Source organism: Caenorhabditis remanei, chromosome III (assembly GCF_010183535.1).
Source record: "Caenorhabditis remanei strain PX506 chromosome III, whole genome shotgun sequence".
In the NCBI taxonomy this organism is placed as follows: domain Eukaryota; kingdom Metazoa; phylum Nematoda; class Chromadorea; order Rhabditida; family Rhabditidae; genus Caenorhabditis; species Caenorhabditis remanei.
Genome location: NC_071330.1, coordinates 17775873 through 17877849, shown reverse-complemented (window position 1 = coordinate 17877849; position 101977 = coordinate 17775873). Strand labels below are relative to the sequence as shown.

Genomic DNA, 101977 nt, shown 5'->3' with positions numbered 1-101977 from the left:
AAGCCTAAGCCTAAGCCTAAGCCTAAGCCTAAGCCTAAGCCTAAGCCTAAGCCTAAGCCTAAGCCTAAGCCTAAGCTAAGCCTAAGCCTAAGGCCTAAGCCTAAGCCTAAGCCTAAGCCTAAGCCTAAGCCTAAGCCTAAGCCTAAGCCTAAGCCTAAGCCTAAGCCTAAGCCTAAGCCTAAGCCTAAGCCTAAGCCTAAGCCTAAGCCTAAGCCTAAGCCTAAGCCTAAGCCTAAGCCTAAGCCTAAGCCTAAGCCTAAGCCTAAGCCTAAGCCTAAGCCTAAGCCTAAGCCTAAGCCTAAGCCTAAGCCTAAGCCTAAGCCTAAGCCTAAGCCTAAGCCTAAGCCTAAGCCTAAGCCTAAGCCTAAGCCTAAGCCTAAGCCTAAGCCTAAGCCTAAGCCTAAGCCTAAGCCTAAGCCTAAGCCTAAGCCTAAGCCTAAGCCTAAGCCTAAGCCTAAGCCTAAGCCTAAGCCTAAGCCTAAGCCTAAGCCTAAGCCTAAGCTAAGCCTAAGCCTAAGCCTAAGCCTAAGCCTAAGCCTAAGCCTAAGCCTAAGCCTAAGCCTAAGCCTAAGCCTAAGCCTAAGCCTAAGCCTAAGCCTAAGCCTAAGCCTAAGCCTAAGCCTAAGCCTAAGCCTAAGCCTAAGCCTATGAAGCCCTCAAAAAATCAATAACAAAAAAAAAATTTCAAAAATTTTCAAAAAAAAAACTTTGAAAATTTTTTTCTCGAAAATTGACAGAGAGAACCCTTAGTGGTATATGTTTTCCGGGGTACTTTTTTACGCTCTATCGATTGGTATAGGTTTTATAACCATAGAACTGGACAATTTTTTTTCGATTTTTTTCCGGAGCATCTACCGGCTCCAAAAATTAAAATTTTTCAAAACTTTTTATAGTGTGGGTACAAGCTCTTAGTTCTCTATCGAAATACCAAAACACTTTTTATCTACCTCTTATCAGTAAAAAGTTATGGCCGTTTCAATTTTAAAAAATCAATTATCGATTTTCTCAAAACTGGCCCACCTTTTTTTTTTGAAACTTTGCCACATGATAGAACTTTTTATTACCTTTCTAATGATATAGGTAACTAAGGGTGGCTATAGACAAAATCGATCGAAAAAGTAGAAAAAAAATTATCGATTGATTATCGATTTTTTTTTTGAATGTATGTACTTTTTTTAGACAGAGCTCCTAATTCCACATACAATCAAAAAAAAAACTTCCCAAAAGCTCCACTCCAAAAAAAGTTGTGAAAGTTTTAGTGAATTATCGATTTTTTTCAAATCGATATAAGTGGGCGGGGCCTAATTTTTTTGAAAATCTAAAAAGGGTATATTTCCTCATTTTCAAAGGGCTATCCGATCCAATCATAAAATCTCGGAAATAAATTTTGGGGGTCCGCGCCTCAGCCCAAATGGCGCAGGCAGAAGCCTGCGCCTGAGCCTAAGCCTAAGCCTAAGCCTAAGCCTAAGCCTAAGCCTAAGCCTAAGCCTAAGCCTAAGCCTAAGCCTAAGCCTAAGCCTAAGCCTAAGCCTAAGCCTAAGCCTAAGCCTAAGCCTAAGCCTAAGCCTAAGCCTAAGCCTAAGCCTAAGCCTAAGCCTAAGCCTAAGCCTAAGCCTAAGCCTAAGCCTAAGCCTAAGCCTAAGCCTAAGCCTAAGCCTAATTGAAAACACGCTATTAATGGCTACAATTAAACCAGTAGTCGTGACGCGAAGCGACACTACTCAGATTGCGTTTACGGTGACGCTGAGCGGAGCGAAGCGTCACCGTGAAGGCTACAAATACAGTACATACAACTCATTTTTTTTCACTTTTTTAACGGTTTTCACACTTTTACACTCATTTTCTCATATTTTTCACATTTTTTTACACTTATACACATTTTTACCTACTTTTACATACTTTTTCCACTTTTCTAGTTTCGGAACGAAACAAAACTTGATTTGGGCTCAACAACCCCTATATTAAAAGCTCGCTTCGCTCGCTTTCTCCGACGCCATGAAAGTTAGAAAATTCCTTGAAAAGCTCGGACGCCATGAAAGTTAGAAAATTCCTTGAAAAGCTCGAACGCCATGAAAGTTAGAAAATTCCTTGAAAAGCTTGGACGCTATGAAAGTTAGAAAATTCCTTGAAAAGCTCGGACGCCATGAAAGTTAGAAAATTCTTTTTTATTTACTTTTGAATGAGATTTCACAATAAATTGCCCAAATTCGGCTCGCGTGGATTAAAAAACCACTAAATTTCAATGAAATACACTGGTTTTGTTAAACATCAAGCTAATTCCTTCAATTTTCGAGTTTAATAAACTCATTCGTGTTTGTGGCCTTCCGTTCAAAACAATAGTATGAGAAATCATTAAAAGTGTCATAATGAAGGCGCTCCGCGCCTTCATTAACACATTTTAATAATTTCTTATACTATTGTTTCAAACGAAACGCAATTGTATATTTTATATAACATTTTTTACTACTATGTGATGTATATTGCAAGAAAATTGAATTTATAGTTCACTAATATATAAGGTTCAAGTATCTCTAGTTTTTTTTCAAAACACAAAATATGGTGACATTTCTAACCTTTTGCACTGGCATTTTTTGCAGTGTCCATTTTCTAAGTTACACTGGCAAAAATACAAGATACCCTGACAAGAGCTCGCCGAATTTGGGCAATTTATTGTGAAATCTCATTCAAAAGTAAATAAAAAAGAATTTTCTAACTTTCATGGCGTCCGAGCTTTTCAAGGAATTTTCTAACTTTCATAGCGTCCAAGCTTTTCAAGGAATTTTCTAACTTTCATGGCGTTCGAGCTTTTCAAGGAATTTTCTAACTTTCATGGCGTCCGAGCTTTTCAAGGAATTTTCTAACTTTCATGGCGTCGGAGAAAGCGAGCGAAGCGAGCTTTTAATATAGGGGTTGTTGAGCCCAAATCAAGTTTTGTTTCGTTCCGAAACTAGAAAAGTGGAAAAAGTATGTAAAAGTAGGTAAAAATGTGTATAAGTGTAAAAAAATGTGAAAAATATGAGAAAATGAGTGTAAAAGTGTGAAAACCGTTAAAAAAGTGAAAAAAAATGAGTTGTATGTACTGTATTTGTAGCCTTCACGGTGACGCTTCGCTCCGCTCAGCGTCACCGTAAACGCAATCTGAGTAGTGTCGCTTCGCGTCACGACTACTGGTTTAATTGTAGCCATTAATAGCGTGTTTTCAAATAAGGGTTCTGATCCACGTGACATATGTTTTTGTGAGAATGGTTGACCTGATCGTTATCTAGTCATATTTTCCCACACAAAGTGACAGGTGGTGCTGTTAGAATGATTGATGACCTGACCTTCCCCCTCCCTCTGTAGTGCTAGTCGTTCACACTCATAAATAGGTGAAATTGGAAACTTTGGATTCCAAATTTCAAAAAGTATTTAAATAGTTCGATTAAACGAAGCACGCTGAACAATCTGGCATCAAAAAAATGGCAAAATTCGCACTTTGAAATTCCGATTTTTTTTAGCCATGGCCTTATCTCACTTAGATCTCGGCTCCGGTTAGAGGTATCGGGACAAACTAAAGTGCGTATAATAGCCTTTGAAATTCTCTAAAAAGAGAAACAAGTTTAGAAATTATACCTACAAAACCCCCTGTGAAATTTCAAAAAAACCAAATTTTTGAAAATTTTGAAAAATTTTACAAGTCCAAAAAAAAATATTCCGAGTCGAAATTTCAAAATGTTTTTAGATAAATCGACTAAACTAATTACGCTGAAATATATGCCGTTGAAAAAACTCGGAAATTCCCATTTTGAAATTCCGATTATTTTTGAGCCATGACCTTATCTCGATTAGATCTCGGCTCCGGTCAAAGGTATCGGGTCAAAATAAGTTCCAAAATGTAGCCCTTAAAATTCTCTAGGGGGACAAACTATTTTGATCTACAAAAATTTAGTATGAAGCCCTCAAAAAATCAATAACAAAAAAAAATTTCAAAAATTTTCAAAAAAAAAACTTTGAAAATTTTTTTCTCGAAAATTGACAGAGAGAACCCTTAGTGGTATATGTTTTCCGGGGTACTTTTTTACGCTCTATCGAATGGTATAGGTTTTATAACCATAGAACTGGACAATTTTTTTTCGATTTTTTTCCAGAGCATCTACCGGCTCCAAAAATCAATATTTTTATAAAATTTTTATAGTGTGGGTACAAACTCCTAATTCTCTATCGAAATACCAAAACACTTTTTACCTACCTCTTATCAGTAAAAAGTTATGGCCGTTTCAATTTTAAAAAATCAATTATCGATTTTCTCAAAACTGGCCCACCTTTTTTTTTTGAAACTTTGCCACATGATAGAACTTTTTATTACCTTTCTAATGATATAGGTCACTAAGGGTGGCTATAGACAAAATCGATCGAAAAAGTAGAAAAAAAATTATCGATTGATTATCGATTTTTTTTTTGAATGTATGTACTTTTTTTAGATAAAGCTCCTAATTCTACATACAATCAAAAAAAAAACTTCCCAAAAGCTCCACTCCAAAAAAAGTTGTGAAAGTTTTAGTGAATTATCGATTTTTTTCAAATCGATATAAGTGGGCGGGGCCTAATTTTTTCAAAAATCTAAAAAGGGTATATTTCCTCATTTTCAAAGGGCTATCCGATCCAATCATAAAATCTCGGAAATAAATTTTGGGGGTCCGCGCCTCAGCCCAAATGGCGCAGGCAGAAGCCTGCGCCTGAGCCTAAGCCTAAGCCTAAGCCTAAGCCTAAGCCTAAGCCTAAGCCTAAGCCTAAGCCTAAGCCTAAGCCTAAACTTTTTTTTTCACTTTTTCTACTTTTTTTCCTTCCCTTTGTTTCATACTGAAACAAAACTTGATTTGGGCTGCACTCGGGAGTCTCTCGGCGCCATGAAAGACAGAAAATTCTTTCAGAATATCAGGCGCCATGAAAGACAGAAAATTCTTTTGAAAACTCAGGCGCCATGAAAGACAGAAAATTCTTTTGTTATACTTCTTGTGTGAAATCACAAAAAATTGCCCAAATTCGGCTCGCGTGGTCCAAAAAATATCTGAATTGTCATAATATGCACTGTTTCTGTTCAAAATAATATTATTTTCTAAAAAATTCAAGTTTGATAGACTCATTCTGTTTTGTGGCCTTCCATTTAAAACAATAGTATAAGAAATCATTAAAAGTGTCATAATAAAGGCGCTTCGCGCCTTTATTAACACATTTCAATAATTTCTTATACTATTGTTTCAAACGAAACGCAATTGTATTCCTGTTATGGGACTGCATAGTCATACACGTAGAAATTCACAAAATTGTAAATATTTACAGCTAGAGTCAATCGTGAATATCTAGAATTTTTGGATATAACTTAAAACACAAGTATTAGTAACTTTCTTTTTAACTGACATTTCTTAAATTTCTATGACCAAGTTTAAATTGAAATGATACATGCATATTATTAATCACCAAAAAACTCTATATACCCGTAAAAAATAGGCTCGCCGAATTTGGGCAATTTTTTGTGATTTCACACAAGAAGTATAACAAAAGAATTTTCTGTCTTTCATGGCGCCTGAGTTTTCAAAAGAATTTTCTGTCTTTCATGGCGCCTGATATTCTGAAAGAATTTTCTGTCTTTCATGGCGCCGAGAGACTCCCGAGTGCAGCCCAAATCAAGTTTTGTTTCAGTATGAAACAAAGGGAAGGAAAAAAAGTAGAAAAAGTGAAAAAAAAAGTGTGTAAAAGTGTGTAAAAAGTGAAAAAATGAGTTGTATGTTTCATATTTGTAGCCTTCACGGTGACGCTTCGCTCCGCTCAGCGTCACCGTAAACGCAATCTGAGTAGTGACGCTTCGCGCCACGACTATTGCTTAACTTATTGTGAAATGTCACCCTTCTAGTGTCTATTTCTCGATCTTATCTCGCTTTGACTTCCGTTCATATGAGAGCATTCGAGTCAAATTAAAGTGCATCAAATAGCTCGTTACATACTCAATAAAGTAAAATAATTGTCAAACTCATGTATATGAAGCTGTATTTTTAATTTCGAAAAAACCAAAAAAATTAAATTTTTCAAAATTTTTCAAAGTCCAAAAAAAAAATTTTTCGATACGAAATTTTCTAAAATATTTATGTTTTTCGATCAAATAAAACACGCTGAACAAAATGGCTTTGAAAAAACATCAAATATCCAACCTTGAATTTTGACCATTTTCGAGTTTTCGACCTTATCTCCCTTCGATCTCAGTTCATATAAAAGATAGAGGGTCATTATTAAATGCATAATAAAGCCCTTTCAACGTTCTAAGTAATCATGAAACAACTGACCTTCAAAGTACAAAACGAAACCAGTTATAAAACAAAGTTCACCAAAAACTATATATGGGTCTAACTTACAGGGACCGGTCAGAAAAAAATTTAAAATATTTTTACGATACTCACCAAACAATTCTCTATCCGATACAATCATAAAAATTCAGATTATCGACACTTTTGCGTCAAGCCTAAGCCTAAGCTAAGCCTAAGCTAAGCCTAAGCTAAGCCTAAGCTGAGCCTGAGCACACTCAAACGTTCATAACTCAGCTCAGAGGTGTCGCACCGGGGAGATCAACATATCAGGTGATAGCTGCCAAGTAGGGCTACATTTTGTTAGTACTGACCAAACCGGTCCCTCCTCTTTGACCCCCTCAAAAAATTCAAAAACTGAAAATTTTTTGCTAAAAATCAAAAAAAAAAAAATCCCCAGGACGAGGGACCATGCACCCTAATTCAAAAGTTGCGTCTACGAGAGACGTACTTAAGTCCAGAATCTTATTCGAAAACTCTTGTTAAATTTTGAATGCGGCCATTTTGAAAGTCTAGATCTCAATTATCGATCGATTATCGATTGATTTTAAAAAATTCTATATTATCATCAGATGCACAACTCTAAGCTCTAACTCATCACAAAAAAATTCCCGAAAAATATTCACGTACAAAAAAGTTAGAGGCGATATAAGTTTTTTTTGAGCCGACTTTGAGCTCTCAGAGCTCGGCTCGGAGCAGCCCACCAGGGCTCATTTTTGGTGGACGCTGGTCCCCCCCTCAGGGGAACAAATTGGCATAATAAAATCGCGAATCGGTTCGAAAAGTCAAAAAGTCACAGCCCAAATGGCACAGGCAGAGCCTGCGCCTGAGCCTAAGCCTAAGCCTAAGCCTAAGCCTAAGCCTAAGCCTAAGCCTAAGCCTAAGCCTAAGCCTAAGCCTAAGCCTAAGCCTAATTTCACTTTTTTCACGTTTTTCACACTTTTACACTCATTTTCTCATATTTTTCACATTTTTTCACACTTATACACATTTTTACATACTTTTTTCCACTTTTCTAGTTTCGGAACGAAACAAAACTTGATTTGGGCTCAACAACCCTATATAAAAAGCTCGCTTCGCTCGCTTTCTCCGACGCCATGAAAGACAGAAAATTCCTTGAAAAGCTCGGACGCCATGAAAGACAGAAAATTCCTTGAAAAGCTCGGACGCTATGAAAGTTAGAAAATTCCCTGAAAAGCTCGGACGCTATGAAAGTTAGAAAATTCTTTTTTATTTACTTTTGTATGAGATTTCACAATAAATTGCCCAAATTCGGCTCGTGTGATACAAAAAACCACCAAATTCCAATAAAATACACTGGTTTTGTTAAACATCAAGCTAATTCCTCCATTTTCGAGTTTAATAGACTCATTCGTGTTTGTGGCCTTCCGTTCAAAACAATAGTATAAGAAATCATTAAAAGTGTCATAATGAAGGCGCTCCGCGCCTTCATTAACACATTTTAATAATTTCTTATACTATTGTTTCAAACGAAACGCAATTGTATATCTTATATAACTTTTTCTCTACTATCTGTGTATTTTGCAAAAAAATTAAAGTTATAGTTCACCAATATGTAAAAGTCAAGTATCTCCAGTTTTCTCCCAAAACACAAAATATAATGGCATATTCAACCTTTTGCACAGAAATTCTTTGCAGTGTCCATTTTCTAAGTTACGCTGACAAAAACACAACATACCCTAACAAGAGCTCGCCGAATTTGGGCAATTTATTGTGAAATCTCATACAAAAGTAAATAAAAAAGAATTTTCTAACTTTCATAGCGTCCGAGCTTTTCAGGGAATTTTCTAACTTTCATAGCGTCCGAGCTTTTCAAGGAATTTTCTGTCTTTCATGGCGTCCGAGCTTTTCAAGGAATTTTCTGTCTTTCATGGCGTCGGAGAAAGCGAGCGAAGCGAGCTTTTTATATAGGGTTGTTGAGCCCAAATCAAGTTTTGTTTCGTTCCGAAACTAGAAAAGTGGAAAAAAGTATGTAAAAATGTGTATAAGTGTGAAAAAATGTGAAAAATATGAGAAAATGAGTGTAAAAGTGTGAAAAACGTGAAAAAAGTGAAAAAAATGAGTTGTACGTACTGTATTTGTAGCCTTCACGGTGACGCTTCGCTCCGCTCAGCGTCACCGTAAACGCAATCTGAGTAGTGTCGCTTCGCGCCACGACTACTGGTTCAATTGCGTGTTTTCAAATACGGGTTCTGATCCACGTGTCAGATGTTTCTGTGAGAATGGTTGACCTGATCGTTATCTAGTCATATTTTCCCACACAAAGTGACAGGTGGTGTTGTTAAAATGATTTATGACCTGACCTTCCCCTCCCCCGTAGTGCTATTCGTTCACACTCTTGATAAGGTGAAATTAGACGTTGGATGTCAAATTTCGAAAAGTATTTGAACAGTTCGACTAAACAAAGCACGCTGAACAATCTGGGATTTAAAAAAATGCCAAAATTCGCACTTTGAAATTTCGACTTTTTCAGATTTCTACCTTATCTCGCTTAGATCTCGGCTCGGGTTAAAGATATCGGGTCAAACTGAAGTGCATATAATAGCTCTTAAAATTCTCTAAGAAGACAAACAAATTTGAAAATTATATTTGCAAAACTGTATCTGAAATTTCATAAAAACCAAAATTTTAAAAAGTTTAAAAAATTTTACAAGTCCAAAAAAAAATATTCCGAGTCGAAATTTGGAAATTTTTTTAGATAGATCGATTAAACTAATCACGCTGAATAATATGCCGTTGAAAAAATTCCAAAATTCCCATTTTGAAATTCCGATTTTTTTTCTGCCATGACCTTATCTCGCTTAGATCTCGGCTCTGGTTAGAGGTATCGGGTCAAACTAAAGTGCATAAAAAAGCCCTTAAAATTCTCTAGGAAAAGAAACAAGTATAAAAATCATACCTACAAAACCCTCTGTGAAATTTCAAAAAAACCAAAATTTTGAAAATTTTGAAAAATTTTACAAGTCCAAAAAAAAAATATTCCGAGTCGAAATTTTGAAATTTTTTTAGATAGATCGACTAAACTAATTACGCTGAATAATATGCCGTTGAAAAAATTCCGAAATTCCCATTTTGAAATTCCGATTTTTTTTGAGCCATGACCTTATCTCGGTTAGATCTCGGCTCCGGTCAGAGGTATCGGGTCAAACTTAAGTGCATAGAAAAGCCCTTGAAATTCTCTAAAAAGAGAAACAAGTTTGAAAATCATACCTACAAAACCCCGTGTAAAATTTCGAAAAAATCAAAATTTTGAAAATTTTGAAAAATTTTACAAGTCCAAAAAAAAAATATTCCGAGTCGAAATTTCAGAATGTTTTTAGATAAATCGACTAAACTAATCACGCTGAATAATATGCCGTTGAAAAAATTTCGAAATTCCCATTTTGAAATTCCGACTTTTTTTGAGCCATGACCTTATCTCGCTTAGATCTCGGCTCTGGTTAGAGGTATCGGGTCACACTAAAGTGCATAAAAACGCCCTCAAAATTCTCTAGGAAGAGAAACAATTTTAAAAATCATACCTACAAAACCCCCTATGAAATTTCAAAAAAACCAAAATTTCGAAAATTTTAAAAAATTTTACAAGTCCAAAAAAAAAATTTTCCGAGTCGAAATTTCGAAATTTTTTTAGATAGATCGATTAAACTAATCACGCTGAATAATGTGCCGTTGAAAAAACTCGGAAATTCCCATTTTGAAATTCCGATTTTTTTTGAGCCATGACCTTATCTCGATTAGATCTCGACTCCGGTCAAAGGTATCGGGTCAAAATAAGTTCCAAAATGTAGCCCTTAAAATTCTCTAGGGGGACAAACTATTTTGATCTACAAAAATTTAGTATGAAGCCCTCAAAAAATCAATAACAAAAAAAAAATTTCAAAAATTTTCAAAAAAAAAACTTTGAAAATTTTTTTCTCGAAAATTGACAGAGAGAACCCTTAGTGGTATATGTTTTCCGGGGTACTTTTTTACGCTCTATCGATTGGTATAGGTTTTATAACCATAGAACTGGACAATTTTTTTTCGATTTTTTTCCGGAGCATCTACCGGCTCCAAAAATCGATAATTTTTTAAACTTAATATAGTGTGGGTACAAACTCTTAATTCTCTATCGAACTGCCAAAACAGTTTTTAGCTATCTCTTAACAGTAAAAAATTCCGGCCGTTTCAATTTTGAAAAATCAATTATCGATTTTTCTCGAATTAGCGACACGACTTTTTTTTGTAACTTTAACATTAGTTAGAACTTTTTATTACCTTTCCAATGATATATGTCTCAAAAGGTTTGACCAGAAAAAATTGATCACTTTTTGAGAAAAAAAATTATCGATTGATTATCGATTTTTTTTTGAATGTATGTACTTTTTTTAGATAAAGCTCTTAATTCTACATACAATCAAAAAAAAAACTTCCCAAAAGCTCCACTCCAAAAAAAGTTGTGAAAGTTTTAGTGAATTATCGATTTTTTTCAAATCGATATAAGTGGGCGGGGCCTAATTTTTTCAAAAATCTAAAAAGGGTATATTTCCTCATTTTCGAAGGGCTATCCGATCCAGTCATAAAATCTCGGAAATAAATTTTGGGGGTCCGCGCCTCAGCCCAAATGGCGCAGGCAGAAGCCTGCGCCTGAGCCTAAGCCTAAGCCTAAGCCTAAGCCTAAGCCTAAGCCTAAGCCTAAGCCTAAGCCTAAGCCTAAGCCTAAGCCTAAGCCTAAGCCTAAGCCTAAGCCTAAGCCTAAGCCTAAGCCTAAGCCTAAGCCTAAGCCTAAGCCTCAGCCTAAGCCTAAGCTACAAATATGAAACATACAACTCATTTTTTCACTTTTTACACACTTTTACACACTTTTTTTTTCACTTTTTCTACTTTTTTTCCTTCCCTTTGTTTCATACTGAAACAAAACTTGATTTGGGCTGCACTCGGGAGTCTCTCGGCGCCATGAAAGACAGAAAATTCTTTCAGAATATCAGGCGCCATGAAAGACAGAAAATTCTTTTGAAAACTCAGGCGCCATGAAAGACAGAAAATTCTTTTGTTATACTTCTTGTGTGAAATCACAAAAAATTGCCCAAATTCGGCTCGCGTGGTCCAAAAAATATCTGAATTGTCATAATATGCACTGTTTCTGTTCAAAATAATATTATTTTCTAAAAAATTCAAGTTTGATAGACTCATTCTGTTTTGTGGCCTTCCATTTAAAACAATAGTATAAGAAATCATTAAAAGTGTCATAATAAAGGCGCTTCGCGCCTTTATTAACACATTTCAATAATTTCTTATACTATTGTTTCAAACGAAACGCAATTGTATTCCTGTTATGGGACTGCATAGTCATACACGTAGAAATTCACAAAATTGTAAATATTTACAGCTAGAGTCAATCGTGAATATCTAGAATTTTTGGATATAACTTAAAACACAAGTATTAGTAACTTTCTTTTTAACTGACATTTCTTAAATTTCTATGACCAAGTTTAAATTGAAATGATACATGCATATTATTAATCACCAAAAAACTCTATATACCCGTAAAAAATAGGCTCGCCGAATTTGGGCAATTTTTTGTGATTTCACACAAGAAGTATAACAAAAGAATTTTCTGTCTTTCATGGCGCCTGAGTTTTCAAAAGAATTTTCTGTCTTTCATGGCGCCTGATATTCTGAAAGAATTTTCTGTCTTTCATGGCGCCGAGAGACTCCCGAGTGCAGCCCAAATCAAGTTTTGTTTCAGTATGAAACAAAGGGAAGGAAAAAAAGTAGAAAAAGTGAAAAAAAAAGTGTGTAAAAGTGTGTAAAAAGTGAAAAAATGAGTTGTATGTTTCATATTTGTAGCCTTCACGGTGACGCTTCGCTCCGCTCAGCGTCACCGTAAACGCAATCTGAGTAGTGACGCTTCGCGCCACGACTATTGCTTAACTTATTGTGAAATGTCACCCTTCTAGTGTCTATTTCTCGATCTTATCTCGCTTTGACTTCCGTTCATATGAGAGCATTCGAGTCAAATTAAAGTGCATCAAATAGCTCGTTACATACTCAATAAAGTAAAATAATTGTCAAACTCATGTATATGAAGCTGTATTTTTAATTTCGAAAAAACCAAAAAAATTAAATTTTTCAAAATTTTTCAAAGTCCAAAAAAAAAATTTTTCGATACGAAATTTTCTAAAATATTTATGTTTTTCGATCAAATAAAACACGCTGAACAAAATGGCTTTGAAAAAACATCAAATATCCAACCTTGAATTTTGACCATTTTCGAGTTTTCGACCTTATCTCCCTTCGATCTCAGTTCATATAAAAGATAGAGGGTCATTATTAAATGCATAATAAAGCCCTTTCAACGTTCTAAGTAATCATGAAACAACTGACCTTCAAAGTACAAAACGAAACCAGTTATAAAACAAAGTTCACCAAAAACTATATATGGGTCTAACTTACAGGGACCGGTCAGAAAAAAATTTAAAATATTTTTACGATACTCACCAAACAATTCTCTATCCGATACAATCATAAAAATTCAGATTATCGACACTTTTGCGTCAAGCCTAAGCCTAAGCTAAGCCTAAGCTAAGCCTAAGCTAAGCCTAAGCTGAGCCTGAGCACACTCAAACGTTCATAACTCAGCTCAGAGGTGTCGCACCGGGGAGATCAACATATCAGGTGATAGCTGCCAAGTAGGGCTACATTTTGTTAGTACTGACCAAACCGGTCCCTCCTCTTTGACCCCCTCAAAAAATTCAAAAACTGAAAATTTTTTGCTAAAAATCAAAAAAAAAAAAATCCCCAGGACGAGGGACCATGCACCCTAATTCAAAAGTTGCGTCTACGAGAGACGTACTTAAGTCCAGAATCTTATTCGAAAACTCTTGTTAAATTTTGAATGCGGCCATTTTGAAAGTCTAGATCTCAATTATCGATCGATTATCGATTGATTTTAAAAAATTCTATATTATCATCAGATGCACAACTCTAAGCTCTAACTCATCACAAAAAAATTCCCGAAAAATATTCACGTACAAAAAAGTTAGAGGCGATATAAGTTTTTTTTGAGCCGACTTTGAGCTCTCAGAGCTCGGCTCGGAGCAGCCCACCAGGGCTCATTTTTGGTGGACGCTGGTCCCCCCCTCAGGGGAACAAATTGGCATAATAAAATCGCGAATCGGTTCGAAAAGTCAAAAAGTCACAGCCCAAATGGCACAGGCAGAGCCTGCGCCTGAGCCTAAGCCTAAGCCTAAGCCTAAGCCTAAGCCTAAGCCTAAGCCTAAGCCTAAGCCTAAGCCTAAGCCTAAGCCTAAGCCTAAGCCTAAGCCTAAGCCTAAGCCTAAGCCTAAGCCTAAGCCTAAGCCTAAGCCTAAGCCTAAGCCTAAGCCTAAGCCAAAGTCTTTTGAGAGAGAAAAAAAACCAAAAATATTTTTTCAAATTCCTGATTTGTAGTTGTAATAGTGTGGATAAATACAATACGCGTTTTTTCTCGCAATTTTCCACCAGTTTGGACTATTTGTTTAATGAGTTATGATGATTTAGCCAAGCATACCAATATGGACTTCTGGAGCTGTGGCACGATGCGGAGAAGCATTTCAACATTATTTTTTTCATTATCGTTGCTCAACATTTTCAACTCAACATTTTTAATCAAATCATAAGGTCCAGTTCAAAAACAGAAAGTTTTTTTCTGGATTTTCACATTAAAATCAGGGAGCGGTGATCAAAAAAGTCAGCTGATCGCTTTGAATGAAAAAATAACTTATGTCACTTTTACTGGATATTTTAGCTATCTTTAACATGAAAATTTGTGTAAAACGAACTTGTTTCAGTGGAGATGCACATGACAGTATAGAGGTATACTCATCAATGAACGTTACTTTATATAAATAGTGATGATTTTGTTGACTGAAGCGGGGTGAACTAGGCATGATTGTATGAACAATGACTATTTCGAAAAATGACATATGTGTACGCAGTTGAATTCTTTTTTCATCAATCACGAGCAAAAAGTTGTACAGTAAGGAAAAACAAAGAAGAAGGAGAGAAACCAAAACATGAGGCAAAAAAGACAAAACGATCAGCTTACTGAATTTTAGTAGAAAGGACTAGAATTACTGTAACTCCACGATATTTCAGACTGGATAGAACTGACACTATACTTCGCATAAAAACAAGAAACCCTTCGAAACATCTCATATTGAAAACTTATAACCATTCCGATGGATGTGTTTTTAAAATGGTCTCTTCTGAACGCTTGTTCTTATGCAAGTTAGCGTTTGTCGATAGCTCTTCTAGAAAAAAAGTTATGGGAAATGCCCAGTTTTGGCCTCTACCAATTAGTCTGAAACTTCAATCACTGCGATCAGAGAGATTCCTCGGTCAAATGACTTGAAACTTTGCACAAATACTAACCAAAACACGCTTGTTCTTATGCAAGTTAGCGTTTGTCGATAGCTCTTCTAGAAAAAAAGTTATGGGAAATGCCCAGTTTTGGCCTCTACCAATTAGTCTGAAACTTCAATCACTGCGATCAGAGAGATTCCTCGGTCAAATGACTTGAAACTTTGCACAAATACTAAACAAAACACGCTTGTTCTTATGCAAGTTAGCGTTTGTCGATAGCTCTTCTAGAAAAAAAGTTATGGGAAATGCCCAGTTTTGGCCTCTACCAATTAGTCTGAAACTTCAATCACTGCGATTAGAGAGAGATTCCTCGGTCAAATGACTTGAAACTTTGCACAAATACTTAACAAAACACGCTTGTTCTTATGCAAGTTAGCGTTTGTCGATAGCTCTTCTAGAAAAAAAGTTATGGGAAATGCCCAGTTTTGGCCTCTACCAATTAGTCTGAAACTTCAATCACTGCGATCAGAGAGATTCCTCGGTCAAATGACTTGAAACTTTGCACAAATACTAAACAAAACACGCTTGTTCTTATGCAAGTTAGCGTTTGTCGATAGCTCTTCTAGAAAAAAAGTTATGGGAAATGCCCAGTTTTGGCCTCTACCAATTAGTCTGAAACTTCAATCACTGCGATTAGAGAGAGATTCCTCGGTCAAATGACTTGAAACTTTGCACAAATACTAAACAAAACACGCTTGTTCTTATGCAAGTTAGCGTTTGTCGATAGCTCTTCTAGAAAAAAAGTTATGGGAAATGCCCAGTTTTGGCCTCTACCAATTAGTCTGAAACTTCAATCACTGCGATCAGAGAGATTCCTCGGTCAAATGACTTGAAACTTTGCACAAATACTAAACAAAACACGCTTGTTCTTATGCAAGTTAGCGTTTGTCGATAGCTCTTCTAGAAAAAAAGTTATGGGAAATGCCCAGTTTTGGCATCTACCAATTAGTCTGAATCACTGCGATCAGAGAGATTCCTGGGTCAAATGACTTGAAACTTTGCACAAATACTAACCAAAACACGCTTGTTCTTATGCAAGTTAGCGTTTGTCGATAGCTCTTCTAGAAAAAAAGTTATGGGAAATGCCCAGTTTTGGCCTCTACCAATTAGTCTGAAACTTCAATCACTGCGATCAGAGAGATTCCTCGGTCAAATGACTTGAAACTTTGCACAAATACTAACCAAAACACGCTTGTTCTTATGCAAGTTAGCGTTTGTCGATAGCTCTTCTAGAAAAAAAGTTATGGGAAATGCCCAGTTTTGGCCTCTACCAGTTAGTCTGAAACTTCAATCACTGCGATTAGAAAGAGATTCCTCGGTCAAATGACTTGAAACTTTGCACAAATACTAACCAAAACACGCTTGTTCTTATGCAAGTTAGCGTTTGTCGATAGCTCTTCTAGAAAAAAAGTTATGGGGAATGCCCAGTTTTGGCATCTACCAATTAGTCTGAATCACTGCGATCAGAGAGATTCCTGGGTCAAATGACTTGAAACTTTGCACAAATACTAAACAAAACACGCTTGTTCTTATGCAAGTTAGCGTTTGTCGATAGCTCTTCTAGAAAAAAAGTTATGGGAAATGCCCAGTTTTGGCCTCTACCAATTAGTCTGAAACTTCAATCACTGCGATCAGAGAGATTCCTCGGTCAAATGACTTGAAACTTTGCACAAATACTAACCAAAACACGCTTGTTCTTATGCAAGTTAGCGTTTATCGATAGCTTTTCTAGAAAAAAAGTTATGGGAAATGCCCAGTTTTGGCCTCTACCAATTAGTCTGAAACTTCAATCACTGCGATCAGAGAGATTCCTCGGTCAAATGACTTGAAACTTTGCACAAATACTAACCAAAACACGCTTGTTCTTATGCAAGTTAGCGTTTGTCGATAGCTCTTCTAGAAAAAAAGTTATGGGAAATGCCCAGTTTTGGCCTCTACCAATTAGTCTGAAACTTCAATCACTGCGATTAGAGAGAGATTCCTCGGTCAAATGACTTGAAACTTTGCACAAATACTAACCAAAACACGCTTGTTCTTATGCAAGTTAGCGTTTGTCGATAGCTCTTCTAGAAAAAAAGTTATGGGGAATGCCCAGTTTTGGCATCTACCAATTAGTCTGAATCACTGCGATCAGAGAGATTCCTGGGTCAAATGACTTGAAACTTTGCACAAATACTAAACAAAACACGCTTGTTCTTATGCAAGTTAGCGTTTGTCGATAGCTCTTCTAGAAAAAAAGTTATGGGAAATGCCCAGTTTTGGCCTCTACCAATTAGTCTGAAACTTCAATCACTGCGATCAGAGAGATTCCTCGGTCAAATGACTTGAAACTTTGCACAAATACTAACCAAAACACGCTTGTTCTTATGCAAGTTAGCGTTTGTCGATAGCTCTTCTAGAAAAAAAGTTATGGGAAATGCCCAGTTTTGGCCTCTACCAATTAGTCTGAAACTTCAATCACTGCGATCAGAGAGATTCCTCGGTCAAATGACTTGAAACTTTGCACAAATACTAACCAAAACACGCTTGTTCTTATGCAAGTTAGCGTTTGTCGATAGCTCTTCTAGAAAAAAAGTTATGGGAAATGCCCAGTTTTGGCCTCTACCAATTAGTCTGAAACTTCAATCACTGCGATTAGAGAGAGATTCCTCGGTCAAATGACTTGAAACTTTGCACAAATACTAACCAAAACACGCTTGTTCTTATGCAAGTTAGCGTTTGTCGATAGCTCTTCTAGAAAAAAAGTTATGGGAAATGCCCAGTTTTGGCCTCTACCAATTAGTCTGAAACTTCAATCACTGCGATCAGAAAGATTCCTCGGTCAAATGACTTGAAACTTTGCACAAATACTAACCAAAACACGCTTGTTCTTATGCAAGTTAGCGTTTGTCGATAGCTCTTCTAGAAAAAAAGTTATGGGAAATGCCCAGTTTTGGCCTCTACCAATTAGTCTGAAACTTCAATCACTGCGATCAGAGAGATTCCTCGGTCAAATGACTTGAAACTTTGCACAAATACTAACCAAAACACGCTTGTTCTTATGCAAGTTAGCGTTTGTCGATAGCTCTTCTAGAAAAAAAGTTATGGGAAATGCCCAGTTTTGGCCTCTACCAATTAGTCTGAAACTTCAATCACTGCGATTAGAGAGAGATTCCTCGGTCAAATGACTTGAAACTTTGCACAAATACTAACCAAAACACGCTTGTTCTTATGCAAGTTAGCGTTTGTCGATAGCTCTTCTAGAAAAAAAGTTATGGGAAATGCCCAGTTTTGGCCTCTACCAATTAGTCTGAAACTTCAATCACTGCGATCAGAAAGATTCCTCGGTCAAATGACTTGAAACTTTGCACAAATACTAACCAAAACACGCTTGTTCTTATGCAAGTTAGCGTTTGTCGATAGCTCTTCTAGAAAAAAAGTTATGGGAAATGCCCAGTTTTGGCCTCTACCAATTAGTCTGAAACTTCAATCACTGCGATCAGAGAGATTCCTCGGTCAAGCCAAAGCCAAAACTGGGCATTTCCCATAACTTTTTTTCTAGAAGAGCTATCGACAAACGCTAACTTGCATAAGAACAAGCGTGTTTTGGTTAGTATTTGTGCAAAGTTTCAAGTCATTTGACCCAGGAATCTCTCTGATCGCAGTGATTCAGACTAATTGGTAGAGGCCAAAACTGGGCATTTCCCAAAACTTTTTTTCTAGAAGAGCTATCGACAAACGCTAATTTGCATAAGAACAAGCGTGTTTTGTTTAGTATTTGTGCAAAGTTTCAAGTCATTTGACCGAGGAATCTCTCTGATCGCAGTGATTGAAGTTTCAGACTAATTGGTAGAGGCCAAAACTGGGCATTTCCCATAACTTTTTTTCTAGGAGAGCTATCGACAAACGCTAACTTGCATAAGAACAAGCGTGTTTTGGTTAGTATTTGTGCAAAGTTTCAAGTCATTTGACCGAGGAATCTCTCTCTAATCGCAGTGATTGAAGTTTCAGACTAATTGGTAGAGGCCAAAACTGGGCATTTCCCATAACTTTTTTTCTAGAAGAGCTATCGACAAACGCTAACTTGCATAAGAACAAACGTGTTTTGTTTAGTATTTGTGCAAAGTTTCAAGTCATTTGACCGGAGAATCTCTCTGATCGCAGTGATTCAGACTAATTGGTAGATGCCAAAACTGGGCATTTCCCATAACTTTTTTTCTAGAAGAGCTATCGACAAACGCTAACTTGCATAAGAACAAGCGTGTTTTGTTTAGTATTTGTGCAAAATTTCAAGTCATTTGACCCAGGAATCTCTCTGATCGCAGTGATTCAGACTAATTGGTAGATGCCAAAACTGGGCATTTCCCATAACTTTTTTTCTAGAAGAGCCATCGACAAACGCTAACTTGCATAAGAACAAGCGTGTTTTGTTTAGTATTTGTGCAAAATTTCAAGTCATTTGACCGAGGAATCTCTCTGATCGCAGTGATTGAAGTTTCAGACTAATTGGTAGAGGCCAAAACTGGGCATTTCCCATAACTTTTTTTCTAGAAGAGCTATCGACAAACGCTAACTTGCATAAGAACAAGCGTGTTTTGTTTAGTATTTGTGCAAAGTTTCAAGTCATTTGACCCAGGAATCTCTCTGATCGCAGTGATTCAGACTAATTGGTAGAGGCCAAAACTGGGCATTTCCCATAACTTTTTTTCTAGAAGAGCTATCGACAAACGCTAACTTGCATAAGAACAAGCGTGTTTTGGTTAGTATTTGTGCAAAGTTTCAAGTCATTTGACCGAGGAATCTCTCTGATCGCAGTGATTGAAGTTTCAGACTAATTGGTAGAGGCCAAAACTGGGCATTTCCCATAACTTTTTTTCTAGAAGAGCTATCGACAAACGCTAACTTGCATAAGAACAAGCGTGTTTTGGTTAGTATTTGTGCAAAGTTTCAAGTCATTTGACCGAGGAATCTCTCTCTAATCGCAGTGATTGAAGTTTCAGACTAATTGGTAGAGGCCAAAACTGGGCATTTCCCATAACTTTTTTTCTAGAAGAGCTATCGACAAACGCTAACTTGCATAAGAACAAGCGTGTTTTGGTTAGTATTTGTGCAAAGTTTCAAGTCATTTGACCGAGGAATCTCTCTGATCGCAGTGATTGAAGTTTCAGACTAATTGGTAGAGGCCAAAACTGGGCATTTCCCATAACTTTTTTTCTAGAAGAGCTATCGACAAACGCTAACTTGCATAAGAACAAGCGTGTTTTGGTTAGTATTTGTGCAAAGTTTCAAGTCATTTGACCGAGGAATCTTTCTGATCGCAGTGATTGAAGTTTCAGACTAATTGGTAGAGGCCAAAACTGGGCATTTCCCATAACTTTTTTTCTAGAAGAGCTATCGACAAACGCTAACTTGCATAAGAACAAGCGTGTTTTGGTTAGTATTTGTGCAAAGTTTCAAGTCATTTGACCGAGGAATCTCTCTCTAATCGCAGTGATTGAAGTTTCAGACTAATTGGTAGAGGCCAAAACTGGGCATTTCCCATAACTTTTTTTCTAGAAGAGCTATCGACAAACGCTAACTTGCATAAGAACAAGCGTGTTTTGGTTAGTATTTGTGCAAAGTTTCAAGTCATTTGACCGAGGAATCTCTCTGATCGCAGTGATTGAAGTTTCAGACTAATTGGTAGAGGCCAAAACTGGGCATTTCCCATAACTTTTTTTCTAGAAGAGCTATCGACAAACGCTAACTTGCATAAGAACAAGCGTGTTTTGGTTAGTATTTGTGCAAAGTTTCAAGTCATTTGACCGAGGAATCTCTCTGATCGCAGTGATTGAAGTTTCAGACTAATTGGTAGAGGCCAAAACTGGGCATTTCCCATAACTTTTTTTCTAGAAGAGCTATCGACAAACGCTAACTTGCATAAGAACAAGCGTGTTTTGTTTAGTATTTGTGCAAAGTTTCAAGTCATTTGACCCAGGAATCTCTCTGATCGCAGTGATTCAGACTAATTGGTAGATGCCAAAACTGGGCATTCCCCATAACTTTTTTTCTAGAAGAGCTATCGACAAACGCTAACTTGCATAAGAACAAGCGTGTTTTGGTTAGTATTTGTGCAAAGTTTCAAGTCATTTGACCGAGGAATCTCTCTCTAATCGCAGTGATTGAAGTTTCAGACTAATTGGTAGAGGCCAAAACTGGGCATTTCCCATAACTTTTTTTCTAGAAGAGCTATCGACAAACGCTAACTTGCATAAGAACAAGCGTGTTTTGGTTAGTATTTGTGCAAAGTTTCAAGTCATTTGACCGAGGAATCTCTCTGATCGCAGTGATTGAAGTTTCAGACTAATTGGTAGAGGCCAAAACTGGGCATATCCCATAACTTTTTTTCTAGAAAAGCTATCGACAAACGCTAACTTGCATAAGAACAAGCGTGTTTTGGTTAGTATTTGTGCAAAGTTTCAAGTCATTTGACCGAGGAATCTCTCTGATCGCAGTGATTGAAGTTTCAGACTAATTGGTAGAGGCCAAAACTGGGCATTTCCCATAACTTTTTTTCTAGAAGAGCTATCGACAAACGCTAACTTGCATAAGAACAAGCGTGTTTTGTTTAGTATTTGTGCAAAGTTTCAAGTCATTTGACCCAGGAATCTCTCTGATCGCAGTGATTCAGACTAATTGGTAGATGCCAAAACTGGGCATTCCCCATAACTTTTTTTCTAGAAGAGCTATCGACAAACGCTAACTTGCATAAGAACAAGCGTGTTTTGGTTAGTATTTGTGCAAAGTTTCAAGTCATTTGACCGAGGAATCTCTTTCTAATCGCAGTGATTGAAGTTTCAGACTAACTGGTAGAGGCCAAAACTGGGCATTTCCCATAACTTTTTTTCTAGAAGAGCTATCGACAAACGCTAACTTGCATAAGAACAAGCGTGTTTTGGTTAGTATTTGTGCAAAGTTTCAAGTCATTTGACCGAGGAATCTCTCTGATCGCAGTGATTGAAGTTTCAGACTAATTGGTAGAGGCCAAAACTGGGCATTTCCCATAACTTTTTTTCTAGAAGAGCTATCGACAAACGCTAACTTGCATAAGAACAAGCGTGTTTTGGTTAGTATTTGTGCAAAGTTTCAAGTCATTTGACCCAGGAATCTCTCTGATCGCAGTGATTCAGACTAATTGGTAGATGCCAAAACTGGGCATTTCCCATAACTTTTTTTCTAGAAGAGCTATCGACAAACGCTAACTTGCATAAGAACAAGCGTGTTTTGTTTAGTATTTGTGCAAAGTTTCAAGTCATTTGACCGAGGAATCTCTCTGATCGCAGTGATTGAAGTTTCAGACTAATTGGTAGAGGCCAAAACTGGGCATTTCCCATAACTTTTTTTCTAGAAGAGCTATCGACAAACGCTAACTTGCATAAGAACAAGCGTGTTTTGTTTAGTATTTGTGCAAAGTTTCAAGTCATTTGACCGAGGAATCTCTCTCTAATCGCAGTGATTGAAGTTTCAGACTAATTGGTAGAGGCCAAAACTGGGCATTTCCCATAACTTTTTTTCTAGAAGAGCTATCGACAAACGCTAACTTGCATAAGAACAAGCGTGTTTTGTTTAGTATTTGTGCAAAGTTTCAAGTCATTTGACCGAGGAATCTCTCTGATCGCAGTGATTGAAGTTTCAGACTAATTGGTAGAGGCCAAAACTGGGCATTTCCCATAACTTTTTTTCTAGAAGAGCTATCGACAAACGCTAACTTGCATAAGAACAAGCGTGTTTTGTTTAGTATTTGTGCAAAGTTTCAAGTCATTTGACCGAGGAATCTCTCTCTAATCGCAGTGATTGAAGTTTCAGACTAATTGGTAGAGGCCAAAACTGGGCATTTCCCATAACTTTTTTTCTAGAAGAGCTATCGACAAACGCTAACTTGCATAAGAACAAGCGTGTTTTGTTTAGTATTTGTGCAAAGTTTCAAGTCATTTGACCGAGGAATCTCTCTGATCGCAGTGATTGAAGTTTCAGACTAATTGGTAGAGGCCAAAACTGGGCATTTCCCATAACTTTTTTTCTAGAAGAGCTATCGACAAACGCTAACTTGCATAAGAACAAGCGTGTTTTGGTTAGTATTTGTGCAAAGTTTCAAGTCATTTGACCGAGGAATCTCTCTGATCGCAGTGATTGAAGTTTCAGACTAATTGGTAGAGGCCAAAACTGGGCATTTCCCATAACTTTTTTTCTAGAAGAGCTATCGACAAACGCTAACTTGCATAAGAACAAGCGTTCAGAAGAGACCATTTTAAAAACACATCCATCGGAATGGTTATAAGTTTTCAATATGAGATGTTTCGAAGGGTTTCTTGTTTTTATGCGAAGTATAGTGTCAGTTCTATCCAGTCTGAAATATCGTGGAGTTACAGTAATTCTAGTCCTTTCTACTAAAATTCAGTAAGCTGATCGTTTTGTCTTTTTTGCCTCATGTTTTGGTTTCTCTCCTTCTTCTTTGTTTTTCCTTACTGTACAACTTTTTGCTCGTGATTGATGAAAAAAGAATTCAACTGCGTACACATATGTCATTTTTCGAAATAGTCATTGTTCATACAATCATGCCTAGTTCACCCCGCTTCAGTCAACAAAATCATCACTATTTATATAAAGTAACGTTCATTGATGAGTATACCTCTATACTGTCATGTGCATCTCCACTGAAACAAGTTCGTTTTACACAAATTTTCATGTTAAAGATAGCTAAAATATCCAGTAAAAGTGACATAAGTTATTTTTTCATTCAAAGCGATCAGCTGACTTTTTTGATCACCGCTCCCTGATTTTAATGTGAAAATCCAGAAAAAAACTTTCTGTTTTTGAACTGGACCTTATGATTTGATTAAAAATGTTGAGTTGAAAATGTTGAGCAACGATAATGAAAAAAATAATGTTGAAATGCTTCTCCGCATCGTGCCACAGCTCCAGAAGTCCATATTGGTATGCTTGGCTAAATCATCATAACTCATTAAACAAATAGTCCAAACTGGTGGAAAATTGCGAGAAAAAACGCGTATTGTATTTATCCACACTATTACAACTACAAATCAGGAATTTGAAAAAATATTTTTGGTTTTTTTTCTCTCTCAAAAGACTTTGGTTTCCAAATTTTACTCAATTGCTTATGTTTTTCGATTATGAAACAACTGTAATTAACGAAAAAAAGCCTACATTTTGTTTATCATGTAACATTCAACTCTTAATCGCGAGTTGTCAATGTTTTATGATCGAAAAACATGAAAAATTTTGTGAAAGTTGGAAAGCAAAGTTTTTTGAGTTTTAATGGACACTTCAGCTACTTTTGCAAAAATAATAATGCAAAAAGGATTTGTTTAGGCTGAGATGCACATGAAGGTATCAGTTCTCGTATTTCTTTGTAGCTTTTTTTTCTATTCTCCGCGGTTCCTCACATTTAAAAAACATTTCCCAAAGATTCATCGATTTTTTTCAGACTCACCAAAAATGACCTCGAAACGAGATTTGACACGCGGAGTTTTAGGGACAGCTTTTCTTCAGGATAACCAACTGATTGCTGCGCTGCGAGATGACTCAAGAATCGATTTGTTCGACGTCGAAAACGACTTGGTGCATAAAAAATTGTTCGATTTGGACGACTTTGTTGTAAAAATTCACGGTGCCGACTCACGTAAGCTTTGGACTAATGAACTGGTAAACATATATTGATTTCAGACCTCATTGCCGTCAAGAAGAACTCTGTCGAGATTGTTGACGTCACAAACTCACTGAAAACTCTGTCAACATACAAACCATCAGAACATTTCGAGGTCTTTGAATCGTCGCAGTTTGATACAGAATCTAATGTGTTGGTTGTATCTAACGATGAGAACAATGCGAAAAAGAAACGTGTGGAATTCGTCGATTGGAGAACAGCGAATGCGTCCATTCTGTTAATTGATGTAAGTTTCGCTTCAATATTGCAAAAATGTGCCTTTGATAGAAATCTGAAAAAAAACTTTGGGAAAGTTTTTCTGTAAATATCGCTTACCTTTTGATATTATAACGTTCAGTTTTCAGCAGAACACACCGATTGGAGACCATGTTGTTTTCACCCAAAAACGTGAAGAATTCGCAGTCACAACGCCAGGAGGTGCTGTGAGAGTTTACGATATTCGCACTGTGAAGAATCAAATCTACCAAGTCAGCAATATTGGAAAACTTCGAAGGATGACATTCGTAAACAACAGAATGTGTTGCATAACACCTGGTGATGCGTACAAAATTTACACAAAAAACGAATGCTCGGAGTTAAAAAAAGTAGAATACAGGTGAGGAATTTTTTTCAAGACGTATATTTTAATTTCACTCTGATTTCAGTTACGAGTTTCCGAGCAGAGAAGACTGGTGCTTGGGTTTTCTCGAGGGAAATGATAAGTCCCCTCTGTTCGCAATTCATGGGAATCAATACAGTTACGTAAGTTTTCATTACTCATTTTTGTTTTGAGAACTTCTAATATACTTAATTTTTATAGATAAACTTCTCAGCAGTCGACCAGATTGAGAAAAGCAAAAACCATTCAGTTCTCCGATACAAGGCTTTGAGGCCGAATTGTTTCAGTCGATCTAGCAACAACAAGATCGCCGTTGGATCTTTGCACGGCCAACTACACCTACAGATTTGCAACTTTCGGTAGTTTAAAGAAATATTCTTTTTGATAAACACAAGTTATATTTTTTAGATCGGATAACCTCCACAAAGAGTTTGAGAAGATTCGAGACAAGAACACACGAAATCGAAACCAGCAAAAGCCAAAAAAAGGAGAAGTGGCGGCGGCGGATCAACGCCACATTGCCAAAGAACTCAACGAGCCAAAAGTTGGAGTTGTGGGAAAGGAATTCAGTCTCAATAACTTTCAAATTTCTAAAATGCTCGGAAGAGGATCATTTGGATATGTTCAACAGGTGGAGTCCGTTCGAACCGGCAAAAAGTTTGCCATGAAAGTGAGATACTTCAGACTTTTGTAACAAAGTCAACAAATGACATATTTCAGGTGTTGCCCAACACGTTGACTGATTTGGCCGACCGGCATATCGTGGAGAGAGAAATTCTCATTCAGGCTGAGATGCAGCATAAAAACGTCGTTCCGCTAATTACTACGTTTGCGACTTCAGCTCAAGTTCACATGATCATGGAACTAATGTCCCACAGCCTGAGACAAAAAATGATATCTGAAGGAGCTCTGTGTGAGAAGGATGCAAGTTGGATCTTGCATGACGCTACCAACGGAATTGCCTTCTGTCACCTTCATGGGGTTCTTCACAGAGATCTAAAACCAGAAAACATTATGATCAGTGACCACGGAACTGCTAAAATCAGGGATTTCGGTCTCAGCACCAACACTAAGTACGTTTTCCTATATATCTGTTTCAAAATCAATTTATGATGTTCAGAGGTTTGACAGCTTGTGGAACAGAGCAGTATAAGGCTCCAGAAATATGGGCACATGAAGAACAAACGACTAGTGTTGATATGTGGAGTCTCGGATGCATAATGTTCGAGGCACTGACTAAACGTCTCACGTTCCCTCAAGCGAAAACGTCCGACATGTTTGCTGCAATTGACTCGGCAAAAGTGTCCTATCCACGTCATTTGAGCAACATTTCAAAAGATTTGATACAGAAAGTTATTGTCCGCAAGGCAGGATCTCGACTCACTGCATCTCAGGTGTGTGACGCTTGATATTAAGTCAGCAATTCTTTCTACGACAATGTTTACATCCCCTTCAATGAAATTTTTCAGGTTCTCGACCACACGTGGATCCAAAAATATCAAATAGAAAAGAATCGTGGATATGCCCGGGAGTTGCTAAACGAAATTTAAACAAAATGAAGTTGTTCGTCGATTCTTTTAAACTCCACCTATTCACTTTTGCCCAGTTTTTGAACGTTGTGAATATTGATTGAGTTTCTATTTAATATTGCGCAGCTCCTTGCCGACTCCTTCTTGCCCTTTATTATCATTATTTTCTTCTTAAATATTTTGCTCTGTATTATAATTTTAATCATTCGTTTGCTACCGGACCTAAGTTCCAACGGTAGCAAACGAATGATTCCAATGCCTTCTCTGCCTACTTATTCTTGCCATTTTTCGTAATTATTTTGTGAATGCTCCTTTAGAGCCAAATTATTATCATTTAAAAAAATTTTCTTGTTATCATGCTCTCTCTTTTTTAATGATTTACAGCTATTCAGATTTTAGACTTTTTTAGAGTCAGAAGTAGTAAGTTATGGAAAAATGATTTTTGGTCCTGAAAAAAGTGAAGCTGTGACACCCTTGTGGCAACCCTTCTAAGGATAGAAGGCCGCCGGTTATTACCCGTCGGGGGTGTCACACGTCTCGGTGGTTTCCAGCTATTTTAGGTGGTTCAGTGAAACGCAGGACTCATTGTGCTGCTACGCGGTTTAATCTAAAACCAGTTTATTCAGGAAAAAGCATGACACGAGGTGATGGTATTAAAACCTTTAACTGATAGAGCTTTTACATCAAAGCAACAGATAAAATGGGGGAACGAGGTAAACTGTATAGAAAACTACAGTGGTGGAATTCTCTGTAGAGAATTCTCGCGGTTTCTTTCTAATAGCTCTCATACGAGTTATTACCAGCGCCTCCTAGAAGGATGGATTTGCTGTAAAACACACTTCTCTCATGGTTAGAAACAGCAACTATTAAAAAGGAACAACTCTTAGGGGAAATTAATTATAGGGTAGCGTGGGTGTCGGTCAGCTACTGTAACAGTCGTTTCCTGTGTGTCGTGGTGGGAGTTCCTCGTGGTGAAAATGACGTGCGCCTTTGACTGTAGTAGAGACGCAGACATCGTTGTGGGCGCCGATTTGAATTGCAAAAGGAATTACTTCCTATTACAATAAAAAAGAGAACAGGGAAAAAAGAAGATAATTAACAGAAAGTAAAATACATACATGTAATTGGATAAGATGTAGTCTGAGGCTCGGCGGCTTGTGTTATGTTCACATAATATGCTGGCTGGCTTTCGCTTCACGAGGTTAAAAACCTGATGATTCTGGTCATTAACCTGAAAAAAAACCTGATGAAAAAACCTGATGACTTCTGGTCATCCTTGGACTTGGATGCGCCTGGGCGACTAGCTCCAAGAGTCGTATTGATGTAAAGGAGAATGTTCCTGGAAAGATTGTGTTTTGTGCTATCATAGTTTTTGAGAAAATCAAATTTTTGAAAAAAAAAATGAAAAAAAAGCTTTCCGCGAACTTCGAACCTTCATAACTTGCTTGAATCAAAATCAAAATCGAAAATCGAAAAAAAAGAAAAAAAAACTAAATTCTTCCAGTTTTAGAAAACCTTAGCATAAAAATCCTGCAAACTTCAATAACATATAACCTATTCTCCGTAAGACTCGAGCATCACCCCTGTATGTAGGGGCGTAGAGCCCACAGGTAAGATAGTGTTTACCCAGTTTGTGTGCATGTACTATGGGTCTTCGGTAACCCGTATGCAAAATTTTGGTGCCCACCTACTGGTCCCTGGGTTATTGTAGGTGCTCAAAGGTGCAAAAATTAAATTTTTTCTTTTAAGTCGTAGAAGCTCAATTTTTTTAGTGTAGTTTATAAACGTTTATTGTAGTTTTTTCACAAAGTTTCAAAAAATTTCAAAAAAAATTTGTCGAGTTATTCGCCAAAAACCAATTTTTTGGAGCATTTTTTCTGTATTTTTAAAAATTTCGGTTCTTAAAACAAAAATCCCCCCCGCCAAACTATATTTAAAATAAAAGTATTTTAATGAGTTCACAAATAAAATATATTTGAATAAATTTTAAGTCTTTGCAGAAGTCGAAAAGAGCCCACGAAAATTACTGAAATTTTCAAAATTAAAGATAACTCAATTTTCTTTATAAAAATGAATAGAGCATTATTTTCTGTACATTTTTTGTATTACACTTTTTTTACTAACTTTATTACATCCTGCTAAAATTTAGAGTTTTTGGCAAAAAAAAAATTTCCGGAAAAAAAATTTTGAGGAGGGGGGGGGGGGGGGCGGTTACAATGATTAAAAAAATGGTAAGAATCGCAACTAGTTCTCAACAATTTTATTCTCGCACAACATTTTTTTAAATTAGATCATTTCGATAGAGAAAAACGAGAGCCTTTCGAATGGTATAAAAATCTCACTTGTACGACCAAAACTGACCGAGATCTGATAAAAAATGTATTGATAGAAAAGTCCACTTGGACCAAATCTCAAAAATTGACGGAAATGTCACTACAATTTTATTCTCGCACAAATTTTTTTTAAATTAGATAATTTCATTCCAAATAAAGCGTGAATTAAGCGCGAATTAAGCCGGAGTTGCAGAGCAGAAGAGTCGCGTTAATAACAGCCTATTTATGGGTGCGAAACTGTGAAACTATGACACACTATCAAAGATGAACATTTTCAACTGAAAACAGCTACTGTTGGAATAATGGACATTACTGTATGCACATTGAATTTCTCGACCAATACCGTAACTCATTTGAAAATACTCGGAGTTTTCCCGAATTCGCAATAGTCCGAAATAACCGTTGTCTTCTTTTTCATTCTAATAAAAACCAATTTATCTTTCAACAGGTCACGTTCGAAATGAATCTTTATTTTATTCAAAAAATCAACAAAATCAACAAAATTACACAATTACCGTGTTACACGGAATACACTTTTTCTCCATAACAGAAGATGTCTCTTAATTTTTCAAGGCGGAATCGAAACTAGTATTTCGGGAAGGAAGCTTCAAAATTCGACCTCCTCCTCTCGTATCGTTTTCTCTCTGCACGTCTTCTCAGTTGATCTGATCGAATTGTGAGCACAGCAATCATCGAGATGGCATCAGTTATTATAACAAGTGTATTTGTTCCGAATACCACGCACATCAATGTCATTTTTATGGCTTAATTTTTATCTGTTTCCTAGGCTAACTTCAACCTTTTAAAACTCACTGAAATATCCCATCAATGCTAAAGACGCCAAATATCCAGCCGAAATTATATATAATGCCTGAAAAACTCGATCACTATTATTTCGGTTACAAACGCTCCGTTTGCATACTTTTGACGTAAACCTTTCCCGAGGTTTCACGCATTTTTTCAATTTTTCCATTGACTTTGACTTTTTATCATGCCATGTCAAGGTCAATGTTATTCTGAACTTTCCTAGAAAGTTGAGTTCTGATTTACTCTCTCTTCACACGGCCTCCAGTGGAGGCCCTCTCAATGCACTGCGCACAGTACTTTGAGAGAGCCTCTGCAGGAGGCCGTGTCTTCACAATCATAGTTCTCTCAAATATACGATTACTGTAACTCCGTCTGCCGCATGACATAAGGATGGCGGACATAGCAATCACCGTACTGTTAAATGTTTCCGACTCACTTGGAAACACAAGGCGACGACGAAAAACCATGCTTGATATTTAACACATGAGTAGATGAATAGTGTGAAGAAACAGACCACTCCGATCGAGTAGATTATATATAAAGGAGCGAAGACACGTGGATCCAACACAAAAAAATTGCTGACGACTAGAACAAGATGAACTATTGAGAGTGAGCGGAGGACGATCTGAAAGTCAGATTGGAGTCAGTGATCGTAGAACCTGAGACATATTCACACCAAAAGGTGTCTCCATTCTGCAATATCGTAAAACCTCTAATAGAGGTGCCCCCCCTAGTAACAAGAGATCAGAGCGCAATATCTGAACGCTATGAGAGCTGTAAAATTTGTTTCAACTGAACAAATATTTTAAAAATAGTCAGCTATGTTTCGTCTGTTGGCAACTTTTTGATATTTCCTTCAAGAAAAAAGACAAACTGCGTGAAGTAGCTGGGAGCAACTATATTAGAGGTTTTGCGGTATACAGGTTCTCTAATAAAACTCAGAAATAATTAGGTGATCTAATTGATTACGGCAGTTCTATGTTTTTTATAATTGATATTTTATGAGTTTCAAAGCCAATAAATAGGGAGCCCAGAATTGAAAACTTTCCGAAATTTGAGTGTTTTTACAAAAAAGAATGAAACAAACCTCATGTCGAATACCGCACCCGTTCGAAGTCATTATGAGAAGTAACTCTTTTTCGGTAAGCGAAAAAGAGTCAAAAAGAGAATGACTGAAATTTCAGTCAATCAGTCATAAAAACGAGGAAAGTTTATGACGATCAAGGAGGGGCAAACCGGAAAACCCTCCACTCTCGAAGCATACACCAAAAAATCAAATGTTTGTTTCTTATCAGCTAGAAACTCTGCATCATTATTAAGAAAGAGGGTAAGAGAGAATGTCCCCAACATTAGAGATTATCACACTTTGTGCGAATGTCGATGTAAGTGCGCTTTACTGAACTTTAAAAAAACATCCGTAAAATTCGAAACAATAGAACTGGTGCTGCAAGCGCGCTCCACGGAAAACTCTGAAAAAATCTAAATTTCGGTAGAGTGCACTTGCCAAAAATCAATAATTTTCCCGTATAAGGACACGGGAGTATAAGGACACGAACCCGTTTATGTGCCGATGAAGGTAAAAGGGGCGGAACTTAGAGGGAAACATTGAGTAATGGAAGATTTCTGTTCTTCTTCATTGAAATTTTCATCAAAAAATAGTCCAAATTCTCCAATATTATCGTACGCCTAATTTTTTATCGATGTTCCAAAAAATTGTCAAAAATACGACTTTTGCAACAAAAAAAAATCAAAATATTTTGAAAATATTTCAATTTTCTACAGGAGTCGAGCCGGGCCGAGGAAAATTCTACAGTTGGCCCGGCCAGGCTCGGAATTTCCCAACCCTGGTAGCTAGCAGGCCATCGTTGATCTGCTAGTCAAATAATCTAGCGAATCCATGTATTCCGGATGATATTTTGAAAGAGGCGGTGCCGAGAAATATTCGACAAGCTAATCATTTCTTGTTATTCTTGAAAATATTTGTGGAATATGTATTTAAAAAATTACCAAGATTATGCCATTTTATCCAAATCAGTAAAGGTCTGCTAGTTATTCCACGTGGATTCTCCAAATAGCTAGCAGACGGTGGTCTGCTAGCAATTTTTCATTAGTCTGCTAGCTCCATAGCAGACTAATTTCGGAACTCCATCAAATAATTTATTCAAGAGCGAATGTGTATCGAACGTCGTCCAATGAGAGTCTGTGCAGAACGTCTCGCGAATTTTGCAAGCTGTGTGCGTTTCGCAATTTTTGCGAGCTTGTTCCTCGTGCAGAGTCCTGTGCGATCAACTACACATTCATAAAAGTTGAGACGTACTTCCGAGATTACAGTTGAATCATCATTCACAGTGTCGGTCCACCTTTCAATGTCGCTATCGCTAAACATATTCTCGGAATAAAAAAGTTCCGATATTTTTTACCGACGCGCTAAAGTCCCGCCACTGATCTCCGGGAACGCCCACTTATCATTTTGCAATTTCAGGACACGGTTTCTATTCTATTAACACTGATTTCGCGGCTAAATTTTTTTTAAATACTACTTTTTTAAATTAAATTTGATCTATTTTCCTTGAAATTTGTTTTTTTTCTGTCAAATTTTATTGAAAAACATACTTGTCAAAAATCGGGCCGGCCCGTCGGCCCGGATTCAAAAATGTGTACTCATTTTGTAACACAATTTTCTGAAATTTTTCGAAAATTTAGAGTAACTACGGGTCGGGCCGAGTTTTTTCCTGATTTTGGCCCGGCCCGGCCCGGCCCGTGACAAGTATGTTGAAAAAGTAGTATTTTTGAAAATTTTGCCCGCGAAATCAGTGTAAATAGAACTGAAACCGTGCCCTGAAATTGCAAGATGATAAGTGGGCGTTCCCGGAGATCAGTGTCGGAACTTTTGCGCGTCGGTAAAAATTGCCGGAAATTTTTAATTCGATAATAGCGCATCACCGTTATTTCGGAGTCTCGTTGTTTTTTTTCTACACATTTTCAACAACGATTTCAGCTTATTTTTCAATCTCTTCAACCAAACTAACTATTTTTTCTTCTTTTTTCAGAAAAACAAATGGCTGGCGAGCAGAAATGCTCAGCGGATATCGATCAGATGAACAACTTCCAAGCACCGAGTGACGATATGTCAGAACCGGTCGACGGTCGCACAAAACGCATTGTGGCTGAGCTTCAGAAGCACTGGATTACCGAAATACAAGAGGGCTTGTCGAGAGTAAATTGTGCCGTCGCAAGAAGACTGCAACCACCGCTCCAACTTCCACAACCACCCACACCTAACAACTCTTTAATATAATGGTGTGTCCAAAGTTGCTACAAAACAGCAAAAACGACCAATCTGCGGTGGCCAAAGTTGATTTTCGAAAATTTTCCGCACCATAACTTGTTCCCCCGTTTCCCTATTCCATGCTTTCTGTTTCATTCTTTATTAAAATTTATTGATTTTCATTGTTGTTTATCAAATCGGATTAATTAATAGATCGAATTGTAGTGTTGAGATTTGAGTGGATGCTTTGGAAAGCTTCGCCGTCACAGATGGGTTCGCCAAATTCTCCATTGTTTTTGCGAAGAAAAGCTGGAATATTTGACCGGAATCTCCTTCAAGTATCGATTGAAGCATTTTCTCAAGATCAGAAAGTGAGAAGTATTGAACAATCTGAAAGAGTAAAGTCAAGAGCTCTATTAGGTAAGACGCCGATTCACCTCTTGAACGTCAGCCACTAAAACTCCATATTTTTTGGACAAATCTGTTAATCGTTGGGTTTGAAACCCATTACAGATTGAAACGGATTGCATAATCAATGCATCAACAACAGATTGCACATATGTATAGTTTAAGCTCCCCACGAATGTCATATTACTCTGTAATTCTTGGCTCAATTTGTATATACATTGAGCAGTTTTGGGCGTTGGAGTTTGGAAGGTAAATGGAGGTATTGTAGGCAGATTTTGCTGAAGTCTATTTATATTTAATTTTCAATTCGATGGAGAACAACATACCCAAAAGTTGGGATCGAGAGTTGGAAGTGGTGGAAGAGTGGGGAAGTTGAAGTTTTGCTGAAAACCTATTTGAGTTAGCTAGAACTTCTACCGTAGAAACTATTGTAAATTTACCCAGAAGTTGGGGTCAAGAGTCGGAATCTGGAATGGTGGGAGTGTCGGGATGTTAAGGTTCTGCTGTAAATTGAGAAATTATTATTGACGAAAATCAAAATTGCATTTTTCAGCCAATTTTTGAATAATGACTCCGAGATAAACTCTCAGTAGAATTTCCAATTCACGTGGGAACTCACCCAAAACTTTGGATCCAACGTTGGCAATTGAAGTGGAGGAATCGTTGGAAGATTCTTCTAGAGTTGACTTTTGAAGTTTCAAGTTTATATTCAGTTCACTTACCCAAAAATCTGGATCAAGTGTTGGCAGGACTAATGGAGGAATTGTGGGGAGATTTTGCTGGAATATTGAGATATTCAGAAAGAAATCAGATATAAAAGGACTTACGAGGAAATTGGGGTCTAGTGTCGGCAGAACAAGCGGTGGAATTGTTGGGATATTCTTCTGAATACCATGAAATATTGGTTTGTAACATTGTATCTAATGAATATACCAAAATATCATCCCAATTCACAGTGGGAATGTTGAAAGGATTCGGGTTGACTGTAACGAGAATATCAGGTTGAATGACTATTTCGTCACCGACATCTCCAGAAATCTTTTGGCAAGTTGCAGTCTGGAACTGAGACAAAAGTGGAATGTAGCAATGACTTTAACAAAAAACGAGACAAAACTCACAGTAAAAAAGAGAAGAATAGCTTCAATTTTCATGTCTTTTGTCTTTTGTGCTTTTCATGTTTCTGCCATTTTATACCTTACATGACATTGGCAAGACTCGGCTGAACAAACAGAAAAATTCATTTTTTGGACATGCTGTTACAAGAGAAGATAATGAACGAGAAGAGTTATTATAAGAGAGTAGGGGAATAGGGGAAAGGCGGATGAAGTGAAGTCTTGCGAAGTTGTGAACACAGTGTTTTTTGTGGTGATCTGGAAATTGGCAACGTTGAAGAAGAACTATATTTGAATACTTACATAGAAAACCATTCCAGCCAATGGTTGACTAAGTTTCGTGGACAATGCAGAGCTAGTCAAGAGGCATTTGGCATCCGAGCAAGTGGATCCGAGGAGCATGTCTTCTGGAAAAGTAGAATTATTGGTGGAGCAAATCTTTTTTGATTTGATAAAGTTACTTGGTGTAGCGCCATCTAAGAAGATTTGTGAGGCTGTATAGTACACAAGGACGAGATATTCCGAGCGGTCTGAAAAGATGTACAGTATTCCATCTGAATATCAAACTTACATGAGTCCAATTGCGGCATGGATGCACTATTATCCAAATACGCAACAAAACGTGATGACGTCACATTGACTGTTTGAGTTGGCTGTCCGACTATTATATTGTAGTTCATCAACACGGCGAATGGTTTGTAGAGAGGGTCTAAAGGTAACAGATTATGTGAGAACACACATCACCACCCACCAATAATAGTGACGAGATGAATGTAGCCAGGATTCACTTGAGCAGGCAATGTAAACGACTGAACTAATCCTGTGATATAACTTGGGAAACTGAGAACGACCACTTCATCGCCAACGTGAATAGGAGGAAAGTTTAGAAGAGAGCTGGCTGGAGCCAAGTTTATCTAAAGTATTATAACGCATAATTTTAATTTCATTTTTCTCTGTCGCTTACAGTTTGGATCAAAGTGTACGGTATTTGTGGTACAATATCAGGGGTCAACTGTTTCTCTGCGAACCCTGAAAATGTAACAGGGATACTGTACTTTGCGTTTTGCCTTTTTGGAGACTCACAATCACCCACTGTCATTCTTCCACTTTCACAGCAAAGATTCAAATTTGTGCCAGTAAAATTTACAGTAGTTTTTCTGAAATTTAGTTATACTTATATATACGGAGTAATTGTGATAGACAATATGAAACCTGCAAGTGAAACCAGCTGGACATTCCGATCGAATTTCAGGGTCACATTCTTGATAATCGAATGGAGTAGTATTTCCAGGACAGACAAGTTGTGCCCACACGAGTTCTGGAACTAGTTTAAGAGTAAAAAAAGCGAAAATTTTTTTTTGAAATTAAAATTTACAGCAAAGCCTGTAACGCTATATCACTGGGTTACTGTAACTGTAATCCGCCACATACCGCAGTGAGATAAACAATTTGGCCTTTCCTAGTTGAAATTGTCCAACTTTGAGATGTTACTGTATCACTGATTTTCCCAATGAGTAAACTTTTTAATGGATCATATAGAACAAAGGTAGAGCTCCATTTTTATAGTTGACAACTTTTTTGTACGGACACATTCTAAAAAGCTATCAATAGGCAAAGTAATATCTCCCTCAAAACGTCCAGAGCAAGATAGAGTGGTTTTTGAGGTGTCGTTTTAAAATGACTATAACTCTCTAGGGACTGTTCGTACAAAGAAGTTGTCAACTACAAAAAAAGAGCACTATTTTTGTTCTATATGATCCATTAAAATTTTATTTGGTGTGACAATTAGTGATATAGTAAAACCCTCTCAAAGTTAGTCGTTTTCAACTGAAAAAGGGCACGTTGTCTATGTTACTGTATGGTTCTGTATCTATACAAGTAAGCTCAATGAAATCTTACCTGTGACCACAAAAAGTAGAAAGATAATCAGCATAATACGAAAAACTCAACAACCCGGGATTGGTAAACGATGGAGGTAGGGGGCGCTCCGTGTGATTCAATCCAATTCTTTATTTGTTCAGATGCATTCGACGGATATTTCGCACGAAATCGATCTATTTTTTCGTGCTCCCTAGCTAAATGACTCATAGATACAGTTCATTCAATACCAATTTATTAAAACCCGCAAGAGAAAGAAGTAATTCGAAACAAAAAAAACAACAAATTGGAATTGAGTGGGGAGGGATATCAAAATCTAGCTGAAACTTTCAAATTTTCAAGTGTGAGAGGTGATTCTGATTCTGAATAATGATACCAAGTGATACGGAATTTACACGATTTGGGAAAACAATTAATTGGAAGGAAACAAATTATCTCAAGAGTGGCCGGTCGACCAATCTGAATGCCTCAAGTAGCTCGTTCAAGTCAATGAATCCGTCTTTGTTGAAGTCGATGGACTCGGCGATTTGAGAAATATAATCCGTTTGGAGTGGACGTTTCGTATACTTTCCAAGAACCTAAAAATGAGAGAAGAGGTATTTCACTTTTAGAGAGAGCAACCCCACCTCACACGCATCAATGAACTCCTTCATGGAGACTTGTCCAGAATTGTCTTTATCCATGAATCTAAACAAAGTTTCCAGTGTGCTTTTGTGCCGATACAACGACTCCACGATATCCTTTTCTTGAGCGTGGGTCCCTCCGACTTGTGCAATTTTTCGATCTTCTTTGTACATTACATACTTGCCATCTTCACTCAGAATTGACACTTTTGGTGCCAACGCGATCCATGGGAGGTTGAGTCCAGTGATTCTTTCAACACATTCACTCCACTTCAGAATCGGAAGTTTTCCTGGAAAAGTGGATGTATTTTTCATGGTTTCTTTTTCAAGATAACAAACCTGATTTCTCTAAATCCACGTTGTCAAACTCCTTATGTAGTTCTGTATGAAATGAGCTCAGCTTCTCCTTCAACTCCTTTACAGCCGATTCTTCCACAACTCCCAATCTTTCTCTCAGCGTTGATTTTCGATGTGTTTTACTAGCCATGTATTGTACAAAGTGAGGTTGTTTTGATTTACCAATGAATTTCACATAAGCACCTCGGTTACTTCCAGTCTCATAGTAATTTGAGGCAGAAAAGACAGTAAGACACGTGTTATTATGAGAGAATTCATATCCTTCAAACTTGCACTCATGTGACCTCACTAACAATCTGAATCCATGTTTTTCTAGGAACGATGCAGTGATATCGGCACCAAAGTATGAACCTCCACCACGGAAAACATTTGGCCAACATCCTTTGTTTTGTTTAGGATCACTCCACATTATATCCAACATTTGCTTCCATTCATCTACATTCACTGCCTGATTCTCTTTTTCTGAATCCATCCCCTTGTTAACAGGTGGTCGTAAAACTGACTGGAATCGATGGCGTGGAATTTTTTCTAGTTTCGCCACATCCGTCTGATCCGATATTCCTCCATGTACCACAAAAATGTCACGATCAATAATAGTAGCAATTGGCAACCAGGAGAACACATCTTCAAGTAGTCGCGTGATGGGAGTGGAGAGGTCCTGCAAAAAGGTCAGAATCTCAATCAAAATAACCCAATTCAAACCTTATATTTAGTGGACAACTCTTTTATAAAACCATATCTTAAATTCATGATGTGATCTTCATGATTTCCTCGATTCAAATAAATTGACATTGGGTCCACTATAACCAGTGCAAAGAGAACACACAGAACTTCGATAGACTGTCCGCCTCTGTCCACAAAGTCCCCGTTGAAAATGTATGGATTGTCCACTGATGGATAACCATTTTTATAGAGGATAATGCACAAATCATCAAACTTTCCGTGCAGATCACCGCATATTGTTATCTGTAACAAAAGTTATCAAAAGTTAGAGTGAATTTGAAATTGACACGTACCTGATTTGAAATCGAAGTGGATATCCTAGAAACAGATGGCATCGCCTTGAAAATTTTCCTTGCTTCGTGAAGAATCATCAACACATATTTCGGATGTAACACCTTGTTCACTTTGAACGCCTCAATCATTTTGGCCACTTGTGGTTTATCCAGTGGAAGTGTGAGTGTCGGTCCTTTGTAATTTCTATCAATATCCACGTTTACTGGTGACGTGTCTTCCAACATCTTTTTCACCGTCTCCCCTTCTGAATCCATCAACGACGGTTTCGCATAGTGTGACAAAGCGCTCATCAAAGGGGAATTCCTTCCATTATCCCCACCGGTCTTCCCGTTTTCTTCGGCCATCGCACGAATGACGTCAGCAAAGAAGTCATAAAGCTGAAATAGAAGATGCGGAAGTGATCTGATGACTTGGACAACTAACTTTTAATTGATCTTGTTCCCCTGCATATTCCAACGCCGTGAATATCTGCCACGTGGCTCGCCTCCTCGCTTCCAGTCGTGCCTCGCATCTTCTATACCATTTCTGGATGAGAATCGCCGATTTGATGGCTGAAATCAAATGTCTCTCTTTAAAACGGAAATTGGAAATTTTTTTAGAGTAGTGAGTGTATGTGCGCACCGGAAATTGGTTGAACTTCCGACTTGGAAATGATCTGAATCCATGATTCAGAAAAAAGGAGAAGAGAAGAAGGAAAGTGATGTGGTTTCTATTTTCAAAAGTTAAAATGACGTTTAGATCAAACATACACACATAACATGCAAAAAATCACGAAAATCAGTTTTTCTAGCAATTTTTTGATAAAAATTGACAAAAAAGTCTAGAAAGGTCCGCTACTGAAAATCTAGAAAAAATCAACATGCAACTGACAAATTTTATCCTCACTAAGCTGTGGCTGCGGAGACGGTGATCGATTCTTCTTGCTATTACTTCTCCGACTCTTCTTTGTACTGTGATGTTTATTTGATGGCGTGGATGACTTCTTTGTTCCAGATGTCGTTGTGGAATTATTGTTGTTATTATTGTTTTTATGATTATGACTTGTCGAGTTGGTTGATGATGTGGCACCTCGTGATGTGGATTTCTCTGAATGTTCGGTAAAATAGAGTTACGTCAAAAAAGGAACGCGGATTGAGGATTGATGTTTAAAAATGCATTCGGGGGTAGTTTTATGATATGAAACTCACACTGTAACTTTAGTTAACGCAATCTGAAAATTAGAAATGTTCGAGAGCACACATTTTCTTGATTTGAATTATTCATTATCACATTGTCCCATGGGACTCAAGCTTTCGGAAGCATGGAATTGACACTGTTCCTGTCTCATCTTATGAGAATATTGGGAAAAGATAACATTTTTAGAAAGTCTTAAATTCTTCTCAGTTGTATGCGTTCGATCTTGTACGGACGGCATTGTGGCTCACCCAAATAGAAAACACAGTTTTTGATCTTTAGATTCACTTACTTAACTCCGTAGACGGATTTTGTCGTCCGCTCGATGGGCCGCAACCCATCTGCAGTCGAAATTAGATGGTTAATAGTGAGTGGACTTCTGAAAACATTCAATGCACGATTCCAACCGTAACCCACAGAACACCAGACATCTTTTATAAGACGATGCTTGGAAAAAAGAAAAAACGGATAAGACGGGCGGGGGGGGGGGGGGGGGGGGGGGGGTCGCCCTTCCTCAAATAATAAAAAGAGGTGAGAATGAAGAGAATGAGCTGCTAAAAAATATGGAATCACTAGTTTTCAGATAGCTAATCCCCTTTCTCTTCTCTTCGTCATTTCATCCATGTTCAGACTGAAGAGAGTGAGAGAATTCATTGACGTACATTGAATGGCGGGCGGGATGTATAGGATGGAGAAAAGAAAGACGGAAATACGAATTAGGAAGATATTATATATTAGTGATTAGGATGGAAAGGAATGGATTGGGGGATGATATTCGAAACCAAATTGAGCAGAGCGGATGTCTTTTTTGAAGAGAACGAGGAATGATTCATACTCGTTAGATGTTGTTGAACATTCCAAAATTCCGCAGATCTATGATTTTCAAATCTCAAAGTAATTATATACCAAGAAATACAACACAGTCTTTTCTCGTTTCTTATAACTACCAATTGAAGGTATGTTGCTGTCACTGATATTGGAAAGTGCGGCAGACATTCCTATAGATTGAACACATCTGGAAAATACTTTATTTCAAAATTTTCCCCTAGAGATTCAGATATATTTCAAATTGAATTAGTTCCAATTCAATGAATCCGGCTGAAAAAATATAAGGAAAAAATACTCTAATCTTGTTTTCATCTTAAACGAAGATGCCGTATTGATAGTAGTAATTTCAAAAAATAAAGAAAAGAAGCTGAGATAGACAGAGCACGAAAATAACTGGACCTCCAGCGAAGTAAATCTGAATACGGAAAACATGGTATGGATTCATTTCTTGGAAACAGCGATATATCTAATTTTGTCAAGGAATTTCGTAAAAAAAGACAAAAAAGGAAATATCAACTTTCATCTACTACTACTTTTGGTTGGGTGGCTACTGGCCACTGGTCGAAACGGAGTGTGCTAATTATCATATCATTCATATTTTCATCTCTTACTTTTTCTTCGTATGTCTATGTCTCTTCACAGGGTTTCTTCTCAAAATGCATCAGAATATATTAAGCTCTTCGGCAGGAAGGATGATATGAAAAATAGCAATGCAAGTTTTGTGAGGGAGGAAGATATTCGGATAAATATATATATATAAAGCTTTTCTTTATTTGGAGGAAAGAAGGTCTATCAGATTAAATGAATTTAAAAGAGGAGAGATACTAAGAAGTAAAACAGAAGAAAAGTAATATCAAAACACACATTGATAGGTGAGACCAATGATAAACTAGTTTTATTTCCTGTTATCAGTCTCAGATCAAAAGTTGCTTCGTGATTTTAATGAAGAGGGGAAGACGGCGTTCAAAATAACGGGCAATTTAAAAGGGGTTAGCGCAAAGATCAATTTCTTGTGTTTTTGATAACAAAATTAAGAAAAATAATTAGAAACATAAACATTTTTGGCATTTCGAAGAGAAGAAGAAGTAAAGAAGATAGTGTTAACATTTAGTTTTTGTGATTCGTCAGGAAAATATAAGTATTTATTGCCAAGGAATCTTAAAAACTGGTAACAGCAAACATTTCAACGAAACATCAAAAGGAGATCTATTACTTTTCAATCAGAAAACAGGAAAAATTAGCATTTGAATCTTTCTAAGGCTCCAAAGCTCTAAAAATTTCCAGCCAGAACATTCTGCATTGATAAAAATTTTCGGGTCTTCGTATCCTTCCTCTTTTTTATAAAAACAAGTAAATAATTGATAGGTGTCACCCGACATATAGATATATTTCAGTTAGAGAGAAGAAGTCATCGAAGACTGGATCAGAATTCAAAAACAGGTAGGTCGGGAGGAAGGACCAGAATGTGGGAGGAGAGGAGCAGAGAGAAAAGGCAGAAGTTGGAAAAGAAACAAGTAAATCAAAATGGAGAAGAGAGGAGAAGAGGATGATATAAATTAGATTTAAGCTGCTTCTTCTACTTCTCTATTTCCATTTGTTTTCAGGTTCGAATGATGAGAGAAAAAGAGGCGTCTAGGGAATTGAATGGACAAAAACATTCTGAATTTTGAATTCAAATTTGAATAATCCGGTTGGAAAGTGACGGAGGCCTGAAAATGATAGTCATTTTAAACTATTTATTGCTGTTGAGAAATCTTTTAAAATTAAAAACGTTTTCTACTTTTTTAGCATTCACCGAAATTCTCATACATAAGAATGAATGAAACTAAATACTGAAAATAATGAAATTCAAAATGATGTAGCTTCTTGAAACTACAAAATATCTTGCTACCTACAAAAAAGAAGGACATAACGAATCTTATTTTAATGACATGTTTGGACACCTCAAAATAAATAAATTGATTGTTTTATAGACATATTGTTGTATAATAGCTTTGCAGAAGACAGAGAAAGTAATCTTCAAGAATTTTTGTATCATACCGCAAAGATTTATCAAAAACTCGTATTATCTAGACATCTTTTCTCTATTTAAAATAAAATATCTGAGAATGAATAAAAACCCGAAAATTCTGAGTTCTATAGAAACTATAGAAAACTAAACAATTGACAAAATAAAAATAAAAGTTAATCCAGGCAAACCGCATTGGAAACATGTTATTCTTATATTCTCTCTGCACAATCTCTTTAATCAGATGACACACAAAGAAATAGAGTGGTCCTTGTGTCTTCTTCTTCTTTTTCTCAAATCTTTCTTCCGACAACTGTTTAGATGTGTTAATAGTGTAAGAGAAGTGAAGAGACTTTAGACGGGGTGGGCGATCATCTGTGAACTTTTGAGAGAAATGATAGCCAATGTCTGGAGGGATATAAGAAAAGGAGGAGTAGAAGAAACTGATGGGTTATGATGAAATGTTGAAATGACAAAAAAGCTGAGAAAACGCTGATTCCAATTATATTTTCACTTTTTTCCCTCGATACCTGGTATTCGAGACAAACGATAATGACTCGAAACCGGATATTGGTTATTTTTCTTCGTCTATTATAATCTTTATTTGTGTTTATTCTAAAAATTGTTTTGTATGCCTAAAAGTACCAAGGTCAGCTGTAGTTGAGGCTACTACATTAATCAAATTAAATTATTGAAACAAATAGTCAAGTTTTCTTATCAGAACTGCTCAAATGCAAGCTTATACAAATAAGAATTACTTGTCAACCGCCCAAACGTTGACCTCGTGTTTTTCTCGAATGCTATTCCTTGAGGACAAAAATTGAATATATATTTGGAATCAGCGTTTTCTCAGCTTTCTAATGACATAGGTCATGTCCCATATCGTCAAAAGTTTGAAAAGTTTTAAGTTATGAGATTTACAACTCCCTGTCATTTAGACATCTTTCGTGGAGAATTTTTTCTTTTTTTGAGATCAGAACAGGAAATTGGATAACTGAAAAGACAATGTGCTCTAGAAATGCATGAACTATTTTATGTATCTTTATTTCTCTTTGAAACTGAAAAGAATCAAAAAAGAGTAGTAAAAAAATAAAAGGATATTGAAATATCACATTACGGAAACATGTGGGACGGGCCTCGCACTTTTAAACAACACTCTCATAGTGAGTCATTTGGATAATGTTTGAAAGAAAGAAAACCAACTTATTTTAAAATACTCGCACAAAAATAACATTATAGATTTGAAAAACATATGTTCATCTTCCCCAAAACGGATATCCGTATCCACCGAACGGCATGCCCCATCCTCCATAAAACGGGCGGCGCCATCCCCAGAATGGACGCCGCCATCCCCAGCCAAATGGTCCACCAAAACCACCATACCAACGTTTTTGACGGAGATGACTGAAATTTTATTATCACTCTGGAAAAGATTGTTGAACTTACGGCATTTGGCTATTTGACATTTCATTCCCTTTACTTTCCACTTTCGTCCATGTCATTGAATGCCCTTTCACTCCATCTTGAGCGATACAAAAGGCTGAAACAGCCAGAAGGCAAGCAAAAAATACTGATAATAATTTCATGTTTTTCAGTCTCATTTTTCTATAGAATTACTTATATAATCGATGTGGGCGGATACTTATAGTTTTTGTGTTTCTCATAGTGTCCCGTGAATAACTACAGAGATGATTTGCAGACAGGGTAAATCTACACGTAATTAGAAACAATCCTGGTAAATAAATGATGTGATGAGCGCCCTTGTGATTGTGGGTGTCCTTAAACACCAAAAACGAATTCGTCAAACTTGACCAGAATAAACATCAGGAAGACAAAGAAACGGATAAATTGTTCTACAACAGGAAACCAGGAAGCAGTTTTGTAATCTTGTGATACGAACTGCAGAAAGTAGGTCAGCTTGATTAATATTGTATTTATCTTTTAAATAATTGGGAACAATGCATAAATAATTTTTCTAGTTTTTACTCAAAAACTCGGAGATATGCTGGTTGACTTGCTCTGGTTCATCTTGTTGAACCCAGTGGGAAGCTCCTAGAACCTTCTTCATAGTTCCGTTGCGGAGAGTCTGATGGGAACAGGATATATGTAGTTTTATGATCTGGAGAACCTACCTTCAGGCTGTCTTCAGCGGCTTCAATGTCCAAAGCTCCATCGGCAGTTCCCCAGATTATGAGTGTTGGCATCTGACGATAAATGAAGAATTGTATAGACTTAAAAACCCAAACTCCTTACCTCCAAAACTATGTCCTTCGATGAGCCAGAACTATTATTAAAAATATTTCTATAATAATTGATCGGGTATTTGAACGAAGCTCCATTCATGGAGAATGAGTATTTCCATGCCTCCAAATCATCATCCGTAAAATTTTTCTTGTTCCGAATGCCCATCTCTCCTCTAAAAGCTCCTTCCAACATTTTCATGTCATCAGCTGTACTCAGAAGTTCCGGGATCCGTTTATTTTGGAAGAAGAACATGTACCTGTGAAATGTATCTTTGTTTCCTTCTATTTAGAACCTAAATATAAAACTAACCAACTCTTTCTGAACTGCGACCAACTGCTTTGGAGTCGTCTGCGGAATGCACCAGGTCTAGGAATATTACAACAAATTAGTTTATCTACCATTTCGGGGTATGCTTCTGCAAATTTCCAAGCGACAAGACCTCCCCAATCATGTGCGACAACAACTGCTTTCTTGTATCCGAGTCCTTCAATAACATCTCTCACATCACCAACTAGCTCGTCGGCTGCATAACTTTCTACTGGCTTCGGTTTGTCTGATAAGTTGTAGCCACGTTGATCGATTGCTACACATCTGAACATGGAGATGATGAATTCAAAACATCATACACTTTTTCTCATTGGTAATCTAACTACCTGCGTCTCTGACTAACCTGTATCTATTTGCGAATTCTTTCAATTGGAATCTCCATGAATACCAAAACTCTGGATATCCATGAATGAAAAGCATCAATGGTTTATCATCTGATCCGGTTTGAACATAATGCAGTCTTACTTTCTGTATAAATTTTTAATGAATTTTTTAACCGAAATAGTAAAAAAATAACCTTTAGTTTGATATATCTGCTGTCCCATCCTTCAAGCACACTTGGTTTCTCTCTATGTTTCTTCTCAAACAATCCTCTTCCTTTTATCAAAAATCCGATAAATAATAGTGCAGTGAATTTGATGCAATAATAGTATTTCAGAAGACTGAATACAAGTTTTTGGAGAACCATTAGAAAAAGTAATGGCGGTGGTCGAAGAGAAATGAATGAACACTTTTGTTCAAGGTCGTTATCGCAGAATCAACAGGCTACACTCTGCCCTCCGCGACACAAACTTCACGAAAAAGTCAATAATATTTGAGAGCTATGTGTATGGCACAAACTACTTGGCACAATGTTTTTTGACCTTTGAAAGTTAGAGAGATTCACGTGTAACATTTCAAATAAAAATAGACTTCAAAAAGTAGAAACCTGTGTATTTTTTGTACTCACTATCAGACAGCCTTTTCAACAACCAAATTCAGATTCCTTGATCCAAAAACCATGTTTTTCTGTTACCTGCTTTGTCAAAATCCCTGAATCTTTTATTCACATCCTGCTATTCACACACTCTACCCCTTTTGTTATTGAATATCTGATCGAGATTGCGAAATACTGCACAACATTTTTTGTTATTCACAAGTGGCTTTGTTGACTTTAAAACGTTGCCTAGCAACTTATCCAGCTGCTCTCTGTCGAATGACGCGTTTTCAAAACAAGAAGAGAGCCAAAAAATCAAAAGTCTAGCTTTAATCTTTGGGTTTGAGAAGTTTCAAAAACAATTCTGAAAGTTGTTAATGATGAGTGGGCGTTTCGGTAGATCAGTGGCGCGAACCTTTCGCGTCGGAACTTTTTCATTCCGATAATATTCGAGTGTAACTCGAAGCCATGGGATCCAATTTGAAATCTAATTTTTTAGCTATCTTTCTCATGCCAAGTTACACAAAAGTTGATATCACGACTTTATGGCTGTATATCTTATTTTTCCAGATATCCAAATAATTTTAAAACGTCGCGATGTCCTCACTTTCAGAGATCTTAAGTCCAGAAAATTCTCCAAAAATGTTCAAAGCCCTCCGGGGGCGAAACATGATTTGAAATCAGAAATCGCGGAGTTAAAACTATTGAGATCATAAATTTGAACAAAAATGGAAAATCTCGTGAAGAAACTAATAGTTTCAAACTATTGCATCTGTTCAACAAAATGAAAGTCTAGTTTCACTCTACAAACTACATAACATACCGTACACTCTTTCCCGCAGACCCCTACAAAACATGTGACATGACACACTCTTGCACAATATTGCACCCATGTCCATATCTATATAAATGGGACACTTTCTTCATCAACTCTCATTTTTCTCTACGATGATCTTCACGTGATCTTTCGACTAGTCGTTTTCCTATTTTCTTTAGTCGTACTATTCGCGATGTGTGATAATATAGGTGAGTAAAGAGACGGGTATCAAGAGAATTGTAAATATTTGAAAGGATTACTCAGAAACCATTTTTATCAGTTTTCAATTTTCTCAAAAAAGGAAAAATGACGTTTTAGAAAAATGAAAAAGATCAAAGTTCCACTATTGGTTGTATGTAACTCAAAAGAGATTCCAAATGTATATGAAGAAGCTAATAGGTTTATATCTCCCCAGCAAGGATACTATGAAGAAAAGTTTGATCAAATGTTACAAAATGCAAAAAATTAAGCTTCCGGTCGAATTCGTGTCAACATTCAGAATAAACAAAAGACCCTCCTGTTCAAAGACTTTTTGTAAAGAATGCTCAGCAAACCCCATTTAGCGCGCTACATCTTTTTTCTCAACTGAGATATCAAAAAGTTGCCAACAAACAAAATATAGCTGGATATTTATAAAATATCTCTTCGGTTGAAACAAATTTGATACCTCTCAAGGTAGTTGAGATATTGTGCTTCAAACTTTTGGGCACCTCTATTAGAAACTTTACTGTATCCAAATCTTTGATTATAATGTATTGTACATAATAAATGATTTTATACCTGTGTACTATGTTCAAATTGGTTAGAAATACACAGTTCAAATAGTTTGAGTCCTGATTTCTTAATATTTCTTGTTCTTACTCATCACTGGAAAAACTGACAGTATATTCCTTATTGTAAAACATGTCAAGTTTGACAAATACGACACAATGTATGACGATTAGTCACCATTATAACAGGTTCAAACTAAGGCTGTCGTACATTCGGCCGTAGATTTACAAAGTGATCTGAATTTCTAAACATCGACCAATCTACCTCCTGAAGAAGGCCTCCTGAAGAAGCAAAAGCTTTCCATGGCTGGTAACTTCAACATAAAATTGACCCACGGTCTTTTTGACAGTCGCCTTTTTGATCTTGATTGTGTTAGTTTTTTCTCTTTCATCAGTTTCCAATCCGAGATCAGATCTGAGTCTTAATTCGTTGCAATGATCTTCGTTATTCAAATGCTCAGTGTTTTGATGGTCAAAAAGTGCTGATCTTTTGGTACACACTCTCTCTCCTCGCGTGGTCTATTTATTGGTCTCTGTCTCCTTTTCATCTCTCTAGTCGCTTTCTCTCCCCGTCCTCACCCTAACACGAATACACAATTCCGCCGGCTGGTCGGCGTCTAACACCTATCTGACTTCTCTGCATCTCCATCCGAAGCATTCTTCCTCGTCTACTCTCGTCGCCTGCTTCTAATCGAGTGACATCATGTGAAATCTTGCCAAATGTTGTGCAATACTGGGCGGAGAGACCGCTCGCTTCGTTTTTTTCCTTCCACCGCGTGTTTCCCTCGCCTTCATTCCTTCGTTTTGACGAACATTACGAGTGGTGACACTTTTTTAACCTTCTTTGGTCTTAGAAGCTCTTTGTTGTTTTTTTGCTTTGACAACATGCGTCAACGGTGGTGTTTTACAGACAGGGACCACCAACAAGGTCCCCAGACCACCACCGTCCGCCTCCTAGGAGCTTCCAAAACGCAAAGCAGCGAACCTTCATCACCTTCTCCCGGTATGTTAATCTTTATGAAACAAGAGAAATAGATGACGATGGCGTGGCAATTAATAGCATATACTAGTATAATTTTTTTTCAAAATCTTTTGCAGACTTTTAACATTCCAATCAAGCTGTTACAGAGAGAGTTCACCCGATCAGCTAGTCGCTAGCTCGTTTGTCACTAGACTTCGACGGTCTTGACGATTTCTTCAATTCACAATGTATCACGCAAACACATTCGCCGACTATAACATGTTCCATGAACAACAATGTTGCTACTTGGATGAGGCCAAGTTCGGAGCCGGTGAGTACTATCCCCTCTTCCTCTGGAATAGAACATTAATTGATCAGTCATTATACTGATCATTCACAAGTGAGAAGCTGTAAACAATTCCTATTTTTCAGTTCTCGGCTCCACTAGCCGTCGGGTTTTCGGCTTGGCCTCCGTCGCCGACACTTCCGCCGTTGGCTCACTCACCGCTTCAGGATGCAGTCCACGCCGACCACAACCATCGTCGGATCCTCAACTCTTGCCGAAATCTGCCGGATTGCCTGACGACGACAGTTCCCCAGCTCCACCAGATCACTTCTGCCGAGCAGTCTCCACTACAGTTCACGCCGCCACCAAATTGCGAGTTAATTGTGGTTCTCGACAATCAAACGACGACTACAGTTTCAACAATGACACGACGTTCGAAAATGAATGCGAACAGTCATTTGAACGTGCCCTCCTTCGAAATGAACATGAGCACGAGCCACGAGTCCAATGCGACCTTTGAATTTGACGTACTACCAGAGTACACAAACTATGCATACGATTTCCCCCCGGTTCTTCCCACTGCATCCGCCACTTCCTCTAGTTCCTCATCTCAGGCACAAGTTGCCTCATCTCCAGATGGAGATTTTCTCGATTTGGATTCGCTGATGAGTTGTGATATCACTTCTCTTGACGCCTACATCCACGATGACTCCATTGCTACCGTCTCCAACGTCTCACCTCTCACTGTAACAACTCCGGATATAGACCCAATTGACGAATTCTTCCCACAACTTGCGCACACCAATAAAAGTGAGTTTTGTATTCCTTCTCAAATTCCACGTCATCGTCTAGTCCTTTGTTATTTTCTTTCTCATAAAACCATCGTTTCTATTCCTAATTTTCCAGTTTCCTCACCATCTTCCGAATCAACAATCACCTCCTCATCTCGTGTCCGCAAGCCATCGTCGGTATCATCTGACTCATCATCAGACTACCGTCAAAAACGTGACAAGAATAACCTTGCATCACAAAAGTCTCGTCAAAAACGTCAAGCAAAAATCCGTGAAGCTAAAGAAGAGCGAGAGCAGCTTGAGAGACGTCAAGTACAACTACAAGCTATGGTATCAACCCTCGAGACTCAAGTTGAGGACTACAAGCGATTGGTTATGATGTTTGTTAAACGATAAATCTCCTCGTTCTTTTTTGTGTACATAATTTTATTATCATCATTATATTTACTCTTTTGGGATCTTTTTTACATGGAATTATTTCATTGATTTTTTTTTTGTTCCTATCCTTCTATCACCACGAATCTCATCTCACAGTTTTGTCCTGTTTCCTTTTCCTAGATAGTATAACTTTCCTTTCTTAATTATCTTTCAACTTTCAACAATAAATTAAAATAAAACAAGACAGTGTTCATTACAGACATTCATAATTGCAAACTTTTAAAAGAATGACAAAATAAATATGTATTTTCAAAACTAATCATAATCATCTGGAATATTGAGGAATGTTCCAAGAGACGGGAAATGAATAGCACTGAATCCATCAGTGCCTCCAACTCCTGCAGCCGGCACAGCCCAATGTGCACCATACGCAATTTGTCCTTGAAGCCAATCAACGTTCACTGATTCCGGTCGGTAGTAGTACTTATTCGCATGATCTCTGTTGTGTGGATCATCTGGATTCGGCTCCCAGAGACCCGGTTTCGTGAAAGGAGATCTACTGCGAGGACGATGAAGAATTCCACGGGAGTCCGTTAGAGAATTGTATTGAGCCAGGGCGTTGGAAAATACACTGTCTGAGTAAACTGGAACAGCTTCTCCACCAGTTGTCTTTTTGATTCGTGGAAGATTTGGAACAGCAGGTTTGGAGTCTTTCAAGACTTGGTCTCTGAAAAATTGATTCTTTCAAATGATCTCTCAAACTTTCTGATATTATCATTTCTCATGAAACTCTCTCTAGAAAACTCACTTTGCTTTATTTTGTTTTGGAAGAGGCGGTGCTGCTACAAGGTGAATCGTTGTCCCATTTTTCAACTGCACCATCTTATCCCCATCTTCCACTGCTTTTTCGTCCATCGAAAAATCCACAGTCGCATTTCCCATGATAGGATTATTATTATTATTATCCATACTCTCAATTTCCGGCTCTTTCGGCCACAATACCATATCAGTCTCCCTTTTAAATCTCGCAGGTTTATACGGTAGAGTTTCCCCAGACGGAGCCAATAATTGGAATGTAGTTTGAGTCTTCGGACCTTCCAAAACTTTTCCTTTCTCTGCTTTCGAGTAGATGAATTGAGATGCGTAATGGTATTGCTCGTATTTCGGACATCCGTAATACCATAAGCGGCATGTATTCAAAAACATTGGAAGTGGCGGAGGATTACAGAACTTTTGAACAGCTGGATAATCATAGTCACATTTACATTCCTAGAACAATAATTAATGCATGTCATTGTCAGTTCAGACCTACTTTTGTGCAGTGTGGGAATATTCTTTCGTCACAATCCGCGGAACACGGTCGTTTTTTGAGTTTCCTGGAGCGCCTTCTTGATGATTTTGATCTTCCCTCTTTCTGAAATAACTTAGTAGATCAAAACTATTATTATATGTATTAAAAACGAACTGGATGGTCTACATCTGGAAAATCTGAATCTCCTCCGCTGGATACTTTTATTTGACCTTTAGAAGCGGAGAATGGGTTGGCTGGAGCCCTGTAATCATATTTTTTGTAGCATGTTGCACGTTTTAAGACGAAAATACTTACTGATTTTTGACACACGCTTTTTTATAGGACGGGCAGAACTTTGTGAATATCTCAGCATTTTCAATGGGCCCTCTGAATAGTTTGTATTTTTAAAAGTGACTGAAACCATATAACCCACTTGCAATAGTACTCATAGTTGACACTGAACTTCTCACAATACTCTTTCTTTGATCCTTTGTATAAATAGGTTTTGTCATCTGAAGATGAGGAAGCTCCTTCTTGAGACCTTTCACTTCCACCTTCGTTTCCCAGGAACGATCCGGACTGTTTCAGTCTGTAAGGGGAGGAAAAGAATGTCAGAGATAACAGTACTAGAGCTATTAAGCAACACGACATCTAGAAACTAGTTGGTGTCTAAATAGTTACAGTGTCGCGAAAGAGAGGCGTGGCGCTAATTTTGTTTCTTTTTTACCAATTGAGGAACCGGTATTCTAAAATAGTGTCCAAATCAGGAGATTCACTCTGTCATACTGTAGTTGGCACAGTGGCAAAATTATGAAATACTGTAAAACCTCTAACAGAGGTGCCCCAATAGTTTAGAGCACAATATCTCCACTGCCTTGAGAGGTATCAAATTTGTTTCAACCGAAGAGATATTTTATAAATATCCAGCTATATTTTGTCTGTTGACAACTTTTTGATATCTCCTCTGAGAAAAAGATACATCGCGTTAAATAAGCGTTGCTGGGGGAACCTCTATTGGAGGTTTAACGGTAAAATGATTCAACAGAAGAACTCAAACTATTCGTGCAAACAGAGCATTCCAAAAAAACATTCTTCATTCAAAAATATAAAGCATTCCAAATAAAAGTGTAAAGCATAACAATAATAAAGCAACAATAAATGAGATTCAATGATAAATAGTTTTTTCAAAAAAGAACCATCCAAGGTATAACTCACGAAACGCGATCCGGACAGTTCTTTCTGTACGAATTACAGAACTTCTCGTGTTCTGGAGCCATGTCACCAACACAAAAGTAATTAAAGTTCTCGTTATAGTTTATACAGTAGGCCGTCACTTCATCAGTTCCTGCTCCTTGTCCTTCTACTTCTTCTGGTTTCGGAGTAACGGCAATGTCTTGTTTTTCATGCTCCTCAAACTCATCTGGTGTTTCTCTGAAAACATCGAATGGTTTCCTCAAAATAATCCGATTTCTAAAAAAAACTCACAAAGAGTCTAAATCATCATCGACACTTTTCGTTGTATCCGCATCAACTTTCTCCAATTTCCCACAAAGCTCTCTATACTTTCGGCAGAAACGATCTGGCGTGAAACCTTCTTTCTCGCATTCTTTCTTGAATTTTTGAGCGTTCCCATCACAATAGGTGGTTTTCGGTGCAGGACCAACGGTAGTTGAGTAGAATGGTGTTGGAGTTGGGAACACTCTGTAATAGTACTTGGCTTATCGAACAATTCCAATTTAAGTACTCACTCTTCTGTTTTTCCAGTCTCTGTGACTTTTTCTACTTTTCCTGCGACATTGCAGTTTTTCATGTAGCTTCCACAAAAATGGGTCAGTAGACCTTCCAACTTCTCGAGATGGCCATTAGTGCAATAAGTTTTGAAGTTCGCTGCATACTTGGTACAATAATCTGGGATACTGTAAGCAGTCTTTCTAGTCGTTTCAAGCTCATCCACGTCTTCGATGTCTTGTTCATCTTTCGCTGCGACAAATGCCCATTGAAGGAACACATCTCGCTTCTTTTGAGACTCAGTTCTTATTTCAGCCGTTTTCATGTCTAAATATATATTCATAATGGTAGAAACTTAAAGAATCTGCTTACGATTGCGACAGAAGGAGAATGTTGGATCCGTTTGACATGCTCTTCTGAGCATCAGTTCACGAGGTTCAACAAGACCTAAAACTACAAAACAATTGATCAAAAATTGAAAAAAATATAAATTACCTGTCAAAATACAGAAATAGACTAGAATGGGGATCCACATGATGGTGCATAGGAATCCAAATGACAAAGGAAGAGTAATGGAGTACTAGAAGAAGGATAGAGATAGATCGAATATCGAAAATAACCAATTGACAAATCACTCCCTGTTTTTTGTTATATTTATATGTAGCCGTCGCCCAGACACCTCCCCTCCTTGTTTCCCTTCCATTTTCTAATCAGCGGGATATTTATGGGGGTTTCAATTATTATTCTCTTCTCTCATGTACCTAAAAACAGTGACATCAGAAAAGAGAAAGAGAAGATATAGTTTGAATCAGTTCCAGTATCCAAGTCAATTCAAAGAACAGTCCTCCTCTCGAAAACAATGGAAAGTAGGTGATAGGGTGATGTCATATAAAAGATCAAATTTTGATTTGATCATTGATGAATTAAATGTAATAGTTTTTGTTTGATTGAACACTTAATCCATGTGATAATAACAACAAGCTAAGGAACTTCAAGAACTAGATGAAAGTTCAAAGAGGCTATAAATAGACACATTTCTTTAAAAACAAACAATGATGGTCTGTAAAAATAGAGAATTCGCATGATTTCGATGAGGCTGAAAATAGAAAATCAAAGTTACTTCTGAGACTGTAAACAATATAATATTAATTCTGTATTTATGAAAATTGCAGGTCTGATTTTCTGAAATTTGCAAGGTTGGCATTAATAGTAGGTGCAGTACTAGCCATAAAGAATCCAACACTTACAGGTTTTAGTGGAAAATAGACAACTTTGGGAATGTGGCCCGGCCTCCCTGATGGTATCACAATATTGATTATTTATGGAATGTATAGATCACAAACAGAGCTTCATTTTTATGGTGAATAACTTTTTTGTAGGAGCACATCCTAAGAAGTTATCAATCGTCAAAGTAATTTTGGTTGCATTTTATCAGTGCTAAAAGGAGAGATTGACTGCCTGTAACTTATTAGGATGTACTCGTACAAAAAAGTTGTCAACTACAAAAATCAAGCTCTAATTGTTATCAATACATTACATAAACAATCAATATTGTGATACCATCAGGAAGGCCGTCTCACACTCTCAAAGTTGATCATTACTGTAAGTGTCGCATTCTTTATGGTCAGTACTGTGCATAGCATGAGCACTCTTCATCACGTTAACTGAAAATAGGAATTGTCGTTTTTGATAATCTACTTAATTAAATATAGTTTTTTTTTCACACAGCTATTGTTATTCAACAAAAACTTTCCTCATTCTAGTCGACCTCGTTTATCATAATGACCTTCCCCTCTGCATAAAGAAATTATCATTTGTCATCTTTTATCGAATCTAGTTTTTAACCAACTTTGAACTCTTTTGTCTACATTAAAGTATTTAAATGCGAATTGGAAGGACGCTGTTATCATTCATACATAACTAATGATTTCATTTTCTCAATTTCTTGTTCTTACAGTACTTGTCTGTGTTTGTCGAGCAGGTATGTTTCTAATTATTTCCACCAAATAAGAATATATTATTTTAAAGACAATTGTATTGACAAATTTTGTCCACCTGGCACATTTTGTGATGAGAGACCGGGACCTTGTATTAAGCCACCATGCCGAACGATTTTGGCTTGTCTTCCAATAGAGGCAAACGGTACGAATTTCCAGGTTTCAAAAAATAAACGTATTTTTAATTTCAGGTTGCGCTCGAATGGAATGCAAGGCACCACAAGTCTGTGTAGAGCGAGTGCGCCCTTGTATTGGAAGATCGTGTAAAGAAATTGCTACCTGTGAAACTCCGAACAGTAAGTTATACAGTGCCGTGCAAAAGTATACGAACTTTGGCCGTTTTCAGTTGAAATTGTCCAACTTTGAGAGTGTATCATGGTAGTTCTGATTGTCACACCTAATAGATTTTTAATGAATCATACAGATTAAAAATAGAGCTTCATTTTTGTAGTTGACAACTTTTTTGTACAGGCACTCCCTAGAGAGTTATGGTTATTTTAAGACGACAGATCAAAAATCTCTCTATTTTGCACTGAAATTGGTCGATTTGAGGGAGAAATTACTTTCTTGATACATAATTTTTAAAGAGTGCCCGTACAAAAAAGTTGTCAACTACATAAATAAAGCTCTACCTTTGTTCTGTATGATACATTAAAAACCTACTTGATGGGATCATCAATATGACACACTCTCAAAGTTGGCCAATTTTCAACTGAATTGGCCAAAGTTTACAACCTTTGGGAAGGTACTGTAGTTATCGTCATCACTCCCAAACAACGATATTTTACAGCGTGCGCTGCAGTCGTGTGCACTCCATCTCAAAAATGTCAAGTTGAGGATGGAAAACCAACATGCAAGAAACATATTCCACCGACACGTGGGATAATTGGTAAAGCTGTTCTGGATGAAAAGCAGTTTCAAGAAAACTAATAATCGATTTATCTTTGAAGTTATCATTTGAATTATAAAACAATAAAGAAAGGTTTATTTACGGTTTCCCAAGAATCCGAGAAGTCCACCACCTCCGCCTCCACTCTTTCCTCCCAACAGTTTTCCGGCCATTTGAAGTCCTTTCGATGCCATCTCACTTGATGCTCCCTTCTTGAAAGTTTCAAAGAAAGTGGAAAGCATTTTGAAGGCGCTGGATGGGTCGATGTTGAATTTCTTAGCTGAAACAGATATTAGTGGTATGAGATATCGAAGACCAGAAACTTACCAGCTGCATCAAAAAGTTTCGTAGCCTTTGGAACGTGTTGTGTCATATCATTCTTAATCTTATCATCTAACTTTGTGTACTTGTCCAAAAACTGGCGGAAGAAGGCTTGAGCTGCGAGGTTTTCTGGTTTCAATGAAGGTACTCCCATAACTTGTTTCGTCATCTGAAGAATCTCCTTTTTTGAAAATGCATGTAGAGGTCAACTCACATCAAAAAAGAATTTCTTACTCTTCCCACTGAGTGCGTTGACATCAAGACCATTTTCAGAAGCAATCTCTTGAACCAATAGTAATATCAGAAAATAAAACAACATTCTCGACGGAGAATTCATGATTTTAGTTTTTCAAAAAAGTTCCGCCAAAATGAAAAGTGTAGAAGTGGTGTTGGGGTTGTTGGCATCTTATCTCGGATACACTCCTCCTCTTCCTCTACTATTTCACATTACAACGGCAAAAGAAGATATTTTTGAGGGAGAAAAAACAAAACAAAACGAAGCGAGAGGAAAGTGCCATTTGTTCTCAGGTAGAATCTTCAGATCCTTCCAGATAACAACTTTCAAAGATAGATAGTATCACGAGTTAGTAAGGAAGTATAACACTTTTCAAAGTTTCTTAAGGGATCGAGAGAAACTGAAATTCAATGAGAACCAGTAGAACATTTGCTCCCTTAAACTACAATATATCCAATCAATCTGTATTTTGTTCGTTATTAAATGTGACCTGAATGAGTTTAAAAAGAAGAGTATATGGCAATGTTCAATTAGAACCGGATTATCCCTCTTTTGATCACAAACTCTTCTCGATTCAAAAACGAGATCGACGGTGTAGAAAATAACTAATTGTGGTGTGTGAGAACACTGGGAAAGCGGAAACATGTTGAACACATGTTGTGGGAATGGCCATATCTATAGTAATCAAATCGTCCCGTGTAATATTTATGGACTCGTGAACAGGAGACAAAATTTTCAAACACAAAAGCTGAAACTCAATTTGTAAATTGTCAAGTTCTCAAATCTCAATAAAAGTGAACAGCTCAAAAATCTACTACAGGAAGAATGCGACACTTATATTTTCTTGTTGAAAGTAGTCAGCTTTGGGAGTATGAGACGCCCTTCCTGACGGTATCACAATATCTATTGTTTATGGAGTGCATAGATCACAATCAGAGCTTAATTTTTGTAGTTGACTGCTTTTTTGTACGAGAACATCCCAAGAAGTTATCAATCGTCAAAGTAATTTCTCGCAAATGTTCCCTTGTTTCAGTGCGAAGGAGGAGAAACTGACTGTCTGTAACTTCTTAGGAAATTCAGTTGAAAATTGGCCAACTTTGAGAGTGTGTCATATTGATGATCCCATCAAGTAGGTTTTTAATGTATCATACAGAACAAAGGTAGAGCTTTATTTATGTAGTTGACAACTTTTTTGTACGGGCACTCTTTAAAAATTATGTATCAAGAAAGTAATTTCTCCCTCAAATCGACCAATTTCAGTGCAAAATAGAGAGATTTTTGATCTGTCGTCTTAAAATAACCATAACTCTCTAGGGAGTGCCTGTACAAAAATGTTGTCAACTACAAAAATGAAGGTCTGCTTCTGATCTATACACTCCATAATCAATAGATATTGTAATACCACCAGGAAGACCGTCTCATACTCCCAAAGTTGTCAATTATCAACTAAAAACTGCAAGTGTCGAATTCTTTCTGGCTAGTACTCTATGTGGGATAATCAATGACACCGTGGTACACTCTTCTTACAGGTTCAACATCTCTCTTCTGCTTTTGATTCCCTTCAAAATGCATAGTGTTTGACCAATTAATCTGCTCATTGGTTATCACCCATCCCCTTTCAAAAAAGAAACGTAATCCCTCGAATTGGAACCCACCCTCAACACTGTCAATCTATATAAACCGGTACAAAACTATAAATCCCGTACATTTCATTTCAAACAGTTTCAGTATTTTTGAATCTTCTGTTTTCAACTTCATTATTTTCTGGTTTCAGGGTAAATTGAAACAAATCTGTGTTTTACGATGTGTTCGCTGAAAGTTTGTGCTCTCATGCTCCTGGCCACAGTTGTTTCCGGACGGCCTTCCGGCGAGCAGATGACTGAGGCGGATTTCACGAATTTGGTGTTCACTGTTGAGAAGCTGGATCAGATCCTCAAGGCTTACTCGGCTTATAAACGTAGGTTTTAAACAAAAAATATTTAAAAATAGCAAGAGTTTTTTTAGAATTCATGCCATCTTATGTGTGGGAACCAATTGAGAAAATCACCGAAGAGCAGAAGACACAAGCCGTCAAAATGGTCAATGACTATCATGCTGGACAGTTCGAGCCGAAGAATTACGATGAGTTGATTGCAATCATCAAGAAGAGTTACCCAGCACTTGCCGCACCATACGAGACAATGTACGGAAAATATAAGGAACAAGTTGCCAAGTTGGGACCAAAGGGACAGGAGTACGCTAACAACGTAAGTGTTCCAATCTTCAATCTTTCAACACTTATTCTTTTGCAGCTCGAAGCCCAAATGTACGCTGATGCCTCACCAGATCGTGTTGTCTGGGCATGCCACATCTTCAACAACGCCAAGAAAGCCGTCAGTGATGCCAAGGCACTTCTTCTCGATGATTCAGAAGCTGACAAGATTGACCAGGCATTCCCAGAAGCGGTGACTTTCTTGCATAGCAAGGAGTTCGATGCGTACGCTATCGTTGTGAATAACTTGAACACGTTGGATTGCACTAAGGATCGTGAACAAATTTTCAACACTATCAAAATGTTCGACAAGCATAATGTTCTCACCAACTGATTGATTTGATTATTGTAATGCTCTTATAAATTGATATAGTTCAAAACATAAATCAGTTAGAAATCCTGGATACCCTATACACTTGGAATTCAAATAGAGAGTGTTTACAGTTGAGGACTTTCAGTCTACTGCATTTTAAGATATTCAGTTTTCAAACTGTGGCTATGTGTCATTGGTTCTGTCACATTAGTTTTCAGAAATATAATTGATAATTAATTGAAGACTACCAAGAGGGTGAATGTCATTCGAATGTCTTATGGATCTCATGACAATATCCTGAAGATACAGCTGTCACTTAGTCTTTGAAATATCATTCACAGTTTCAAAATTTCGGCTGGATCTGTTAATAGAACTTGTTTCTTCCAAACTCATTATCTTCTTCCCCCTCATGTAGATCACGTTAAAAACACGCGCGGCCCGCACTTGTTCGTTCACTGACTGCGGCGGGTAACTGACTGGGGCTGGCTGCCGCGTTGTATAGAGTACACTGAAAGTGAAGACGCAGGCAGAGAGTGTGGGCAGTCCGGGACATTCACTTCGTCATCACACACACACATACAAACGAACTGCCTGCGTGTGTTTCGCCAAATTTTATTTTGGGAAAGGTTGGTGAAGGATGGTATTTTGGTGTTGGCAGATATGGTTTCTAGCTTCACATCATTGTAGGTAGTTCCGCTTTACGAGATCTAGTGATACTTGAATGATATTTTACTTTTGTTTTCCCACAAAACATTCTTTGACCTAATTGTTTATACAGAAACTATAAGAACTTCATACTTTCTGTTCATTTATCCTACAGTATACCGATAGCTTCCGAAAATGGGCGTGGTCTCGATGCATTTCAATTTCAGAAAAAAATCTGATGGGCACCTTTTCATGTGCACTCAATATACTCATCCTCCGTCATCTTTTTTTTTGGCTTCTTATTCCAACTGCTGCCCCCAACCGACAGCACAACAAAAAACGAGAAACTCGACAACGAAAAAGATGAGCTTGAGTCTAAGAGTGAGAGAAATATCTTCTCACGGCAGAGCATCAGAGCACAGCAGCAGTTGACGCTCTTCTTTTTTTCGTTTCCCTCCGTTTCCTTACATTTTTCGATGGTAAATATGAAAGAGGAGAGAAACACAAACAACTGAACGGCCGAGTAACTTAGTGTTACTTGTTCTTTTTAGAGCATGTTTCTGGAGTTTTAGTCTGGTGGAGGTGGAACTTATTATGAGGTGCTAATATTTAGAATATTACAACGAATTTATGGAAAAAATGATTAAACTTATTTTACTGAGAATGTAACCTGAAGTACCAATTATTAATATCTCGTTTTCTCTTTTCCCTGAAAACATGCAATAATGTTTATGGCCTTTTGTGAATGATGTGTTATCAGACACAATGAAATTGGCAATGACCAATCTAAACTACATTCAGCTCCAATGTCGTCTTTTCTTCTTTTCTCTCTTTATTTATATTTTTTTAAGAATTTAGAATTTAGGTTTTTTAACCTTTAAAGGTACCTTTATTTCTTTCAAACTTCCGTTTCCTCCCTGTACGAACTCATAGAGAGACCAACAAGACCAATATTTCGGTGCATTAGAGAACACACATTTTTTTCATCAGATTCTCCTTATCTTCGTGTGTTTCTTTGAACGCTCTATGTTTTGATTTGTCTCCTGACTTTGCTACAGAACAATAACTCACTTCAGCGCGAAATTTAAAAAAAAATCATTTAATGGGGACATGTCCGGAAAAAAAACTTTTCTCCCTCGATTCGTTTACCGGAAAAGACAGTTTTTTTCCGTTTTTCGCCGTTTTTCAGGTAAATGAATCGAGGGAAATCACGTTTCTTCCGGACGTAAATAGCCCCATAATCTTTTTTATTAAAATTGATCTCAAAACGACGCGCGACAATTGAAATACGACCGAAAATGATCAAAAAGTGATCGATTAAGCTGCGTAGGTATTGTTTTTTTTTCAAATATAATTTGACTTAATTAACTATTTAGTTAAAGCAAAAAAATGTAATTATTTGCTTTAATTTTCTGCAAAAATCTCATTTTAAAATTACCGGTGCACTAACGCTTTGGAACTGCTACGTTTTGGAACTGCTACGTTTTGGAACTGCTACGCTTTGGAACTGCTACGTTTTGGAACTGCTACGTTTTGGAACTCCTTTAGCCTTAGAGCGCGCTTGCATTTTTCACTCAAATTGGAGATTTTAAGCCATATTTTAAATATTTTTTTCTCATTTTCTATCAAAAAAAGTAAAAATACCAACTCTTTTGATAGAAAATGAGAAAAAAATATTTAAAATATGGCTTAAAATCTCCAATTTGAGTGAAAAATGCAAGCGCGCTCTAAGGCTAAAGGAGTTCCAAAACGTAGCAGTTCCAAAACGTAGCAGTTCCAAAGCGTAGCAGTTCCAAAACGTAGCAGTTCCAAAACGTAGCAGTTCCAAAGCGTTAGTGCACCAAATTACCGGCTTTTCCCCTTGTCGGCAGAGCGTGTTAACTGCGTTTCAAAAAATAGAAAATATTAAATTTAATTCTCGAAATTCGTATTTTCCTTTAATTGCTCTTCTCGTTTTCTTCAAATTTAAACCAAATAATTTCCAGAGAACCTCCTCTCGAATGTCTCAACATCAAAATGATCAAAAAACGATGTCCTTCGACCACCTGTTGACGTCGACACGTCGAAGAGAGCTTCTCCAAAACTTGGGTGTCGGAAATGGAAGCGACTCGTTCTCACTGTCTCCATTCCGTACAGCGAAGTGTAATGTGGAAACGGCAACGAGTCAAAGATGTAGGTTTTTGGTGAAAAATAAATTTTATACAAATAATTTCTTCTTTAAAATCAAAATGATTCCAGCGATTCAACGTGCCAACCCTGATATCCTGCGACCGATTTTCGATCGATTCGCATCAAAAGAGGTCAAAGGGAAGAAGTTGATGACACCAGAGGACTTCATTCGTGGATATTTGGGACTCTACACAGAAGAAAACTATAACAAAGAGACGATTCGTCTGTTGGCTTCCGCTGCTGACACCACCAAAGACGGTGACATTTCATTCGAGGAGTTTTGCGCATTCGAAGCGTTATTGTGTAGTCCGGATGCTCTTTATCTGACGGCTTTCGAACTATTCGATAGAAATGCTTCGGATACAATCAGTTGTGACGAATTCGAAGCAGTCATTCGGCACACTCAACCTCTCGTCGATCAGGATTTCGATTTTAATTCGGATTTTATCAAAAGATATTTTGGAGCGTAAGTTTTCTGAGGCCGTACCGAACGGGAAGTAACGCTACTATTTAGTAACGGAGAGTGAAAGAAACGAAACCGGGAGAAATGGCGGCGCAGCGATTTTCGGGCAGTAAATGTGCAAAAACCGTGCGCACTGTTTAAGAATAGTAATTTAAGAGTTAAATTCACAAATTTCATCACATGTACTGCCCGAATATCGCCATTTCTCCCCTTTTCGTTTCTCTCACTCTCCGTTTCTCCCCGTTCGGTACAACCTCAGTTTCCTTTTTTACAAAAATTCTTCTTTTTCAATTTCCGTGTTTTTCAGTGACAAACAACGTAATGTCAACTACCACTCGTTCTGTCAACTTCTCCACGATTTCTACGAAGAACAAGGAATTCAGGCGTTCAAGAAGTACGATAAAAACGGGAACGGAACCATCTCTTCCGTCGATTTCCAGCAAATTATGACGACAGTCAAGGGACACTTGTTGACGGATTTCGTGAGGAACAACTTGATCGCGGTGTCTGGGGGTGGAGCTAGTGGACACAAGGTAAGAGAAGAAATGAAGATTTTTGGGAATATTTGGAAGGATTTGTTCTGCAACACAGAATTTCGGACAAATGTACATATCAAATAAATCGGTTTCACATACATACAGACAGAGTTGTCCTTCAGAATTTCTTCCCTCAATGTTTCTCTCACAAACTCTAATTTTTTGAATTCATTTGATTTTTTCCTCTTAGACATCCCTAGTGCTGGAAGTGAGTTGAATCCAGATGTTGTATTGTGGTTTTGTTGAGTTTTCATTTCTATTCTTTCTATAGAGCATGTAGCGGCTTTTGGTTTGAAAAATGAGCCCCCATGTATTTTCAGTTCTCGGATACACGAAGTGGAATAGTGAGTTTGATTTAACACTGACAGAGAATGTTCACTAATTTCTATGTTACCTTTGTTATGCATCGATTTGGAATTAAAACTCAAAAGTTGTGTTCTCCTTTTGTTTCTGCATGAATTCGGAAATTCACTTGGGAAGGACGCCAGGTGAAAGTATGGAACGTGAAACTTATACCATTCGAAAGCTGAGAAAACGCTGATTCCAAACATATATTTAGTTTTTGCCCTCAAGGCTTGGTATTCGAGAACAACAAGGGCAAATTTCGGAAAAATAGAAAATTATTAGTGCTTTGACACAAAAAAACATTTCAAACGATTTTTCGAACTTTGACCTTGTTGTTCTCGAATACTAGGCCTCGAGGACAAAATCTGAATATATATTTGGAGCGTTGTCTCAGCTTTCCAATGATATATGTTATTTGCCATAACTTCACCTGGTGACCTTCCCAAGTCAGTCATTGTCTGCGCCTTTGTATCGTCTTCTGTCCGCCTTGGCTACAATTCCAGAAGACACTCAAATAAAAACAATGCATCATTCCAGGTCACCTTCCCCTACTATGCCGCATTCAACAGTCTTCTCGCCAAGATGGAGTTGATCAAACGTGTCTATGTCTCAAACGCTCGTGGAAATCTGGATATAGAGATGACGAAGGAAGAGTTTCTTCACGCAATTCAAAGTTACACTCAAGTGACACCATACGAAGTGGAGATTTTATTCCATCTCTCCGAATTGAATCATCCTGGACGGAAGACACTTTGCCTCAAAGATATCCAGGCGATTGATCCGGAACGGTTGAAGAGAGTCTCGCAAATGGATCGATTGATTAATATCAAAGCTGTGCATCACAAAGATGAAAGAGGATTTGGAACAGCTGTAAGTTGCAATGTTCATCATTAGCTAGATGCATGTCCCTTTTCAGCTCCTCGAATCCGGTTACCGTTTCCTGTTGGGATCCATCGCCGGAGCGTGTGGTGCCACCGCCGTTTATCCCATTGACCTCGTGAAGACTCGAATGCAAAACCAACGTACATCTGGCTCGTTCGTCGGTGAAGTCATGTACAAAAACTCGTTGGATTGCTTCAAAAAGGTGGTGAAGTTCGAGGGACTTCTCGGTCTCTATCGTGGTCTTCTCCCGCAAATCGTCGGTGTCGCGCCAGAGAAGGCTATCAAGTTGACGATGAACGACTTCATGAGAGACAAATTCACACAGGACGGAAAGATTCCATTGTATGGAGAGATTATTGCTGGTGGAACAGGAGGAATGTGCCAAGTGGTGTTCACTAATCCACTGGAAATCGTCAAGATTCGATTACAAACCGCCGGAGAAGTGCAGCAAGCCGGAAAGAAGATTGGAGTGATGTCAGTGCTCAAAGAGCTCGGATTCTTGGGACTATACAAAGGATCACGCGCATGTTTCCTTCGTGATATTCCATTCTCTGCCATCTATTTCCCTGCGTACGCTCATGCTAAACTCGCAACAGCCGATGAGGATGGAATGAACTCGCCGGGATCCCTGTTCTGTTCTGCATTCATTGCTGGTGTACCGGCTGCTGGATTAGTCACCCCTGCCGATGTTATAAAGACGCGTCTTCAAGTTGCAGCGAGAGCTGGACAGACAACGTATAATGGAGTTATTGGTGGGTTTGCATAGTAAGAATTCAACAATCAAACCTTTCCACTTTCAGATTGTGCCCGAAAACTGCTGAAAGAGGAAGGACCAATGTCTCTTTGGAAAGGAACAGCCGCTCGTGTCTGCCGGTCAAGTCCACAGTTCGCCGTCACTCTTCTCACATACGAAGTCCTTCAACGTCTCTTCTACGTCGATTTCGCCGGTTCCCGCCCAACTGGTTCCGAGTTGGCGACGACGAAGACAATTCAAGATGAATCGTCGACGAATCCGGATCATGTTGGTGGTTACAAGTTGGCAGCCGCCACGTTCTCCGGCATTGAGCACAAATTTGGTCTTTTCCTGCCGAGGTTCGAGACGACAAAGTAGACGAAGAAATGATAGAGTAGTCAGAGAACGATATATAATATGTTTTAGGTTAAAAAGAAGAAAACCTATGTCTAGTCTTGATTTTTTTAATTTTTACAAAGTATTCTGTATTTTTACTTTTCCGCCCATCCTCCTTTTCCTGTATTCTACATCAGCCCCATTTATATCCTTCTCACCCCAGTGTCGAAAAGGTTGCGAGTGAGTTTCAGCGCCTTAACCTGAAATTCCCCTCTCATATGTTCTAGTTTTTTTTATTTGCGGGTGAAATCCTCCTCCTCCTACGTCGCCCACCTTTCTTTATTTTGTCAAATAAGTGCCTCTCTTTCTTTACCTAATTTTGCCACCCGCTCAAGTTTTGTTTCAAAGTGCATCTTAATTTCCTGTAATAATAAAATTTCGCATTTACTCTAGAAGGTAACTGGGGAGGGACATCGGACACAAAGACACAGAAAATACAATAAAACCGCTAAAGAGTAGGCAGAGAAGAGAATCAAACATTCGAGTGGATTTACAGAGGGATTCAAATTTCCAATGTACTCATTTCGGTGGGCTCAGGTTAGTTTTGGCGATTGTCGTTGGCGTTGGAGCTGGAATTGAATGAATAGTTGGTGAAAAAGCACGAGAAAACTCACATTCCTGGAATGAATACCAGGTCTGTTCGGCGTGTGCTCTTCCAGTCTTAGCCACATCAACCGCCTCAATCGGATAACAGAATGCGGCCATTGTAGCCAAACCGACGGTGGTTGTCAGAAGACGTCCAACGGGCCCACGCTTCAATCCCAATACAAATCCAGCCATTCCACCAACGGTGATGGCGGCGGCTTTCGGAAGGGCGGTCCACTCTTCAGTGAGGTACTCATTACATCTCGTCGCCGCCTTCTTCGTTTGACTCATTGCACAATCAACCACTTTGAAACGTTCCTGAATTGTTAATTGTATTGCTTAATAGGCTCCACGCTCACTTACAGCTACACGAGAGTATTCCTCCTGACAAGCGATACGAACGGTGGCGAACTCGCGTTGAAGCGGCAGCGGTTCTTCTGGAACGAACTTCTGGGCGATAGGAGCATTGTCCTCAGCGTACAATGGGAGCTGAAAGAAGTTTTAAATGAGAAATGTGACTGTTGAAGCGTAACAATTGAAAATAAGCGATTTCTAACTCGTATCAATATCGAGACACGTTCTCAGACGCATCCCGGCAAATATTCCACGTAGAAAACAAACGAATTCGTGAAGTTTTTGTCATAATTGTTAAGAAATTCCAGTCATTATGATGGTTTGTCATTAGAAAACCGATAAAACAACTTTATTTCTCACAAGCAATGGGATCATTACCTGATCGATTCTCACTGGTTTCGACTCAATACCAGCTCTTTTTGACTGATTCGAGGTCAGAAGTTGCCAGAATTGTCCCAATGCATTCGTCACCTGATTCCCCGCGTTGGAAATCGTTTCCACTATCGGTTTGTCTTGAGTCATCTGTTACGAGTCTCCAATTGACTAGAAGTCAGAGGAAATACACAAAAAGTAGAGAAATCGGTCGAAAACCATATGAACTTGAGAACGGGAAGAATAAGTCATCCAGAGTAATAATTTATTAAAGAATGAAATAAATAAATGGGGAGATCTTTCCTTATAACAATTTTTTCTTTCTCGTGTCAAAAGTTCAAATTTTTTGGAAAATTGTGTGTAATAATAATGATAACAGACGAAGGATAAAAACGAACAAGTTTACGAGCGGGATCTTCTGCCGACTGGCGAACGAGAACGACTGCCTCCACGACGGAATCTGCTTGGACCCAATGGTGCATTGTTGGCACCAGAACCACGTCCTCCCATTGGTGAGCGACGACCTCCTGCCATTGGTGAACGTCTGCGGAATGTTGGTGGACTTCTTCCTCTGAAATTATCACTAACAGAAGTTAACATCATTTTCGTTATGTTTATTTCTTACCCTCCTCCACGTCGAATCGGCGATTTTCTGTCTCTCGGTGGTGGAGAAGCTCGTCTTCTGAAAGGAGACACACGACGTTGTCCTGGAACATACGCACGACCACCAATCGTCATCTCTACTTGGATCACTTGACCATCGACTTGACCACCATCCATATACTTGATAGACTTCTCTGCGTCTTCTACACTCTCGTAGTCAATGTATCCGATTCCACGATGAAGATGCTGATGATTACGATCCACTGGCAAGTCTACTTTGGTGATCGCTCCGTAAATCGAGAAAATCTCTTCAAGATGTGCACGGAGAACATTTCTGCTTAGATTCTTGATAACGACACGCTTGATAGGACTAGCGGATCTCGCTGGAGCCGGGCTGGCTCTTCTCGGCGAGGAGCGTCTCCTCGGACCACTTCTGCTTCGATCACGACGATCACGACGAGGTGGCGATGGAGTGACACGACGTCGACGTGGTGGAGATGGAGATGGACGACCTCCACCGCGATCCGCACGAGCTCCGCGTGGTGGAGAGCCACCACGGCGGATTGGAGATCGAGAGCGCCCGCCGCGAACCCGACCGTTTTCACGACGACGTGGAGAGCGAGAACGTGAGCGTGATGACAAGGACGAGCTTGAAGAGCGGGAGCCTGATGAGCTGCTTCTGAAATCGTTAGAAAAATTAGGAAAATGAAAAGCAAATCAATAAAATTACCCCGAAGAAGATGATCCTGAACTGCTAGAGGAACTACTCGACGAAGAACGTCCTCTCTTCTTGCTATCCTCCGACTTTTCGACCATTCTGTAAGAAAAACATTTAAAAGATTATACTGAATGATAAAATAAAGATTAAAGAAGCAAAACAACACGTTTTATCAAAGAAATATACATTTTCAATTACTCCTGCTAGTCTAACGGATTTTAAGTGATTTTCAACCAAAATTGAAGAGTTTGAGAGCAATTTAATTTACAATTTGATAGTTTTCAACTATACGACACATAATTTGACTCAAAAACGCTGAAATATACAAGAAATCTATAAAATAGAAGACGTATTCGAAGAGACGCGGGTGAAATGAGTGAGTTAAACAGCACGCGATGCGGGATAGCGGAGTGTCGTTGTCAAATTCGTATTACCTTTTGTCAAACATCGAAAGATGTCTTCTGAATTTCAAGAAGAAGAAGAAGAGCCACCAGAAATCAAATATATCGATTCGGAGGAATTTCAGAATTTCAGCATTCCAAATGATGATGCAGAGATTGTTTTCCGGTGGATAGACTCGTTCGAGACAGAAGGTAAGGTTTCGAATATTTGAAAATTCTTAACTGAATAAATATTTTCGTGGTTTTAGAGGAAAAATGGCATCGACTTCTAACAAAATTCATAACCCCACTGGCAGGTAGAAATGGATATTGCTTCCGAATCGTTGAAAAGTATGCGAAAGCACTTCATTACCAAGGAGCCGAAGCGGTTCAAACGAAAGGTGGCCTCCGATTTCTATCAAACGCTGCACCGAGATCAGTCGGCACTTCTGGAAGTCTTCCGATAATTTTGAAGAATTTTTCTGAAACAACGAGAGAAGTGAATCTTGCTCAATATCTCGCTTCGGCTCTCTCCATTATTGGACAAGATACAAAGGAAGGCCATGTTATTCAGTGAGTTCGTTATAAGCTCACATTAAGCAATAAAGTACAAATTGCAGAAAAACCTTGTCACGAGAGCGTCTTGGCAGCGTCTACCTACTTCTTCATGGATATCGACAAGGTCTAGAGAACCTCCTAGCTAATTATCGACTTTTAAGAAACTTCCGTTACGGAGCGAAGAAACGAAAGGATTATCTGACGGATCATGTCAGGAATATCTACTTAGAAAGAGATTCATTCACACAAGTACCCGAAGCCAGCAGTCTCGCTCTACAAATGGTTCTAGAAGACTGGAATTGTCCACTTCAAAACGAGAAAATTGTTCAGCTAGCTCATGCGAACACTTTTCAAATGAGATCTCTACAAGTGAAGGGAGATGGTTTCTACTTTCTTAACGAGGCACTTGTCTGTGCTCTCGCTCTGAACTATCCAGATTCACAAGAGGAAATGGAAGGATTTGATACGATTTTCACTCCACATTCTACGAATCCACGCGGCAAACAGTTATTCCAATTTTGGCGGATGATTTCGAAATATGAACGGAGTAGAGCTGCAAATCCACAAGGATTTCTAGTTACAGCTCAGAGATTAGAGGAGGAGTGTAAATCAGACGACATTGGAGCTGGTTGCGCGGTTATGATTGAGACGGCTTGCAAGATTCGGAAACAGTGTGATCAGCAACATGAGGAAATGTAAGAATCAATAGGAAATTTTCCATAAAAACTCAATTTTTTCAGTGCAAAAGTGATCAACGACACAGTTACCCGTCACCCAGCACTTGGTCCTCGTATGATGTATCTAGCCGAGAAGTGTGATGTTGGATATGAGAACGACGTGCTTCTACAACAAATGTGTGATCTTGAATCTCGTAAATGTCTTCATCCCAGTGAGCCGACATGGCTTCTTCATGTAGAACGACTCATTCAACACGTCGGACGATTCGGATCAGTAAGAAAAACGATGGAGAAGTCATTGAAAATCATGTTTGAATTTCTTGATTTCGATTCAAATCGTTTCAACGAGAAGGCGTGGCTTCTCATGGAGAAAGTTCTGGAATTATCGGATCCTTCGTTCGTGTTGCCGGAGTGGAGAATCAGATGTGATTGGTGGCTGAGATATCATCGAGCAAAAGGAGCAAGAGATAAAAGGAAAATGGGAGAAAATGCGGAAAAGACGAAGATAGAAGTTCTGAAAGCGTTGGAAGATATTGTATTGTAAATATTGATAATTGTTGTTTCAATTTGTTGACTGGCTATTTTATTGTTGTCTGTTATAAATTCCAGTATTTTTCTCATTCAATCTGTTTTTTGTCTCATTTCTGAAGAGATCTCATGTGTTTCTCTATGTTTATTTCATATTTTTTCAGCAGAATTTTTCAATTGTTTTTTTTTCAGAACATTTTCCATATTTATAATCGAGTATATTTTTAAAAAATCCGTGTGAAGCGAGTTATTAGAACTCAAAATACCGAAAATCGCTTCTCGTCACGCAGTATTTCAGAATTTCTACTCGTATGTACGTGAAATGCATTCATGAATGTTCATTTTTCGATTTTTTTTCATGAAAATTTTTGCAAATATTCCTTTCACGAACACGACGAGAATTTCTATCGAAGTGTACTGAAAAATTGCACGACGAGGAGCGATTTTTGGCATTTCGACGTCTCATAACTCGTTTCAAATGCATTTTCAGATATTATACCAAGCGAAATTTCTCTTTTCTTTGGCTTCCTGAATTGATTCATATCAAATATACTAAACAAAATCGAAAATTGTAGATCTCATGAGCGATGTGCTGCTATCCAAGTTGTCAGGAGAACTCGCCGATCTTGACGGACAAATCGGCCAAATCGATCAACAAATCAGTCAATTGAGAAGGAAGAAAGCAGAGTTAACACAGAAGAAACAAGCTGTGAGGAAATGAAAACATCAGCAAATCAATTTCTAATTATTATTTTTCTAGATCGAGAGAAAAATCGAATTAAAAACCAACGAAGACTCTGACGTCGTTCTCGACAGATGGGATCGTGATGGATTCTCTTGGTCACAAGAAGCCAATGATATTCTCAGAAACAAGTTCCATCTTGAGACCTTCCGACCAATCCAACGTGCCGCAATCAACGCAGTGATGAGTAAAGAGGACGCTCTTGTGATTCTAAGCACAGGCGGTGGCAAAAGCCTGTGTTATCAGCTACCGGCACTTCTAGCCAAGGGTCTTACTCTTGTAGTGTCTCCATTAGTCTCTCTGGTCGAGGATCAGATTCTACAACTCAGAAAGTTGGGAATCGATGCGTCGAGTTTGAATGCAAACACTTCGAAAGAGGAGGCGAAACGAGTGGAAGAGGCGATCACTCGTAATGATTCAGAATTCCGTTTATTGTATGTCACACCTGAGAAGCTCGCGAAAAGTAAACGAATGATGAATAAATTGGAGAAATCGTTGGCTGTCGGATTCTTGAAATTGATTGCGATTGACGAGGTGCACTGTTGCTCGCAGTGGGGACACGATTTCAGAACTGATTATGGATTTTTGAATGTGTTGAAGAGACAGTTCAAGTAAGTAGGCTCCCATTCATACTTTTCAATTCTCCCACGTTTTCAGAGGTGTCCCAATCCTTGGTCTCACCGCAACAGCCACCAGTAATGTGCTTGATGACGTCAAAGATATGTTAGGAATTCAAGCAGCTTTAGTATTCCGTGCTGGTTTCAATCGTTCCAACTTGAAATATCAAGTTCTTCCAAAGAAAGGAAGCGAAGACGAGTGTGTAGAAGAGATCGCCGCTATCATCAAAAAGCGATTTTCGGGAGAAACTGGAATTATCTATTGCTTGTCTAGAAATGACTGTGAGAAGGTGGCGAAGTCACTGAAGGCACAGGGAATACGTGCAAAACATTATCACGCTTATATGGAACCAAATGATCGAAGCGCTTGTCACCAGAGCTGGATCTCTGGAAAAATTCAGGTTATCGTGGCGACTGTCGCATTTGGAATGGGTATCGATAAGCCTGATGTTCGATTTGTAATTCATCATTCTCTACCCAAATCCATTGAAAATTACTATCAAGAGAGTGGAAGAGCTGGAAGAGATGGGCGACCTGCCACGTGTATCTTATATTATCGATTGGCGGACATTTTCAAACAATCTAGTATGGTACAACAGGAGAGGACGGGTATAGCGAATCTCTACAATATAGTTAGATATGCATACGAATCGAGAATATGTAGACGGGTGAAACTGGCGGAGCACTTCGAAGAAGCTTGGGAACCATCGTGGTGTCAGAAGCAGTGTGATGTGTGTGAGAAGGCAACGGGTGGGGAAACGAAAAGTATAGATGTCAATGAAGAAGCCAAGGCGGCGGTGAAGATAATCGAAGGTAGGTTGAAGGCAGAAACTTATGAAACTACTAAGCAGCATTTTCCAGAGAATCTAAACTCTGCAAAAGACGGAAGTGGTCGAATCACTGGCAACAAACTCGTCGAGCTTCTAGCCAAAAGGTTGAAAGGGAAACGATCACGAGAGTTTTGTGAGCGACTAATCGTATTTCTTCTCCTCGAATCATATCTCCAAGAAGACTTTCATTATACCGTATACTCGGTTATCAGTTATGTAGTCGTTGGATCCAAGTGGAGAGTGTATAATGGACGGGATGAGATCCTAATGACAGTGGATGATGAGAAAGGATCGGTTTTGGCGTCAAGTACAAAGAGTCGAAAGAGGAAAGCTGTGATCAGCTCAGATGAAGATGATGACATCACGGTGCTAGATGATTAGCCTTAATTCCATAATTTTAATAAAGCTTTAACATGTTCTCACTGTTTTTCTGTGAATAACGGTGCTTTCCACCCGGTTTTATATCTTTCTTTGCTTCTTTTACTTTTTTGTTATTTTGTTTCCAGAATGCCTACAATCCGCTCGAATCTCAGCATCCCTCTGACCCATCTGAATCGAATCGACGATGTCCGTATGGAGACGGACGACGTCGAGAAGAGAAGTGCGACAGCGTTCCGTCCACTATGCGTGAAATGTGGTGTTTTTGGAGCACAAGATGGATCAGGATATGCCGAATTTGGAAACACTAGAGTCTTGGCACAAATGTATAAAATAAAACTTCCTATTTCAATTAACAAATTGTATAATTTTAGTACGGGTCCCGAAGGAGACGGCAAATGGGAAGAGGCGCATGCAAAAGTGACGATTACACTGAAAGGAGTAGAAAACGAGACGAAAGTCGCCGAGTTGCGTGCTGACTTGACATCTTCTCTGTCTGCAGTCATTTTCATCAACAAATATCCTGGAAAAGTGATTGATATCGAAGTGACGGTTCTCTCGGACGATGGAGGTGTTCTGTCAACAGCTATCATCGCTGTCACTCTCGGTTTGGCTCATTCTGGAATAGAACATATGGGACTGACAGCTAGCGCTCATGTGGCATTAAGGTAGCTGAATTTACTGAATTATTTCCCATGAAAACAATATTTTTCAGATCAAACGGCGATTATATCACCGACCCAAGCACATCTGAAGCAGAGGACGCTATCGGCGGAGTGACTTTCGCGTTCGTCCCAAATCTCGGGCAAACAACATGTGTAAATCTATACGGACGGATTCCTCTGAAAGCCACGTCACCACTTTTGGAATTCGCGAGACAACGAGCGATTGCACTGGTTCCGACGATTCACAAAGCGGTGGTGAACAGTGTAAAGGAGAGAAAATAATGGGAAGAGTGCAAGCGCGCCCCAGTGAACAATGCAGAGATTCCTCGTCTCGACTGAGTAAATAAGTGTCTTAGTCATTCCGCTGTTGATTTTATGCCTTTTTCTTCTTCTCGTTGTGTTATTTGTTACCTCCATTTCTACTATATTTTCGATAAATTCATTTCTTTCCCTTTTTGAATTGTTTTCTCTGTGTTATTCCGTTCAAAATTGTCGTCTAATACCTTTTTAATTACTCTCTCTGAATTCCTTCTTTTTACTACTCAATCTTCAGTCATCTTCCACTTCATTTCTCTTCAAAGATGATCATCTTGGAGCAGAACAACAGAATCATCATCGAGCTTCTCGAGCAGAAGTTTGCGAATGCGAAAGAAGGGTTAGTCCGCATTAAAAGTGTTCTGAAAATCGAAACAATAGTTTCAGTGCGAAACCAGAATCAGTCAACGTCACATTCGCCGATTTCGACGGTGTTCTGTATAAAGTGTCGAATCCGGATGGTGTGAAGACGAGAATCATTGTAAGAAAATTCTTTAGAAAAATAGGAGAATTACGAAATGCAATGAAGTTCTCAACGCTTGATTTTTGTCTCTGTTTAACACTGCGAACCGAAAAAGAAAGTCGTTCAGGCGTGTTTGTATGAAAATCTACTGGAAATCTCGAAATTCAACTTGTTTTCTCATAATTTGTTATTTCAATCAAAGTCTTCTGAAGTTACAAGAAATCTCGACTTTGCAAGTTAAAAAAATCACAATATTTTCATATTTTCAGCTCAGCATTGCACTCAAATTCTACGCAGAACTTCAGCAGCATGGAGCCGATGATGTAAGTAATCGTTCTCTAGCCATTCCAATAATCGCTTTCATATTTTCAGTTACTTCGAAGAATCTACGGCGGACACATGCGCGCGACACCCGAATCCGGATTCAATGTGACGCTGGAATACGATTTGAGTGCTCTGCCTGACAATACGTCAGAATTGGTGCAGAAGGCGTCGGCATTGAAGCGAAACTGTTTCGCATCGGTCTTCGAGAAGTATTTCGAATTCCAGGAGGCTGGACAAGAAGGACACAAAAGGGCTGTGATAAACTATCGAGAGGATGAGACAATGTGAGTTGGCACAATCACTTTTTCACAACCGAATTCATGATTTTTAGGTATATTGAAGCGAAGGCGGATCGCGTCACCGTTATCTTCAGTACAGTTTTCAAAGACGCCGACGATGTGATCATTGGAAAAGTGTTCCTTCAGGAATTTCGTGAAGGACGTAAAGCGAGTCAAACGGCGCCAGCGGTGCTCTATTCACTCGGGGAGCCCCCGTTGGAGTTGAAGGATTTGCCAGGAGCACGAGTTGGTGACAACGTTGGATACATAACATTTGTACTGTTCCCGAGACACACCAACAAGAAGACCCGAGACAATACGATCGATTTGATTCATTCATTCCGTGACTACCTTCACTATCATATCAAGTGCTCGAAAGTTTATCTCCATACCAGGATGCGCGCGAAGACTACCGACTTTTTGAAGGTGTTGAATCGGGCTCGTCCAGAAGTGAAAGGAGAGAAGAAGACGTTCCACGGAAGAACATTCCAGACTCAGTAAATACTCAATTTCCTCCGTTTTCCAATGTTTTTATCGCTTTAAACTCCCCATATTTATTGTATCCTACATTTTTCCTATTCTGTGAGGTTCGTGGTCTATATCTTACATTATTCATGAATTTGTATTTAGTATCACTTTATTATTACCCGATTAAGGAAATAGTTGTGCAATGGGTTCAAAAGAATCGGGAGGAAAAGGATAATTAAAATGCAAACGTCGTGAATCACTGACATATAGGTTTGAAAAGAAATATTTATATTGGATCAAGTTTCAAATGAGTTCTTCTTCTTTCTCTTCCGGAATCACCGGATGTCTTGGGATCCATGAAGACCAACTCCTGGCATCTTCGATGGCATTCTCCATTTGCCCCCTCGTGAAATCATGCCTGATACGCAAGTGGTTTGCCATGTGATTCAAGAATCTAAAAATGGTTTAATTTAAGTTAAATCAAGAATGCATTATTCAGCTACGTACCGAATCTTTCGTGAACAATATCCACATTTGAAATTTTGAGATTCCATTTTAATATTATTGAAGTTTCTATGATATAAAATTAATTTGATAGTAGAAATGAATCAATGTTTTAGAAAAATTCTATAAACAAATGAAAAAAGAAAAGTAGACGAAGGAGTCAGGTTACGGTAGGCGGAAGTGAACAATTTTTTTGCAATTCTTGCGAAGTTCACGGATTCTTTCTTCACTTCTGAATCGATCCATATCAAAAAACCTCAATTTTCTCATTAAAAATGAGAAATGTGTGAGTTTTCCAGAGTGAAAGAAATCTTATTTTACAGCCCTCCATCCTCCCCCTCCCCAAAAACTTGTCTAACCTTCAAAGTTCTCGAAAAGTTCTGAAATGACGTCATCCAGTTTAGCAAGAAACAGTTCAGGAGTCTGAAACTATCAAATACCGACGGATCGAAAGCCTACGCTCTCAGTCATTTTCTGAGTATTGAATCAGATATTCTCAATTTTCAAATGAGAACAGCTCTGGAGCTGGAGAAACCGATATTTGTCCTAATTTCTTCAGAAGGATCCCACGGCAATCAGAAGATAATTAAGACTCATTTAGAGAGCATGAAGCGAGCAATGAATTTATTGAAGGCACATCGGTGAGTGTTCTCTTTGGCACTTAAAACCATCTAATTTTTCCATACTTGTCAAGGCCCGGCCCGGGAAGGCCTGAAGGCCAGGCTTCAAAAAATGACATTTTTTCCTAATCTTCTTTGAAATGTTTTAAATTTTTCATCGAAAATGTGACCATTTCTGATGATTTTTCAGCATTTATTCTAATTCTTCTTTACCCATAATCTTCGTCGTTCCTCTTTACATCAAAGTCAACTGACCCCATTTCTCGGTTTTTTGTGGATACCATTGGAACTCGACATACAAATATGAGATATCTGGTTGCTTTCCATCAATCCATCGTTTCAAATAATTATTCAATTGTTCTGGATTCAAATTGCAATGAGAGGATCTCTCGTTCCGAGATAATATCAAACTTTCACACCTTGCTCCAATTAAATTTTGAAAGGTGAACCAATTTTTAGGAGTGTGTATATTTAGGAGAATGTAACGTTCTTCTGAGTTATTCGCTGAAATTATGTAAACTTGAAACACAAAAAACGAGAAGAATTGTTCATCTGTACATTTGCGATTGTTCCCAAAGATAAACACTTGCAATTCGAGTCCTTGTCTAAAAAATTATAAACAATATAATTTTCAGAAACACTTCCTTTTAGCACTGAAAAAGGGGCAAAAACTGCGACCAATTACTTTGACGACTGATATCTTCTTAGGATGTGCTCGTACGAAAAAGTTGTCAACTACAAAAATGAAGCTCTACTTGTGATCTGTATAGTCCACTAACAATTAATATTGTGAGACTATCGGGGAGGCCGTGTCACAGTCACAAAGTAGATCATTTTCAACTGGAAACTGCAATTGTCGTTGGAAGCATGAAATATAGTATGATTGAAGTTATTCAGAATAACGGAGGAGAGACCAGTTATTGAGTTGTGCATGGTTTTTTCGGGTTTTTGAATAGTCAATAATGTTTTGGAGTTCTTTCTTACTAGTAATATGCGTGAAAAAACGAAAAAATCGAGGGTGTCTTATAATTTTTGGACTTTTTTTTTTTTTTTTTGGAAAAAGTGTTTTTTTGAGGTCACGTGCTGAGATATAGGTTCTTTTTTCTAGAAATTAGTTTGTAGGGGTTTTCAAAGATTCTGAATCGAACTGCATTCACAGTTTTTCCAGAACACATCTCATTTTCTCGGAACCTTCGATTTAGGGGGGTGTCTTAACATTATTGGACGCACTGTATTGCAGGCGATCTACCACTGCTGCTGGAACACCGCTTACTGCAGTGTCGAATGCCAACAAGGTCACTGGCAGACCCATCGCAAGTTCTGTCGGAGAAAGAAGGGAAACAATGCAGGTGGCCAAGGAGCGCCAGGAGCTAATGCTGCTCAACAAGCAATTGCTCAACAAGCTGCACAACAGCAACAATAAGATCTTCCAATTATCTCAAACATCCATTCGCTTCTTCATTGAACTGTTTACTTGTACTCTACCACACTTCTTTCTCTTATCCTGTTTAACACATACTAAACTGACTCAATTTGAAACAAGACATTGCCCATTCCCATAGATTTTCCCCTCAAAGATGCCGATCTCTTTCTCGTCTTGTTTCTCCGATGATCGGTTCAAATGTAAACTTGTCGAATTATTTCTTGAACTGTAGTATACAGTACCGCTCAAAAGTATATTAAGTTTTGCCTTTTTCAGTTGAAAACGCCAAACTTTGAGATAGTGTCATGGTAATAATTGATGGGGCAATAGCCCCATCAAGTACATTTTTTATGGATCATACAAATCAAAGGTAGAGCTCCATTTTTGTAGTTGACAACTTTTTTGTACAGTCGCTACCTAGCAAGTTACTTATCGTCGAAGTAATTTCTCCATCAAATCGACTCTTTTCAGTGCAAAATAGTGCGATTTTTGAGCTGTCCCACTTAAAATGACTATAACTCTCTAGGGAGTGACCGTACAAAAAAGTTCTTAACTACAAAAATGAAGCTCTACCTTTGTTCTAAATGATTTCTTAAAAATCTACTTGATGGGACCATCAGTATTACCATGACACACTCTCAAAATCGGACCTTTTCACTGAAAAACCCAAAACTTAATATACTTATGTACTCTTCCGCTCCAATCTTTCCCGCTTGTAGTGTGTACTGTCTCGGCGAAGTGGCTTGACCATCTTGAGCGGTACTGTATACTGTTTTTTTGTTGACTAAACTGCCCGTTTTTATGTCCGCGGTATTTTCGGAATGGATATTTAAGTTTCTGCATTTTTCAATTGACCTCCAAATTCGCGCTCATCTTTTCGCAAGTTACAGTTTAAAGTTTCAGTGTTCTTATTAGTTCTTTTCCGTCAAACTTTCATAATTTTCTTTTTACTATATATAGTTTTTATCTTTTAAATTTACTGTTTTTGTTGGCAATAAAACATTTTCTTGAGTTGTTTGACTTTATTTGATTATTTGAGAGAAAATTTCAAATAATTTTTGGTCAAATAAGTTTTTTTGAAAATCAAATTCAAATATGATTTGATCAAATAAATTGTTTAGATAAAATATTCAAACATTATTTGGTCAAACAATTTATTTGAACTCTCAAACAATGCCCAGCCCTGATCGGAATGAGCTTGTACGGACTGGAATACGCGTTGGTAGATCATCTTGAGAACTTTAGTGCTGAATTAATGAAATAACTCACATGAGACATTATTCAGAATGCGTCAACATGCGGATGTGGAGATCAACGAAAAAAAGCAGATAGTGAAATTCGAGGAGAGAAAGGATGGTGGCATCGATTACGATAATGTTAGTAATTATGAGAAAGCTCCGAAAACTCAAAATTATTAATTTTCAGACGGCTGAAAGAGATGTGAAGATGTTGGAAAAGTTGGATAAAGAGAAAACGATGATCGATCTCCTTTCAAAAATGTCGGATGCTACCGAAGTGCTAACAAACGCATGAATCAAGAAGTACAGAGAGATCACGAAGAGCACAGATTCGGAAAGCAGCATAGAAAGACTGTATACTAAAGTGAAGAGTCAAATCTTCAAGAATACGAAGTTCGATATGAGAACTAAGAACAGAATGTTGTTTGTCTCAAAGGCGAGCATTAGTTGATGAGCATCTCAAAGAGTAAGTGCATCGAGTTATTCAACTTTCCACGATTCAAATTTTCAGACTTCGAAAAGATGGTGTTGTGGTTTTGGACAATAGCAAAAAGTCAATCAAAAAGTACAGCTCATATGATGGGAGTTTTGTATTGGGAAAACCAATTGAAGATAGAGATAAAAGGAGGCAAGTGGATTCAGAAGATTCGCTGGAATCTCGTATTGCAACAATGCTAGTAAATGACGAATCTGATGCAAATAGTGATTTCACTCTGCGGAATGATCAGAACACCGGCAATGACGATGCCTCGCCTCCCAGTACAAAGTAAGGCATTCTTGATGATTATTGAACAGCACAACTTCATTTTAATATTTTCAGTCCTCCGTATTTCTTGAAAGAATCGGAAGAGAGAATCGGAGTGAAAAGTGTTCTGCAAATTCTCAGTGAATTCAGTAGATCTATCGAACTTCCCGAAGGACCAAACTTAGCTTCCATGGAAGAAGTTTTGATTGAAGTGGAGAATACATATCGAACTAAGAAAGACAAAAAGATTCTCACTTCCACAATTCTCATGTTGTTGTATGTGGAGCTATTCAAAAATGTAAACTCAGCCACCGCGATGCCATCAACAACCGATGAATTTCTGAATCTCGAGAAGTACCTCAAAGGATTTCTCGATTCTCTTCGTTACATCCAGTAGGAGGAAGTTGAGAAATATCGAGCTGGACTGAAGAATACATTTTCTATTTTTGGAAGAACCAAGAAGGTAAATGAATATAATTAGTTTGATTGATAGTTTCCGCTTATTTTTCAGATGGTTCCCATCGTTGATGTTATCGGCAATGTCCGCTCAGTGCTCAAGTTCGTTGTCGACTACATGAAAAACGATACGGCAGAATTGAGCGAGAAGTCGAGGAAGAGAATAGTAAAGAATACCTAGAAGAAGCGCTAGGAAAACAAATGTTGGATATACTGTGGAATAAATCAAATAAAGGTTACCTGTATTCGAAAAAAGTATCTTGTTCTAATAAAATCATTTGAATTAATCACAGCTTTAAACTATCAAAAGTATTGTCATTCGCATCTTTTTTGGATTCTTCCTGCGATGTCAGCAGTGCACAGAATATACTCACGTAGTCATCTTTCATCAATTGACTTCTCAAACTGTCGACTTCCGCAATATTTCCTATCAATCCCATCATGTTTCGAACCAGTTATCTCTCAATTTAATTGCATATATTTTTGACATGTTAACTCATTTTGCATTTTTTTCCCATTTGACTGCATTTAATATTTTTCTGTGATCTCCCATGAATATTTCGATGTTTATGACGATACCCATCTCCAAGAGCATATCACCACAATTCGCTTAGTTTCTCGAATTTGCTTGATTTTCAACCTAGAAACCATTTCTTAAGAAGAAAGTGCAAGGTACAACATGGATGTGAATGTGGTTCAATGATGGAACTATGAATTATGAAAAAGGTAAGAACAGGGATGTGCAGGTGGCTAGGATGTGACAATGCGTCAAAAAAGGGTAAACACAGGGAATTGTGGGGTTTCAGGAAGTGAAAGTATTAACAAAAGATTACTAGATAGATAAAACATTACAATACATTTCCAAGGTTTGGATAGAACAGAGTAAAACAATGAGAGAGAGAAAAGCTTATATCATGCACGAACTTGATCTTTTACGACATCGCTTAACGATCGGCTCGACATTTTTCTGTCCGAAGAAGCTGTGGAGTCCAGCAATTTCAGTCCATCTCATCATATCTCCGGTCAACGGCTTCTTTATGTCTTCAAGTGTGCTGAGACGACTTTTGATGGCATTTTCTGGGGGGGGGGGGGGGGGGGGTGTCCGTAATTTTCAACAGGAAGGAATTGTCGCTGTCTGAAAAATGAATATTTAAAATCAGAGATGATATTGAATATAGTATACATTTCGGAATATCATCTTCATTGTTCTTCAGCTCTTCTGCAAACAGGACCATCTCACAGCTCTTGTACTCTTCACTGACAACTTCTCGCTTCAGAAGTGTGAGGAGTTCCGGTGGAGTCAATGTAGGTGACTGAAATCATTTTAAATAAAGACTGTCTCTCGAATGTGAAAATACCTCGATTATAATCGGGAATCCTCCAAGTCGAAGCGGAATCAGTGGCTCGGTTTCATTAAGAATTCGACAGATAAAAGATGACTAACGATTGGAGCAGAATCCATTGTCTTCAGGAAGTAACATTCAACGGATACCATTCAACTGTCATACAATGTTGGCCAGCACGAGAGAGAGAAAGAGCACTGAACCGATACGATCCTGTTCCTTGGTGCATGAGAAGTCTAGCTTTAAGCATCATTCTGATCATGTGACGATCTTCATCTGATGACAGATTCTCCATGGCGTGTTTTATTTTCTCTTCAATGTCGGCCAATGTTTTGCATTCTCCTCGAACGATGGCGAGAGCGTAAATATCAACAGAAAAGTCGAATTGATTATTTAACCCGTATCTTCTTGGTGCAAGTTCAACTCCAACACTTTTCACGTTCATCGCATCGATACCTTTTGAGATTGTGAAGCCATTAAAATGGCTGATTTTGAATTGAACATTTTTTCCGAACAAGATATTGTATTTTCCTTGGAGAATGCCATACGTGTGGATATATGAAAGTCCTTTCAGAACGTCGAACAAAATGCTAAACGAAAATTTGTAGTTTGAAGAGGACTATTTAAAACTCACCGCTTCCAACTGACACCTTCATTTGTGATTTCCCAACGAACTTCGTTGGCAACGAAGAGTTTGTGGACAATTCTCAAATACAGACGAGATGCGCACGTTGCCAGAGTTTGGGTCGTGGCTGTAGAAGCAGTCGAGCATCGAGACGATGTTTTCATGTCTAAAAATACAAAAAGGTTTTACTGGGAGAAGATTTATTTGAATCTTGAACGTTTAAAAATTAAAATTTTGAAATAACCAACAAGAAAACTCTTACCGGATGTACCCTTGAATGAAGCATTTGTTTTCATGATGGAAATCTTTGATGAGTGATTCGACGCTCTCACTTGTCTCCTGTAAATATGAAAAAATGTTATTATTTCTGAATAATTTGAGTATCACCGTATTGTACACCACGTTTTTCACAAAGTAATATGTACTTTTTAGCTTGAAAAAGAAGGAGCGCTGATTGAGATTCTCGCCTGCTGGAATCGGCACCATTCCGAATCTTCCATTGTCAACAGCGTGAAGAAGTGTAGAGAACTGAGACAAATTAACGGCTTCATCAGCCGTTTTTTTCCACAATTGTGACGTCTTGTAGAGGACAGTAACCTCTCTTTTGATTCAATTCGAACGACACTTGGATTTTTTCCAGGTGTTCGTCCAAATTGTTCAGTCTCTTGAACTCGACAAGATGCACTGCACTCGGAATCGATTCATCTGGTTCCCAAGTTGTGCTGTTTCGATCCAAGCCTAGCCACTTCACCTGAAAAGTATTTTTCTTTAAATAAAGAAAAGCAAAAATTTACATTGAAATAATATCTGCTGGTGACGTAGGTATTTCTCGAGTTTCTCTTGAATCGGGATCTCTGCAAAAATTCCGTGAAAATGGCAGCGAACTCTTTGTTTTTCTGATGGTAGAACTGTTCGTATGCCCCTTCAGACCTGAAAAAAAATAATTAGTGAAGTCTATTGTCGAAATAAAAAAAGTGATACCCCGGTGTTTGCGGACTTAATGCTAATTTTTAAAATTTTGCATTAAGTCCGCAAACACCGGGTATCACTTTTTTTATTTCGACAATAGTCTTATAACTTTTTCTCACCTGATGAAGTCGATCAGTCTCTCGATCTCATACTCTTCGTTTGCCATTATTATTACTTCTCGGCTTCAAGTTGTTCTGAAAGTTTGATATAAAGATGGAGATGGCAAGAGAAACGGTAAGAAAGTAATCGAGCTGGGAATAAATATGAAGAACAACAAACTGGGAAGAGAACAAAATGAACCGGAGAGAGCACTTAAACGAGTTCAGGCCGCTGTTTATTACGTGAAATGATATTTTTTGCAAAGTAAAATGCGATTAATCGAAACATTACTTGTCGAAAATCTGCGAACATTAGATCCGGAAGTTCGGAAATTACTGCGATCTTGAAGACTCGCAACCGGAAATTTCGAAACCGGACATTGCGCAACAGGATGATACCTCGAAACAAAATAATTTCGCTTTCGAAATGACCGGTTGCGAGTTAGCGAATAATAAGTAGCAGTAACAACAACAAAAAAATTATTGTGAAATGTTCGAATCAAATTACAGTTTTTCGCGACCTCAAGATTTGAGCTACCGCACAGGAACAAGTTTGAGGATTAATTTAATATTTTTCAAATGTTTTAAAACATTATTTAATTGTATTTTAATGTGAACTTACAGTCTTTTATGTAAAAAATAAATAAGGAAACTGAAAAATGGTAATAAAATAAATAAAGAGACCGTACGAATCGGGAAGAAACGTAATTGGGAAGAAACGAAAGCGGAAGAACCGAAACGGGAAGAAACGAATCGGGAAGAACAGGCTAAATTTCTGCAAACATCTTCACGTCAAATTGCGGAGTTTACCGTAATCCAAAATTAAGAAAAGATTTTACTGGCTTATGCGCTAAATTTTGTGTCAAAAATAAAGCTACGAAACTAAAAAATCGATTTAGAGCATTGTGCGCAGCCATTACTTTAGCCAAAGTCAGGAAAACTTGCGGAAAACTGTTCTTCCCGTTTCGCTTCTTCCCGATTCGTTTCTTCCCGTTTCGTTTCTTCCGCTTTCGTCTCTTCCCAATTTCGTTTCTTCCCGATTCGTACGGTCTCTAAATAAATTCACAGTCTGGACTACGGTACGTAGTTGTGTGCAATACATTTCAATTTACGTGATGCATTGCCACGGTACCACCTCCGTTCATTCTATTTAACGAGTTTTTCTCTGAGGCCGTACCGAACGGGGAGAAACGAACGAGTGAGAGAAACGAAACCGGGAGAAATGGCGACGAGTCGTTTTTCGGGCGGTACATGTTTTTTAACTGTGCGCAATGTTTAAGAACATGAATTTGAAAGTTAAATTCACACATTTCATGTGATACACACATTCTAACGAAGACAGTGGCATTTATCACTTTCAACTCATATTTTGCATTTTTCACCGCCATTTCTCCCGGTTTCGTTACTCCCGGTTTCGTTTCTCTCACTCGCTCGTTTCTCCCCGTTCGGTACGGCCTCTTTTTTCGGTACCACCTTCTTTCATTCTAACGAAATTTTGCGAAAATTACAGTTCATTTTCGAGAAAAATTCGTTATAATGAAAGGAGGTGGTTTCGAAAAAATCGCCGTGATTGCACACTGCATTGTCATTTTTGTAGATTTGGCATTGTGTACACAATTGTGTCTATTGTTTTTTTACTGTATCTGTTCATTTTTCGTTCCAAAATTACTTTTTAATACGAAAAATCAATGAAATATCAAAATGGCTCTTTACAGGCATCAATGCAAACTACGCAATCAGCACAATGTTCTTCAAATCCCATGCGGCGAGACATTAGTATTCAAAATGACTCAATGTATGTGATATTCTCCTTTTTTCTTTTGAAAACATAATTTTTCATTTCAGAAGGTCATCTCCAACTGACCAAACAAGAGAACAGCAAATTCCACAGTCACAACCACCACCCACGCTCTCTCCTCCCTATGAAAATGATTTCCCGCATAGCTGAAGGTAATTAAATTCTCCAAACTTCACATTTGAAACGTTTGTTTTCAGTGATTTTCCTCCGATTCTCCATGCAGAAAAGACGGATCCACTATTCACCGAATTGTTGTCTAACTTTTTGATAAGTGAAGGAATTCCATTGGAAGTATCAAGAGATTCAACATTTCGAGACCTCATCCGTCATTTCAACCCGAAATGTGAAATTCCGACAGACAATTCGATGACGGAATACATGCAGAAACACTATGTTAAACCGTTGATTAATTATCCGAAAACTGTTGGACCAATTAGTGTGACAATTGATATTCATGTCGATTTGGATGAGAAGTTTCTCGTTTTTTCGATTCATTATTTTGAGGATATTTATGAAAGGAAAAACGTTGTCTATTTGAAGAAAATATCAAATAATGAGTGAGTTTTCTCCTAATTTTCTTCGTAAATAAGATAAGCGAAATCGACATCCGACGGCAGAGATTTTCGGAAATTTCGGACACTTTTTGAAATTTTTTCCGTCAGAAAATTTACGAATTTTTATTACGTAAATTTTCTCGGAAAAAGTTTGGTTCCGAAATTTCTAAAATTTCAAATAATTTCGTGATGATAAAAAAAAAAGGAATTTGTGCGGAATGGAAAAATATGTTTATTGATTTTGACTAGTGTAACTCGGTCCGAGTTTCCGAAATTTCCAAAATTTCTGAAAAGAATAATTCGAAATATTTCCGAGTTACGAAATTTCTGAAATTTTTTGTTCCGCACAACCTTGTCTACCACAATCATCGTTCCTTTCTTTTCCAGAATTGACGCCATCAACACTCTCATCACAATTCGTCGTGCAGTAAACAACAACTCTTTTAGAGATGTGAAGTTCAGTAATTCAGTCGGTTTGAATGAGGAAATCCTCCGAATGACTGGGTCTAGAGAGCTTGTGAAGCGATTTCATATCTGTTTCTATCGGAATATGTCAAAGTTTGTTTTGAACTTGCTGGGAATTGACATCTTTTCACACGGATTGGATGTATTAAGACTATTTATTCAATTTATAAAAGGCAATCCGGATTTATATCGCAAGTTTGCATAGTATGTACGATTGTCTGTTACTTTATATATTATGTTTCCTTTTTTCCAGCTTCCAATCTGCAAGGAACCAAGAATCAAACCTGCCATCAATGGACAATGACTCGTGGGAAAACACATACATTCTTCTAACAAAATGTCTTCTTCTCCACAGTCTCCCAGACTCCGAGTAAGAACTGCAAGGAAATTTTTGATCTACCCTCATGAAACGAAAAATTTGAGAAATTTGCAGGTCTAAAACGTTATTACTTTAATTTTTAGCGTAAAGCTCAAGGTCAGAAGTAAGAAAATTTCAGTTTTAGAATTATTCTGAAAGCATTATCCAACCATTCAATTCAAAAAATCCTGGTTTCAGATACTTTTTCAAGTCGAAAAGGCAATTTTTTATTTTGATTTCGGAAAAATCTACGGGATTTGTTCATTTCTTAACATTATCCAACGAATGATAGCTCAAATCGTGCTCCGGAGTATTTTACACATTTCTGTAGGACGGTTTTTCAATTTGCTCATTAGTTTTCGAGAAAATAACAAAAAATTGAAAGAAATTCGGAATTTGATCGATTTCTCAAAAGCTAATGAGCAAATTGAAAAACCGTCCTACAGAAATGTGTAAAATACTCCGGAGCACGATTTGAGCTATCATTCGTTGGATAATGTTGAGAAATGAACAAATCCCGTAGATTTTTCCGAAATCAAAATAAAAAATTGCCTTTTCGACTTGAAAAAGTATCTGAAACCAGGATTTTTTGAATTGAATGGTTGGATAATGCTTTCAGAATAATTCTAAAACTGAAATTTTCCTACTTCTGACCTTGAGCTTTACGCTAAAAATTAAAGTAATAACGTTTTAGACCTGCTAATTTCTCAAATTTTTTGTTTCATGAGGGTAGATCAAAAATTTCCTTGCAGCTCTTACTCGGAGTCTGGGAGACTGTGCTCGTTAGTTGTTTAGAAAGTTTTTTTGAATAATTTTTCAATTTTTGCAGCACGAATCATTCATCGATTTTTGCGAACAACACAGAATTCGTTTATACATTACCAATATGGTCTTCAATCATCTGATTCATCTGCAACGTCTCCTTAGACAATGCGTCTACTACTGTAGATCGTTGAGCACTTCGAGTAGTTCTATATCTCAAATTATACCTGCAATCGAGGGATTACGACGACTGATTGATAGGGAATTTCCATTTCAACAAGAGAAAGTTCATGAATTGTTGGATTCATCGTTCGGGAACTATTCTAGAAATTGTTATGAAGTAGCTGTTTTATTGGATCCATTATTCTCATACACTGACATTTTCCCGGACGAAAAGTGGAAAGATTTGGAGAATCTAGTCATTGACGAGTTCGTCAAGACCAATTGGAAATGGACGGTACATTTTGGATGCCAAAATGATGAATTCGAGAGAGCGAAAGACTTTCATCACCTCGGAAATTATGATCTATCGGCAATTTTCAATGAGAGAACGTCCTAAAGAATCCGATTGTCCATTTCTCTGGTGGGCGGAGCGTCAATCTCAATTCGAGTTTTTATCTGTGATGGCTAGAGAATACTTTTCGTGTCCAGCAGTATCCATCGATGCCTCCTTCTATTTCTCGGAAGGCGGAAAGCTTCATAGATTATGCGAGATGTATTCAGGACAGCAATTAGAACAAAGTCTCAATCTCGCCGGATCTCATCAAGAGTTTCGAGGAAAAGGAGCGTCAGAAGATGATTCTACCTACAGTATGATTGAGAAATTGGATGGGTTGACACGAAATTCGAAACCCGAAACATCATATTTTCAACCTATCATAAAAGTCTTTGTGCCAATCTTGCTGCCATCAAACAAACATGAAGCAACAAATTTTCTAAATGGATCAATGGAGGAATCACAGCTAGATGTGAAGTTGGAGCCATTCGATTCAGAAGAACAATATTTCGATACGAGAACTGCGCCAACTAAACGTAAAAGTGGTCTACCGAATCAGATGACCGAACCACGTTCACGTTGCACTATCTGTAAAGAATCGAAGAAGTCTGAGTCACTCTGGTATTTCGGACGAACAGTTGAACGACTTATACTTGTTCTTGGATGTCTGTCTCGAGGATTTTTCACTGTCATGTGCGCCGAAGAAATAATGAGAAAGAAGAAGAGGTTTCATGTATGCAGCTGTCATATTCGGGAGACTGTTGAGGAGATTTATGAAAAGTTGGGCCTAACGATTCCGGAAGATCTCTATTCATGTTCGATGGAGCTATTCGAGAATATATTTAATTCTGTAGCACATTTGAATCCTGGAATGACCAAAGAAGAGTTTCAAGAGGCGCTTTTCGAATTCTTCATCAAATACGAGCATGTAAGAGAAGAGAATGAAGCGAGACCCCAATTATCATGGAATAAAGTTGTGAAAGTAAATGAAGAGGCGGATTTTGAGCGGGTTCAAGACGATTGTAACGACGAAGACGAAGTTGATCCATTAAGTCCAGAACTAATTAATTCCATCACAACATACGATCTATCTACTCCCAGAAATCGTCGATGTACAATCTGTAGGCTATTGAGAGCTCCAGGTGATATCAAATCATTCATAAGATAATGTGATCGACTACTGATTATCATCGGATGCCTCGTTGTAGAATCAATCAATATTCGGCAAGCCGTGGGACTCATGAAGAAAACCAGTATATATGTATGCAACAGTCATATTCAGGAGACTCATAGAGAGATTTATAAGAAAATGTACTCGGCTGACTAGGGAATGGCTCACACAATGTTTGGAGATACACAACATGATGTATATCGTTGGAAAGCTGACGTTTCCCTGATTCCAAATCTATATTCAGTTTTTGCAACGGCGCTCCCAGTTTCGAGAAATCCGGCTCCAAAGTTTGGGTAAATTTTAGTGCTAAAACTCAAGTTGCCAGCCCGCGTGTTGAACTAACACCTAAACCCATTCGGGGAATAGATAAGTCAGCGGTCGAATGGTCGAGGGGGTTACATGTTGGGGTAGGAGGTGGACACTCTATGGTTCGATTCCTTGCTTTTTTTCCTTCTTTTTTTATTTTTGTAATATTAGTTTTTGGATCCCATGGTCACCACAATGTGCCAGAAATGGAGGTTTTGAAGATTTTCCAGTCTATATTGACCGTCTACGACGTTTTAAGAAAAATAAATTTTTCAAGAAAATTAACTTTTCTGCGAGTCCATGGCGAGAAGGCACTTGGGATTTTTTTGAAAAATTTATCTTTCAAAGTTAGAAAAACAATAGAAAATTTGTTTGGTATTTGATTCCATCATGTTTACATGGTAGAGATCTACTGACTACGACTAACTTCGAATCACCAAATATGAAGCAGAGTAGTTGCTTCACAAATGTATCTACCGGCGGAACAAGAAAAGTAAACTTCGGAAAAATCATTTTTAGCTTGTTTTCAAAAAAAAATCCCAAGTGCCTTCTCGCCATGGACTCGCAGAAAAGTTAATTTTCTTGAAAAATTTATTTTTCTTAAAACGTCGTAGACGGTCAATATGGACTAGAAAATCTTCAAAACCTCCATTTCTGGCACATTGTGGTGACCATGGGATCCAAAAACTAATATTACAAAAATAAAAAAAGAAGGAAAAAAAGCAAGGAATCGAACCATAGAGTGTCCACCTCCTACCCCAACATGTAACCCCCTCGACCATTCGACCGCTGACTTATCTATTCCCCGAATGGGTTTAGGTGTTAGTTCAACACGCGGGCTGGCAACTTGAGTTTTAGCACTAAAATTTACCCAAACTTTGGAGCCGGATTTCTCGAAACTGGGAGCGCCGTTGCAAAAACTGAATATAGATTTGGAATCAGGGAAACGTCAGCTTTCCAACGATATACATCATGTTGTGTATCTCCAAACATTGTGTGAGCCATTCCCTAGTGAACCGGAAGATCTTGAATTTGACTCGAAGATTCAGAAGATGATGACTTCTGTCACTCTTTTGATATCAGATATGAAATTATCTCCTCTTCGACGAATGCTCTACGAGTTTCTAATCAAATACAATTATTTGATGAGCTAGGAACAGAAATACATTCCGAAACCACTTCGAACACGAAAATCAGCATCGCATGATCTGGAAGAGATGGAGGAAACTGAAGAAAACGTCTCTCTTGATGGAGGCGAGCGTTTAGAGGATTCTGCTTACTATCCAGATGACTCGGATGATTCAACATGGCCAGATAAGAAGTACTCTCCAAAAGCTTCTACGTCATCTGCGAAAAAATCTAGAAAAATAGAGGATTCGGATGAAGATGGGGAACCGAGCGTCGTTAAGAAAAAGAAAAAGGTTTGTAGTGCTGATAAAAATGATTAGGAAATAGTTGTGTTTCTCAGGTAACCAAACGATCTTCGAAATAGAACGCCGTCGTATCATCTGCGTTATCATCAGAATTATCATTCATAATTACTAATTTCATTTTGAATCATTTTTTACTGTTATAATGTGTCACCCAGTGTTTCCCATGTTGTTCATTTTATGAAAATGTTTTTTTAATCACTTCTGCCTATTTATAAGAGAAATTTAGAGTATGATTCTCTAATTTTTATTTGAATTATTGAATTTGGGTGTCCTATGAACGAAGACACCGCCTCTTTTCGTTTCAAAATTTACCTAATTTTTTCTTTATAAGTTCCTAGTTGCCTTTCTTATCGGTAACCGTTTCGCCAGGTTTCGTGATGAGAGCTTTGAACGATTTAGTAAGAAATGGGGGAAATTTTACTTAAAAGGGGACACCACTATCCCAAAATTAAATAGTTTTGAAAAAACGATTCAGAAAGGCAGGGAAAATAAAAAAATACTCTTGTGGCCATGCCCGAAAATCAGTATGAAGCGAGTTATAAGGTCTTAAAATGCTAAAAATCGCTCCTCGTCGAGCAGTGTTCCAGTAGAAATTCTCTCGTCTGCACGTGAATGTTCATTTTTCGAAGATTTTCTTGAAAATTTTTGAAAAATTTTTCACATGCAGACGAGGAGAATTTCTATTGTAATATACTGATACACTGCACGACGAGGAGCGATTTTTAGCACTTTAAGACCTTATAACTCGCTTCAGACTGATTTTCGAACATGGCTCCAAGAGTATTTTCTCTTTTCCCTGGCTTTTTGAATAATTACATATCAAAAACTCTTTAATTTTGGGATAGTGGTGTCCCTCTTTTATCTCTCATATTTCTTCTCTATTTGTTCTTGTAAATTTCTTTCTTTTTTCCAGATGGAAGCCAAATTCAAAGTCGGCGAGAAGATCGTCTGCCTTCACGAAAAAACTACTCCATACCCAGCAAAAGTGACAGCGATTCGAGTGGTTCGAGGTGTCGACAACTACAATGTTCACTACATAAGTTGGCATAGACGATACGATGAATTGGTTCCATTCGGGGAGGAGGAAGGGAAAATGTTCAAGGGAACACTGGAAGATTATAACAAGAATCACAACATCCCACCGGCGGAAGCAATGAAGAATCTCATTATTGGGAAGACGAGAACTCATCCGAAAGCAAGTGCTGATGGCAAGGAGAATCGAAAGGCAGGGCGACCAAAGAAAAAAGAACGAGGAGGATCCTCCAATCACATCCATTCAACATCTTCAGAACCCACTCATTCTGTTCGTCTTGAAGTTGACTTACCTCCAGGACTTCTGAAAGTTTTAGGAGAGGATCATAGTCTGATTGGAAGAGATTTCATTCCGGAATTGCCAGTGACTCACTCGATCGATATCATTATTGATGAGTATCTGGCGAAAGTGGAGAAAGATGAGAAGCGAGAACTGGCAGAGATTAAAGAAGGAGAGAGTGCGAAGAGGGAGAAGAATAAAGTATTGGTGAAGTATGCAGGAATCCGAGGTGCTATTAGACAGCTTGTCGAGATATTCAACGCGTGCTTGAAGTGAGTTGTGTATATTTTTCGAAATTAAAAAAATTATTTTCTCCAGTAACTTCCTGCTCACCGGAAAGGAGCGTTTCCAACACAGCGGACTTTTGCGCCAGGAAGCGACCAAAAAGCATATGAAGTTCAAGAGTGTCCTCGAAATTCCAATTGATGCTGTCAGGTGTTCCGAACATTATGGAATCGTTCATCTGGTTCGCATGCTGACGAAAATCGACGAACTTCTTCAAGTATCCGAGTGGAACGACTATTTCATGGAGGTGACCTCGAATTTTCTGGGTTTTCCTATAAAATTTCAACATTTTTTTGCAGAAGTTTATGGGCTCGATCCGCCAATTCGTCGTGTTTCTCGAGGCGAATCATTTGAAGTACTGGACAGCAGAGGGTGGCTACAGAACGATAACTGCCGACTGCCAATAAACAACGACCAGAGAGGAATGTTGATTTAAAATCACTAGCGTTTATATAATTCTCATCAATTACCATAGGTAGTTGTCACATTGTAATGCACTTTTTAAAGTTCACTTTTTTTGTTTACTTTTTTTAATATAAAATTTTCAAAACTCAATTTCTTTTTGTCGCATTTTTCAGTGTCTGTATATTCAAAATGGCGTTTTTTGAAAAAGATTAAGAAATTCTAGTTGACTTTTAGTTTTTTTTAGGAAAATGAAACATTTCGAAAAAATCTGGTATTGAGAAAGAACATTCCAGGCTAGGTAAATACTCAATTTCCTCTGTTTTCCAATGTTTTTATCGCTCTATCCTGCATTTTTCCTATTCTGTGAGGCCCTTATTCATAGTTTTGTATTTAGTATCATTTTATTATTACCCGATTAAGGAAATAGTTGTGCAATGGGTTCAAAAGAATCGGGAGAAAAAAGCATGATTAAAATGCAAACATCGTGAATCCATTGCGAAATTCAGAAAGCACAGAATTAGTGAGAGACATGGGCGGAATGAACATGGACACCTCCGTTGATCTCAACGTTGTGGACTCCTTGGGAAGAGGTACGCTCGACAAAGTCGGCGAAGTGGTTTCCGTTGACGAAGATCTAAAAGTCTATGGATAATTCTAGAATTCAGTCTGATTCAACTCACAGTAATGATTCCTCCGTTCGAAACGAACTCGACAGTATAGACCTTGTCGTGAACGAATGGAATCGGATGACGATCCTCGGACTCCCAATTCGATTTTCCACCGCGAGTCGAGTTGTTCACAACCATTCCCTCGTCGAAACGTGGATTGAAGTGAAAAACAATGTCATCTGGAGTATGGAAGTTGACGGCGAAGCAAGTGTCGTTGGCGTTTGGGACGACGACGAGACGGAGGCGGGATCCGTTGGAGAAGCCTTGAACTGGGATGTTCACTGGAGTGGTTGGGTTGAAGTACTCGCTGCGGAAGTTGATTCCGATTCCTCCTCCGATCATTGTTGGTCTGGAAATGGTTTATTGAATGAATTCTGGATATTTTCCTCGAATTGAAGACTTCAGGTCCTTAGCTTGCTTACAATACCAGCCCAGTTCCAGAGCATTTCCTAGTACGTGAAAAATGAAACAAGCCAAGAAAAAAAATGATGTGGCTTGTACAAAGATCGAAAAGCCAAAGTTGATAAGAGAGTGAAGAAAGCGAAAAAGTAAACAATAATTGAGAGGAGCAAAGAATAAGAAATAGTATGTCGGTTTCTATGACACTAAGCTGGAAATTCCAATATTATGACTTTTCTGTGGAAAATTCCAGAATCTGCATATTTCGAAATGTCCTAAATGTTTCTGGGTCGGCGCCTATAATATACAAGCGAAGGAATGGAAAATTGTGAAAAAGTAAACATTTTGTCATCTATTTATACCCCCGATAGAATGAGCGTGATTTATGAGTCATGACTGACAGGAGAATGTATTTATTGTCGAAAGTTTCTAGAGAATGCCTTGAAATGAATCACCCAAAAAAAGAGGAAGACTACAAATCAGTACATCAAACTCATCTCGCTTTTATGTGCTTGTTATCATCAAACGTCGAAATGACATTTCCATTTAGGCTCCGCCCCACTTTTGTTGATAAGTCTATGTTTGCTCTCAACAAAGGTTTGATCGAGAGAGAGAGAGAGAGAAAGAAGGTTTCGTTGAAGTACTTGGTATGGGAATGTTTGGGTGGAGAAGGATTATAGAACAGTTTACTATAAAGTTGAAGGTTGTACGTTTCCAAAAAAGCAAGAGGAAGGCTTTCAAAAAGGTCTGGTTTGAAAACGTCCCGGATTCGTTTCCGGTGATTGTTCTATGAAAAAGACGTCACTTTAATCAAAAGGACAAATCATCATTTTGATAACTAATCGAATTGATTGGGGGGAAATGGCATGACTCAGTGGAGAAAGTGCTCGGAAATGTAGTAAGCATGCACTCAACTGGATCAACCACATTAAAAGAAGACTGAAGTCACATTTTTATTGCAGATTATGATAATTCAGACAATTTTAAGAAACTTTTATTACTACCGCATATGCAAAAATCGCACACAGTTCCCGTTCTCCTGGAGCTTTGGTGGGAGAGTTTTTCCGAGCGACCGTGTAGTCCTCTCAGACAGTAATTCTAAAAAGAATCTTGCCCGAGAGGACTACACGGTCGCGTGGAAAATCTTCCACCGAAGCTTATTTTGAGCCAGGAGAATCGGAATTGTGGCGTTAATATGATTTCAGTTTTCCTTAAACGAGAAAAAAAGGAAACAAGCTATCTGATTATCAAAAAAACTACAACATATATTCAATTTTTGCCTCCGTGAACCGAGATATTTCAGTTATATAATTCAGAAAGTTCCTTAGTGAGCTCCTGCACTACGAGCCTTCTTTCATATAAAACAAATGAAACACAGGTGGTGATAGCCATTATTCTAGTTCGGATTCAGAAGTAGCTTATCAAATGGTTTCATCTTCCTATAAGAAGTCAATTGCCAAACATCGACCTGATGTCTCACAATGAAAACCCCTGTGGGCAGTCTCATCATCTATACACTGTCCGCTATTCTCCCAAGTTATTGATTCGTATTATTTGATTCTAAAAATGGAGAAATTTCCTCTACTACGTCTTCCAGCTGTTCCGTTGAAGAAAGTTGTAAAAGAACTAAACTTGTAAGTCACAGAAACTCAATTTATGTATAAATATAACTTTTTAATTTCAGCATACTACTTGCCTTGTGTAGTGAAAAAATGGGCAGAGTTGTTGCATCAATGCGCTTCAAAACTTCAGTTTTTAAAATCAATCATACAGCTGTGGAACAGAATATTAGTGTTTCTTTTAAGACATTGAATTTACAATGGAATTTTGTTGTTTCCAGTGATGCATCGGAATACAACTATAAATACACTTTTGAGGGACAGGCCATCAAATTCAAGTGAGTCGTGCCAAAATCAAACCATAGAGATTGAAAGAGCGTATTTTAAAACCTAAATTATGGACCTATTGTTCCGCGCAAAAGTACACGAGCCGGTGGTTTTGGCTGTAATTTTTTTCATTGTAGAGCTAGGGTTCTGAAAATTTGAGAAAAATTTTAGGGCACAATTGTAACACAAAAATATCTATAACTTTCCTGATAAATTTTCAAATATCGCAAGAGTACGAAAAATTGACTTTTAAGTTCCTGACATGGTTTTTTCGAAATAGATGTCTAAACGTGGGATAATGGTTATTTTTAGATTGATCGAGTCCGAATCTTTATTTTTGAGTTTGTTGTTTTACTAGCCGGCAGGAGTTTCGTGTATGCACAGATATTTTAAGTCAAAGGTCAAAACATGCAGATTTTCAAACCAAGAAAATTAAGAAATCGAGAAAGTGAAAAAATTTGAGATTTAACTTAAAAATTAAGTATATCAGATGCAACTCTGCTACAAATCCGTTTTGAAAACGGATTTGTAGCAGAGTTGCATGGGATTCCGACATCCAACTTCTGACTTCCGGATAAGAAATTGACACTTCCAAGCAATTCTGATATATAGGTCTTGAAGAAACGCTCTTTGGATCTCTACGGTTCGGTTTTAATGTCATTGATCCCCGACTTAGAAATTTCATTTTAATGTTCCTCACACTTCCTTTTAATGTTCCTCACATTTACAGCATTATTAGACTTCACTGGCGCTACTTCACTATCAATTCCTTGTGTGGTAGCCCAACTGCTAAGACTGTTGAACATTTTCTCAGAAAAACATTTGTCTGTGAAAACATAGATTACAAAATAGATGGTAAAGGATGTCCAAATATTGAGAACTACATTTTGGAAAAAGTGAACAAGGACCCGAATTGCAAGAGTTTATCTTTGGGAGCAATCGCGAATGTACATATGAACAATTCATCTCGTCCTAAGCCTTTCACTCAACCGATTAAAGAGGAAAATTTGGAATTTGTTTTCAAAAATTTAGTGGATCGAATAGAATTGATAGTTGTTGGTGATCCGGGGAAGAAATTCAGATACTATTACGTAAGCTAAGCTACAGTGAGAAGTTTTTTGTGTTTCAAGTTTACATAATTTCAGCGAATAACTCAGAAGAACGTTACATTACGCACTCCTAAATATTGGTTCACATTTCAAAATTTAATTGGAGCAAGGTGTGAAAGTTTGATATTATCTCGGAACGAGAGATCCTCTCATTGCAATTTGAATCCAGAACAATTGAATAATTATTTGAAACGATGGATTGATGGAAAGCAACCAGATATCTCATATTTGTATGTCGAGCTCCAATGGTATCCACAAAAAACCGAGAAATGGAGTCAGTTGACTGCAGGAATTGAGCTGCTTGACTTTGATGCAAAGCGAAACGACGAAGATTATGGGTAAAGAAGAAAAATTGAAATTTGTTTTAAATTTTCTAATTTCAGAGGTCCTTCCCTAGTAAAAATGCGGATGAACAATGATAAATTGAAATTTTGGGATATTCGGGCAACGGATGGGACAATGTCATGTATTGGATGTGAAGGAACGACGTTCTTGCTGAAAGTTTTTAAGTCTAAAGAATGAGCTGAAGTGAAATTAAAATGGAAGCCCCGCCCCTCTTTAGATTACCGTATTTATTTCTGAAGAAGAAATGTATTTTAAAAAAAGAATAAAGTGATTAGTTCGTCTTGATTGATTTAATTATTTTACAGAATAAAATATTCCAAAAAAACAAAGAAAGTTCGGGAAGGAACACAGTGACAAACGATAATTGAATGGGCTGTTGATGAAAGAATGCCCGTTTTTACAGGGAATGTCATAAAAAAGAAAAATCCAAAAAAATGTGAAAAGGAGATCACAAAATGAAAAGGTACCGTAGATAGAGGAATGCTGTGGGGAAGGAAGTAAAGGCTAACAATTTGATTCAAACTCCTGAATCGACACTGCTGGCTCTGTTTAAGAATGCACGGGTTACTGATCCAGGACGTTCACTTTCGGATAGCATTGGGTCGTGGTTGACTCCGTAGATCTTAATTGCTTTGCGGCCCATTCGTTGCAATAATTCTGATGAGACTTTATGGGCGGTTCGGAGAGAGGTATGCCATTCTTTAAGGGAGATTTCGTCCTGGAACGTTGAAGATATGGAAAACCAAGTCATAACTTTTTAGGGAGGTTCAATACTTCTTGAAAATGACAAGTAACATGACTAACAACCATGTTTCATATGAAGGTTGGGAACTGGGCACGCATATACTTTCGAACATGCTCTATTCAATGGCGCTGTCAGAATTTGCAAAGTTCGTCTCATTGCCTGGAAACGGGGGTCTAAAAATTGTGGAAGTCCCAGCGAATTCGCTGTGTTTTCTATTGAGAAAAGGAGAGTCAAGAGAGGGGTGCCGTACGGACAAAAATATGCTCGGATTACGAGAGTTTTCACAAGGGAAGTCTTTGGAGACGCCACTTTCAAACGACCTATAAGTTTTTTGTATTTTCGACCACGGGGAGTCATATTCTGCTGTCAAAACCTGCTAAATGTTTCTGCGAGTCTAGTTATAAGCTCTCAAATCTTTCACATTGTTAAGCTTGAATTCCAAATCGATAAGTAGTATACGCAAGATATTCTTATTTTTGCAACGTACAAGCACATGTGAAACTCTGGGGAACACAAATAGAGCCGCGCGGTGGAGTATATACCACCGATTCGGAATTCCATGTGAACAGGCTTAACCGTATGAAAAGTTTGAGAGCTCATAACTCGGCTCGCAGAGACATTTAGCAGGTTTTGACAGCAGAAATGGACTCTTCGTGGTAGAAAATACCTGCAACCAAATTTAGAGGTTGCTTGAAAGTGGCTTCTCCAAAGACTTCCCTTGTTAGACCGAGATTTCCAGCCGCCACAGGCGGACCTACCGAATTAGTCAAACAAATCTTCGGCTCCTTGAATCCATCTCTCAATTTCACAATGATCGCGTTCTCTCCTTTGATTGTTTGCATTTCGGCGCACACGTCTTCTATTTGATCCATGAATACCAACTAAATAATTTAATGTCTTTTAATAATTTGATTCCCTGTTTAGTTACCTCCGGCTTGGCAGTCAACGATTCCGGATAGAGTTCTAACCGAGATGGATACAGCTTTCCGTATTTTGTCTGCCATGCAGAAGTGAATGGACCGCCCAATTTTTTGATGTAGCCGTGAACGATGACGTCAGAGTCTAAATGAATGATTTCAGATGTCATAATAATTGTTATAATTAGTACCTTTCTCCTCAACCGCCACCTTGATCTTTTGCTTCGATCGCTTCTTACTCTCTGCCTTATCCGCATCCTGGTTTACCACCTCGAATATAGTCTCAGCTATCTCATTCTGCCATCTTTCAGATATCACTATGTTGAAGTTCTTGTACAGGTCTGAGTCTCCATCTTGCAATTTCACTCCTTTCACCTCGTCATCATCAAAATTTCCAATATCGAACGCATCAGCGGCGTTGACTTCTCCACGTGGCGGAATCAAAGGCGGCGTCATTCTTCTTAGGTAAACAGTCTGCCAATCCACATCCTTAAAGAATGGATGCTCCTTAACCTCTGTCGGACCTTTCCCTCTGCAACCTAGTCTATCCGGCACGTCCCGTTTCAAAAGTCCCTCTAACAGATCCCGACAATCCTTTGAAAGCCCCTCATTCGGCAGTTCAATGTCTTGAGTCAGTGTCATTTTATCAATCTCATTCTTGTCTTTGCTCTTGTGCTGACGGAATGGCGAGTGTCCTTTCAGCAGTTTGTACAACATGCATCCTAACGAGAACCAGTCAGCAGATGAATCGTAGGCGACTCCTTTGGCAAGCACTTCAGGTGCCATGTAGCCATGGGTTCCACTGGAATAGAATAGAATTTTGGCGTTGAATTTTTGAACTCCTAGCTCCCCCAAAAAACTAATCTTAAAACTCACACGCTGGCATGCGGTTTCTTTTTGGAATAATCACACGCGAGACCCAAATCGGAGACTCTCACATGACCATTCTCATCTAACAAAATGTTAGCCGGCTTCAGATCTCGATAGACCACAAAACGATTATGCATATGCTCGAGACCCAAAATCACTTCAGAAGCGTAGAATATCATTTCTTGTTCCGTAAATACTCCGTGTTGAGATAAGTGATAATGCAGATCTCCACCATTCATTAAATCCAAAATGAAGCAAAGTTTGTCGGGTGACTGGAATGCGTACGTCATGCACACAATGAATGGACAGTCTTGACCAGTTGATACAAGGCTCAACATGATTCTCTCGTTAAGAGCCAACGTTTCTCCCTGTTTCATTTTTATGCGTTTTTTGTCGAGACATTTCATTGCGTACCTGTAAATAGAGAATATTGTGTAAATGTAGGATAATTAGGATGATTACGATAATTAAAGTCAAATAACATTAGCCTAATAGCGCTCAACCGGCTGGATCTAATCGGAAGGTAGCTACGGCAAGATAATAACGCGGCGGATCGGGGAGCACCCAAGCTAATGCCTTGCCAAGAAAAACGATAACTCACATCTTTCCAGTGTCCGCCTTCCTACAACCATACACTTCTCCGAATCCACCTCTACCAATAATACGATGCACAGAGAAGTCATTCATCGTCAACTGCATATTCAACTCCAAATTCTTCCACTGACAAAACCGTGTGAACTTGTCAGATTCCAGAAATCGTTGAAATATATCTCCACGTAACTGATCGCAAATTTCCAGAACATATCGATGGAAAAGGTCGGGTGGCACGTTTTGTTTCAGGAGGTGGTATTGTACATGTTGCAACGATTCTTTTGAATAGTTCTGCAATATTTTCGGTTTACATTTTTCCCCAAAAAATAAACTCACATGAGCATGTGCTAACATTTCCACCATTATGTGATGGTCATAAATTTCCCGAGCCTTTGTTAGTCGCTCATCCGGTGTCTCCATTTTCTCATACTCTTTGATCTGTAACATTCTGTTTATGTTTTGTACCATGCGTTTTAAACTCACAGCTTCATAGAATTTGATCTGTGGACACGGGCTCTCCGATACGTTTTCCGCGTAGTCCTTCAACAGTAGAAATCCGAGTTTCTGATTGAATATCTTGTCGAACTTCATATCACCCGATTTTTCGAGAAATTTTTGCATTATGCTTCGGACACTGTAAATTAGGAAACAGTTATTATCAAGAGGCTTAGTTACTGTGGGAAATGTATCTAAAAGCGTCAACGTCACGCCAGACTAACGTACCTTGGATCAGGTAGAACGATACGTTTACTGGCACGGGCGGCTGGTTGACTTCGGCTCTTCTCCATCGCCATCAGGTAGCTGACATCAGCCAGCACAGCTTCCAAGTCTGCCATGTTTACTCTGGAAATTTTGATTTAAAGATAAGACTTTTCTTCCAGTAATGAGCAATATATTTTGAGATAGACAGAAAGAGAGAGAGAGAGAGAGGGTGAGGGAATAAAAATACAAAATCTGAAAGGAAGAAGCGGGGAGTGAAGGAGAGGGAAAAGCGGGGAGAGAGAGAAAAATTGAACAACAATCATAAAAATGCAGTTTTTCTCCCTGCTTTTCTCAATGGAGAGGAATCCGCAATGATTTCGAGAAAGCACTTGAATTGACTAGACGCAGTAAAAACGGAAAAGAGACGGGGCGCAAAAAAGGAAAGTCGGGGTGGGGGGACCCGGGCGGTGCTCCCAAGAAGAGGAGAGCCGTCCAAATCGAGTTATGGGGTGAGACGGGTATATTTTTGTGGACGTCGGAGAGTTTTCCTCACTGGGGTTTTCTTTTCTCTTAAAGGGGATAGGTTTTAGGTACGGGCGGAGGAGACTCTGAGAGAGAAAGAGGGAACGGACGATGATGATGATGATGATGGGGGATGATAGGAGAAGGATTTGGAGCGGATTATTTAAAATAGACGGATTAGGAAGAGGAGGAGATGAAGACGATAAATTGAGAAGAGAATTCCAATGAGAATTACGAATTACACACAAATGAAAATGAGATGAGGATTTTTGAATTCGTAAAGTAAGGAATCAAGAGACGAGGTGTACTGTAACATCCGTGTTTTGGCAGTCATGCCTGAATCATGGCTTCAAATTACAGAATACATGCTTTCAGAAAAATCTCAGTGTTTCGGACACCCGTGTGTTTCAGACACTCAAGTTAGAAAAATTGGATAATTCTTCGAGTTCCTGACTCTATAGCTTCATGAAAAATCCTTTAGGCAAACCAGTAAATGCACATATCCTGAATAATAGAAGAGTTCTGGAAAAATAATCAAGTACCTCTACTGGGAAACTATAGTTAGGAGGTATTAACGGTGCGTCAAGACCAACTGAGATTTTTTCGCCGAAAAATTGGTATATGTCTGTGAGTTTATTTTTATACCGAAACAATTGTTAATTTGATCCAAACCCCATATCCAAAGGCCACAACGCCAATTTTCTTTGGCTTACAGACCGAATTGAAAATTCTTTCAGTTTGGGAATGACAGCATACATTACAGAATGGAAACATCAGAACAGGCTTTAATGCACCTGTAAAGCGATAGGATAACTAGGACCGGAAGTTTTTTGTGAACTGTGAAAATGTGATTACTACAGAACTACCGTGTACCTACACAGACTCAGTTTCAAACTCCAGAATGATTTAATTGCATTTTTTTCGATTTCAAACTG

General features: G+C 38.1%; 27 protein-coding genes across 27 annotated transcripts; 14 read left to right on the top strand and 13 right to left on the bottom strand.

The window, feature by feature from the left end:
* Positions 1–24215: 24215 nt before the first annotated feature.
* GCK72_011936 (uncharacterized protein) lies at positions 24216–26592 on the top strand (the record flags this gene model as incomplete). The annotated part of the gene is made up of 9 exons (XM_053728764.1): positions 24216–24399; positions 24444–24670; positions 24789–25039; positions 25089–25185; positions 25244–25401; positions 25451–25712; positions 25763–26115; positions 26163–26436; positions 26512–26592. 9 exons carry the CDS (start codon positions 24216–24218, stop codon positions 26590–26592), a joined length of 1887 nt encoding a protein of 628 aa, XP_053588341.1.
* Positions 26593–29489: 2897 nt separating this feature from the next.
* Positions 29490–30831, bottom strand: GCK72_011935 (uncharacterized protein; the record flags this gene model as incomplete). Its single annotated transcript, XM_053728763.1, has 4 exons — positions 29490–29668; positions 29718–29775; positions 30148–30336; positions 30799–30831. The coding sequence occupies 4 exons, from the start codon at positions 30829–30831 to the stop codon at positions 29490–29492; spliced, it is 459 nt and encodes a 152-aa protein (XP_053588340.1).
* Positions 30832–33171: 2340 nt separating this feature from the next.
* On the bottom strand, positions 33172–34593 carry GCK72_011934 (uncharacterized protein; the record flags this gene model as incomplete). The annotated part of the gene is made up of 9 exons (XM_053728762.1): positions 33172–33369; positions 33417–33665; positions 33714–33770; positions 33828–33890; positions 34007–34063; positions 34110–34166; positions 34215–34271; positions 34321–34443; positions 34582–34593. 9 exons carry the CDS (start codon positions 34591–34593, stop codon positions 33172–33174), a joined length of 873 nt encoding a protein of 290 aa, XP_053588339.1.
* Positions 34594–34643: 50 nt separating this feature from the next.
* On the bottom strand, positions 34644–36432 carry GCK72_011933 (uncharacterized protein; the record flags this gene model as incomplete). The annotated part of the gene is made up of 9 exons (XM_053728761.1): positions 34644–34757; positions 34803–34906; positions 34961–34993; positions 35071–35208; positions 35251–35413; positions 35464–35528; positions 35583–35656; positions 35712–35817; positions 36399–36432. The coding sequence occupies 9 exons, from the start codon at positions 36430–36432 to the stop codon at positions 34644–34646; spliced, it is 831 nt and encodes a 276-aa protein (XP_053588338.1).
* Positions 36433–36808: 376 nt separating this feature from the next.
* GCK72_011932 (uncharacterized protein) lies at positions 36809–39888 on the bottom strand (the record flags this gene model as incomplete). Its single annotated transcript, XM_003103065.2, has 8 exons — positions 36809–36955; positions 37004–37290; positions 37340–38015; positions 38060–38323; positions 38374–38751; positions 38798–38925; positions 39260–39460; positions 39840–39888. 8 exons carry the CDS (start codon positions 39886–39888, stop codon positions 36809–36811), a joined length of 2130 nt encoding a protein of 709 aa, XP_003103113.2.
* A 3751-nt stretch (positions 39889–43639) lies between these two features.
* GCK72_011931 (uncharacterized protein) lies at positions 43640–43969 on the bottom strand (the record flags this gene model as incomplete). The annotated part of the gene is made up of 2 exons (XM_003103057.2): positions 43640–43787; positions 43830–43969. 2 exons carry the CDS (start codon positions 43967–43969, stop codon positions 43640–43642), a joined length of 288 nt encoding a protein of 95 aa, XP_003103105.2.
* A 389-nt stretch (positions 43970–44358) lies between these two features.
* On the bottom strand, positions 44359–45642 carry GCK72_011930 (uncharacterized protein; the record flags this gene model as incomplete). Its single annotated transcript, XM_003103091.2, has 6 exons — positions 44359–44469; positions 44516–44587; positions 44637–44883; positions 44937–45218; positions 45298–45422; positions 45472–45642. The coding sequence occupies 6 exons, from the start codon at positions 45640–45642 to the stop codon at positions 44359–44361; spliced, it is 1008 nt and encodes a 335-aa protein (XP_003103139.2).
* Positions 45643–48704: 3062 nt separating this feature from the next.
* On the top strand, positions 48705–49891 carry GCK72_011929 (uncharacterized protein; the record flags this gene model as incomplete). Its single annotated transcript, XM_053728760.1, has 3 exons — positions 48705–48749; positions 48851–49514; positions 49611–49891. The coding sequence occupies 3 exons, from the start codon at positions 48705–48707 to the stop codon at positions 49889–49891; spliced, it is 990 nt and encodes a 329-aa protein (XP_053588337.1).
* A 297-nt stretch (positions 49892–50188) lies between these two features.
* On the bottom strand, positions 50189–53427 carry GCK72_011928 (uncharacterized protein; the record flags this gene model as incomplete). The annotated part of the gene is made up of 11 exons (XM_053728759.1): positions 50189–50600; positions 50682–51142; positions 51186–51287; positions 51339–51426; positions 51480–51551; positions 51598–51753; positions 52380–52595; positions 52650–52865; positions 52913–53219; positions 53265–53339; positions 53388–53427. 11 exons carry the CDS (start codon positions 53425–53427, stop codon positions 50189–50191), a joined length of 2145 nt encoding a protein of 714 aa, XP_053588336.1.
* A 1388-nt stretch (positions 53428–54815) lies between these two features.
* GCK72_011927 (uncharacterized protein) lies at positions 54816–55819 on the top strand (the record flags this gene model as incomplete). The annotated part of the gene is made up of 4 exons (XM_003103033.2): positions 54816–54873; positions 54921–55034; positions 55081–55185; positions 55680–55819. 4 exons carry the CDS (start codon positions 54816–54818, stop codon positions 55817–55819), a joined length of 417 nt encoding a protein of 138 aa, XP_003103081.2.
* A 54-nt stretch (positions 55820–55873) lies between these two features.
* Positions 55874–56418, bottom strand: GCK72_011926 (uncharacterized protein; the record flags this gene model as incomplete). The annotated part of the gene is made up of 3 exons (XM_003103032.2): positions 55874–56058; positions 56106–56268; positions 56314–56418. 3 exons carry the CDS (start codon positions 56416–56418, stop codon positions 55874–55876), a joined length of 453 nt encoding a protein of 150 aa, XP_003103080.2.
* Positions 56419–58137: 1719 nt separating this feature from the next.
* Positions 58138–58919, top strand: GCK72_011925 (uncharacterized protein; the record flags this gene model as incomplete). The annotated part of the gene is made up of 3 exons (XM_053728758.1): positions 58138–58291; positions 58339–58580; positions 58626–58919. The coding sequence occupies 3 exons, from the start codon at positions 58138–58140 to the stop codon at positions 58917–58919; spliced, it is 690 nt and encodes a 229-aa protein (XP_053588335.1).
* A 2624-nt stretch (positions 58920–61543) lies between these two features.
* On the top strand, positions 61544–65049 carry GCK72_011924 (uncharacterized protein; the record flags this gene model as incomplete). Its single annotated transcript, XM_053728757.1, has 7 exons — positions 61544–61715; positions 61782–62178; positions 62483–62708; positions 63032–63055; positions 63594–63926; positions 63973–64690; positions 64739–65049. The coding sequence occupies 7 exons, from the start codon at positions 61544–61546 to the stop codon at positions 65047–65049; spliced, it is 2181 nt and encodes a 726-aa protein (XP_053588334.1).
* Positions 65050–65586: 537 nt separating this feature from the next.
* Positions 65587–66528, bottom strand: GCK72_011923 (uncharacterized protein; the record flags this gene model as incomplete). Its single annotated transcript, XM_053728756.1, has 4 exons — positions 65587–65636; positions 65682–65970; positions 66016–66141; positions 66385–66528. The coding sequence occupies 4 exons, from the start codon at positions 66526–66528 to the stop codon at positions 65587–65589; spliced, it is 609 nt and encodes a 202-aa protein (XP_053588333.1).
* Positions 66529–66780: 252 nt separating this feature from the next.
* Positions 66781–69538, bottom strand: GCK72_011922 (uncharacterized protein; the record flags this gene model as incomplete). Its single annotated transcript, XM_053728755.1, has 4 exons — positions 66781–66949; positions 67004–67660; positions 67712–67798; positions 69405–69538. 4 exons carry the CDS (start codon positions 69536–69538, stop codon positions 66781–66783), a joined length of 1047 nt encoding a protein of 348 aa, XP_053588332.1.
* Positions 68154–69858, top strand: GCK72_011921 (uncharacterized protein; the record flags this gene model as incomplete). The annotated part of the gene is made up of 4 exons (XM_003103017.2): positions 68154–68292; positions 68349–68652; positions 68700–69332; positions 69378–69858. 4 exons carry the CDS (start codon positions 68154–68156, stop codon positions 69856–69858), a joined length of 1557 nt encoding a protein of 518 aa, XP_003103065.2.
* Positions 69859–70422: 564 nt separating this feature from the next.
* GCK72_011920 (uncharacterized protein) lies at positions 70423–72412 on the top strand (the record flags this gene model as incomplete). The annotated part of the gene is made up of 4 exons (XM_053728754.1): positions 70423–70551; positions 70603–71195; positions 71242–72014; positions 72063–72412. The coding sequence occupies 4 exons, from the start codon at positions 70423–70425 to the stop codon at positions 72410–72412; spliced, it is 1845 nt and encodes a 614-aa protein (XP_053588331.1).
* A 126-nt stretch (positions 72413–72538) lies between these two features.
* GCK72_011919 (uncharacterized protein) lies at positions 72539–73356 on the top strand (the record flags this gene model as incomplete). Its single annotated transcript, XM_053728753.1, has 3 exons — positions 72539–72735; positions 72784–73077; positions 73125–73356. 3 exons carry the CDS (start codon positions 72539–72541, stop codon positions 73354–73356), a joined length of 723 nt encoding a protein of 240 aa, XP_053588330.1.
* A 299-nt stretch (positions 73357–73655) lies between these two features.
* Positions 73656–77469, top strand: GCK72_011918 (uncharacterized protein; the record flags this gene model as incomplete). Its single annotated transcript, XM_053728752.1, has 7 exons — positions 73656–73729; positions 73777–73870; positions 74122–74175; positions 74225–74460; positions 74508–74951; positions 75846–76067; positions 77325–77469. 7 exons carry the CDS (start codon positions 73656–73658, stop codon positions 77467–77469), a joined length of 1269 nt encoding a protein of 422 aa, XP_053588329.1.
* Positions 77470–79378: 1909 nt separating this feature from the next.
* On the top strand, positions 79379–79849 carry GCK72_011917 (uncharacterized protein; the record flags this gene model as incomplete). Its single annotated transcript, XM_053728751.1, has 2 exons — positions 79379–79473; positions 79528–79849. 2 exons carry the CDS (start codon positions 79379–79381, stop codon positions 79847–79849), a joined length of 417 nt encoding a protein of 138 aa, XP_053588328.1.
* Positions 79850–80815: 966 nt separating this feature from the next.
* GCK72_011916 (uncharacterized protein) lies at positions 80816–83011 on the bottom strand (the record flags this gene model as incomplete). The annotated part of the gene is made up of 7 exons (XM_053728750.1): positions 80816–80949; positions 81092–81221; positions 81388–81841; positions 81886–82042; positions 82474–82627; positions 82671–82806; positions 82965–83011. The coding sequence occupies 7 exons, from the start codon at positions 83009–83011 to the stop codon at positions 80816–80818; spliced, it is 1212 nt and encodes a 403-aa protein (XP_053588327.1).
* Positions 83012–87422: 4411 nt separating this feature from the next.
* Positions 87423–88544, top strand: GCK72_011915 (uncharacterized protein; the record flags this gene model as incomplete). Its single annotated transcript, XM_053728749.1, has 1 exon — positions 87423–88544. One exon carries the CDS (start codon positions 87423–87425, stop codon positions 88542–88544), a length of 1122 nt encoding a protein of 373 aa, XP_053588326.1.
* A 1526-nt stretch (positions 88545–90070) lies between these two features.
* On the top strand, positions 90071–92290 carry GCK72_011914 (uncharacterized protein; the record flags this gene model as incomplete). Its single annotated transcript, XM_003103063.2, has 4 exons — positions 90071–90274; positions 91200–91870; positions 91917–92130; positions 92183–92290. The coding sequence occupies 4 exons, from the start codon at positions 90071–90073 to the stop codon at positions 92288–92290; spliced, it is 1197 nt and encodes a 398-aa protein (XP_003103111.2).
* A 515-nt stretch (positions 92291–92805) lies between these two features.
* Positions 92806–93298, bottom strand: GCK72_011913 (uncharacterized protein; the record flags this gene model as incomplete). The annotated part of the gene is made up of 2 exons (XM_003103055.2): positions 92806–92922; positions 92969–93298. The coding sequence occupies 2 exons, from the start codon at positions 93296–93298 to the stop codon at positions 92806–92808; spliced, it is 447 nt and encodes a 148-aa protein (XP_003103103.1).
* Positions 92933–93352, top strand: GCK72_011912 (uncharacterized protein; the record flags this gene model as incomplete). Its single annotated transcript, XM_053728748.1, has 1 exon — positions 92933–93352. The coding sequence occupies one exon, from the start codon at positions 92933–92935 to the stop codon at positions 93350–93352; it is 420 nt and encodes a 139-aa protein (XP_053588325.1).
* Positions 93353–94921: 1569 nt separating this feature from the next.
* Positions 94922–96692, top strand: GCK72_011911 (uncharacterized protein; the record flags this gene model as incomplete). The annotated part of the gene is made up of 4 exons (XM_003103082.2): positions 94922–94989; positions 95040–95252; positions 95972–96332; positions 96387–96692. 4 exons carry the CDS (start codon positions 94922–94924, stop codon positions 96690–96692), a joined length of 948 nt encoding a protein of 315 aa, XP_003103130.2.
* A 520-nt stretch (positions 96693–97212) lies between these two features.
* GCK72_011910 (uncharacterized protein) lies at positions 97213–100654 on the bottom strand (the record flags this gene model as incomplete). Its single annotated transcript, XM_003103076.2, has 9 exons — positions 97213–97413; positions 98199–98321; positions 98369–98502; positions 98549–99159; positions 99234–99641; positions 99829–100109; positions 100155–100256; positions 100302–100452; positions 100542–100654. 9 exons carry the CDS (start codon positions 100652–100654, stop codon positions 97213–97215), a joined length of 2124 nt encoding a protein of 707 aa, XP_003103124.2.
* Between the last annotated feature and the right edge of the window lie 1323 nt (positions 100655–101977).